The 140,642-nt window shown below is 36.9% G+C and overlaps 12 protein-coding genes, 3 long non-coding RNA genes and 1 other non-coding gene across 27 annotated transcripts; 10 read left to right on the top strand and 6 right to left on the bottom strand.

Moving 5' to 3' along the window:
- Positions 1-975: 975 nt before the first annotated feature.
- Positions 976-4,132, top strand: LOC140036121 (uncharacterized). The gene is made up of 6 exons (XM_072077403.1): positions 976-1,002; positions 1,137-1,349; positions 1,447-1,542; positions 2,271-2,416; positions 3,109-3,328; positions 3,681-4,132. The coding sequence occupies exons 1-6, from the start codon at positions 976-978 to the stop codon at positions 3,876-3,878; spliced, it is 900 nt and encodes a 299-aa protein (XP_071933504.1). The 3' UTR covers positions 3,879-4,132.
- A 3,992-nt stretch (positions 4,133-8,124) lies between these two features.
- On the top strand, positions 8,125-9,048 carry LOC140037200 (uncharacterized). Its single transcript, XR_011841128.1, has 2 exons — positions 8,125-8,328; positions 8,520-9,048. It is a non-coding gene; the product is annotated as an uncharacterized lncRNA (long non-coding RNA).
- A 5,926-nt stretch (positions 9,049-14,974) lies between these two features.
- LOC113731650 (uncharacterized) lies at positions 14,975-18,291 on the bottom strand. Of its 2 annotated transcripts, XR_011840249.1 has the most exons (4): positions 17,984-18,290; positions 17,523-17,569; positions 15,832-16,173; positions 14,975-15,342 (listed from the first exon to the last, which is right to left on the bottom strand). It is a non-coding gene; the product is annotated as an uncharacterized lncRNA (long non-coding RNA). The 2 variants fall into 2 exon arrangements; XR_011840248.1 differs by having other exon boundaries at positions 15,832-17,569; positions 17,984-18,291.
- A 1,572-nt stretch (positions 18,292-19,863) lies between these two features.
- LOC140036700 (BURP domain-containing protein BNM2A-like) lies at positions 19,864-21,263 on the top strand. The gene is made up of 2 exons (XM_072079145.1): positions 19,864-20,080; positions 20,273-21,263. The coding sequence occupies exons 1-2, from the start codon at positions 20,024-20,026 to the stop codon at positions 21,179-21,181; spliced, it is 966 nt and encodes a 321-aa protein (XP_071935246.1). The 5' UTR covers positions 19,864-20,023; the 3' UTR covers positions 21,182-21,263.
- A 2,951-nt stretch (positions 21,264-24,214) lies between these two features.
- On the top strand, positions 24,215-28,152 carry LOC140036120 (ATP-dependent Clp protease proteolytic subunit 6, chloroplastic-like). The gene is made up of 9 exons (XM_072077402.1): positions 24,215-24,474; positions 24,568-24,644; positions 24,848-24,920; positions 25,917-26,118; positions 26,211-26,276; positions 26,492-26,626; positions 26,984-27,037; positions 27,353-27,445; positions 27,726-28,152. Exons 1-9 carry the CDS (start codon positions 24,215-24,217, stop codon positions 27,843-27,845), a joined length of 1,080 nt encoding a protein of 359 aa, XP_071933503.1. The 3' UTR covers positions 27,846-28,152.
- A 147-nt stretch (positions 28,153-28,299) lies between these two features.
- Positions 28,300-33,345, bottom strand: LOC140036699 (uncharacterized). 2 transcript variants are annotated; one of them, XM_072079143.1, is made up of 9 exons: positions 32,603-33,182; positions 32,333-32,416; positions 31,155-31,425; positions 30,993-31,054; positions 30,193-30,379; positions 29,984-30,080; positions 29,392-29,474; positions 29,091-29,246; positions 28,459-28,689 (listed from the first exon to the last, which is right to left on the bottom strand). In XM_072079143.1, the coding sequence occupies exons 1-9, from the start codon at positions 32,645-32,647 to the stop codon at positions 28,682-28,684; spliced, it is 993 nt and encodes a 330-aa protein (XP_071935244.1). In that variant the 5' UTR covers positions 32,648-33,182; the 3' UTR covers positions 28,459-28,681. The 2 variants fall into 2 exon arrangements, with proteins under 2 accessions (XP_071935245.1, XP_071935244.1); XM_072079144.1 differs by lacking the exon at positions 29,091-29,246 and having other exon boundaries at positions 28,300-28,689; positions 32,603-33,345.
- A 137-nt stretch (positions 33,346-33,482) lies between these two features.
- LOC140004589 (uncharacterized) lies at positions 33,483-34,351 on the top strand. The gene is made up of 3 exons (XR_011840247.1): positions 33,483-33,720; positions 33,884-33,965; positions 34,253-34,351. It is a non-coding gene; the product is annotated as an uncharacterized lncRNA (long non-coding RNA).
- A 232-nt stretch (positions 34,352-34,583) lies between these two features.
- Positions 34,584-36,101, bottom strand: LOC140036698 (uncharacterized). The gene is made up of 3 exons (XM_072079142.1): positions 35,941-36,101; positions 35,681-35,778; positions 34,584-35,101 (listed from the first exon to the last, which is right to left on the bottom strand). The coding sequence occupies exons 1-3, from the start codon at positions 35,993-35,995 to the stop codon at positions 34,808-34,810; spliced, it is 447 nt and encodes a 148-aa protein (XP_071935243.1). The 5' UTR covers positions 35,996-36,101; the 3' UTR covers positions 34,584-34,807.
- Positions 36,102-46,824: 10,723 nt separating this feature from the next.
- On the top strand, positions 46,825-54,983 carry LOC113729156 (long chain acyl-CoA synthetase 1-like). Of its 3 annotated transcripts, XM_027253480.2 has the most exons (19): positions 46,825-47,063; positions 47,241-47,304; positions 48,128-48,217; positions 48,392-48,448; positions 48,600-48,648; positions 49,312-49,388; positions 49,495-49,534; positions 49,644-49,738; positions 50,693-50,860; positions 51,122-51,232; positions 51,560-51,647; positions 51,733-51,799; positions 51,916-51,991; positions 52,413-52,530; positions 53,299-53,544; positions 53,624-53,763; positions 53,860-54,042; positions 54,484-54,603; positions 54,745-54,983. In XM_027253480.2, exons 1-19 carry the CDS (start codon positions 46,918-46,920, stop codon positions 54,790-54,792), a joined length of 1,983 nt encoding a protein of 660 aa, XP_027109281.1. In that variant the 5' UTR covers positions 46,825-46,917; the 3' UTR covers positions 54,793-54,983. The 3 variants fall into 3 exon arrangements, with proteins under 3 accessions (XP_027109281.1, XP_071935241.1, XP_071935242.1); XM_072079140.1 differs by lacking the exons at positions 49,312-49,388; positions 49,495-49,534; XM_072079141.1 differs by lacking the exons at positions 49,312-49,388; positions 49,495-49,534 and having other exon boundaries at positions 47,001-47,138.
- A 13,089-nt stretch (positions 54,984-68,072) lies between these two features.
- Positions 68,073-72,291, top strand: LOC113728623 (aquaporin NIP1-1-like). Of its 4 annotated transcripts, none has more exons than XM_072079137.1 (6): positions 68,073-68,418; positions 68,864-69,088; positions 69,432-69,620; positions 69,985-70,046; positions 70,619-70,841; positions 71,671-72,291. In XM_072079137.1, exons 1-5 carry the CDS (start codon positions 68,269-68,271, stop codon positions 70,836-70,838), a joined length of 846 nt encoding a protein of 281 aa, XP_071935238.1. In that variant the 5' UTR covers positions 68,073-68,268; the 3' UTR covers positions 70,839-70,841; positions 71,671-72,291. The 4 variants fall into 4 exon arrangements, with proteins under 4 accessions (XP_071935238.1, XP_071935239.1, XP_071935240.1 ...); XM_072079138.1 differs by having other exon boundaries at positions 71,588-72,291; XM_072079139.1 differs by having other exon boundaries at positions 68,074-68,418; positions 71,850-72,291.
- A 1,847-nt stretch (positions 72,292-74,138) lies between these two features.
- LOC113731107 (aquaporin NIP1-1-like) lies at positions 74,139-77,493 on the bottom strand. Its single transcript, XM_027256183.2, has 5 exons — positions 77,095-77,493; positions 76,427-76,651; positions 75,666-75,863; positions 75,241-75,302; positions 74,139-74,495 (listed from the first exon to the last, which is right to left on the bottom strand). The coding sequence occupies exons 1-5, from the start codon at positions 77,242-77,244 to the stop codon at positions 74,276-74,278; spliced, it is 855 nt and encodes a 284-aa protein (XP_027111984.2). The 5' UTR covers positions 77,245-77,493; the 3' UTR covers positions 74,139-74,275.
- Positions 77,494-89,539: 12,046 nt separating this feature from the next.
- LOC113731106 (uncharacterized) lies at positions 89,540-90,805 on the top strand. The gene has a single exon (XM_027256181.2). The coding sequence runs from the start codon at positions 89,706-89,708 to the stop codon at positions 90,585-90,587; it is 882 nt and encodes a 293-aa protein (XP_027111982.1). The 5' UTR covers positions 89,540-89,705; the 3' UTR covers positions 90,588-90,805.
- Positions 90,806-91,742: 937 nt separating this feature from the next.
- TRNAI-AAU (transfer RNA isoleucine (anticodon AAU)) lies at positions 91,743-91,816 on the bottom strand. The gene has a single exon. It is a non-coding gene; the product is annotated as a tRNA-Ile (tRNA).
- A 1,759-nt stretch (positions 91,817-93,575) lies between these two features.
- On the top strand, positions 93,576-98,631 carry LOC113731105 (uncharacterized). The gene is made up of 6 exons (XM_027256180.2): positions 93,576-93,722; positions 93,805-93,898; positions 95,087-96,499; positions 96,809-97,009; positions 97,473-97,668; positions 98,154-98,631. The coding sequence occupies exons 2-6, from the start codon at positions 93,821-93,823 to the stop codon at positions 98,330-98,332; spliced, it is 2,067 nt and encodes a 688-aa protein (XP_027111981.1). The 5' UTR covers positions 93,576-93,722; positions 93,805-93,820; the 3' UTR covers positions 98,333-98,631.
- A 433-nt stretch (positions 98,632-99,064) lies between these two features.
- LOC113731103 (BES1/BZR1 homolog protein 4) lies at positions 99,065-104,180 on the bottom strand. Of its 3 annotated transcripts, none has more exons than XM_027256178.2 (3): positions 103,661-104,172; positions 99,554-100,311; positions 99,065-99,469 (listed from the first exon to the last, which is right to left on the bottom strand). In XM_027256178.2, exons 1-3 carry the CDS (start codon positions 103,874-103,876, stop codon positions 99,466-99,468), a joined length of 978 nt encoding a protein of 325 aa, XP_027111979.1. In that variant the 5' UTR covers positions 103,877-104,172; the 3' UTR covers positions 99,065-99,465. The 3 variants fall into 3 exon arrangements, with proteins under 3 accessions (XP_027111979.1, XP_071935236.1, XP_027111980.1); XM_072079135.1 differs by lacking the exon at positions 103,661-104,172 and adding an exon at positions 102,903-103,611; XM_027256179.2 differs by lacking the exon at positions 99,065-99,469 and having other exon boundaries at positions 99,550-100,311; positions 103,661-104,180.
- A 25,079-nt stretch (positions 104,181-129,259) lies between these two features.
- LOC140036696 (heat stress transcription factor A-4c-like) lies at positions 129,260-132,106 on the top strand. 3 transcript variants are annotated; one of them, XM_072079132.1, is made up of 3 exons: positions 129,260-129,648; positions 130,534-130,729; positions 130,849-132,106. In XM_072079132.1, exons 2-3 carry the CDS (start codon positions 130,574-130,576, stop codon positions 131,770-131,772), a joined length of 1,080 nt encoding a protein of 359 aa, XP_071935233.1. In that variant the 5' UTR covers positions 129,260-129,648; positions 130,534-130,573; the 3' UTR covers positions 131,773-132,106. The 3 variants fall into 3 exon arrangements, with proteins under 3 accessions (XP_071935233.1, XP_071935232.1, XP_071935231.1); XM_072079131.1 differs by having other exon boundaries at positions 130,415-130,729; XM_072079130.1 differs by having other exon boundaries at positions 129,261-129,648; positions 130,382-130,729.
- The last annotated feature ends 8,536 nt before the right edge of the window (positions 132,107-140,642 follow it).

The raw sequence follows: 140,642 nt of genomic DNA, 5'->3' as shown, positions 1-140,642 counted from the left end.
GGCATATATATCGACTCGTTACAGGGTTTCTGGTCAGCGGACTGGTCAAGTCGTACACAAAGATAGGATCTTTCTTGCGTTTTCAGGGGAAATTTTGAAGTTGGCGGATCGGTAAGTGGAACTTTTTGATGTTACTTATATGATAATTTTATGTTATTTTTTTGGTGGATTTTTGAAGAAAGATTGGTTCTTGATTGAGATTTTACCGTTAGCGGTGGTGTTTATTTGATGATCATCAAAGTTCTTTCTTTGCTCTCCGACAGGTTGTGAAAATAAAGGCTTCGGAATTGGAGGTTAGATGTTAATTTGTCGAGGAGAAGGGTGAGGTGGGGCTGAATTATATGGATAACTTTTGCTGCTTCAGTTCCCAGGTGAGCTTGTCCCAGCTGCTTCTCCATTTGGATTTCTTTCTTTGTTGTACAGATTGTTTGAATTATTATTATTCTTGTATCGGTTCTTCGCTAACTATCGGAAAGCTAATTTTAAAAAAATATTGGAAAACTGATCCATTTGTTTTCCTTATCTGAAGGAACTGATCTCTTTCGTTTACTTTTTCTTTTATTTGCTTTTGATTTTCCTGTGATTTGCATTGCTTTCCTTACCTCCAAAAAGTTGCATTAGTGACTAGTTTTGTATTAGTCTATGGTTTTGAGCTTTAAAGTGTCTCCTAGAGTCAAATTTGATGCTAGTCTTCTCCCCCTTGAGCTCACAACTAATATGCCAGTAATTGCAATTTTGTTCCTTTTTCCAAAAATAAACTTGCATTGGCTTCAGGTTATGGCTTTCTCATCCTGATAGGATAATAAGGGTTACTGGTGCTACATTGAATGTTAGCACAAAATAAAAACTGGTAATTGTACTAATCATTGAGGCTTATGTTCATGATCCACGTTTACCCTTGTCGAATTAGTTACTACTAAGTTGTTGAAATGCCATGATGTGATTTCGTAGTCTTAATTCAACTCATTGAATAATATGGTGATTGTGAGAGGGTCTCAAGGAGTCAGATAAGAGAATGCTCCAACTTATCACTAACTGTAAGGAAGACGTGCATGCAGACTCCCGTTAAATGTTCTTTTTTCTTTTTATTTTTCGTAGGGTAATATGTAATATTTCTAAACGCGCTTGCATAACAGGAGGCACCGGATTACCTAAAAGAGCTAATAAGGAAGACCAGAACCCTGACTGACAAACCTTTTGGGGTTGGTGTTGTTCTGGCTTTTCCGCACAAGGAAAACATAAGGGCTATACTGGATGAAAAGGTAGCGGTCTTGCAGCTTTCCTGGGGTGAGTGCACAAGTGATATAGTGCTTGAGGCTCACAAAGTCGGGGTCAAGGTTGTACCACAGGTTAGTCTTGTGAGCTGATTTTGCTGTTTGAGATAAATGTCCTTTTTTGTGCTTGCAATTCCTTAATAACAGTTGAGATTGCACTAATATCATAAAGGTGGGGAGCTTTGAAGAAGCAAAGAAAGCTGCTGATGTGGGTGTGGATGCAATAATTGTCCAAGGACGGGAAGCTGGTGGACATGTTATTGGACAGGTATAGTTGTTAGTGTACTCATCAGATATATATTACTTCAGTTCAATGTAAAAATGGAGTGGTATCTTATTGAATTTGCTTCATTTTCACAAAACATTGCTTTGCTATTGCATACAAGTGCCCATAAATTTTTACATATTGTTATACTATACACCGTTGTTATGTTAAGATTGTGTTATGAATGGTTTTGTAAGTTGTTTTATGTTTCATATTGTGTTTGTATTATAACAGTATGCTTCCCTTGAAATGAAATTAACTTGACTAGAATGATATAACTTAATTTGTTCCTTCTCTGAATCTGCATTTGGGTATAAGTAATGGGTGTACCTAGATATAGGAAAAGGTTATACTCTTGTACAGGGTACTACAATTGTAGACCAACATTTAAAATTCGATAGGGAATCTGTAAACTATGTGTTCTGCAGTTTGCTAGTTGCCTAAACATTTCAGGCTTCCAAAACCTTCCATTTTTTAAGAGCATCTTTACATTGCAAGTGACTGACTTGTATAACTTGTAATTTAATTTTTGAGGGCATTTCTTGAGACACTTCATTTATACTTTGAAATTGAAGTTCCAAGGTATAGTTGAATCCTAGCTCCACATCTGTGAAATATTTATGCCATGGTTTTTAAGGCATCTGTTAGTTAAACATCCTCTGACCATGAGCAGTTTCTCTCTCCGTATTCTCTCAGAGTTCTGAAATTGACCCGCATTGGAAAATTTGCAGGGTGCCTTAATTTCTTTGTTGCCAAGGGTAGTTGAGCTTGTTCAGGGTCGTGATATACCAGTTATTGCTGCCGGTGGAATAGTGGATGAACGTGGTTATGTAGCTTCCCTGGCCCTTGGAGCTAGGGGGATTGCAATGGGCACTAGGTATGTGACTTCTTTGGTTGTTAGTTTTCTTTATACCCGCTTTTATTTGATGAAAGCACAGTATCTGGTTAATCTTCGGACGGAGTAACAGGGATTCAGTCTGCTTTTATAAAAGTTTCCACTGTATAATCTCTGTTCTTGGTGCAATCGCTAGAAACCATTGCATTCTGCAATGAACATTCTAATCATTGGCAAAGTTCTTACCATTCAATGCTTATCCACTTTTTCTGAACAACTTTTGGATTTTGTGTCCTACAAACTCTCGATTAGCTTGATATTCTCTGGTTAGAGGTTTTGGAATCAAAAAAACGAGAAGTAAACTGTACTGTTATATATACATTTTATGTTATCAAACTAAAATGTCTGTTGTGGAATTGGAGCTATTTGGTCAATTATTTTGTACCATGATTGTACCTGGATTTAGTGGCATCTAACATCAATATGTTTCACAAGTGGGTACCAACCAAATGCTACACAAGTAAAGATATGAGCCAGAGTATATGTCAGCCAGCTAGAAATATATGGTTCAAACATATTTATGCCTAAGTAATTCACCAATATGTGTCCAATTTCTTTGATATTTGATAAGATTGGTCTTGCATTGCCATTTTCCTAATTCCATTAGACCATCTTTGATAGTGCATCATAACGATGCTTGGTGTACTGAACGGTGGCTAACTCATTTTTCCTAGATTTCTTGCTACGGATGAAAGCTATGCTCACCCAGCATATAAGCAGAAGTTGATCAAATTTGATGAAACAGAGTACACAGATATATTTGGCCGTGCAAGGTGGCCTGGAGCGCCTCAACGTGTTCTGAGGACTCCATTCTTAGTGGAATGGAGAACTCTTCCCAGTGATGAGAATGAGACTAATCAACCTACCATTGGTCATTCCACCATACATGGAATGGTAAATACTTTTCACTACTTGCCTTTCTTAATCATTTGGATGTTCCTCCTTGAAGTTTTCCTCTAATGTGTTGTAACTGTGATTGAAATTAGGAGATAATCTTGCTGAGGAGCTCATTTATTCAGTCACAGATGCAGTCATATAACTAACGAATTATCTTATTTGTATCAATAACTCTTCTTTTTTTTTTTTTTTCTGTGAACAGTTAATTGAGTGATGTAGGTTTGTCTTATCAGACAACCAAATGATGCTGACTATGCACGTGTATTATTGCTTCATTAGGTAGAGTGCTTGAGGTTGTGGTTGGGCTAAATTAAATTTGCCTGACACAGTTAAATTTGTGGTTGTGCAGGAAAAAGAGATTCGTCGATTCGCTGGCACAGTTCCAAACCTGACAACAAGTGGTGATGTTGAAAGCATGGCCATGTATGCGGGTGAGGGAATTGGCCTAATTAAAGATATCTTACCAGCTGGGGAAGTCATTAGGAGGATTGTTGAAGGGGCTAAGCATCTGATCAATCAACAATTTGCCTGTGACATGCAGGCTTAGGCATCAGTTGAATCGATACAAATAGTTAATGGTTGTAGTAGTATACAAGATTGCAAGTTTTTGGGAAGCCATCCGCAACCCAACCTCCGTCACCCCGTCTTACCCCGGAATGCCGGAGAAATAAATCACTGTGAGAAGGAAAGAGAAATTATGTGCGTTTAACCAGTCAAGTTACTATGTGCTGTATTGTAGGAAAGAACAAAATATTGTATCATCTTCTTTAATAGGCAAGAAATATTTTTATCTTGTGTTTACCTCCTTGGTAAGCATGTGCTTCAGGGTTTACGATTTCAGATGTGCAACGCAGTTGATCTCAGTACAAGCCCATCCTGGTCGAGTAAGCACTCTACAACTTAATAATATTTGTTCCAATGCTCATTCTACAAGAGTATATGGTAGAAATGTGGTGGTAGCAGCGTGACAGTCAATTGATAAAATAAGATTCAATCAAATTTTGAAGGAGAACATTTGCCAATCTCGTGTACGTCGGTCTTTCCTGTCAACCTTGTGCTGTGATGGAAGCTATTCCGTCAGTAGCTAGTAAGGGGATTTAATAATGTGGTTAACGTCGCCATGTTTCTTTTTAACACCATCGTCACCATTGTCATCAATTTTAGCCAGTACTTACCAAATTGAATGAGTCGATCTCGAACTGTTTCTGAAACGTGAACTACTAATCGTGCAACTTTAAGTTAACTCGATAAATGTTCGAGTATAGTTTGATTATCAGGCGCTCGAGCTCCTCGACTCGGCTCGATTAACAGCACCACTCCTAGCAGGGAAATATCCCATTGACGCGTCAATTCAGTCGCTATAACTAGTCAAGTGTTACTGTCATGCAACTTGTTGACCACGCTGAACGGTACCCTAAATCCCAGCCAACTCCTCCCACTGAACACACTGCAATTTCTTATTGCATTACAATATTGAAAATCACACAATATATGCCTTACCAATTCAAAGTTCAAGCTTCTTCTAACCCGGTACAGAAATGAATGAAATGCAATAAACAAGACAGATTTGCCAGGGAATGACTGGGAAAATAGTAAGTTCCAACACTTGCTACAAATTTCTGAATTGAGACTCGCACTCCAGGAAAGAAAGTGCAAAACTCCCAATGTCACCAGTAAGTCTCCACCAAGAGAAAAGCTGGCCAGATGAAGCATCGATTAGCACCTGTCCAGCCACGGAAATCAACGCTGCATGGAAACCGAAAGGAGAATTGCTGAGCCGGTGTTGTTGCATTGCAGGCGGCACATGTTCCAGTTCGACCTCCACGTCAAACCAGATGGCGAAAACTCTGTCATGTTCCAGTTGGACGTCCATCATTTTAAACGTGGAAAGATGATTAATTTAAGAACGGAGACCAACTGAACACTAAATTGCAAGTGGCCCCTAAAAAGGGCTGGCAAGTAAAAGGGGTAATTTCAGAAACATCCCCCGAGATTTTTAACAATTTCACCGAACTCCCTCTCCCTTAAAAATTAAACAATTACATATACCTCCCTTGGGATTTAAAAAGACAATTTAACTCTTAAATATTTTAACGAAATTATCTTATTTGGTATACATATATTTACAATGAGTTTCCAAATTATTTGTTAATTCTTTTTCCTTCTTATTTCTTTTTGTTAATTTTTCGTCAATGAAACTGTAGAACTGCCACTATTGTCTCTAGTTTCTATTGTAACTAAATGTCGAATTAGTACTTTTTTTTATGAGTTAATTTTATATGTAATTCAATATTTTTGTTTATCTTGTTTTCTATTTTTTTCTTTTTAATTAACAAAAAGTGAAAAAGAAATGGGCCAAAACCAGTATTAAATTATGATAATTCCATTACTTGAAAATTTAATAAACTCTAAATGAATTTTTCAACATATTTTTTCTAGCTAATAAATCTAAATCTATAATAAAATACCATGAAAAAGTTTCCAATCTAAGCTAGTGCAATCTTTTTTTTTGCTTAATGATTAATTATGAATTGATCCAAGGTGTAAATAATTGTATAATAATCTTTTGTTAAAGTATTCATAGTTGTATGAAGAAATAATTGCATTTGAAGTATTGTGTACCATAGTAGTCTTTAAAAAGTCATGTATACAAAAATAGTGTGATGCAATCATATCAGCTAAATACTAAAATTCATACAATAGATGAAATGTATTCTCTGGAGTGGTAATTAAATTTATGATGTGTGTGATTATATTGACATCGGTATTCATTTTGAGTAGAAATAAAAGGAAAGGTAGCATAGTGCATTCGTGCGTTAGTGATGTATTACTATGTAACGAAATTAATAAGTTAACCAATACAAAAAGTGAATTAATAAATGTACACGCCAATTACTATGTACGATAGTGCAAGTGTATTGAAAAAGGATAAATAAAATTAGAAGGCAAGGATAAAAAGAATAACTCAAATGCATTAGGTGTGAGAGAGGTTATTAGAAGAGACAAATTATAAATGAAATTAGTTGGAAGAGAGTTAGATGAAACAATAAGTAAAACTCAAGTAGAACAAATTAGTTGTTATACAATCAAAATAGATAATTATCGAAATTGGCAGAGTATAAATGATTAACTCAAGTGGGATTTATGGCCCGTAAGAAGGATGTGATTAAAAGTTACAGGATGGAAGCAAAGAAGAGTTAAGTATTGTCAAATTTTTTAGTGTAAGTGGCAGGTTTCGAAGTTGGAACCTTTTACTTACACTCCATCTCGCGTACCATCCAAATCATCCATTCATCTGTAAGTTTCGTCCATAGTACAAGTTAAGGTGTCACGAACATGTTCGAGTTCGGTTCATTTGAGTGAAAAAAAAGATTGATTGTATAATAAATAAATCAAACTTGAACACGATATTAGGTTCATTTAATAGTCGAGACGAGCACGATCCTATTCACAAACTATTCGAATAGTTCGTGAGCACATATATAATGACAAAGAATAAATGAATAGCAATATGAGTATATTTTTAAATATAGGATATATATGCCTTGTTTCGTAAGAAAAAGTAATTATACATGAAATGATTATTAATTAATTTGTTAAAAAAAGAAGCATAATTAAATTTATTCTAAATCATGAATGATTTTTAAAATGCATAATTAAATAGTTTTCAAATTGAAATTGGAGTTAGAGCTGAAACTTGAATTCGATTCATTTAATTTAACAAATTGACATCAAATTTGAAGTCAAACATATATACAAATTATTGAAGCGAATTCAAGCAACATTTTTAGGTCATTTAATATTCAATCAAGATCGAATAATGTTCATATAATATGTGAACAGATCTTGAACATCATGTAATTAAATGGATTTGGCTCATGGAAAACATATTATACAAGTATAATAAAAGTAAGAAAATCTGTGAATCTAGTAAAATTAAATGGTAAAGAAACTGAATGGAAAGTAGATGAATGATCGCTTGCTAAGTAGAAAAAAGGCAAAAAAAATTTTTTGGGTAATTTGGCAGAGAGCAAAATGCACAAGATATTAGTAATGCTTTAAAACATTGTTAAGACTATCTGCTCGATGCAGTTACACCATTGCATAAAAATGACCTTATTGATTAAAAAAATGGGAAAATTGCCAAGTTGTACCGTTAACCTCATAAATGGGAACCTTTTTTGAGGAACTTAGTGATGCAATATGTTGCTTTAATCAAGTCCCAAAAAGTTTAAAATCGGTCAACGAATGTAACATTAATAACATATATCATAGGTGTCAATGCATCTCATTTGTATGTATAATTTTTGAATGCCTATCGTACAAAATAGTATTCACATAATTATGGATGACATAAAACGTGAATCTTAAAAATGAAATAACTAATTATATGGAAGTGTGTTGTAGTTTGTACTTATATAATTTACCTTAGTCTAAAATAGCCAATACTGAGGACATTTAAAAGAGAATTCTTCCCAAAGCAATCTAAAAATTTCTTGGAAATCTTACAAGATTGGTTCAGTGTTATGTCTCTAATAGATGGTTATAATTTGATCTGGATTTGAATTCTACTGAGAGGTACAGTAAAAATAAAAAAAATTATTGAAAAAACAACAGGATGTTTCTTTTGTCCCTTCCAGGCAATTGAAAAAATATATTCAAGATACTCATGCCTTTACAAAATACCATTTCAATTCATCTTATTTTATTCAAGATATTTGTACTCTAAGTTTGCAAAACAGTCCCCGGTGATATAGAATTATTTTCATTACCCGCTGCCGCCTCGACCGATCACTAAGTATTCACGGGTCCCATGGATAGCACTTCACTCACTGTCAAACCGGTAGGAAACCGACACCGATGGGCTGCAACCAAACAACACATGCTGGCCGTCCCCATTAGTGCTACTGCGGTGGCTCATGGCACACCACATCCTTCCAAACCATTGCTTTACTCTTCCTGGAGGCATCCACACCGTCTCCACCATATAACCATCCGTACCGTTCTCTAGCCTAATCATTATTTTTTGAATCTGATATCTTTTTATTTTTGTCTGCAAAGTTACCATGTAAAAGTGACTCTCTTTCTGGATATGAAAACGTAATACACCACGCACGGCCAAAAGAAAAGGTTTTTGGGCTTTTACCTGTTTTTTTTTTTTTTTTTTTTTTTTTTTTTGTCAACACAGGGGTATCTGGGGGTAGCGGTCTGGGACTGGATACCTGACACCGCCGTTAACCCCAACTAATCCCACTGCGCCTGAGAGAGCGGGCCCCACCGAATCATCAGGAATTTACCCCGGCTGCCCGAGCTCGGAATCGAACCCAGGCCCTTCTCACTCAATGGAGCTACAAGGACCGCCCGAGCAAACCGTGGGGGGCTGGGCTTTTACCTGTTTGATTTCTCCGATTTGCACGTCCTATTATTCCACATAGCGTCAGTGTGTGGCAAGTCAAAAAGCGAGGGAATATTCTGAATCACAGCATAGGTTGCAGCACCCCGGCATAAAACTATAAATGGATCCCGTGGCCGTGGGAAAGGGGCACAGACAACCACGTGTTTAATTGTACAGCGCAGTTAATTGCGGGAATGAGTTCAATTCGAAATAGGATGGATGAAATTGATTATATTAGTGTGTGTATCTATTGTGTTATTGTTTAGATTGCACTGTACAATTGAGATTTGATAGATTGTAGAAGCCCTTGATCCAATCCCACGAGACCATGAGCCTAATAAAGCAAGCTTTCTGAAATTTGTCCAACTTCTAGACGACAATAAAAGATCGGGAGAACAGAAAGCCAGAAACAGCTAACAGGCTACACGTTCGCTCCCCCAATCTTGAATGAAAATCTGAAGGGAAATCAGAATAGCTCTGAATTAGTTAGTTGCTCTTTTGTCACCTCTTCAAAAAAAAAAAAAACAGTTCCACTTTGATTCCTGGAGGACAAAGCCGATAACAGGATGAAATGCTACATAAGCTGGAAAGACCTTCCACTGTTCAAGAAAGAAAGACAGAGAAGCTCTTCGTTAAAATGCATCTGTAGTGATATTCATACTTCTTCATTTCCAAATTCAGTTTTTTTTTTTTTTTTGGGCCAGGCGGGGATGGGGAAATTCTTCATTTCTGAATTCAAAATGGTACCTTAATCTTTTCCTGTATACATAATTGGTAGTTATTTCTTGATTATCAGGTGCCCCATAATTTATTTTTTCAAATCCAAAATCCAAAACAAACTTGACAGCTTCCTTCAACTTCTTCATTTTCATTGCTTGTTTGATTTGTTTAAAAAACTGTCTTTGTCGGCAAGACCAAAAGAGGAAAGAGATTAGCTGTCATTGAGCTTTCGTTTGGGTTTTGTTCGTTGTTTGTTGTTTGATAGCCCAAGTGGGAAGGTCGGCAGGAGGAGCAGCAGGTAACTCAATAGCGTAAATGGGAAATGGAATTTCCTCAATAATGGGCATTGTACAGTACCCAGTGATGTGTCTTTGTATGACTTGAAGATTAGCTAGCAATGATAGCTGTGAGGCTTAACATTAATTAATGATCTAGTTAGTGGCCAGAGATCAAGGAAAACAAGATGGACTTGATTTGTGGTATTATTGACTCTGCGTCTAACACGTTCTAAATGTCAATGATATATAATAATAAGGCTGTGGCTGTATTGCTGTTTATTTCTGTAATCAGAATAGCCCATTTTTTATCCCTGAAAAGATGGATGGAGATGCCATACCCATACCCATATGGTGGTGTTCAGGTGCCGTAACACGGTTGCTCAGTCAAATGCAGGTGGCCTGGTTACTTGTGATGACAAAAAATGCATCGGCCATCCTTGACTAGCCAAGGCAAGACGACAACATTTCTAGCCTTCTTGAATTCTTCCCAATTCTATATTAGTACCATAAAATTTCACTTACCGGAATGGCTTTGCCCATGCCACGTCCATGCAGCTCAACTAATTGTACTTCACCACGCAATGCATTTATATATAGGAAAAGTCTGAAGTAACGACAGTTACGATAACGAAACTATTTTTACCTGATATAATAGGTAAAAATACTTTTAGCGACCATTTGATTACCTGTTGTACTGGTCATCTAAATGAAATAGTACCTAAAATTTTGGTTAGTAAGTTTTGCATAAAAAATAGTAAGTTAACTCGATATATTAGTAACTTTTATGTCTCAAAAAGTAAACTTGAATAAATATGGAACTATTTTTTTTTTTTGAAGTAAAATACTACTCTATATCTGAAACTTAGTTTTTGGAGAGTAAGTTTAGTTCAAGTAATAGTAAGTTTTTATAGATTAGTAGTAAATATTGCTGATAGAATAGTAAATTTGGTTAATCATCAAAACTTAATAGTTTGTGGCATAAATTTACTATTTTACTTAAAGAAACTTACAATTGTACATATCATTTATAAATGTTATATGTTTGAAGCATTTTAAATATACTATGAAAATTTTTTTTTTTTGCATATGACCTTATAAAATATGTAAGAATAATTTGTCATATTTTAAATTTTTAATTATGGGAAAATAAACAACTAAGTTCCCAAAATATTTCACTTTTATTGTTTAAAAAATCTCAACTTGTTGGTTAAATTCAAAATAATTCTATTGTCAAAAATAGTTTTTCTCAAATTAACTTTCATGATTAGATGTCAGATACTAAAAATGGTAAAGTATCCCTCATACGTATGTCAAGTATATTTCAGACTTTTAGTAAAAAAAATTTTTGTTGTTAAAATAACATTGTATCATAGTGTACTAATTATTTTAGGACCATTTTATACGTGAACTAAATGTAATTTAAATTCTACAATAGATTATATATGCATGTGATTTTCATTTATAATTATTGGATCCTATTCTTATGAACAATCTCCCAAGGAAAAAAAATCCAGAGCATACTGATTTTCTTATATTAATTGTTATACATTTTGTCATTTTTATTATTATATTATTTCTCATTTGTTTAGGCTTTTACTCTTATTATTTATTGTGTCTCAGATGTAAACTTATTAAAACTTTATCATCTTATTATATTCATAGGCGTAAAATTATAAAAATTTTGATATATAAACAAGTAATATTCTATATATAACTAGGAAGATTTGTTGTAACAGTTATCCAAACTTTCAAACTTTTCAAAAATTGAAAATGATTTAAAACTTATAATACAACAAAATTTTATTACATATTTACAAGAATATGTGAAAATTCAAACTATTTTTCATAGTATTTTAAAATATACAAATAATTTTTTTTAAATTATACCTATAATCATATATTATACAGGTATCTTATGAGTACTTACTAACTAAGGTACTAAGAATTAATGATTAATAAAACATTTTATCGTTATTTCAAATAAATTTCCTGATACTAGTTTGAAATATGTTTTAAAATAAAATAGCACATGTGTCCCATAAATCAGTAAGTTTTGATTATTAATCAATTTACCATGTTATTAGTAAGAGTTACTATTTATGTATAAAAACTTACTATTACTTGAATTACACTTACTCTCTAAAAAGTAAGTTTGGGATATAAAGTAGTAATTTATTTATTTAAAAAGTAAGTTTAATATTTATTCCAACTTACCTTTTGAAGTATAAAAGTTACTAATTTATTACTGTTAACTTATTATTTTAGATAGAAAACTTACTTTCTTATTTTTAAGTGTTATCCTAATTAGGTGGATAGACCTATCAAATAATTAAATGGTCGCTAAAAGCAAATAAAAAATAAATCGAAAAAGGTCATCTAAGTGTTATCCTATTTATGTCTTAAAAAGTAAATTGAAATAAAAATGAAAGTTACGTTTTTTAAAAAATATATTACTACTCTATATTCGAAACTTACTTTTTGGAGAGTAAGTTTAGTTCAAGTAATAGTAAGTTTTCACGGATTAAAAGTAAATCCTATTGATAGAATAGTAAATTTGGTTAACCATCAAGACTTACTAGTTTGTGGCATAAATTTACAATTTTACTTAAAGAAACTTATATGAAACAAGTATTAGGAAGTTTATTTAAAATAATGCTAAGATTTTTTAAGTAAAATGATTGAAACTTAATATTATAGTTAGTAATTGCTGGTAACGTAAATGTATAATATATGATTGTATGTATCATTCATCAAGGTTATGTGTTCTAATAAATTTATTTTCTAGGTCACAAGTATAACAGTTAAATTTGTACTAATGTGGCATAATCTTTGAAAACTATAATAAATTTACCCACATATTAAGTTTCGTGAGATTCAAATATATTTTGTATCATTTAAAGTATGGATTTATATGCATTTTTTATGAAACTTACTTTTAATTGGCAAATAGTATGTAAATTATTATAAAATAGCATTTTATAATAATCATAATTTTTATAGGTGAATGGTATATAAATTGTTAAAAAAATTGCTAAAATTGCCAATTTATAAATGATCAAATCTTACTACTTTATGGCATATATTAGTTTGGTCAACTACAAAATTATCGTAATTAAGTGTACGTTGGTTGTTGATTTGAAATTTGCACCCCTGTTACTATTTCGTTATTTCTACCACAGGTTTTTCTAATCAAAGTAAAACAAAGTCAAATATATTTTCCTTTTGTATGTAGTATTTATATTTAGTAAAAAATTAATAAACCATGATTACATTTCAATGCTTCTAATGGAATTAGTAACATTTTCTAAATAAATTGGAATAATTTGTAAAATATGTTATTTTTTTACCAATATAATTAGGGGTGGCAACCGGGTCCAAATCGGAGTGGCGGGTCGAGTTGAGACCCAGGTATAATAGAAAACTGTCTGACGCGAACTTGACCGGCCAACCCGAAACGGGTCAGGATATCTGACCCGAATCTGAAAATTTCAGGTTGTCGGGTTGGCGGGACGACCCGAATGACCCAAAACGTAATTTTAATTTATTAATTTACCACTGTAATTTCTAATTCGCACAAGACTAATTACATAATCAAGTAATAAAAATTAAATAAATAATCCCAAACCTAATCTAAAATAAATTAAAAACACCGTAAAAGTGTTTTATTCCGAACCAAATACAAAATAAATAAAAGCAATATAAAAGTAAAAAATAATATAATACATTATTTGTCCAAATATAATAATTTCAACTTCAAATAAGTTAAATAAATTCATTTAGGGTTAAGTGATGAATGCCTTTGAAAAAAAAGAATAACTTAGTTTAGTTAGGTAAAATAATTTTTAATTCATAAACAGGTGATCGGGTCGTATCGGGTCACCCACGGTTTGACCCGAATTCGACCCATTTTCTTTTCGAGTTTGTCGGATTCGACTCGATTCTGACCCGAACCCACGAAACCTCAATCCGAATCAATTAATTTCGTGTTAGGTTCATATTGTATTTTCAGGTCGTATCGAAAATTACCACCCCTAAATATAATCAAAAGAAATTTGCACTACTAAAAAGCAAGTGGAAGAAAGGATGATGGCATAAGTATAAATGTGAGCAACTATATACATATCACACCATAAGTTTAGGTTTGATTTGTTCAAAACATAGGTAATTTATTCGTTAGTAGATATAAAATGCATATTAATTTTCTACAAATGGAAAGTACAATTTCATATATACTAACCATTAACAGAATATGTAGTTCGAACACGATCAATTGAACGCATATTTCGTTTGTTAAGCTATCATTTATTTTGTTACTTAGGTTGAATATTTACATTTGAATAGAGTATTGATATCGGAACTTCAATTATTCTTAACGAACTTCAATTAAGACAATTTTAAGGACAACAATTGCTAAAATATAGATTTCTTAATTTTTTTTGAAAAATGACAAAAAATTTACACTTTATTGTGAAAATATCAAATTATTAATTCAATTCAAATTAATTTTATAATAAAAAATATTATTCCTCAAACTGGTTGCTTAATCCGTATCTATGCCCGTACTAGTGTCGAATGAATAACTAAAATTTGAAATTGCAACAAAAAATATTTTTTACAAGAAAGGTGAAAATAAGTAGAACTTTTGCTAACTTTAACCCAAAATTTAAAAAAAAAAAGATAGGCCTTTTTGTAGTTTTGAATTCAAAAGTGTTGTGGTTGTGATAGAATTCTTTATTAAATTTTGAAACAGTTAAGAATTCAAGAGATAAGTACAAAGGTGACTTTTATTAGCCATTAATTTTAGTTAGAGTAGGAAAGGTCGATGCACTAGTAACGCTTGAATTTCTTTATGCCAAAGAATTCATAGTACCTAAAGCTGGTAGCCTTTTTACGGATTCATTGAAGGTATTTATGAGACCCCCACAATTATTGTTTCCTCGGTTACGATAAATGGACAAAGAAAGTCGAAACTAGTTTGTCCCATTATTCCTAATGGCAGATTGTCATTAAATAGAAAGGTGGATTACTTGTTTATTCGTAGAGGACGTGGGAAGATACTATTTGTTTGGACTTCTGCTAATCGGTTACTGAGGAAATCACAGCACTTAACTTCACAAAGGCCGATGCTCTCTCATAAAAGTGCCGTCAGTCTATATAGGAAAGCAACACACTTTATTTTTGGTCGCACCGAAACGAATGGATAAAAAGGAACTTCTAATGCTCGCAGAAATAAATAAGAGTATGTGCTCCTACGACAGAATGGATGTTACACCGCTATTAATGTGGTAAGGGCAAATCCCTTTAGTACTTTACAGCAAAATGTAGCATGTAGTAAGTAGCTGCTTATATAAAACCACTGAGGTTTTTCATGGTTAAGCATTAGAACAACTACTGCATAATAGTCCCTGACTAAGCTGAACAAAATGTGAGAGGGTCACAACTACAAGAGTAGTAGCGCAATCAGAAAACACCTATAAGGCTATAACAACTAAGACCAAAAGCGAGACTGTGTCCGATGCACCCCATGTTTAACTAGAACCATCCATATGGAATTCCATGATTAATGCTAATCTTTCCTGCTTCCTTTCACTTATTCCATCCCGTTGAGATATCCAGTCCTGAAAAAGAACATGACTTTTAGTTTTAGCATATTTGGAAGCGGAAATAACCAAATGATGACAATAATAACAGTAAAACGTATGCGTGCTTCAAGTCCCTAAGCTTTAGCAGCAGAACAAGCCATGCGAGGAACATTTCTATAGTAAACCACCTGTACCAATTTTGAGAATATAAGTATAAAAAACCAGAATAAGGCTGAAAGCCACAACAACAACTCAGAGAAACCAAACCACCCTTCTCCAATCATCAAGACAATATTAAATTTATCTAATAATATTCTCAAATATCTAAGAATGATATGAGATTTAATAAGTAATAAAATAAAAAACAAAGCATATGGCCGCCATACAAAAGCAGAACCCCAAGAATCCTAGAGAGTCCAAACCTTCTGTGCCCAGTAAACCAACAATACTAGCTTTAGGAGTAAGAACAAACAGTTTGAAGTAGATGATCAATATTATCAACAAAAGAGAAATGAATACTTTTACCTAGATATCTTGCAACACTGTTTCCTATTTTGTTTCAGTTTCCCTTGAACCAAGAAGAAGGGGGAGATTCAATCCCATGTAATATAATACGGTTCCGATGTCCAAAATTTTCCCAAAACTCTTCTGACCATTAGCTGTCCTGCCGCCAAACCTGTTGATCAAGGGACCATTTCAAAAAGAAAAAGGGCGGACAGGGGACCCCTGAGTTAGCTTCAGCTGAGGAATTACACTTTGTCCCAATTTCATAATCTTCCTTTCTTGAATTTAAAGGGGCTTGGGTTCCCTTGGGGAGGATCGTATAGCCTGCACTGTCAAGTCCTTTTTTCCTTCTCTGCTCTTTTCCTTTATTAAAGTAACAACTCTAGCAATCACATTCTTGTCTATTAAGGCATTTAGTTAAATCTGATTATATTGGAATATTCCTTGCCCAAAAAAAAAAAAACTTTTTCTTCATAGAAGCGCTCTTTTAGTCTCTGAATCATTCCATCAAGCACAGAGCAACAAGCAGCAGGTAATTGGAAACTGAAGACAGAGATTCACAGGTCTGTATTTAATTTTCTTGATCTTTCTTTATTATTTCACTTTCATGTCAGCTAAAATCGTTCAACTAAACTGTTGTATGCGGGCCCTTTTGCAGGAGTTTAGAGTATTGTAGTATATTTTGTGTAGCAAAATTATGCGGTTAATTGTTGAATAGAATTTTCAAAACAACAATAAATCATCACTAATACAAAAGGGATCTTTTCAACATGCATGAAATACATAAATTTTGGTCAGAAATAATTGTATGTAAAATCTGACCGCCAAAGCTGTAACTCCAATTGCAGGAAGTTACGATTAAAATGAAATTTACTGCCTTTTAGCCCTGTAGCCGAGAATGCTGTTATATTGGAGGATAATTTGGCTCAAAAAAAAAAATCAAAGATCCTACTTATGAGCATCAGTAAAGATTTGAAAAAGGATATTTAATTGGAACTTTTCTGTTTTGACTATCTGAAAGCTTTTATTGGAGGGAGAGTGGTCTGGATTAGTTTATTGGATTACTAATGCTGGAAAAGATAGCCATTAATCATGTAACCTTTCTTTAATCTTAAATTAATGCATTATTAAAACATAGGCAATAGTGGTCATTTGAAACAAGAATTAGTTTAGTTTTTGTTGTGGTACTTATTCGTATCTCCTGCACCACTTTCCCTAGAGCCTTGAAGTCACTTGCTTTAGCTATGCTAACAATTATATCCGGAATCCATGAGCTAGTGGAAAAGTATTCATTGCATTGCTTTGTCATCAGTAGTTTTATCTTTGACATTATAATCTTCCTCTGTTTAAGAAGTTGATTAGGGACATGAACCATGACTTTTATAAGGAACTGGGGAATATCTATACCAGATCGATGGATAACCAAAAGGTGCATGTGCAGATAAATAAAGGGGGGAAATAAAAACTTGGCATTTGATTTTTGTTCATGTACACACACTCATGAGCTAATAGGCATGTACTTTATGTTAATGTGCACATAAATGTTAGCATGTTACAAAGTATTTGGTGGACAAATAACTTTCATCAATTGGTCAGGCACTTGATCTGATGGTGATAATATTATTGTTTCATTCCTGAGCAGATTTCAAATTCATGCTATAGTATTACAATTACTTTCTTTCTTTCTTTCTAAAATGAGTAATCATTTATACCATCAAACAGGGGTCTTGCAGCGGCAATGGACCAGAATAGTGTGGAACTGCAGGCAGAAAAAATTCTTACACTTCTCAGTCCTTTCGCACCGAGTAGCAATCATAACACAGAAAAAATGCCTTCGCACCGAGTAGCAATCATAACACAGAAATTTCTCTTTGACATTTCACCAAACATCTTATATGCATTCACAAATTAATCACATTTAACTTAAACGCCTAGTCTCAAGTCCTTTCCTAGATGTTTCATATGGCTATTAACCATATTTTACCCGTAGACAATCAAAACTACAACCATTTCCTAGATGTTTCAGTGGACATTTTCAGCCCCAAAATTGCAATAAAATCTTCAAATACTCAGCCTTGATTTCGTAAGAAAATCTTGACAAACAAAACAAATGAAATATAAATAAATTACAGCAATATAATCAAACGATTTCAAGTGGACATGATGGACTAACCTCGGCACTGCTCTCTTTGATTGGCTACCACCGTCGCTAACCCTTTTATTGTATCCGCATATGGCAGCACCCAAAAACAACCGATCGATGAGAAAGGATAGAGGGAAAGTGGGAACTGAAGATGAAAATTTGGAAGTGAGAAAATTTATGCAATTGAAACCAAGAGAAAGTGTGGACTAAAGTGGAATCCTTTGCCTGGGAATTCAATTGTATCGTTGGAACTGAGAACTAAGTAATAAGAAGGCAGATGACTTTAAAGAGATGATACCCGGAAGTGTTTCAGAACCCAAAATCGTTTTCAGAAACCGGTAACTTTTTTACTTAAATATGAACATTTTTTACTTTTAGTATTAGTAAGTTTGATTCAACCATAAGTAAATTTTGTCAAATAATAAGTAAATTAAATTACTCAAAGTGTAAATTTCTATTTTGACTAAAACTTATCTTTCAGGCATAAACTTACTAGTTTTAATTAAAAACTTACTAAAGTTAATATTAATTATTTTAATATAATATTTAAAAAGTCGCTAAAAATTTGGATCTGTCACTAAAGGTAATAGAAACCTGTAATAGCAGGTTTCCTTAATATCGTTACCATAACTATAGGCACTGTAGCATTGTCCTTATATATATATATATAATAGTAAGAAGTCAAGACAAAACTCGCATAAGTTGTCGAATCAAATAACTCACGCATTTAGACAAGACTCCAAGTCAAAAACTTTTAACATTCTCTGCACCTTCTTTTAACACCCCTGTGTTGCCATAACGGTCAACTCCATTACCCGTTCATTTGCTACTTCCGCGCGTACGTGCGTGTGCGTGTGTTTTTTTTCAAATAAAATAAAATAATGTATGCTGTAGGACAGGTTCATGCATGCTCTGCTAAATGCTAAATTCGCTACAGGTGCATTCCAACCCAGACAGAGTGTCCTCCTTTTTTTTTTTTTTTTATACTTTGTGTGATCTCTTCAACTTTTATATGCTTTCCAAAAGTCCACTTTCTTGGATTTGTTGTTACCTAACCCAAAAAATTTTTTTTTTTATCAATCAGGTATTCAACAATTGCATTGGCTGAATCATGAATGAGCTGAGCTACGGGTTGCTATTACGAGAGTTCCCCTGGTCTTTTGCCCCGAAAGAGACCTTAATTCAAGAAAACCAACAAGGAAAACATTTAATTCTGATCCGCTAGCGGTAAGACAGGTTTCCTGCTCATAGAAAGGGACACAATTGCGGAGATAGATTTATTTACAATATCCAACATACAACTCAACTCATTCGATGCACTTAAACTAAAAGAAAAGATAAGATAGATCATCCCGTGCTTGTATCTTTTTTTTTTTTTTTCGACACATGGGTGTCCGGATCAATTCTTACGGGGTCCGACTAATCCCCTGCGGCCCGAGCCCGGCGTCCCAACCCAACCCTAGCACGTTAAGTGCGCGGAGGAATCCAGCGGAGTTGAGACTCGAACTCGGGACCTCTCGGTCCCTGTGGGAGGAGGCTACCGCTGGACCATTTACGCGGGGGCCGTGCTTGTATCTATTATTTAGATATAGAATGTCTTTTAAGTCACTCTTTATTTTATAGGTGAACTTTTATTCGATTGGCCGATAAGTTTCTCCCGACTTACCTGGGAAAAAAAAATTTCTCATTTCACTCTCAAGTGTCAAAATTAGTTAACGTCTTTCTACTACATTTCCTCCCGGATTTGGGGCTTATAAGTGGTAGGTCAGTGGAGTGAAAGAATTGCAAAATAAGCTTCCGATGAGTCAGTCAGCGACTTGTTTGCCTTGAGCTAGTAGTAGCCATGTGGCTCATGCCATTTCCCCACTAATTTAAAGCTTACAATTTGGCTTAATTGGTCAGCATGCAGAAGATGTACTAGTATTAAACGAACTTCAAGATTTTTCTTATTTATAAGTAATGGTCAAAAGTGAGAAAAAACTTAGCAGTGCAGTACCGCTTCCTTTTCATTAATTTCATTTCCACGAGTACAACAGAGAAAGCAAAGGAAGTTTTAACAGAAAAGCAGACATGGCTGCTGGACTCCATTCTTGCATTTTCTTCTTTCACACGTTAGTTGTCTTGGAGGTAATCTTTCAGTTTCTGCCATGCAAAACACTACTACTACTACTACTTTATTGCTTTGCAAGTATTTGATGGTTGAGAAGTGCTTCTTGCCACCAATACAGCTCGTTCTAATTCCTGCTATGCTATGAATCTCATACTGCTACAGAATCTGAAGCGTGTGCATGACTTTGATCAATTTGAATTCGATTGCAGTGTGTTTGTGGCAGTAGAGCCAGGAAAATTGCTGAAGAACCCTTAAATGTTCATGATCATAAAGAGACGCGCGAGATGCTACAAACAACCAGGCACAACCTTAATGCTCCGATCTACGCACCAGACAGCGACAATCTCGGCCGCAAGCATGTAGCAAATGGAGTGCCGGAAAAGCTTGATCAAATGAGTCCATCTGTGTCGTCGGATAAAGATCATATGTACGAGCTTGCAGTAAAGGTTTTCTTCACCGACAAACAGATCAAACTTGGGAACAGGATTCCAATCTATTTCCCCGTCGTAGAGCCTTCTGCCAGACCCCCTCTACTGTCTAGAGAAGAAGCTGATTCCATTCCGTTTTCATCGTCCCAACTGCCGTATCTTCTCCATCTCTTTTCCTTTTCCCAAGACTCCCGCCAAGCCAAAGCGATGATAGATACACTGAGCCACTGCGAATTCAAACCAGCGACAAAGGACGCCAAGTTTTGCGCAACGTCCCTGGAATCCATGCTTGACTCTGCACGTGAGATCCTGGGATCAAAAGCCCCACTGAAAGTTGTAACTACGAATCACCTAACAGAACAAACCTCTAGCATATTGCAGAACTATACAATCCAGGATGAACCCCGAGTGATCTCGCCTGCCAGAATGGTAGCATGTCATGTTCTGTCTTACCCTTACGCAGTCTTCTACTGCCATACTAAAAAGGATAACAAGCTTCTCAAGGTTTCGCTTGTGGGCGAGAATGGAGGAAGAGTGGATGCTGCAGCTGTTTGTCATATGGATACCTCGGATTGGGACCCTAATCATTTAGCATTTCGTGTCCTGAAAACTGTGCCCGGAGGCTCTCCTATTTGCCATTTTCTCCCAGAGAATAATCTTGTGTGGGTTGCATCGACTCCTGTTTATTAATTTTAGCCAGTTTTGTAAATTCTACATGTTTGGAGTGCTAATCCCAGTACTCTCCCGAAATGAAATCTACCTGTTGTGCAAATCCACAATGCTTGTTTTTGTTCCATTTTGTATTTGCTTTTATTTGAAGCGACGGCCAACTAGCAAATTTCATCGTCTGCAGGAATCTAACTCAGAACTGGGGAAATTAGCAAAAATCTATGTGGTGCTGTTGTTTAGATAACTACTCTACTAACTACATCTGTGAGTTGCATCCTTCTGTGCTGAGTAATTGTTAGAGATTCTCAGTTGCTACTAATTTGAGAAGTTAATGATAAACTTAAATCGAGCTTACGTTGATAGCACAGCGGTAAGTGCTTTTTTCCTTATTCCTTTTTTTTTAAAAATTTTTTTTTTTTAAATTTGGTTTCGAGCGGACAAGCAATCAGTCCAAAGAATGGGGTTCATGTTGTATAACTCTTAGTAATTTGAAAGAGGCGATTTATGAATGGTACTCTAGTAATTTGAAAGTCACTTGTGCTCTTTTGCGCTTGCTTTTTTATTTTTGCCTTTACTTTTTATGTTGTTGTTAGTCTGAAATCTGAATCATGGTTTGGAATTGGAGTTTCCTTTAGTAGTATCATTTTTTTTTATAGAGAATTGGAAAACCTTACATCTTTATAAATAGCAATTGCACATATCTTCAAAGGTTAAATTATCGTAGCTTCAATTGCTCTATATCTCTTTTAGGGTCAGATTTTTATCAAATTCCAGTTGAAAACATCACATTTGCACACTTGAAAGGTACATCAAAGATGGTGAACATCGATTCGATAAGGACTGTTATTGGGATAATTGGAAATGTTTATATCTTTCGACCTCTCTCTCGACCGTCCCAACATTCGTAAAAATATGTAAAGCAAAATCAGTTGCGGAATTCAGATCAAACCCTTATATTGTGACGCTATTGAATTGTGCAAATGTGGATATTTTATGGTATTTCATTTGTAAAATCTCAAACCGTCTTAGTTTCGACCATCAATGGTATTGGACTTGTTAAAGAGGCCATCTACCTCTCACATTATTCTTTGTTCACTCCGATTGATTTGTGGGAAAGGCAAACGATCATTTATTTGCTCATGACTGAAACAATTGCAACTGCCATCGTAATTGGCATTACTCTTGCCGTCTAGCACGCCGAGAAGCAAAGGTCTATCTTCGTTGGTGTAATTTGCATGCTTCGTTGACAATTATGAAAAATGTGATCAAGAAAAAAGAGTGTGAAGTACATATCGCTTGCTAATTTGCTCAATGGTATTGTTTGGGTTATGTTATGCTTCACTCAAATTTGATTACAACGTTACGATTCCCAATGGTATTGGAGCACTTTCTGGACTCGTTCAGATTGCACTCTATGCTTGGTATTATCGCAGTACAAATTGGAAGGATGATGCCGGTCAAGAAGCCGTCTGAGATTCAATTCTCCAACAACAATGGGCCGGTGGCCTTGGTGGGGTGGGAGGCAAGATTTCAAATCTTGCCTTCCACTGATTGCCACACATAATAAGTGGCTCTTCTAAAAAATTCAGACGGATATGTAGTGCATTCGTTTAGTCCGATGATAATTTAGTCTCCACCTGTCTCCCCATAAGTCCAGTTGAGCCTCCCAATAGATTAGGATAGAATAAGATATAGATAAAATAGCGACGAATGACAAAAAAAAAAGAAGAAGAAGAAGGCAATAGGCACGATACTTTGATAGGATTTTATATGTGGTTTCTTTTTTTCAATAAATGTGGCTTTTAGAGAAAATATTGGCTTCTGTAGTTTTCTTAATTGATTAATTTTCTATACATTGAAAGTGTATACATTTTTACAATTACATGACACATAATTTAAATTTGAATTTAAAATCCAAATTTTACATATGTGTCATGCATTCAACTATAATAGTGTATACACACTCAGTATATTTATACATAATATTAATGTATATTTATAATATATTAATTTATACATTTATATAATATTCATTTATAATTTATACACATTTATAATAATATACATTTATACATTTATAAATATATTCATATTATGTATTATATATAATATAATACATTTATAATACATTTATATATTTATTTATAAATAGTTATAAATGTATATAAATACATAAATGTATATAAATATAAAAATTATAAATTATAAATTATAATATACAAATATATTTATTTATAAATATTTATAAATGTAATATAAATGCATAAATGTATAAAAATATAAAAATTTATATTTTATTATTTATAATTTAAGCATTTATACATTTATACATTTATATAATATTCATTTATAATTTATACATTTATAATAATATACTTTTATACATTTATAAATATATTTAATTATGTATTATATATAACATAATACATTTATATATTTGTATATAAATATATAAATATATTTATTTATAAATATTTATAAATGTATTATAAATGTATAAATGTATATTATTATAAAAATTATAAATTATAAAAATAATCGAAAACATGTTTTAAAAATACATCTAAAAATAATCCATAAAACATCTACAGTAAAAGTTTTTCATATAGTTTTTGAAAAACAATCCCAAAAACAACTAATCCAAACGGACTTGTATTTGAAAAACGAAATGCTACAGTATTGTTTTTGAAAAACAATCCCAAAAACAGCTAATCCAAACGAATCCTAAGTTTTTTAAAAAGTTATATGACTCTTACCGCTATACATATCTAAGTCTTCTTATCATGTTCAATTACTTGCTAATCTTATTTTACAACCATCTCATCTTTTCTTGACCCTCACATTTAAGTAGTTTCTCTCACCTTTATAACTAAAATAAAATTTTCAAAAACTACCAATAACCTCTTTTCTTTAGGAAAAAAAAACCATATTAAACATACACTCCAATTTATAAGCCTAATAAAATTTCAAATACTCACCAACTAATTACATGGTTTCATTCGATTAACAGATTTTAATATGTTTTATTGGCGATGGTTGACACTAATTATCGTCATGAGTCCTTTACCTTTCGTTTATTTGCGAAGATGCCCAGTTCTTAGTTTGATTACTTCTTATCCCCTTTCAAACCTTGTCGAGGCTGCCGTGGTACGCAGCCCCGTCTCCTCTGCTGCTTCTCGTTCCTGCATAGACAGAGACTGCGAGAGCATAATCAGAAAAATGGTGGCTTCAACAATTGCAGCTCCGTTTTGTTCACCCAGAGTCTCTTATCCACCGAGAACGACGCCGTATTTAGCTGCGTCATCCCTTGATGGGTATCCTCAAATTCACAATACAGAGACACACACACTGATACTCAAAGCTGCACTTATTTGTTGTTACTTTGATAATTTCAATTCTGTTTATAGATTGTTTTCTCTTAGGAATCAGAAGCGATCTTTACCATCTGCTCTGCCCAATCCCCGTGCTGATTTATCTGCAATTGGTAAGTGTTTGATATTTTTGAACTGATAATAAACCTAAATTATTTATTATTTTTAATACCCATTGGGGAAAGAAGTGTACTATCTTTTCATTTTCTTTTCTTGTCTTCTTTCCCCGTACAATCAGGTCCTTATTTGGTTTTAGGAACATTTGTTAATTATTGTTCCAATCAGTTTCTTAACAACGTTATTGGTAAATTAGCAGGATTATCTAGTAAAACAAACGGGTTCTTGTTAAAGCATGAGCAGAATGATCCTTGTGCTGGCTCGAATTCCAGGTTGTCTATCGTCTCCTTGTATTGTATTAAGCTTACAAATATTAGTCCCTACTCTAAATGTATGCTCATTTCCATGTGTGTAATGCGTCTTTATGGATATAGGACTCATTTGCAGTTTTCTTTTTTTTTTCAAATGTTGCACGTGTTTATGAGCAGTTAAGTTTCATTCATTTTCTGCGTGTTTGGGACAAAATGAACTCACTGTTATGAATGTCATGAAGGGATTGGATTGTTCTTTAAGGAACGAATGTTCATGCACAATTTAGTATTGTTGACTATTAAAGGTGTAACATAAGGACGATTTTGCTCCTATCTAATTAATACCATCATTTTTTTAGGGGTTTTTTTTTTAAGTTAAAAAATTTCAGCTATCTTATGCTTATTGTCTGAGGAAGAAAAAGTTATGGCATTCTTTTTTCTGAGGTTGGGGCATAAAGCATCCACATTTCATGGGCTTTCAACTATTGAGAAATCAAAGTAGATACAAGACTGTTGTACTGATCCAATAAGGTGGCTGTCTCCATCTCAAATATCCAGCATTATGCTGTTATTATGCAAATAGTACATTAAGTTTGAACATGCCCACATGAAATATATGTCTAGGCTATTTTTGCCTAGCTACTAGCTAGGGTGAAAAAAGGAACTCCATCTGCGATGAAGTGGTGTCTAGAAAATAATTGTGGTGGCAATAATGAAATGTTCCTTTGTAGATATTGTTGAATTTTGCTTCAGGGCTTCCTCTCAAAACTCGTTGTAGTGGACCAGAGTACACCTTGTCGTTGAAATATTTGTTCTAAAAGTGCCTAACATTAGTATCTTTACTATCACTTAATCACTAAAGACAATTTAATTCTCTGTGATTGGTTGTTTGTGGTGCAGATTTGACATGGACAGTATCCAAAGTTTCTTTTAGATTTTTCATGCTCATCTTTTACATGGAGAATGGTTTCCTTGATTTTGAGACACTATGTTCTTATGATATTTCATCGCCTACAGTTATGGTCCTATAGAAGCCAAAAAAGGGAACCCTCCCATTATGCCGGCTGTAATGACACCAGGGGGACCGCTGGATCTCTGTACTGTCCTATTTAGGAATCGCATTATCTTTATTGGTCAGCCAGTTACTTCTCAGGTGGCTCAACAAGTTATATCACAGCTCGTGACTCTGGCCACTATTGATGAAGATACTGATATTTTGGTGATGTTATATTACCTATCAACCATAAAGTTAAAATTTTAGTAGAGTGACATGAATAATTGATAACCAGTATTGCATTTTCTGCATGTCAGATGTATCTGAACTGCCCAGGAGGGAGCACCTACTCTGTCTTGGCAATCTACGATTGCATGTCCTGGGTAGGCATAACTACTCTTTCAAAGTTCTGTCAGTGATTTTATACTTGGATTGATATTGCATGCCTTTTCTCCTCTGTAAAGCTCATATTATGCTTGAATTTTCGATGTTTTTTTAAGAGTTTGTAATTAGAAGATTTGCAGTTGGTTTAATGTCTTCACTCATTGCTTTTACAAGCGTAGCTTCTCTTTTGGCAATTGTTTTGTCTCTGATAAAGCCTAAGGTCGGTACAGTATGTTTTGGAGTTGCTGCAAGCCAAGGTGCGCTGCTGCTTGCTGGTGGAGAAAAGGGCATGCGGTATGCGATGCCAAATGCACGTATTATGATACATCAACCGCAAAGTGGATGCGGGGTACAATGCCATTCTTTATTTCAATTTTTTCTGCTTTTGGAGTAAATGTCATCATTGATGGACCTTAAAAAAGAGAGAGAATGAGGAACAAATTTAATAATAGCTTATAAAGTGCAATGGTGTGTGCACCAACTTTCTGTTACTCTTGGGTTTCCCTTATTCAACTTCATTTCCTAGAAGGAAAGGACAGGATGGTACAGAATGATGATAAATAGGTTATTTTATCTTTGGCAGATCTTTATTTCGACACAAAGAAACCACCGTTTTGCTAGCTTCTTTTGACATAAAGAAACCATTTTTTATGCTTGGCAAGATTGATTAACTGTCCGTCACAAATGGTTTTATTTCTTCTTGCAGGGACATGTGGAGGATGTAAGGCGCCAAGTGAATGAAGCAGTTCAATCTCGTCATGTCAGTTTTCTTTCCTAATCAGCTTCTTTACTTTGATGTTCTCCACTAATTATTTCAGTTTATGATTGGCTCTTCCGGCTTCTTTGCTGGAATTTGGTATACCAACATGTTGTTAAAACAGAAACCAACAACCAATTTGTTGTTTCTTTGTATAGAACATCTCTCCTCTGATGTCAATGAAACTTTGATTGCTTAGGCTGGGTTTCTGTTAGTATGATATTTATCTGTGATCCCAGACTTGTTATAATTTCTTTTAGTACTTCTACTACCTGTCAACTTATAGTTCTTCACTCCTTAAATTGTTATGTAATGCAGAATATTGACAGAATGTACGCTAGTTTTACTGGCCAACCTCTTGAGAAAGTGCAACAGTACACTGAAAGGGATCGTTTCTTATCTGTCTCTGAGGTAATGCTGCTAGCTTTGTCCTCTCCTTTTAGTTTATATTACACAAATTATTAAAAGACTTTGTCCATTAAGTGGAATTAGTTTGAGAACATCGGCTTTTTTTACTGTAGCTGCCACATTTGTTAGCAAAAGTAGCATTTCTTCATGGCTATCTTAATTGCAGGCTATGGAGTTTGGTCTAATTGATGGGGTTTTAGAAACAGAATACTAAAACGTAGACGTGATACGTGAAGCTATAGCATGTTTTCCAAACAGTGACTTGCGCTAGTAAAAATGGCAGAGCATAGCGGGGCTTGATGTTGCACAAGCAAAGTGGCAGCACGGCATGGCATTGGACATGTGCCATTTAGCAGGTGCCAGGCAATGCTTGTTTTGCAACCTTCTTGGAACATCTTGTTGACTGAGACATTAAATTGCAAACTCTCCCCAGCAAAATTTATTGAAATTCCTTGCTTTTTTACAACACACTTTGCATATTGTATCGCTTATGTAATTGGAAGTCGTGGAATGAGTCTCTGTTGTTGTGATACCAGTAGAACCTTAGTGAATCATTTAACCTGGACGTGTTATGCGTAAGAATAGAACCTGGCGAAGGTGTAAAATGAAACATCTTTGCTTATTGGTACGGCCGGTGCTTCTCTTCAAGTTGCTCTGCCGTGTTTGTACTAGAATTAAGTCATAAGTCAAAAGTGACGTGGTTTCTTGCATTCAATTCCCTCTTAATTTCTTGCACTAAGCAAATTCAGCACTGTGCGTGGTGGCGGGCAGAAGAAATTTGTGGTTTTACGTTCGTGATGCTGCAGCTGTCAAGTACATCTCTTACATTTAGAGTCAATTGTTCTTTCCCAGGCACATAGAAATTGCGATGGTAGATAAGAAGCATGATAAACAATTGAAGCCTTTTTTTCCTCTTATTATTCCTTTCAACTAATGCCACCAACTATATATGTCCCAACCCCATAGGACCAAGACATCTCCCAACCCCCTACTCCTAAGAGGAAAAAAAGAGCAAATGGAGTACAAACATTTTCCATCACGTGATGAGTTTACAACGGGATGAGTTTACGAAAAGGTCAATCAATTGGGCATACAAGCCAATAGATACCTTTTAACTTTGGTCCTACAATCAAAGAAGAACATTCTCAATAAAATGCAAACCATACTAGCAGCGTCTGTCAGGTCCATCTTCCGAACTCTGCTCGTCCCACAAGATGACGTCACTGCGGATGAAATTGCTTATGAACCTGGGAAGAATTGAAATCAAGCACAATGAAATTCAGGTTATATCGTGTTCCCGAGACGCCACCTAATCATAAGATATCTCGAATTCTACTCCCAAACCCTCCCTTTTCTCTCTTCCCCTCTTACTCGGACCAAACAATAAATTCAGGTTATACCGAGGCTCACTTGCGTTTCCCATGTTTATTATTCAAAATATGCCCACAAACCAATAAAAAAGCATTCTTTCAAGTTTTGACATAAAAAGAAAAAAGAAAGCTAATAAAAAATGAGGTTTAAGACACCAAGAAGTGCAGATCCCAAAGTCGTTTATTGGAATACAGAAATTATTAACTTAGACCGCACATTGCTCGACATGATAAAACCAACCACAGCCTCCACCTATCAATGAAGAGCAACAACTCACCATTTTTCATTAGATTAAACTCGCCAAATAAGGTAAAAAGATGGAAATGGAGATGAATAACATGATAGTTTTCCTTGATCCCAAAAGGAGGGGGATGGAAACTTGTTTCAAACTTTTGACCACATGAAGGCACAGCGACCAGAGCATCAGTTGTTTCTGAGAATAGATTAACGGAATTAATTACTTCCTTCTGTATTTAAAAGTCTTCTATTTTATCCTACTTAGGACTCTTGTTTTTGTTTATTTTTTTGCATGCGTTATGATGGAAGGTCATTTGGGAGATCAAGAGAAAGAACCTTACCATAATTTTGATGCACCATAGTGTACTTGAAAATGGCTTTAACAAGGGAACCATAACTCATAGACTTCAATGGCCCCATATGTCTGCAACATACAGCAAACAAGAAATAATTCAAGCGAACCATTCTGATGCAAGAACTGAAATTGGCATTTGACACACTCAAATAGTCAATATTTATAGCAAAACAAACGCGATTTACAAAAGTCGCATTAAAACGTTTTGTGCCAGTATCAGGAAAAAATAGCGCGCACTCTCTCTCTCTCTCTCTCGGGAGGGGGAAGAAGCAGGATAGATCAATTATTATAGGGATTCTACCTGAAATCCGAATTTCAATGATACCAATGCCTAAGATATTTCAAAAAGCAGGCAAAGCAATGAACTAAAACCACAGTGACCGGGCCAGAATAGCACAATAGTCTATTTACACAATTTCAAGCAGAAACAGATGCAACTGTGGTGGGACTATTACAAAGTAATCCACTGAAGCATATCCGAGAAAAGTTCTTGGCACCTTAAGAATTGACAAAAACAGCAGCAATGAGGAATTTACTCCTATAAAAATAACATCGTAGCACTTTACTAATTTACTTACACTATTTCAGTGTACCGAAGTCTCCATGCTGGAAACCCAAGATGGCATCTTGTGGGTCCATAAATTAGTAGCAGATCAGGATCAGCTCCTCCAGAACCTGTTAAGACAATACTAACAAGAATAATATAAACTTGCACAGACAATGCTAGAAAAATATCTGCTAAATGTTCGGAAAATCTGGGAAGCCAAAAAGAGGCAAGACAGGATACCAATGGCTCCTAAAGCTTCAGCCATTTGAGGCTCTGTAAAATCTGACTTTTCCTTAGTACCATTTGCATAGTGCTTTACAAAGAGATAATTAGCTGCTTTGGCAACTGCTTCTTTTCCATCCTCAAATGAAACAAACTCCAAAGTCAGATTTCTGCGGGTAACAAGCCGACCATTAACAGCAGCCTCCTGCAAGAAATCACAATCCAAGTCTATTATGCACCATCTTTCTTTCAAGTTTATCAAAATTCAACTAGAGCTTTGCATCAAACCTATGACATTGGCTATATCAACACTTTTTCCCCCACTAAAGCCATACTTGGAAAGGGGTTACTTAGCTATTCCATTTAAATAATCATATCCTGTTGCTTCCTTTCATGTTTCCTAACACCTTTATTATCCTTCAGTCCACCATTACAAAGTTAATATTTCACTCTTCAATCCAAATAATTGGACTGGCTACAGAGACCATGTATCTTGAAAAAATATTACCACTCAGGCAATAAGCAGGAGAAAGGGCTTTGACACATCTCTTGGGCTCAACAACTCGGCAAATCAAAACTTCATTTACATTTTCACCATAATAACACACTGAACCAGCAGATTCCAAACATAAGATATTAAGTCATGCATACAAACCGCCCCTAATGTCTTTTACACAAAATAGATATGTAAAATTGATTACTTCATTAAAATATGCATCACAACGGAATATTGAACTGACAAGGTTGACATATGACATATACTGTCATGAATACTTGTAGAAAAGGATCTAGCTAATTGTGGATGAAGATCATGATACCTCAGACAAGTTTGCACTGCTGAATCTTTGCATGATAGGTTCCTTGTTCTTTTTCAACACACCTGCAACAGGAAAATGCTATCACACCTGTCAGGTGAAACTTACCAAAGGAAATGTTGAGTAAATTCTAAAGCATTTTCACTTTCTGGATATCCCTTTTACCTTCTGGATCATAAAGGCAGACACTTTTCACACCAATATCTGCAACCCACTGCAATAACTCCAAAACTTTTGAAAGTTCTTGAGCTTCTTCACTGTCTATTACCATTGCCAAATAACGAACCTTGCTGATATCAAGGGCTTCATATTTCGTCAATATATCACTAGCAATGAGAAAGCTCTCAAAAGACTGCACTACTCCCAGCAGAAAGTACCATATGGTGACGGCAAAATGCAGAATGAGCCAAAGTGCACGAAGACCCAGATTTCCACTCTAAACATAAATAGTAAAGTCAAATGAATATCCACAGAATAATGATCATCCGAGGACACGGAAAAAGTATCGTACACCAATCAGCCCAAACAACAACATGAATCGATATTGTTAGTTATTGAAGTAAGGAAATATCAAGCATTTACCAATCATAAGGCCAAGTAATCTCCAATTTGAGATTGACTAAGATTGAAAAATGCTTGAATTTGATTAACAGCACGGCAAAATAAATTACCCTTTTTCCTGGATAAACTTTAAATTCTACTTTTTAGAATGTTCTGACTGGGAATCATCTAATATTGTTTATAAGGAAAGCTATCCCTTGGTCAAGGTCACAATCATCACCACGTAAAGAAAGCCAAACCCAGCATCACAAATGTGACCTATTGCGTAAAATGACTGAAGCAGATTAAGAAGTAGCTATAGTCCCAGAACAGATTCAGTGATGACACCTATAAAGAGAAAATAGCCCAAACTAATGACATGAGACAAGTGGAAGATCCAGGAGCTTATCTCGTAGTCCATTATATAGGTAAAACAAGCTCTTACACAGAAGTCATTTTGAGGAGAAAAAGTGATTCCAAAAAGTTAATCGAGTGAAGGCGAGTGTTCCACCATATTTTAGCTCTTATAAATATGGTAGTGGCGTCCAATAGTTCAAATGGTTAGCAAGTTCTTACTTTGTGTATTTAAACCATGAACACAAAGAGGCATAAGCCCAGAAAAAAAAAAAAAAAAAACCAAGATCTGGAGACATATTTGAATGAAAATTTTCCAATAGAAGAAAATTTTTATCCATGTTAAAACTCAACCCAACTAAATGCCCTAAGAAGCACTTGAAAATAAAACCAACAATAGGGATTTGGGAAAAAAGAAAGAGTAAAATTCTTGAACCTCAATCACTCACCCGGGAAGCCCATTTAAGAAGCTCCTGTGTTTCATTTCCATAATTCTCTGGTCCGTGTCTTGCTGCCTCGCTAATACACACAAGCTGATGATCATGTACAATTAAGAAGATCTTAGTAGTGCAGTGGTAGATTCTTGAGGGTAACAAATCACAAGAAACCTGATCACACTTACAGAATCGAGGAACAAGTACTATTGAGTAGATGCATGTTTTTCTGTTAAAGAGAAAGTACGGAAGCATATATGGTCAAAGGGAGAGCAAATCACTTACCGAAACAACTGAGAAGAAGAGGAGGATCACTAAGCAAGATCTCATATTTTCCGTCTTCAAATTAGTTAGGAAAGGTACTAGTTGAATTTCTAGTCTTGTTTTGCAACTTATCTGGGGGAAGGAAACTGTGCTCCTCTGACTTTTGTATATGTAGTTCTTCACCACAAGATTTGAGTTCAATACCACCACTATTTTTTATTTAACCTAAAGTAGATTAAGTGCTTAGGAATGTTGCCAAAGGGTGTGCGGTTTGCTGATGTGTCGCTTTGTGATGGGTGGAAAAGTTGTAGTCCTGCAGGTGCTCAATGCCTGCTTTGTGATATTGTTACAGCGTAGATGCGGTGTGTTCTGCGTGCTTGTATGGAACCGACAAACAGAGTCGTGGTGGCGATAAGCTTGTCTGATTAAGCACGAAAACCCGGTTGCCTCGTCAGCGTGGTCGTCCGTCACGTGGCAGCATACGATTGGTTGGATGGTGCTGCTGTTTTTCTTTTTTCCCTTCTTTTTTTGCAGTTAAAGAACGGCGGAATGGTTGTTTGGTAGTAAGCTTCTTTCTTCATCACCTTCCCACCGGCGCTCTATTCTGTACTATACTGTACAACTTCCTCATGCTGTCCAATTTTTTTTTTTTTGGGTCAAAAAACAGCGGAATAGTTGTTTGGTAGTCGGTTGTTGGCTGGCTTTGGCAGAGAGCTTTTCTTTCTTCACCTTCCCATCGGAGCTCTATTTCTGTACTGTACCGTACAATTCCTCTGATGAGAGATCGTGACTTTTCTTTGCTTCCTCTTTCTCCTTCTTCCTTGCCATTTGACTTTCATGTGGTTGTGTATTTGTCGTACAATTTTTGCACAGGCTATTTTCTCCTTGTGGCTGCTCCTGAACCGGTGAAGCAGTCATTGGCTAATGTAGTCGTTGGGCTCCTAGCCCCGTTGATATTACCGTTTTAACACTCCGCTTTGCTCTTTTTTACGGTTGCCCTTTTATTGAATTTTTTTGTTCTGCTATTTTCTGGAGGTTGTATTGGTAATGTGGTGTTGGAGAAGGTGGGCGAAGTAACTTTGTGCTCAGCAGCTGTACATTTCGCCCACTGTTTCTTTCTGTTCTATCCCGAGGATTAGGTGCTTGTTTCGGTTCTTTTCTTCAAAAAAAAAAAAAAAAACTCTTCTTGCTTCTTCTCTTCTTTCTTCCAAAGCCTCTTCAGCCTTCTGGTTCTTTTTCCCCCACATTATTTGCGAGTTTTGTTGTCTAATTTTTTTCTTTTATGATGTTGTAATGTTGCAGGTACAGATTTTGAAAATTTGCTCCACCACCCTCATGGGATTTTGTAAATTCTGTTTTCTCTTTTGAAGGTCGCCTCTATATGGTAAGTTTCTAAAAAATGGGTTATTTCCTAACCCAATAAGTCAACCTTTTCTCCTTCCCAATCTGCTCGCTGCATTTTTTTTCTTTAATTTAAATATAAATTTGGAATGTTACTGTCCCTTTTGCTCATTTCGGGTTCATTTTAGATGAGCAACGCTGAGCTTTTGACATTTTGTCGAAATTCTATATACCAGACGTTTTTCCTTTCTGCTTTCTGCTTTTGGCTTTTCATTCATCTTTAAGTGAGTAGAGTTGATTTTGTTCTTCCAAAAACATAATTGTATGCAGGATTAGAGGCTTTACAGGCAAGGCTAGCTGAGATGTGTATTTGAGGGGGCAACAACAACAGAAACCAAAGGAGTTTACTTTTTTGGGTTAAGGTGAAGCATGTGAATGTCTCAATACGTTAGCATATTTTGGGCGTTGCTTGTGATTTCAAAGGAACCAACAACATAATTCGACTTGGTGTAAGTCGGCGTTTTGACATACTGCAAGGTTTTGAGGAATAAAGGTATGGTACAGGAAACAGATACTCACACAAAACATGTAGTCAGGTTTCAAGAGTTTTCAATTACTCTTAGACTGTTGGGAAGTGAATAGGCGAACGAAGTGTAATATATGAACTCAAACACACACAGCTGGTTTTATTTATGTAATGGTGCATTCTTGGTACAAGCGCACCTTCGAGATTCAGTACAGTACTAGGGAGATGTGCCTCAGCGGTACATCCATCCTTTTGAACATACACACATAATACTCAAACCACATACAGACACCAGATAATTAAAGTACTTAGCAAAGTACGTTGATCATTCTCAATTCATGAGCAGCTGTTGATTAATGTTAATTATGTTTGTACCACAGGAGTACCTTCATGCCATTGTTCAATTTCAAGGTTAGTGCTTGATCTTTATATGTGCCCTTGTCATCCTGAGTTAACATGTGAAGCCCGTAGAAAGTGCCAAAAACTACAACCAGCTTGACATAGGCAAGCACTTTTATCAAAACCAGCTTGGTCCCAGCTATCCTGTTGTACTCTGCCACTGCAAATTCTGCCATCTCTTGAACATCAGGAGGGACTGTCTTGTCCACATTTTGTGCAGTCGTAGTACCACATAAACCTCGGAGGTTGGCATTCTGTAAACCCCAAATAATTGAGTTCCCAGAATTAATCCAAATCCATTAGAAAAGTAGCCAAAAACTAAGTTGATCAGACCAATTAGTAAGAAATAACATTACTCGGGGAGAAGGTTAATCAAGCAATTCAAGAAAGTAGACAAGATGAATAAAAAGTTTTAATTGCTTAAACCAATTCAAAAATGTGCTCAAGACTTTCAATAGCAACTCCTTTTACTTTTCCCAAGAGTTTCTGTGCAAGTTGATAAATTATTTAAATCCTTTCTTTCTTTTCAAATAAAAGATCTACCATCCTATATAAACTGTATACCAAATTTTTAGTTAGCTAAGACAAATCTCAAAATACATAAAGTATACGCTGTATTTCGGGGTATTCTAAGGTATAAAAACTTTTAAGGACTGACTCGTACAAGTTAACCATATATTTACAAATGCTAGTACGCATATAAAACCCGGGAACAAGTTGAAGGGCGCCTTTGATTTGATTCAAATCCGCAAAACTATTGCAGAAACAAGTCAAAAACTACGCGCCCAAGAAAGAATGAAAAATTTCATTAAAGGAATATGATCATTATTCACCGTGTCACTGAGTCCTTCAATTGCGTTCCATGTCTTGTTTTCTCCAACTGCCTTCATTATAGCTTCCACTTCAGCTGATTGGAATCCCTCCACAGCCACTGATTTCCATCAAGAAACAAAAACTCATTTCAATTCCAGGAAAATAAAATACTTACCAGTTGTTATTGAACCAAAGAAAAAAGGAATTTGTGAAAGAAATATATGCACATGCATTCAAAATACAAAACTGATGTGCGAATTTTGAGAGAATAGAAGATTACTGTTGGCTGCGAATTCGTTCACGCTGATGTTGTAGTTGGCTATGACTTCAGTCATTTTTCCCTTGGAGAGCTAGCTAGCTACTAACGGAGATAATGGAATTTTATAACTGGTTGTAGTTGTCGAAACTAGGTTTTGCACAAGAAAGAACTTACCTCATCCCTTGTATTTATAGGCAATACTTTAACACTTAAATGCCCTATATGCCCTTGCTTGGAAAATGGGAATCTAGTGACAAATATGTATTTGATGGAAAAGGCATTATTCATAAAGAATATTAGCAAGAGCTTTCTTCCTTTCTTTTATTCTTTTCTAAAGTAAATAACGTCAGTATCATGAGAAAGGAGGAAATAAATGCTGCAATGGAATAAAAAGAGTGATAATTTGATACAGCCATCACCTTTCTCAACGACTATGGTGTAGGAAAGCTATAGCAAAATGGTTATCCTCCCTTGATGGTTTTTCAATTTCTTTCATGGGAATCTTAATTTGGCAATTTTTCTCTTTTCAATTTATGTCAAGGAAGGTTATCTTTTTTTCTAATGGTGTTCCCCATCTTTTTTATGGATGTAATCTTGCTCGTCTTTCTTGAGGGTGTACATTTAATCACTTTGTTGGAGGATGTTCATTTTTAATTTAGCAAGGTAGTTATTCCTGTTTACAATATTTTCAATAGGTTATATGCCATTTCAATTAATGGATCATATTATGGGTTCTATTCCCATCAAAGTATTTTCGTTTGAGGGTGTGTGACTTTTTCACTGTAATCAATTCTCCTTATTTTGAAATAATATCAAGAATTGATGACCTGAAGAGATTCAAAATGATCAGTCATCATGCATTTCAAAATTTGGTATTCAATTTGGAAGCTACAAGCGTAAGCTCTCCAACTTGAGTGGGAATATTGGAAATTAGTTAGTTTTTAAATTTTAATTTTAACATCTTATATGATAAGTTATATCAATTTATTTGATTAGTAATTTAAATTTAAATTTGATAGGATTTTAACTTGTAATTTAATTTTTAGATTGTTAGGATTTTATGAATTCTAACCATTATCTTTGCAGGGCAACTTCTATATATACTTTCAACAATGTCACAACATTGGATCACATAAATAATAACACCCTTTTCTAAAATTTGTCGAATCCGAAGATAATATGTAAGGAAGACAGGGATGATTAGAACGATTTGTTCAAAGGTTTCTTGTATTGTCAAACTCAACAGTAAAGCATATTAGATAGACCATATTTACAAGCCAACTTACACATAGACATCATACATTTGTATTCAAGAATCACAAAATCAATGTTATGTATGGCGATGAAAAAGAAATAAAAATGATAGCAGGTGACATAATGTGCTGCAACAAAATTAATATCGTCACTATATATGCCTCATGTCTATAAGTATATCTAATCCCATATTTTTCCCCCCTGAATTCTCAATCTTTAATTTTCCAAACTTATTCACTTTCCCTTTTCCTTGATTTTAGGTGTATTCACCAACTCATGCAGTTTTTTAGAATTTTCAGACAATAAAGAATAATATTTTAGATATTTATTTTTGTCTATAACTCTACAAATTACAGTGTATATAACACTAGGATAATCCTTATAAGTGTCTAATCCTTAAGGGTCCTTACTAACTTGAATATAATAGTACGTACTTGTCAAAATGCGGGATGTTATCCTATTTTTTTTTTATAAAATATCATAATTTTATTAAAATCTGCACTAATGGCAGAAATTACATTATAAAGTTCCAAATTTGAAAAATGAGATAAAATAATTGTAACTTCATGGACATTTGTTCGTGCTTCTAATCGCTAGATCTACTAATTAACTGCTTCAAGTCCAAAGATTATAATGAGATCTGTCGAATAGATCCAAGAAATTCTATATTTGATAATCAAAATTTGAAAAAACTCAAATCTAATAAAAGAAAATTGAAAAAATTATCAAAAACTCTTAATAGGAATCCCTATGAGAGAATAAAACTCTCACTAAAAAATTTAGGAGAGAAGAAAACTCTCGCTAGACAACCCTAAGGAGAAAAGAAACTTTCACTAGAAATCCTAAGAGAGATTTTATTCACACAAATGAAAAAATATATATATAGAGAGAGTTCCTCCCATGGGAAAGATAAAAAAAATTTGATTTCTCTGCCATGGAAGAGTTGAAAGAAGTTTTAATTAGAGAGTTTTTTCTAAAGAGAAGGAAGAGGGAAGGAGGGGAGAAGGGGCTTCTTTTCTCATCAGTCAATTGATGAAATTCGAAAAGAAAATAATATCCTATCTAGAGAATCTAAACTTTTCCGGGTCTCCTTGGCAAATTCTCGATTATCACTTACACTCTTGATAAGATGCTGCCCCTTTTCTGATAATACAACAAGAACAAAAAGATTCCTTTTAATTCATGATGTCATAAATGAAAATGAACTTGCAATAATTGTTGGTTTCCTAGTAACCATTTGTTAAATGGGTCATCTCCATCGTACATCCCTCATTTTGTGGTTACGAAATTTATTACCCCATTTGGCCATTTAGTTCCTTGATAAAAAAAAAATAAAAAAGAGTACAAGTACAAGTACAAATACTATACATGTCACACATAGTGGTTTATGAAACACTTACAAATATTCAATGTTTTCAGAACCGGACCGGACCGGCCGGTTCGACCGGTTGGACCGCGAACCGGCCATGTCAACGGTCCGGTCTAATGTTAAAGCCGGAAGTTCATGGAGAACCGTTGAAACCCGGACGAACCGGACGAACCGTGCGAACCGTTAAGAACCGTGAACCGGCGGTTTTTTAAATTCTTCAACAAAATGTCAAGAATGGTGTAGCTAAGATTCGAACCTGGGTCTCCAAGTTTAAATATGACAATCTTACCGCTAGACTGTACTTAAGTTTGTTAAGAATTCTACTTGACTAAAAAATATATTAAAACATCAAGTTCTTCTCTTATTTTTTTTTTCAATTTTTTCTTATTAACCATTTTTAACCCAAATATCCACAACAAGATTTTCTCAAGTCTTCACCATTATTATCAGGTTATTATCTTTAGCAGATTGTAAACAAGTTGAAAATTTCAACTTTTCTTGTTTTCCAACATTTTTGTAAGTTTAATTTTTTTCTTTTCAAGGTTTTTTTCTATATTATTATCTTTAGTTGATTTTTTGCATTTTCTTCTTTTTCCCCTCAATTTTCATATGTTTCCCTCATTTTTGTTTTATTTTTATTCGATTAATTAAGGATGAAATTTTTGCAAAAGTAGTGCACATCCGTGTAGGAATTGGGTAGGAATTACAAATAATAACATTGGGTTGGTCAAAAATATGGTAGTTGGCACATAATCGAAGCTATTGATAATTGAATTTAAAATAATTAATGGTATAGGATCATTGAATTTAATATAACATGTTAATTAGTAATGTTTAGTAGCAATTAATTTTTTATGTGTTTAACTGTATATTTGTTTTTCAAAAATTTTTAGTTTTTTTTAGTTTGAGCAATTAGATTTATATTTTTATAATAAAATTTTAACATTTTCAGCTTAAGTTGATGAAATTGTGAAGGTGGTGTGGTTGCTTATCATGCCACTGATAAAAGTTTGCTATTCAAATAGTTTGTCTTAACTTGAACTCTTTTATGGATTTTTTTAAGGGTTGTAAAAGAATTTCAATATTTAATTTATTTATTTTTGTGTTTTTATTTGTGATAATTGGTGCACATTTGGATTGTATCTATTTATGTTTATAATGAATTTATGAAAATTTGTGGTGAATTATGATATTTTAATTATATTTATCATTCCATGTTTTGTGTATAACTTTTAGAAAATTTATTATTATCATAACTTAAATTAAGTTATGTTGGTAAAGTTCAAGTGTAGAATGAAACCTGCTTAGTACTTAACACTTAAAAAAAAAAAAAAAAAAAAAACAGTGAACCTTTGAACCGGCCGGTTGGACCGGTCGGACCGGTCGAACCGCGAACCGGCCACCTCCCCGGTTCACTGACCGGTCCGAGTTTAAAAACATTGCAAATATTTGGAAAAAAAAAAAGGATGATCGCCAACAAAATTTAAAGATAGATGGGTAATCTTTTGTAATTGAAAATTGTGCATGGCTATTAAGTCATGTTAATTAATGAGAAAAAATGGGAGCGAAGTGCATGCTTAAAGATTTTTGTTGAGTGCCAAAATCATTCCTTTGTTGATTTGATAAGATATAATGGTATGATATGCGTCGTTAATGTAATATGACTAAAGTTTACGTATTATTCTCATTAGGTTACTTGTTAATACGTCTCATGAGGAAAGAGCTTTAGGATGCCTGCAAAAAGTATTCTTATTATTATTGTAGGATGCCTTAGGAAAAAAAGAAATCAACCTTGGAAATTCAAGAGACGATAACATTTGGCTACAAAAGAGATAGATATCTAAGTATCCTCATCCCTGCTGTTTGATTAATTTTCAAGTGCAAAATTCTGGTGCACCACGTTATTGTTGTTGAGGAACTTGAAAATTTTAGGACGTTATCCAGGAAATAAGAGCTTGGAAGATAGGCTTATAATGCTAATTAGATAAGACAAAATGCAAGCTAGCCAATCACTTAGGAAACAGACAATCATTTTGGAATCAAATTCTAGTTCTCCTATGTCCCGTCCTGCTGTGTAAACTCCAGATATAAAGCTAAATCCAGATAGAAAGCAAACATAAAAATTGACAACCACTTGCATTTTTTTTTTTTGGGTAAGAAGCCACTTGTGTTTTGTTTCGATAAAGAGAATAATGGCCTTGTTGGATAGTAAAGCGCGAGAAGATGAATTTGATAAACATTTATTTGACCGGAAAATTTTGGACGGAAAACTTATTTTCTAAGCAAATATTTTTTGCTATATTGCAAGTTTTACTAGACACAGAGGAATATATAAAAATCTATAATTCTCTTGAAATTTAAACAGTAGAAGAAATGGTAATAGACTTTTATGAACTTTCTTAAAAATTACTTTTTTCATTTAACCTAATATTCCAGTCCTAGGTTGTGATTTAAAAAATAATAATAAATGAGAAATAAAAAGGGAAATAAACATTTGGAGAGCTAGTTTAGGGAAGAAAAGAAAGGAAATGCAAACAATCGACTCTTATTACAGCTTAAAAGCGTAAACACAGATTAAAAGCAGTTTCTGGGGATAAATGGTGACAAATTCCATCTCCTCATGGAAGGGTAATTTAGTGATTCAAGGTTTGGTTTCCTAAATCGATTCAGCAGAATGTCTAACGGTTCAATGCTTGGTAATTAGTGCTAAATGACTTTATCTGCCTTCTAGTAACTTTTATAATTACAGGTTTAATCCTTAAAGAGAGTCTATGCCATTGTGCATTTGTGTGTAGAAGCTGATTTTATTACAAACTTAATCAATGATTTGCTAAAAGAATGACAGAACGGGAATTAGTGAAGCAGTTTGGTTTCTATGCCGTTACCATAACTCCGGCTGCTTGAATTCTTCTCATTTGCTTATAGTTTCTGGACTGTAAAGTACACAGCATATTAGAATGAGATTTTGCAGGTTTAGCTACTCCTCTTTTCCATTTTTCAGCAATTTTCTTGAATAGGTATTTTTTAATGTGTTATGGTGTTTCACTGTTTGAATTGGGTTGTCCATGTAGAATTGTAAAATTGAAGAAGAGCTTCCCATTTTAGTTGCAGGTTTGACAGGTGGGAAATATTAGTATCAGCTACAATTTGTTGATCAAGGTTTGGCATTGACTGGATTTCTATCCATAGCTCTTTAATTATGTGGTTTAAATTGAATTATTTTGTCAGCCAATATGCTGCCGCAATGGTAGAACATGACAGACTTAGAATGCTTCTGTTCTAATATAGGATGGGCCATGGCCAAAGTAGCATTGATTTTGCCAGGTTTTCGGTTTTTCCTCATTGAATTGAATACCTGATTTTTATTTTGCTGGTGCATTTTTTTTCGGTTTAAATGTTTAAATGTTTGTAGGACCTCAAAATATTTATAATTATAAGAACAAAGCTCTCAAATCAATTTACAAGCAAAATAATCACGAAATAAAAGCTTTCTTATATTTTTGTAAAAGAACGACTGCAGAAATAAGACGAAATACAAGTCGAGGCCACAAATGATAAATGGTAAATGACGCAAATTAAAGCTAGGTGATAATTCTCTAATACGAGAAATATCGATATAAGGTCTTTATATAGTAATTGGACTGTACAGTAACTAACAAATCATATATGGACTTATTTACTAGTTTCCTAAACAAAACAAACTAAATAATTAAAGGACTTAGTTTAAATATCCTACATTGCCCCTTTAAACCAATGGCCTTGTTTGGCAGACAAGTTTTTTGCTAAGTTTGTCTGCTATAAGTTTTTGAAAAATTTTAACTACAATAACCTCAAAAAACTTTTCAAAATTTTTAAACTATATACTTTAAAATATTAAAAAAAAAACACTTCAAAAAATTTTTAAAAAATTTCTACAGTAAGTTATAGTAAAATTTTAGACAAATACCTAAAAAACTTACTTGTCAAACGGGGCCAATATTTTTAATTGCACCATGCCTAGCATCTTCTTCAACTTGAGAAACAGCTCCATGTTCCATGTTCAACTTAATCTTTGCTCTTGCAATATTCAATGGTAATCTCTTAATCTCGAACTAGTTCACGAATAAAATAAAACTTGATGTCAATGTGCTTGTTTCTTCCATAAAATACTAGATTATTTGACAATTCAATAAAAGATTTGCTATCGCAATAGATTTTGGTAGGATTAATTTGCTTGTGTCGTAGAAAATCGAGCATTCTTCTTAACCATAATGCTTGAGCAGCACTATATGTACATGCCATATACTCTGCCTCGACTATGGATAATGCTACTACTTGTTATTCTTAGAGGATCAAGAAAATAGTTAATTAGTTACTAACGTGCCATTTCAAAGAGACTAATTAGTTAATTAGCACTGTATGCACATGCTATTTCAAAGAGACTAATTCACAGCAAGCAACAAAAAATAAAATAAAATCATGCAAGCGAATGAAACTTTGAGGTTACTAGTAGAAGACTTGGAGAAAAAGAATGAAAATCTGAAGAAATTGTCTGAAGAAACAAAATTGTAGCATGTAAATTAAAAAAAGCTGAATGGAAGTAGGAAAAAAATGAATAAGATGATGTTGTTCAATGTTATGATGATAACAGTGATTGTATATATGCCCCTTAACAACAGTGGAAGTTGTTATTTATTACCTTTATGCTGTTGTAAAAACAGTAAAAAAACACAACAAATTTTAAGGCACAAGACATATAAAAAACACAACAAATTTTAAGGCACAAATTTCTGTAAGAAAAAAAAATTTGTTTTGTGTTTACTTGTTGTTATGTTAGTATTTAGATGTGTTATTTTAGTGTCTATATTTATTGTAATAGCGACTACACTGTACCTTGAAGTTGCCATTGGAAATTGTAGAGACCATGATCCCAATATAACGATCCCGAGTTCTTCCGTCCATCAACCATTGGATCCATCACAAGAGAATGCCTTTCGGATCAAGATTCTCTATAGTTGTCAGCGGCAATTATATAATACAGTGTAAATACTACCAGAACAAAGGCGGACACTAAAACAATAAATGTAAACACCAACATAAGAACATGTAAATAACACAGCAAATTTTTCATACTAAAATTTGTGCTAAAAATTTATTGTGTTAGTGTCTAAATTTATTACTCCCTCCCTTCCTATTTAAATGACTCCAACCCATTGTTCCCTTTTATCTGTCCTTTTATTATATCAAGAAAGCATTTATGAACTTTTTTCCAAATTTACACTTATTTATATTCTCAACTCTCTTGAGTCGGGATTATAAGAAATCAAATGCAGTGTTTGTAGTATTAAACATAAAAGTAGTTAAAAATATGAAAGATAAAAGGTAGTTTTGGAAAGTCAGGTAAAATTTTTATTAAATTATATAAATTAACTAATTTTCTTAATTTAAGGGGTTCGGTTATTCAAGTCAATTAAATAGGAACGGATTGCAGAGGTTAAATAACTAACTATAGCACACTAACTAACTAACTAACTCAAATGCACACCAAATTATAGCGATAGTACTTTATTATCAACATAGGGTATGCTAGTGTTTACATTGCATGGTACAATTTACCAATGACAATTGAGCTGGCGCTGTTGTACAAGAAACTAGAGCTAAATGTGGGAAAAAAAAAAAAGTAAGGGAGCCGAATCAGGATATCCTTCATTTTCATAGAGAAAATTGCAGTTTTGTTCCTAATGTTTAACACGTGAGATTTTAGTTTTTAGAGTTTTAACTAAAGAAAATTTAGTCCCTAATATTTAGCACTTGTGCAGTTTTAGTGCTTGAAGTTTTGGCAAGAACAGATCTAGCCACCACTATATCTAATTTAAAGCAGATTTAGGATATTTGAAGAATTTTGTCTAATTGTTGATAAAATTTAGTCACCTGCAGGCACGTGTCTGTTAAATTGAACTTGAAAATAAAGTGGCAAAGTAGCGACTAACTTTAAATAACAAGATTGAGGACTAATATGGTCTCGTTTGACAAATGAGTTTTTTGGGTGTTTGTCTAAAACTTTACTGTAACTTATAGTAGAAGTTTTTTAAAAAATTTTTGAAATGTGTAAATTTTTGAATATTTTAAAATGTATAGTTTAAAAATTTTGAGAAGTTTTTTGAGATTACTATAGTTAAAGTTTTTAAAAAACTTGTAGCAGACAAACTTGGCAAAAAACTCAAGTGCCAAACAGGGCCATAGAGTTCACGTACTAACTAATTAATCAGTAAAATAAATTATTAAACTAGAAAATTGAAATCAATCCGAGCACCTAGTTCAATGATTTAGAACTTATTTTAACTCTCTATCCTCGTTACTCCCAAGCAAAAAACTCTAAAACTCAATTAATTTTTGCATATAATTTAACAAATATGCTTGCATGTGATTGGTTCCATAAGTAATTGAGAGAATCCGTTAATTGTACTAAATTTGCTCGAATTAGAAACATTAAGGAGCAAATTTATTTTTGTCGAAACTTTAAGGAGTTAAGTTGCACCATATACCAAATATTGGGGACCAAATTTATTTTTCTCAAAACTTTAGGAAGTAAAATTACACACATGCTAAACATTAGAGATCAAAATTTCATTTCTCCCATTTTCATGCATAAGATTATTTTTCCTTATTTAGCCTCCATTCTCAGTTACCAACTCCCTCGACAAATTACGCGTGTTGTGTCTGTTTCAATTCTAGTACAAGTTCAGCAGAAACTACGCCTGCATCATCACTATCGTATCAGCCACTCTTTATCTTCTTGCTCACTTTTTTTAGTTGAATTTTGGTTTGGTGGAAATTCCCCATATGGAAATTTTCATTTTTCCGAAATTTACTTGCGCAAAAGATTTAAAATACTCCCAAATTACCTTGATCTTTCTGTTGATTACGGCATATAATTTGTTCATTCTAGTTCTTTTGATTATGACATCTTATTAGTTATTACTGTGACAATGTGTCACCAGTCACCAGATGAAAAGGGGGAAAAAATAAGGTAAGTTGGCGATATTGCAGTTAACAAAATTCAGAGGTTATACTTATATTAGTGCACACTTTTGAGTTTAAATGGTTTTTTTTTTTTTTGTTTAATTCCTTATTTTACCGAGTTGGGTTCTCTTTTCCACTACAATAACATGGTCGGAATTGCCGTTTGTAAAACCAAAAAATAAATAACAAAAATAAAAGGGAAGTTGGCAAGATTTGGCAGGTAGGACTTGAATGTACAAATCTGAAACAAAAATCCCACCAGCTGAATTTAAAACTGACAAACTGAGCTTTCGGTCCTCCTGTCACAATTTTCAACCAAATTAGAGCATTTATTTGACTTAGGTATGGTTGAGTGTAGTTGTGTTAGATACGATTCGATTTGATTTGTTGTATTTTATCTATAATTTGATGTACAATTATAGACGCGATTATATTCATACAGTGAATTAGCGTACATACACAAATAAAATTTGTGACTACAACAACCAAATAATTACACCAAAAATTTCAGCCGCGCTTCCTTTGTCCAATTTTAATAGCACGCAAATCAACTGCTTGGCATTTGCCACGAGTTGAAACAGAATAGTCCGTTTACATAACCAAACTTTTGACAAAGACAAGAAGGGCGAAAACACTACATGGCCACAAAACTGTGGAATATAAAAAAGTTTTGGCCACTTACGTAGCATTTTTCATCTTAGCGCGGCCATCGAAATCACAAGCTCTGAATGCTAGTTGCATCTTCTTTAATTTTTTTTTAAAAAAAATCTTTTATTAATAACAAATTTGAATGATTTTAACTCCGATCATCACAGTAGGTTAGGTTAGGACAAGCGCTTGATTATAGGTTACAAGAGACATACGGATTGACATATAAACACAATCTTGATGTATCAACAACAATCAAACACGTAACTTTTATCTTTCGTAAAAAGAAGTAATCCAACCTTACTGGCTGAGTGTTCAAACCTTGTGGCTCTGGTAAGGCTTTGGTCCCTTGCCTCCCACCAAAATGCCACTCTTGTGGCTCTGCTTCAAATCCAGATGGGTGTGTTGTGCACCCGTCTGATCCGGTGGTGGTTCTGTCCCCATCGGTCCCCATAGGCTCAGTTGAGCCTCTCCCTAGATAGAGTAGGAGTAGGAGTAAGGTTGACAATTGACAAAAAAAAAAAAAAAAAAAAAAAAAAAAACCTTACTGGCTGAGCTAATTCGTACTAGCCTAGTGGCGTAGGCATCTAAATACTACATGCACACGCCACTTTTTTGCTGGACATCAGTACCATCGTGGAACTAGTCAAATAAGCTTGTGGATCCGGGCCAAAGAAATTCGTGCATTGACTTGTTTCTGGCATTCTGCAGATTACACTACAGCCATGAAGATGTTTGCAGTTAAGGTGGAAGAAGGGAGGGAAGGCCGGGACGGCCAGCCCTCGGTTGGCCCCGTATATCGAAATCTAATAGCCCGGCATGACTTTCCGCCTACTGATCCTAATTTATCCACAGCTTGGGAAATATTCAGGTGAAAAAAAAAATTACTACTCATGAATCAATGTCTAGCACCAGCATTAGTGTCATCAGTCATGCTTCTCTTATGGTATGGCTGGTCATTCTTTATCAGTTAAACTCATTCCGCAAGTACTATCTATACTCACAATACTTTTTTTTAATGTCTGGGATGGATATTGGTGTTTGACAGGGCCTCAGTTGAAAAATATCGAAGAAATAGGATGCTAGGATGGCGTGAATTTCTCAATCACCAGGTCTTCATTGATCATCTACTACCTGCCTTCTATTTTCAGTTTTCTTCTTCTTCTTGAGTGCATGCTAGTCGCACGGTGGCAGAGGGAGGACTGACCAGCAGGGGCGGTCAGCTCCCTTCTCCTAACTTTTGAGAAATTATACTTTTGCCTATAACGTTTTATAGAGTTTTATTTTAACTTTTTATTTTAGCCCCTGCAAGATTTTGTTTAACTCTCTTGCCCCACTCAACTTGATTTTGTGCTTTTTCTCTTTAAATTTATCTTTGATTGATTGACTTTCATAGTTCTTTTTGTTATTAATTTGTCGATAGAAGATTAATTTCCTGTTTTAATAACATGCAGTACTCTAAGGGTGCGCTTGATAAAATTAAATTCTAAAATCAAAATTCGTTAAGTTACTGAATTGTTAAGTATTAAATTGATATATTTGAGTGTATATTATATTAGTTGATAAGTGAATATCTTATCACTTATTTTTTTAGAGCAAATTTTGTTTAGAAAATTTAGTGTCTCTTAATTAATTCAGATATTCAATTTTTTGTTTTTAAACACAAATGAAGATGCTAAAATCTAAATCTATTAGATGTAACTGCTGAATTGGATTATCAAACAGGCTCTTAGATATTATTTTTGCACTTTTGCCCTTCATGCATTATATAAACTCTATTTAATTCAATGTGGTTTATATCTGAAACCATTTTAATAAAAATTAAAACTTTTACTTTCCAATTAACATTCTTTTAGCATAAAAGTTGCAGATTTTATATCTTAAAACAACTTCTTTCATCTGGACTTTTTTTTTTTCCTTTTTTTTTGTTTGTAGTGGGGCCCTTATGTCTGGAAAACATATGAAGAAGTTTACCAAGAAACTATCTGCGCTGGTTCAGCGCTACGAGCATGCGGAATTCAACCTGTAAGAAAGCACCAATGCTTTACTGGAGCATTTGAATTAATTTTTTCTTCTTCTGTTTGCATACTACTACAGAATCTACAAGATATATATCAATGTTCAGTTGCTCAAATAGAAATATTAGGTGTAGACATTTGCCTGAAAACATAAACTTTGGTTGGATTATGCTATTTATAGGGCGCCCGGATAGGAATCTACGGATCAAATTGTCCGCAGTGGATTGTTGCAATGGAGGTTTGTTTGAATAATCTATCTCCGTGATGAATGTGACTTTCCATTTGTTTTATTAGTATACTTTGTCTTGAGTTTATGCAGCTCTTCCATTCTATGAATACAATCTGTCGCATCCCCGAACAGTTTGAATAACTTTGAATATGCTATGCAGGCCTGCGGTTCCCAGAGTTTAATTTGTGTACCTCTCTACGATACGCTTGGTGAAGTTAATCTTCATGCTTCCATTTAAAGCTTCAGCTCATCTGCTTGGCTTAATTAATGCTTCTGTGTTCTTCCTTTCTCTCTCGCAACTTGCGATATAGAAATGTTACAGGCTATGTGACTTTGAAAGTTGCGCACTATTCTTATTCTTAACCACTAGTTCTCTCAGATCTATCAAAATTTTATCTCCTTATCCCTGTAGGTATTTGTACCCTGATTTGTAGATATTGTTGTGAATTTTCAAAATCCCAAATGATACAAAGTAACCATTTGAAAGATTATTTATATGTTTGTAAAGTTACAGTGTATGTGTTGCCACTAAAATCCATCTCTTTAACCTATATACTAAAGAAGGCTTCAGAAAATGGACTTTGAGGAGTTCTCTCCGTACTTTCAAAGTTCAATAACAATTGCTCCTGGTTTGTCAGACAAGCTGAGAGACACGAAAGAGAATGAGCATGCATGAATATGATTTCTTGGTGTTAGTAGAATTTTCAGTTAAATTCGCGTGGCATTCTACTAGCTATTTCTTTTCCTTTTTCATCCTATATCATGCAAGGCAATATAACTGAGTTGAGAAGCATGTATAGTTTGTCAATTTTTTAGATATTTGAGCTCGTAACTGCTAACGTGTTCTTTTGACTTCTCTGTTTGGGCGGCAGGACCAGGAGCTGTTGATTTTATAATAGATCATGCAGAGATTGATTTTGTTTTCATACAGGATAAGAAAGTGAAAGAAGTAAAAAGCTTATAAAACTTGACCTTTTTTTAATTTCTGTCATAAATTTAACTTATTTTAATTAACTAATAAAAACAGATCAAATGTTTCTGTTTTACCCTTGCAGCTTTTGAGTTCTGATTGCAAACATGCTCGACAACTGAAGTGCGAGTCTGCCTTTAAATTCTTGCTGTGCAATTGGAATGCATTTTCTCAAGTCATGCTTCAATCCTTCTTGTCGCACGATACTTATATTTGCTTCATTCCTTGTTGCAGTGATAATTTGCTTCACTTCATTGACAGAGGAAGAGAAGAACAGAGCAGCCTCCATTGGAGTGAAATCATATTCTTGGAACGATTTTCTTCATATGGTATGTCTCTTACTCTTTTACGCATTTTTCTTTCTATCATCAATGTAAGCTTCCTAGGCCATTACTTCAGAAAGCAAATGTCATATTTTCTTCTCACTCTTTCTTCTGGCCTGCATCTGCAAAATGTTCTGTGCACCAACCACATACACTAGCTGCATCCTTTATTCTAAGCTGTTAGCATTATTCGTTTAATTATACATCAGCATAATTTGTCAAGTTTGTTTCAGATTGTATTGAATTTTCAAGGAAAATCTCCAAAGTGTTCTGTTTGTTGACATCTGGTTATCAACATTATTAGGCTTTTAAGGAGGGACTTAACCATACTTTTGAGCTCCCCTCGTACTTTGTCTGAGCTCCCCTCGTACTTTGTCATACTTTCTCCAATTGGTCAAGTAGGTGACCTTAAGATATTCAGGTAGGACTTTTTGTTTACCACATCGTTTCCTCACATGATTTAGAATCTTAAGCTTGTATAACAAACACACTTTGATAATACATACTTTGCCTAAATTATTTCACTTAAGCAGTTAAAGCAACACATGGCCTTTTGGCCCTTCTGTGCTTAAAGTTCTTGTTATGTCGCTATATAGTAGGGGATTAGTTATGAATATAGTGCATTATTGGAATGATATTCTTCTGAGCATTTTGAATGTGTTCAAATGGTTCAAGTGTAAATTTGTAGAAGTGAAGCTGTTTTTGTTGCTGTCTTTGAGTAACTCATGTTTCAGTTTCCCAGTGTTTCAAGCCGTTATTATGGCAGGGTGGTCTTGAGTCACTCATGTTTCAGTTCCCATTGCAATAATTTTTCCCGGTCTTTAAAACTTAGATATGTCCTCTTAGGTTTTCAAGGTACTTTATGCACTCTGGATCTGTTCTTCAGTTGCCATGCATGTATGAGTAGTGTTGATATACGTAGTTCCACCTCCTAATTGAATTGTTACCCTGTTTTATTAGGGAAAAGAGAACCCCTCAGAGCTCTTGCCACCACAGCCATTTAATATCTGTACAATAATGTACACTAGTGGAACCAGTGGAAGTCCAAAAGGTGTTATATTGACTCACGAAAACATTTCAACATGCATCAGAGGAATTGATATTTTCATGGAACAATTTGAAGATAAGGTATGTAGCATCTGTTTAGCAGATCATACACGTATTCATGCTTATTATATGAAATCTTCTACTTCTTGAACACTGTATGATTTCACTTTCAAATTGCCTGGATGTTTTGCTTTGCAAAATCTACCTGTTTGCTCTTCCAGGTTGTGCATGATCCAGATATATGAATATTTGTGTCTAAATCTTTTTTCCATTTATTATTGATTCGTATCTTCCTCTTTTCTGAGCCTGTATTAATTACTTCAAGTGAAAATATGTGACCAGATGACAGTGAATGATGTGTACATATCTTTCCTCCCTCTTGCTCACATCCTTGACCGTATGATTGAGGAATACTTTTTCCACAAGGGTGCTGCTGTTGGTTACTTTCATGGGGTAAGACTTCAATCTATAGCACAGCATACTGCCATCATCTGCTTTTACTTTTAATTTTCTTGCTCAAGTAAATGATATGGTTTGACTAGAAAATGTAAAGAAAAGGTATACGAAGGTGCTGAAACACAAGCATTTAATTAACAAAAAATGGCAATCCTTTGGTTTTGTGTCGATTCCATATTTTGAAGATTATGATGTTATTAAGTTCATTTCACGTCTAATCAATACAAGCTTTTTCATAAGCAAATACTATGGTGTAGCTCTCAAACTTATGTAGTCTAAGGATGATTGACGAATAGCTAATGCTACTGCTTGTGCATCATCAAGGATATCAGTGAGCTACAGGATGATTTAATGGAGTTGAAGCCAACTTTTCTCGCAGGAGTACCTCGAGTTTTTGAAAGGGTGCGTGAAGGTAAGGAAATTTTGCTAGTCATTGATCATCTATGCATATTTTCTCGAACATTTTTAACTAGCAAATGCTGTGGCCTCTCCTGCAGGGGTTCTAAAAGCACTTGAAGAACTCAATCCAGTGAGGAGGAAAATTTTTGGCATGCTTTACAACTAGTAAATATTTTCATTAGTTGTCGTTCCTTGTTCTTCATTAAGTGGTTGTTTTGTTCATACTTCTCCCTGTAACATTTTTTACGCTGCATGCAAATTGATTTTCTGCCTCGTCTCAGCAAGCTTAAGTGGATGAAACTAGGCTACAAACAGAAAGATGCATCTCCAATAGCAGATCTTCTGGCTTTTAGGAAGGTAGTACATGTACTTTTATTCATGACTTCCAATTTTTTATGTTTTTTTTTTCAGTGAAAGAATCCTGAATGTCATGTATTTTGAATAGTATAGTTAGCATTAATCTAGCTGATTGTATAAATAATAGAAAAAAGGGAAATTAGAATGTTACAAAAAGATCTATCGCTTCCACGTTTTACTAGATTCTGCATAAGGCAGACACTAAAAAGTTGTATCTTAAGTATCTTAAGCCTTTTATCCCATGGTACTGATTTAGGACATATCTGCTTGATCCTTAATATGATTGTTGGGCAAAATTTGTTGATTTACTGTGCTATTAAGTATCTTCAAAATGGCTTCCAATCATAAAGGCAACTTCTTTTCATGGTCAAGCAAAAACAATGTGATCAATTGACTTATCTTTCTTCTTTTTGGTAATTAGGTCAAGGCCAGGTTAGGTGGCAGGGTTCGCCTAATAATTTCTGGTGGTGCACCTCTAAGCAGTGAGGTGGAAGAATTCTTGCGGGTTACCTCGTGTGCTTTTGTTTTGCAAGGCTATGGTATTCAACTTATGATTAATAGGGAGCATCTCTTCCATAGTACTAATACAGTGTTAACTTAAAGTAACAACTATCAACACTATATATTTTATGAAGGTAAAATTCTTTCCAGCTGATGAGTAGGGCTTGATTCAACTGCTTTTTTAACTTTTCAAACTGATTCAATCATCTTTGGTTTCTTTGGCTTACTGGTTTATCCTCGAACGAGTAAATAAATAGTTCTAGATTCATCCTCAAAATAGCAGCCCATGATTCCCCAATCTCAGTCTAGATAGTGCCGGCATTACTCTTGAAGTACAAATGTTTAATTGCAGAGTTTCAGTCCGAGAATGAAGATTGAACGACCAATTGGGTCAAACAAGAAAATATTTTTTAGATATTGAGTTGCCACAGATAGAAGTTTAGGGTGTGCTACTTGACAACCCTGACACATTTATTGTTGGAGATTGGCAATCCATTATGAAATTCACTGGGAAGGCGTGGTTCAAGTTGTTGCAAATATAATTAATTTGCAGGGTAGATATTTTACATGATATTGGAGAACCAAACTTTGTCTAGCTGCCAGAATTTGATGTAACTAAAATGTGCATGTACTCTTCCCGATGACTTTTGTTCATTTCTGATATATATCCTTGAAACTTGCCAATGGATATATTTAGCTCATGGCATGAAATTGTTTTAAATTTTCCAGGATCATGCAGTGAATTCACTTTTGTATCTAAATGTTTATATATCCCAGTCAGAGTGAGCGCAATTTTGTTTATCCAGGGTTAACAGAGACCAGTGGATTGGCCGCTGTTGGCTTTCCTGACGAAATGTGCTTGATCGGAACAGTTGGTTCTGCATTCGTATATAATGAAGTGCGTCTGGAGGAAGTTCCAGAAATGGGCTACTATCCATTTGGAGATCGTCCTCGTGGTGAGATTTGTGTCAGAGGGAAGATGGTTTTTGCGGGATACCACAAGAACCCAGAATTAACAAGAGAAACTATAAAAGATGGGTGGTTCCACACAGGTGATTTTTTTTTTTTTTCCTACTAGAAAGTTGTTGAACTGTATGTTTTCTTATTCATTTCATCCTCTGATGCAATCAGGTGACATAGGGGAGATGTCAGAAAATGGTGTTATAAGAATTATCGATAGAAAGAAAAATCTAATTAAGCTATCAAAGGGAGAATATGTAGCAGTTGAATATCTGGAAAAAGTTTATTGTGTTTCGCCAACAATTGAAGATGTAAGGATCAAATTTCTGGTTCATATAATCAGATTATATTCGTATTATATCTGCCCAGCCACCATGTTGAGCCTGTGTTTGATAATTCCCTGTTAGATCTGGGTCTATGGGGATAGCTTCAAGTCAATGCTGATTGCTGTTGTTGTACCAAATGAGGAGAACACGGTAAAATGGGCACGGGAAATTGGCTATCGAGATTCCTTTTCTGGATTATGTTCCCTTAACCAGCTGCAAGACTATATCCTTCAGGAGCTTAAGTCCACAGCACAGAGAAACAAGGTCATTTTTCATTTTCTGCAAACCTTGAAAAGTTAAACAATTCCCGCACCCCCATATTTTGGTTTTATATTCCTGGAATTTTAGCCTAGAACTATCTACTGGTGTTAGTCTAGTGTCTTAGAGAATGAATTTAATGTCAAACAACTTCAACACTTGTTAAGCATCTGAAAGCGGATAAATAATCTGTTTTGGTTTGAAAGAGGATGCCTTTCTGATCAATAACCAACGTGTTTAATTTTATTACTCAATTTCTTCTCTACTTCAATTTGACTGTAAACATCATCCTTCTCAGTTTACTTTGGAAAACTCAAAACGTTGTAGGATATCTCTCATTGCCTCATCCTAGATGACTATCTAGTATCTGATGGTTATATGATATTGTTTGTTGAACATAAATGAAGTATAGCATCTTTTTCAACTTCTGATCTTATACAATTTCAGCTGAGAGGCTTTGAGCATATCAAAGGAATCATTCTGGAACCCCAACCTTTTGAGCTGCAAAAAGATTTGGTGACTCCAACTTTGAAGAAGAAAAGAGATCAGTTACTTAAGCACTACAAGGTAACCTAACTCCGCTCCTCCTTGTTTTGCTTGCTTCCATGTGTTTCTTCCTAAACCAACCACTCAACATTCTTGGAAGTGGGAAAAAAACCTGCAATGATGCTATTGTTTTTTTTTTTCCTCATTTATTTTTGTTTGTAGGGGGGAATTGAGGACCTGTATAAGAAACTCGCTGCTGTTAAAAGATAGTCCATTGCGCTTTGTTGCATTACATTCCTTGGAGTTTGCAATAGGTAGCTTGCATGCTGTTAGAGCAGGAGCAATGTTCTTGACTTGTATGTAGTTTGAGCATTTTCTGTGGAATGCTTGATGCATATTACAGATGAGTGAATGACTGCTATAGATATAACAATGTTTTGAAGCAATGTTCAAGATTTGAATCGCATGTCTGGTAGTTGAGGGATGGAAACGTATGAAAAAAAGGGTGGGAGGGTAATAAATAAATAAGACTGCTATTGATATAACAACCTTGCAAAACGCAAATGTTACCTTCTTTTGGTAGAGATAGAGAAAATGGATCGATATTTTTCTTTTTTTTTAATTAAGGAAAATATGGAATTTAAGAAGTAGGAATGGGAAAGAGGGATTAGAACCCGGAATCTCTATGACCTATTTGTGAAATGGATTGATATTTTTCCTTGCCAGTTGCCGCTACATGTGAAATAGGAAGTTAAAACTTTTATCTACCTCTATATCATAGTGTATGCGCATAATTGAAACATTTCATGTCTCTTTCTTCCTTTTTATGTCATGTAAAAGTTTCATGCCTTCATGGTTAAGGGAAAATCGTCAATTTAGTCCCTAAACTTTTTTTTTCCGTCAATTTAGTCCCTATACATTATTTATAGCCAATTTAATCCCTAAACTTATATTTTGATTCCAATCAAGGAACTTAGCGGCGGCGCCACCTCATAATTTCCATCGGCTTCCAGATCTAGGAACCCAGAAGGGGTATTTTAGGGACTTCCATATTTTTCATATTTCCCTTTGACTTTCATCTTATTTCTATATGGTCTTCACCTTCAACGACACCTCCCTCTCCTCTATCACATCAGAGCGTCTACTCCGGGCTATGCAGAGCGTCTACTCCGTCCTCTGCTCCCTCAACCTCCAGGACAAGGTCTCCATCACCACTGCCCACTCCCTCGCCGTCCTCCAGACCTCCTACCTCCCCTTCGCCTGCAGGTTCCACCCGGACCTCACCCCCTGCTTGACTGCCATCCTCAACTTCCATCTCAAGACCGGCTCCCCTTTCCTCATCAATGCCTACCCCTACTTCGCCTACAAGGCCAACCCCAAGCAGGTCCCTCTGGAGTTCGTCCTTTTCCAGCCCAACTCCGGGATCGTCGATCCCGCCACCCCTACTGTATTTATTCCAGTGTAAACAATTATAATAAACCCCAGTTTCCTCGAAACTTTGTAACAAAATTAAAGAATTTCCACCTTTGCCTCCTCATCATCGGGATGAATTATGCAGAGTTATCTCCTTCAAAAGCTTGTTAAAGTGCTGGGAAGAAGATTGAGGGTGCTCACCTCGGCAACCCCGTGTGTCCGAGGTGAACTCACCTCGGCCCTCATCAGAGCTCATCCGTGTCTCGGGCATATCCCCTAAAGCGCGGCCGGATCCCTAGTCTACCGTATAGGTGACCTCGGCACCTCCACCTCAGCTGCACGCGGATGAGGTCAGGACACCTGACATCACCCAGGATCAGTGCTTTATCTGAAAAGCACTGTCGCACTTAATGGCTACTGCGAAGGACTCCTCGTCACCCTGTCCAGGCGGCTACAGTGTCAGAGTCAGGCCACCAGACAGTGAGCAGAGCCGTAATGGCAGGGCATGGGTCCCACCGACATAAGACCTCCGTCCTGCCCTCCGCTCTCACTCTATAAATACCCCACACACTCCCAACAAGTAAACACACTGTTCATTCTCATATACCATTATCTTTCTCGTTCTCATACTAACTTAATCGTCGGAGTGATACCAGGGGAGAAGCCCCGCCATCCACTTCGGACAAGCAAAGGTATACCACCTCATCTCAGAGAGGCCTGATTTAGGTCGGTCCATTTACCCACCAAAAATCACCTCTTCAATTGGCGCCGTCTGTGGGAACGAGAGCTGTTAAAATGAGATCCACGCGCTCCAGAAGCGGAAGAGTTCCCTCAACTGGGGCTGGGCAGACCTCGGGAGCCCAGCAAGATCACATCTCTGAAGAGCCAGGGTCCCAAAGGACCCAGCCCAACAATGAGGACGCCATCGCCAAGATGGCCGAATTTGTGTCGGACAACCCTAACATTTTTGAGGAGCTAAGAAGGTACCTCAAAAGGCAGGGGAAAGAAAAGGCCGAGTCTTCCAAGAGAAGGCCGACGAAGTCTCCTGAAGTGCCCTTAGGAGAGGACTCCGACGAGGGGCGTCCCTCTCGGAGTGGCTCTAGGCGCCCCTCCTCCAAGGCGACCTCGAAAATAGCCTCCATCTCCAGGGCGTTCTCCCGGGGACTGCTAGGGAAACGAGCTGAAGACCCACCTCGGCGCTCTGGAGGCCTAGCTTCTGACTACATGAGGGCTCCGCCCTTCACTGATGACATCAACGGGGAGATGGTGCCCCCAAACTTTAAGCTTCAAAACTTGCACACTTATGACGGCCGAGGTGACCCCGAGAATCACCTCCGCGCCTTCATCTCCGCATTCCGACTCTACTGCGTCCCTGACGCCGTGATTTGTCGGGCTTTCCCCATCTTCTTACATGGGACTGCCCGAAAGTGGTTCTGGAGTTTAGAGCCGGGGAGCATTTCCTCCCTGGATGAGCTGATAGACCGGTTCATCCACCGCTTTGTGTCGTCTCGACCCATAACAAAGACTTCAGCTTACCTCTTGAACCTGCAACAGGGTCAGGGCGAGTCACTTCGCTCGTACGCCCAAAGGTTCAACAAAGAGAATGTACAGATACCTGACCAGAACGAGCAGGTAACTATTGCTGCCTTCACTAACGGGTTAGTGGCAGGGATCTTCAACACCGAAATCCATCGGCACCTCCGCCGAAGAAGAAGTCACAAGGACAAGCTGCCAAGACCTCGGCGGCTAAAAGCACTCCCACCACGGCTGGCCAAAGCAGCTCGGCCACCGCGGCTACGGGGTCCACCTCGTCCGTGCCAGAGGGAGTGCCCCTTGGAGTCGTCACCGAAATCCATCGGCAGTACCCCATACACTTCGGGAGCTCTGGGAAAGAGTGGACCAGGGAATCCGAAGTGAAGATGTAAATCGCATGAAGCGAGAAACCCAAGCGTCTCGTACGGGGCTAGATCCCCGGAGGAGGAAAGACACAGGCCGAGGTGAACAAGGCCCAAGTGGCACTTCAAACCAACTCCGAGACCGCCGGAGTGTCTTCGATCGAATAGTAAAAGGCAGGTCGTCCACCTCGGACGCCGAGCTGACACCCCTCAATTCGAGCCGGACCCATGTCCTGGCTGTGATGAGGCAGAATCACCTCGGCCGCAACCCTCCCGAAATTCCGGGGAGGAGAGATAAGAGGAATTCAAACCTCTATTGCGCCTATCATCAGGATGTTGGGCACGAGACTGAAGACTGTAACGATCTGAAGCGAGAGATCGAGAATTTGATCCGGCAAGGATACCTGAAGCAATTCGTCCGCAAGGATGGAGGCTTCAACCGAAGCGTCTCCCACCGGGAGAACCGGGGCCCCCGCCGAGATGACCGGCGGGACACGAACATGCATTGCCAAGGTCCTGAAGACCGTAGGGAGGACAAGCAGCCTCCGCGCGATGGATCACCGGGCTACGGCCCCAACATCGCTGGGGTGATCAACACCATCGCGGGAGGACCAACGGGAGGAGACAGCCAGAACTCCCGGAAGCGGACCTACCGCCAGGCCAAGATGGAGGTGGCCGAGCCGAGCTCCCGGCTGTCCGAGGTCATCACCTATGGTCCCGCTGACCCCGTTCCTGCGGCCTCCAGCAATCACGAAGCTCTTGTGATTGAAGTCCTCACCAACAACTACGTAGTCAAAAAGGTCTATGTTGACCCCGGAAGCTCGGTAGACGTCTTGTACTACCGAACTTTCGAAAGTTTGAAACTGACCAGGGAGCAACTCACTCCTGTCAGAACTCCCCTCGTGGGATTCGGGGGACACGTCGTCCACCCGGAGGGCATGTTGATCCTGATGGTAACAATCGGGCGTCATCCACGCTGCCGAACTGTGCCTGTCAGTTTTGCGGTGGTCAAAGCGGACTCCCCCTACAATATGCTGATAGGCCGGCCCACGCTCAATGCCTTGAGAGCCGTATACTCCACCTACCACCTGAGCTTTAAATTCCCAACATCTGCGGGGGTGGCCGAGGTGAGCAGCGATGTGGGCGCCGCCCGGGAGTGCTATCTCGCCACCATTCAAGCAGCAGTCACACCCCGGCCCCTACCGAGGTCAGAAGAAAAGAGGCCAGCGGTCCTCTCCATTGACTGCATCGACCCTCAGAAGGCAGGAGTTCCCAACAGGCTGGAGCCCGGAGGTGAGGTGGAACAGGTGGTCTTTGATGAAGCGAAACCTGACCAAGTGGTCCAAGTAGGGGCTGGACTCCCCTCACCCCTGAAAGAAGAAATGATCTCCCTGATCAAAGACCACCGAGACGTCTTCGCGTGGTCCGCGGATGAAGTGGTCGGAGTGCCACCCGAGCTCATGACTCACCAACTCAACGTTGACCCACAGGCCCGACCTGTGCGGCAGAAGCGAAGGCACTTCGGCCCCGAACGTGGCAAGGCCATATCGGATGAGGTCGACAAGCTCCTGCCGGCCAAGATGATCCACGAGATCCAATATCCCACCTGGCTGTCCAATCCAGTCATGGTCAAAAAGGACACCGGTGGATGGAGAATCTGTGTAGATTTCACCGACCTCAATAAGGCCTGCCCCAAAGATTGCTATCCTCTGCCGAGGATAGACGCCCTCGTCGACGCGGCGATGGGGTATGAAGTCATCTGCTTCCTAGATGCCTTCAAAGGGTATCATCAAATAGGAATGGGTGAGGAGGACCAAAAGAAAACGGCGTTCTACACCGACCGAGGTACCTATTGTTATACTACCATGCCCTTTGGGCTAAAGAACGCCGGGGCGACCTACCAAAGGCTGATCAACCGACTCTTCCAGAATCAGATCGGCCGCAATGTGGATGCCTATGTGGACGACATCCTCGTCAAAAGTCTCGCCACTTCATCCTTTCTGTCAGACGTGAGGGAAGTCTTTGGTGTCCTGCGAGACTCGAGGATGAAACTGAATCCCAAGAAATGCGTCTTCGGCGTCACCTCGGGAAAATTCTTGGGGTATCTGGTTTCCCACCGGGGAATTGAGGCCAACCCCGACAAGGTGAAGGCCATTCAGGACATGTCCCCACCTCGGAACATCCGAGAAGTCCAACGGCTAAATGGACGCCTGGCCGCGCTGAATCGCTTCCTGTCCCAATCAGCTGAGAAAGCTCTGCCCTTCTTTAAGGTGCTCAAGAAGGCTGATCAGTTTGCCTGGACGGAAGAGTGTCAGGCTGCTTTCGACAAACTGAAGCAATACCTCCATCACCTACCCACTCTCGCTTCACCTCGGCCCGAGGAGAAGCTCTACCTCTACCTCTCCGCAGCCGACGAGGCTGTCAGCGCTGTTCTTATCCGGAATGAGGGCACCCAAGTGCCAGTCTACTATGTCAGCCGAGCTCTCCGCGGACCGGAGACTCGATAGACTCAGGTGGAAAAACTGGTGCTGGGGCTAGTCCACGCCGCTCGGCGGCTGAAACCCTATTTCTTGGATCATCCCATATCCGTCAGGACCGACCAGTCTCTCCGACAGATACTGGTTCGACCCGAGGCCTCCGGGCGCCTCACCAAATGGGCCGTCGAGTTAGGGGAGTACGACCTGTCGTATGAGCCGCGCACCGCCATAAAAGCTCAAGCTTTAGCCGACTTCTTGGCCGAGCTCACCTTCACGGAAGGTCCAGAGTCCACCTCTGCCTTTGCCGAGGTGTCCACCCCATCCCGGTGGACATTGTATGTAGATGGATCCTCTAATGGGGATGGCAGCGGAGCTGGGCTACTCCTGGAAGGACCTCAGGGAGAAGTGTGCTCTTACGCCCTCCGCTTTGGCTTCCCAGCCACCAATAATGAAGCCGAGTACGATGCCTTAATTGCTGGACTCCAGCTGGCCCGCAGGCTCGGCGCACAGCAAATCCACGTCCGCAGTGACTCCCAACTCGTTGTACGCCAAGTTCTTGGTGAATACGAGGCCAAGGATGAGACCATGCAACGGTACCTCTCCAAAGTTCACAAACTCACCGCGTACTTCGAGTATTTCGAAATCCAAAGAATACCCCGGTCCCAGAATAAGCAAGCCGACGCCTTATCCCGGCTGGCTTCTACGTCATTCTCCGACCTCAACAAAACTGTCTTGGTGGAAGTCCTGAGTGAACCAGGATACGTGGAAGAGGTGGCATGCCCCGTGCACTCTGAAGAAACCTGGATGACCCCGTTCATCCTTTTCTTGGATCAAGGAGCCCTCCCCGAAGACCGAGCCGAGGCGAGAAAAATACAACGCAAGGTGGCTCGGTACGCTCTCCGCGATGGAGAGCTGTACAAACGTTCCTACCTCGGCCCCTGGCTGAGGTGTGTCACTCCCGAGACAGGACGCCACGTCCTCCACGAGATCCACGAGGGCTTGTGTGGAGCTCACGTCGGCCACAGAATGCTAGCCAAGAAGGCTCTGCTTCTTGGATATTTCTGGCCCTCAGTTCGGCAAGACGCCCAGGACCTCGTTCTCGGCTGCCCTTCCTGCCAAGTCCACGCACCCGAGTATCACCAGCCCGCAAACTTCATGGTTCCCATCACTTCACCTTGGCCGTTTGAGCAATGGGGGACAGACATCATAGGTCCCTTCCCCAGGACCGTCGGCGGTTATACCTTCCTGGTAACCGCGGTGGATTATTTCACCAAGTGGGTTGAGGCCGAGCCTCTAAGGACCATCACTGGGCTGGCAATTCAAAAATTCTTTTGGAAATGCGTCGTCTGCCGCTTCGGCATTCTTCAGGTCATCATCTCGGACAATGGAAGACAATTTGCCGAGAACCCCTTTAAAGCTTGGTGCACAAACCTTGGCATCAAACGACATTTCACTTCGGTAGGCCACCCCCAGGCCAACGGTCAAGCAGAAAACTTCAACCGAACTCTCTTGCATGGCCTCAAGACCCGACTACACCGAGCTGGGACATCTTGGGTCGAAGAACTCCCCAGTGTCCTGTGGTCTTATCGGACCACGCCGAGGTCAGCCACGCAAGAGACCCCATTCTCTTTGACCTACGGAGCCGAGGCTGTCATCCCTGCCGAGATCCTTACCCCCAGCCCTCGGCTAGCAGCCTTTGCAGCCGAGGTGAACGACGAAGAAAGGCAGCTGGATCTCGACCTCGTCGATGAACGAAGGGACCTCGCCTCAGCCCGGATAGCTTCCTACAAGAACACACTGGCACACTATTACAATGCCCGCGTCAGACACCGTAGATTCCAGCCTGGAGACTTGGTTCTGAGGAAAAACTCAGTCAGCCGAGCTGAACCGCAATAGAAACTATGCCCGAAATGGGAAGGCCCCTACCGAGTTGTGGAATCTGACCTTAAGGGATATTGTAAACTGAGCTACCGAGATGGCTCACTAGTGCCGAGGTCTTGGCACGCCGAGAACCTCAAAATGTATTATGCTTGAATTTTTAATCAAGTTATGACTTCGGATTTTATGTTATTTTTCAACATCGGTATTGTGCTATTAAAAAATAAAGGGGGACAAGCAAGGGACGAAGTCAAAGCAAGAAATTAAAGCGCTGAGATGAAAAGAAGTAAACTTTCATTCAACAGAGGAGCGTTACAAAAAATACAAGGCCGAGGTCGGAATGCTACTAAGCACTCTCCACCTCGGCCACCCCTTTAAAGCCCACGAGCCTAGACCCCAGTCTCGGCTCCATTTCCCGTCTCGGCTCCCTCCTGGGCAGCCTTCTCTCCGGACTCTCCTCCGCCGGGGTGAAGTTCTTCTCCATGCTCTTCGCCGATGTCCCCTCCTGCTTCGTCTTCCCCAACTTCTTCACCCTCCTCGAACACTTCGTCGAGTTCAGACAGCCACTTGTTGAACTCGTTCTTGACCTCGGCCAAGTTCCTTCCGGCCTGGATGCCCTCGGCCATCCGGTCGCACAGATCCTGAGAGTCCTCATTGTAGCTGGCATGGCCTCTTAACGACTCCAAGGCTTCGGAGGGGAGGTGGGCTGCGGCCGCGTCCACACCCGACGTGAAGCCGAACATGAAGTTTGGTGTGAGCAGTTGGCCGAGATCCTTGGTGAAGGCCTCAGACCTCCGAAATGCATCCACTGCCGAGGCCCCAACACTGTTGAGGGCTTGCTCATGAGACTTCTTCGCCTCGTCCCCCCTCTTCTGCTCTTCTTCGAGGGCCGATCTGAGACTATTCATTGTGACCTCGGCTTCCTCACCCTTAGCTTCGGCCTCCTTAAGCTGTCTTTGAAGCTCGGCCTTCTCAGACTCGGACACCGTCAATTTCTTCTCCAACTTGGAGATCTGATTTTGCAGCTTGCCGGTGTCCTGCTCCTCGACCAGAGCACAGTACCGGTGTGTCATCTCGGCCACAAAGGCTGAGGTGGAAGCTGTGCTCACCATGAGGCTTTGAACCATCTCAGCCGGGGTCAGCTTCTTCATAAACTCCAAATCCCTTGGCAGGGGGGAGTGCATTACTAGCTCTTGGGCAACCCGAGGATGGCTGCACCTGTCGTTGGCTGAAAGTTTCCAGTTCGGACACCAGTGCCCGGCGGGGTGTGTCTTCTCATCCCCGGAAAACACCGGGGGGCTATGGAAACGATTCCATAGCGAGGTCCCCGAGACCGCATTGACCGGGGGCTTCAACTGCTTGCCTCAGCCATGAGGAGGTGAAAGTGCCGTGACGACTCCAAGGGGCACTCCCTCTGGCAAGGACGAGGTGGACCCCGTAGCCGCGGTGGCCGAGCTGCTTTGGCCAGCCGTGGTGGGAGTGCTTTTAGCCGCCGAGGTCTTGGCAGCTTGTCCTTGTGACTTCTTCTTCGGCGGAGGTGCCGATGTCTCACCGGAGCTCTTCCTCTTCTGCCTTTTGGCCACTTCGGACGAGCCAGACACGACGATGTCGGACAGTTTAGTCACTGCACAAGAAACAAATATTATCATATGCCTTAGCCGAAATGAAAGCGAAGTTATGAAAGAAAATTACAAGGAATCTTAAGTTTGGTGGAAGTGAAGGGAGTTCTGTCAGGACTGAGCAAAGCTCGACTGATCCCCCCGTCAACCAGCACGGCTTCGGGGTAGTCCAGACTGTATATCCGAAGTCCCGACCCCATCAGCTTCTGGAAGTCCTCCTCCTTGGCATCCCCAGCGGAGGGATCGGCCTTCGCTTTGATTGGCCTCCACCAGAAGCCCCTGGGGAAGTCCACTTCGGACACAAAAAAGAAGTCGTGTTTCCAATTTTTGATCGACCTGGGAGAACCGATCACCAACTTCGGAATGGCATTGTTCCGGTTGCCAACATAAAACCATCCCTTATCCGTCCCGTGCGCCTTGAGGGTATAGCATCGGCGGAAGAGGTCGACAGAGGGAGTCACCTCCTGATGTCGACACAGCATCTCGAACCCTACGATGATGCGGACCGCGTTCGGGGTGAGTTGGGTAATCCTCACGTAGAAGTGACGGAGCAAGTCCCTGAAGAACCTCGAGGTGGGCATCCTCAGCCCGGCCTCTAACTGCTGGACATAGATGGCCACCATGCCCAAGGGGGGCTTTTCGGCTGAGTCATTCGCCCCGGGCGGTAAAATCTCGTACCCCGACCGAAAAGGGTACTTGTTCATCACCTTCACGGCCCGATCTCTTCCGATGCGACTTCTAAACTTCGGCATCTTGCCGAAGTCGATGATGGCTGTGTCCTCCGGAGTGGCAAGCTCCAGTGCGTCCTCGTCGTGTGGTATCCCGACGCCGAGCTCCTCGTCGTAGCCCACCTCGGAACCACCCTCGCTCATCTCGGACGACTCCAACTCCGAGGCTGCCCCGCTGGCTCCCGCCTCGGTCGATCCCTTCTCAGAACTCGGGCTCGACCCTTCCGAGCTGGACGTCGTCGCTTCTCCCACAGGTTCCGGCCTCACCTCGGTCAGGTAGCTCGGAGTCACGGTCTCTCTATGGGTCTTAGCCGTTTTGGCCATGGGTGAAAGACGAAATAAGAAAGAAGAAGGGTACTTACTATTGCCTACGGAACTGGACGAAGTGGATAACCTCGGCTCTGATCTCGGCTACTAGACTGATCTCGGCTGATAGAACTGACCTCGGCTACGCTCACGAACTTTGCAAGTCTCAGATGAAAGTGAAAGGTGTGAGTATTGCGGTGAGGGGGACCCCCCTATTTATAAAGGTTTGGGGGGAATCCGAAGAGGCGGTAAGAATGCGAAAGGACGGCCACGTTCGAATTCAAAACACCGCGCCTCCCTCTCTCCTCATTAATGCCCCGTCCTTTTACCTGACACCCTCTACACGAAACGTCCCACTACTTCACGACGCGACGGTTACCAATGACCACGTCCTATCAGCTGACATGCCCACGTGTCACATCCCCGTATCTTCCGGAGCAGTTTCGGGACTCCGACTCTTTACGACTTCGGCCAAGGAAGCCTCGGTACCTCCCTGGCCCGGAGCTCCCGAGGCTTGGGGGGCTTATTGAGGGTGCTCACCTCGGCAACCCCGTGTGTCCGAGGTGAACTCACCTCGTCCCTCATCAGAGCTCATCCGTGTCTCGGGCATATCCCCTAAAGCGCGGCCGGATCCCTAGTCTACCGTATAGGTGACCTCGGCACCTCCACCTCAGCTGCACGCGGATGAGGTCAGGACACCTGACATCACCCAAGATCAGTGCTTTATCTGAAAAGCACTGTCGCATTTAATGGCTACTGCGAAGGACTCCTCGTCACCCTGTCCAGGCGGCTACAGTGTCAGAGTCAGGCCACCAGACAGTGAGCAGAGCCGTAATGGCAGGGCATGGGTCCCACCCACATAAGACCTCCGTCCTGCCCTCCGCTCTCACTCTATAAATACCCCACACACTCCCAACAAGTAAACACACTGTTCATTCTCATATACCATTATCTTTCTCGTTCTCTTACTAACTTAATCGTCGGAGTGATACCAGGGGAGAAGCCCCGCCATCCACTTCGGACAAGCAAAGGTATACCACCTCATCTCAGAGAGGCCTGATTTAGGTCGGTCCATTTACCTACCAAAAATCACCTCTTCAAAGATCAATGGGGTGCGTGCCATAGCTGCTTTGGCATTGTATAATGTAGAGTTCTAATATATAGTATATCCAAAGCCTTACTCATCATTACGCACCACATACAATTTGTCTGGTGCTCAGCGAAGAAGGGCCGGCTTAGATTATGGGCGCACCAACTACGAATGCTTTGCAAAGTTGAATTCCTTCAGGATTCCGCTATTTGCTTTGTATCTCGACGATCCCGCCACCAATCTCCACTACGACAACATGCTTTTCGCCCAGATCGACGCCGTCCATTTCGCCGTCGAGTCCTTGGGGTTCAAGGACGACGCGGTGTGCGTCCAGATCTCCGAGACCGGCTGGCCCTCCAAGGGGGACACCGACGAGGCCGGAGCCACTCCGGAGAATGCCAAGAAGTACAACGGCAACCTCATCAACAAGCTGGTGTGCGGGAAGAAGGGGACGCCCATGAGGCCCAACGCCGACTTGAACATCTATGTCTTCGCCCTTTTCAACGAGAACATGAAGTCCAGCCCAACCTCCGAGAGGAACTACGGCCTCTTCAAGCCGGATGACTCCTCGGCCTACTACATTGGCTTCAACAGCACCGGTCTCCTTTCCACTTCCTCCAATACCTCCACTACTCCTAGTAGTACTGGTAGTAGCAGCAGCAGCAGTAGTAGTGTTCCTCTTGGCTCCTCCTCCTCCTCCGGTAGCACCACTTCTTCCACAGCAGTAGTAGTATCATAAGATGAAAGTCAAAGAGAAATATGAAAAATATGGAAGTCCCTAAAATACCCCTTCTGGGTTCCTAGATTTGGAAGCCGATGGAAATTATGCGGTGGCGCCGCCGCTAAGCTCCTTGATTGGAATCGAAATATAGGTTTAGGGATTAAATTGGCTATAAATAATGTATAGAGACTAAATTGACGGAAAAAAAAGTTTAGGGACTAAATTGGCGATTTTTCCCATGGCTAAATATGATAATGTATACGCATAATTGAAAATTCAACGCTTTATTTCATAGTGGCCATCTCATATTCTGCTCAAGGCAGGTGCCGTAGTACCTGCAGCTGCAATTTCAATTGGAAAAGCCATTAAGAATATATATATATATATATATATATATATATAGCTAACTGACTAACAGATTAAGAAAGAGCACAATTGATTAATTTACACTCTGTTAAAAAGCCAGCATAATTGGGATTACAACAACACTAAGTGGAATTAATATACTTTTGGGACTTCTAAATATTTGATTGATTACAAGAATTTATATGTTCCAGTACCTATTTGCCTCGTTAGATTGGGGAGGGAGACAACTAAAATTGATGTTATCAATATGTTCATTAGCAGATTTGGCGATTAGAAACATTCATGGATGTTTTCGGGATTCCATTGTTTTATTTGATATTTATAGTATATGTTTAGAGTTTTACCGTGAAAATTTTTATTAATTTTCGAGATCTATATTTTGTGTTATTTTGTTAGATCCATCATATATAAATATGCATATGTCTAATCAATCAGATTATTAACCTAGGCTTTTAAGTGATTGCAGCCCTCGAATACAAGCTTACGAATACGGCTTTATTGTTGTTCTTATTATGGACATTTCGGCAGCAGAATAACAATCGTGAACCCCTTACTCTGTATGTATCATCAAAACAACCTTAAACCCATCAAGCAATTTTGTGAAAGCATATTCCCAACTAAATAAACCAAAGAAGAGTTATTTCATTATAAGAGATAGTCATTGCTGTTTTAATGCAAGGACAAAACAACATTTTTGTTCCATTTGTTCTTTATCCCCACTAGCCGATAGAGAAGAAGAAGGGAAGAAGAAGAAGACTTGTTTTTCCCTTTTTTGTATTTTTGTGGGAGAAACAAACAATGCTATTATGGAGATGAAGATTAGCTGAAAATTCTCGAGTGAGGCTTCCAAGTTAATTTAATATTATTAGGTCAAAATCAATATCATTGATCCAAATTACCTCAAGAAATCTGCCAGGATGGAAGGAGCCGCCTATGCAACACTAGTTACTTTACAATGCATTTATACCGGATCTCTCAGGCATGATTCTGGAGTCTTTGTCTATAAGTTTTTTCACAGTCTGTTTTCTTCTGGGAGAAGTTAAAATCCATTATTTCATGCACCATTGAATCGTACAACTAATTTATATAGATTGTCAGGTTGAAAGCAAACTTCTGAATTGATGTCTGAAACCGAACAGCACATAAAAGACAATTGGATCCTTTCAATTTAAATGGAGGATCAAAATGCCTGCATTGCACGATAATATATACTAATATTCTCCTTTACCACTGAAATCAAAAGTAACTAGTTTATGGCTGAAGCATCAGGAGCTAATGGCAATCATGGGGTGGCTTTGGACGTTAAAGATGAGGATTTGAGTCACAAGGATGTGAAGAACGCCGAATCCAAAACCATTTCTGATACTTCCGGCTTCCTTTTCACCGTCCCTTTTATGCAAAAGGTGAATTATATATTAATCTCTCGCAAATTCCAGCTTCAATTCTTCCCTCATTCATTCACATGCCAAAACGGCTAGTCATTTTCTATCAAATTCAAGGAAGTTTTTCCTTTTCTTTTTTTTTTTTTTTGAGACATATTTCAAATTTTTAAAGGCATCCCATTTCTCAAGTTTGCTTTTCATTTCTTATAATCATTTTTCTCAGTTGTTTTTCCAAAATAATTGGATTAGTTAGGCCTCAACATTTTCTTCTTTTGAATTTCAGTTTACATCATATCCATCAATACCGCAGTTAAGATTAATATATTACGTTCAATGCTCCAAGTAAATTTCATGGTAACGTTTTGTACCTAGACCAAATTGTTCCAAGATCTCTACTATGAAATACTTAATTCAAAATTTATTTTTGTTGTTCTTTTCTTCTTCTTTTTTTCATTTGGTATAACAGCTGGTAGCAGAGATGGCAGGCACATATTACTTGATATTTGCCGGTGTCGGTTCGGTGGTGATTAATGCTGCAAGGGACAATATAATTACGTTTCCGGGGACATCAGTTGTGTGGGGGCTGGCGGCGATGGTGGTTGTGTACTCAGTTGGCCACATCTCCGGTGCACATTTAAATCCAGCTATAACCATTGCTTTTGCCACCTGCAAAAGGTTCCCATGGAAACAGGTAGTGTAATTATGTACTCTATCAAACAAATTATCCTTAATATCCTCAGGCATGACTGAATTTTTTTTAAATAAGAAAAAAAAAAGAAAAAGAAAAAATTTTGACTGTTGAGCAAATGAATTGATGAACTTGTCCATCCATCCCATCTACTTGCTGTTGAAGGTGAAACCCTTTCTGACTTTGTCCACGCAAGAAATTGTGGGTTAATGTATGTATAGTTGAGCTCTATTTGCCATAAGATGTTGTTTCCCTACAAAAATCGGTGAACCCCTTCCTCTTTGGTGGAGTAATTTGTCTTGTTAATCACATTTTGTTAATGTTAGGTATGATTTTCTTTGCTTAGGTACCGGCCTACATCTCAGCTCAAGTCCTTGGATCAACTCTGGCAAGTGGAACTCTAAGATTACTATTCCAAGATCACTTTGCAGGGCCACTCCCCCATGGAAGTGACGTGCAATCTCTAGCTTTGGAATTCATAATCACATTTTACCTAATGTTCGTCATTTGTGGAGTTGCCACAGATAATCGAGCTGTTAGTACTTCTTTTCCTTGACTCGATTATTTTCTCAGTGCATAAAAAGTCAACTAATCTAATGAATCATATACTTATGATTTTGATTAAGTTGGAAGAAGGAACACATAGATTTGACTGGGGATTTCAGGTAGCTACAAGACAACTCATCCAATTTGATTCTTCTCTATCATTTTAAATTAAATTTTATTCTAATGACTTGTACATGCTAAAGATAATTACGTGTTTTCATTAATAAAGGCCTTGTGACACAGACATATTGTACTCATTGATGACTACTAATACATCATATATTTAGATAGCAGAACCTAACCAACGGGTTTAATTCTTTGCTAACTTATTTTAGTTTTGGTTGCTTAAACAGATTGGAGAACTTGCGGGTCTCGCCGTTGGAGCTACCGTTATAGTGAATGTGATGATTGCCGGGTACGTGCTGATTAATTAATTCATTCTTTGGTTTGATTATTTGTTGCCATTGACTTTAATATTCCAATGCATTAGTGCTTAAAAGGGTTGATTTTGAATTTTGTAATTGCAAACTTGTTGACCCTCTTAACATTCAAGATTCATTTCATCAGCATACTCACTCCAACTAAAGATCTGATGCGTATGTCCAAAGCCTTTTCAGCTTCTCTCTTGATTACTCTACTCTATGCTAATATAGCATACATTTTTTGGTCTAAATACATGACTATTAATCTCAATTTAAATTATAATTTAAAATTTTACACGTGTAACCTGTATCATCTGAAACTAATTTGTATACTGTCAATGGATAAAGGGCTAATCATTTTTTCATTCGTAGTACATTTTGTATATTTGTCGAAACACTTTTTGCAATCCAAACGATTAGAAAAAAAAAATCCTCTACCAACAGATTGGAGAGCCTAGAACATTTGAAGTCGTACACTCGTATTTCCCATATATTCCGAAGAAGTTAGTGTCTTATGCCGAAGCTTCTGATCAAGCACACTTGTATTGATGTCTTGATGAATCAGGCCGATTTCTGGTGGATCAATGAGTCCAGCGGGGAGGTTGGGCCCAGCAATTGTGTCAAGCAATTACAAATCTTTGTGGGTATACATTCTGGGCCCCACTGCAGGGGCCATATCTGGAGCTTGGGTTTATGATATCATCCGGTTCACAGACAAGCCTTTGCGTGAAGTTTTAAAGAGTGGATCATTCCTAAAAGACTCAGCCCCCGTCAACTCTAACTGAAATGTAAAGCCTTACTCAATCATCCTTCTTTTCTTTTCTTTTCTTTTCTTTTTTTTTTTTTTGGTTTTTTTTTTGTTTGGGGGGGGGGGGTGTTTGAGGGGTTCTCATGTACAAGAAAAAAATTTGCAACATTCTATAGTAATATAAGATTATATGCTTTCAATTTTGTGCAAAGATGAATGAAGATGAAGAGATGTCGAAAAATCTAAATAGATAGAAACATGAACCATCTTGTCAGACAAATAGATAGAACACCTGATGAACGATTGAATTTTACACAAGTAGATAGAAAAATGATATGATACATAGCTTAACATAATTTGATAGTTAGTGTTTTAGAAAAGTCGTATTAGGTTTAAAACATAACTCTCATCTCATTAGGTCACAACTGCTCACAACTTACCTGCAAAAATAACTACCATCATTACCTAAATATAATGATGTATGCCTAAATATAATAACATGTTGAATTTTCAATCATGCACATGCATTATTATATTTAGGCATATATTTGGTCATGAAGATATGAAACGTCATTTTTTTTATGAAACGTTATTTGACATAAAAAGAAAAAAACATGAAAATTTTCAATTATGCACATACATTATGATATTCAGACAGATAACTTCTTATTTCCCAAGTAGTGGGAAGGAAAATATCAATCCATTTCACAAGTAGGAATTTGATGTTCTAGCATCTAATCTCCTTTTTCTCTTCTCGCTTCTTAAATCTCACTCATGTTCTGTTAGGTGAAAAAAAAAAAGAGAAAAGGAAAACATCAATCAATTTTCTCTATCTCTACCAAGGGAAGGTAACATTTGCATTTTGTAAGGTTGCAGAATGATTTCTTTGATATGCTCAAAGCCTCTCAGCTGAAAAGGTGTATAACATCAGAACAGAAGTTGAAAAGGATGCCACACTTTATTTATGTTTAACAAACAATATTCTACAGCCATTAGATGGTCATCTAGGATAAGGCAATGATGATGAGATATTCTACAACATTTCAAGGTTTGCAGAAAATGAAAAATGAGCTTGTTTCTCTCCGCCGTGGACTTCAGCTCCTGGAAGATATGGTCTTGCAGGTGGTTAAGGGAACATAATCCAGAAAAGGGATCTCAATAGTCAATTTTCTGTGCCCATTTTACCGTGCTCTCCTCATTTGGTACCACAACAACAATCAGCATTGACTTAAAAGCTATCCCCATAGACCCAGTTGTAACAGAGTATTACCAAACACAGGCTTAACATGGTAGCTGAGCTGATATAATCAATATGAGAATAATCTGATTATATGAACCAGAAATTTTTTTAAAAGCATATATATAATGTGCTTTTGAATCTAAAACTTTCCCTCGTGTAAATGATTCACTATGTTTGCATATGTTGGGTGTTGCTAGTGATTTGAAAGAAACTAAGATATAACTCGACTTGACAAATATGGGTTTCGAAAGCCTTTTCTTGCTTTTAGGGACTGGATTCAAAGTAACATTTTATAGTAAGATTTTGTTTATGATGACTTTATAATTAATCATGCATGAGTAGAGCAATTTACTTGCAAACAACAGAGAATCGATCCTGCATACAATTAGTTAACATACATAAAACCAGATAATTACTTATCAGAATACATTAATCATCCTTAGATGAAGAGTAGCACTTGATTAATGCTTGTTGCAGATGAGTTTCTTGAGACCAGTTATGGCCTCAACAACCAGGAATTTATCACGATATGTGCCCTCGCTATCCTGAGTTTCAATCATAAGTCCGTAAAAAGTGCCAGAATAAGCAAAGCATTTCCCGCCGCCAACTACTTCATTGAACACCAGCTTCGTCTCAGCATCCTCGTTGTGCATTCTGTGAACACCAAGCAACTGAGTTCCCAAATTTAATTAGAACCCTCCGACAAAAATGAGCTGGAAACTTAGTGGATCAAACCACTTACTAAAACCTACATTACTTGGGGAGAAATTTAATCAAACAATCCAAGAATGTTGACGACAAGAAATGAAAAGATTTTATTACTTAAAAACAGTTCAAGAATGTGCACATTACTTTCTTTTGCAATTCCTTATGCTTTTTCAAATGCTTCTATGCAAGTTGTTAAGTTATATAAATCTCCTATTATGACCTCAGTATTTCAGATTCATACTACTTGCCCTCTCTCTATTCTTTCTTCTTTTCAAATAAAAAAAAAATTAACATTCTATAGCTTACGTGACGTATGTATTAATTTGCCGTTTATCAAGTTCCTTTCAACCTGAAATTTGGTATAACTAGTGGGCAAAGCATGTGATAAGTCGTTATTTTGATTAAGTTGTGAATTTTAAATATGCTTTTGCATGTGTTGATCTAAGTTACAACGCAGGCAATTGCTGGGTATCCCTAAAGACCTAAAAAAGTCTTCCAAGCTACATAGCAACAAGTTATTATTAACCTTGTATAGTTTTGTCAGGTAGCACACACAGACATATATATATTATCAGTAAGCATTCTAGAGATTTTGATGTGCCGCTCGAATAGAGTCACTCTTGTTTGCTCCCTCCCTCCCATCCACACTTCTCCCCCAAACCCAAGCAAAAGCCCCTAAATACTTAATGATAATATCATGATAATATAATTGAAAATTTTCATGTCTTTATTTTTTTGTCAAATAATTTTTCATATCTTTATTCCTAAATGTAATAATGAATGCCCATGACTAAAAAGAATTCACCTAAAAAAATAATTAAAAAACATGACATGTCTAAATGATAAATACAAACATGGGCAATGCCAGGTGGACTGTCATTTAGTTCATGTCTGTCGTATAACTCTCATTATATCGCTTAAAATAGGATTTTGTAATTGAAAATTGAACACGTTATTAAATTTAGCCATACATCATTATATTTAGGGAATGATGGTACTCATCTTTTGCAGGTATGTTGTGACCTAACAAGATGAGACTTAACCTTTAAATCTAGTAGTACGATTTTTCTGAAACAATAACAATCGAATTATTTTAAGCGATGTATCATATTCTTTTCCTATCTACCATCTGAAATTCAATCGAAGTTCATAGTTCATCAGGTGTCCTATCTACTTGTCTGACCAGATGGCTCATGGTTCTATCCAATCAGTTTGTTCGTCATGTCATCATCTTCATCGATCTTGGAGCAAGATACTTCAGAAAAAAAAAATGTGGATCCATTCTACGTAGCAATGACACTTTTTTATCCTGAAATGTATATGCACAATTTTCCCATCACTATCAGTTGTGTAGAGACAATTATCTTGTGAATTCCTATTTGCACAAAATTGTAAGCAAATAATCTTATTTCACTACACAATGTTACAACTTTTGTTCTTCTAAATGAGTTCCCCTCAAACCCACAAGTGCCTGGGGGAAGCCCAAAAAAAAAACAAAAGAAGGATGATTGAGAAAGGCTTCCTATTCAGTTAGAGTTGTCGCGGGCTGCGTTTTTCAGGAATGATCCACTCTTTGTAATTTCACGCAAAGGCTTGTCTGTGAACCGGATGATATTATAGACCCAAGCTCCACCTATGGCCCCTGCAGTTGGACCCAGAATGTATACCCACAAAGATTTGTATTTGCTTGAAACAATTGCTGGACCCAAACTCCTTGCTGGATTCATTGATGCACCAGAAATCGGCCTGATTCACAAAGATATTAATATATAGGTATATTTGACCACAAGTAACTTCCCAGAATATATGGGAAATTCCCGATTGTTTAGTTTCAATCCGAAATATCAAGATGTCGACCATTTGCCTTATGGGTAGAGAATAATCTCATGCTAGCCCCTAAATTTTAAGAATTCATCTTTTCAGTTTACTTTTTTAATTTGACATACTTTTGGTAGAGTTTTTTTTTTTTTTTAATAATCCTTTAGACTGCAACAATTGTTTAGACAAAAGCACAAAATGCAAAATAAAAGAAAAAATAATTAATCTTTTATGTATTGATAGTGTACACAGTAGTTTCAGCGGATGCATGTTACGCATATAAAATTTTAAATTCAAATCGAAATTCAGATTAATTATCATGCATTCAAATCAGCTAATATATGCAATAATATATGCAATGTTAGCGTTGAATAGATCAATCCAAAGGAAAGTTAAATCCAAAAGGCTTTGGACATATGCATCAAATCTTTAGTTGGAATGAGCACTGCCAATGAAATGAATCTTGAATGTTTGAGGGTCAAGTTCCGACAAGTTTGCTTCTCAAAGACTCAGTCGATGCAATTACTAAATTCTTCCGGGGCACAAAATCGAAATCTACCCTTTAAGCAATAATGCACCGGTTGATAGTGATGGGATTTGTTAGGTATATTAAAATCAATGGGAACAAATAATCAAACCAAAGAATCAATCAATCACATAATCAGGCACGTACCCCGCAAACATCACATTTAGTAAAACGGTAGCTCCAACGGCGAGACCAGCAAGTTCTCCTATCTGTTTAAGCAACCAAAATTAAACTAAGTTAGCAAAAAATTAAACCACGTATTAGGCTCTACTGTCTAAATATATGATGCATTAGTGGTCATCGATGAGCTCAATAGGTCTCTGTCATAAGACCCTTTTCTGTCGAAAACACGTAACTATCTCTAGTATGTACAAGTCATTAGAATAAAATTTAATTTAGACTGATAAAGAGGAATCAAATTGGATGAGTTGTCACGTTGCTAACTGAAATCATCCCTCGTCAAATCTACTCGTTCTTTCTTTTAATTTAATCAAAATTATTAGTATATTATTTATTAGATTAACTTTTTATACACCGAGAAAATAATTTGATCAAGAAAAAGAAGCACTAACAGCTCGATTATCCGTGGCAACTCCAGAAATGACGAACATTAGGTAAAATGTGATTATGAATTCCAAAACAAGAGATTGCACATCACTTCCATTTGGAAGTGTTCCCGAAAAGTGATCTTGGTGCCCATTGAATAGCAATCTTAGGGTTCCACTCGCCAGAATTGATCCGAGGACTTGTGCTGAGATGTAGGCTGGCACCTAAGGAAAGAAAATCATACCTAACATTACCAAAATATCATCGAAAAGGCAAACAAGACCTGACAGCGAATGAATACTCGAATAGGGCAAAACCATGCATCAAAGTTTTGGTCTTACTTGAAAATTTCCATGTAAGTAGTTTATCATTTTGCATAGAACCGAATCCCTATCATAATTTTCCTCTCTGACCCCTATCCCTCCAAAATTCCCTCAAAAGCTTGTCAGTTGCCATTCTCTTTTTGTTGAAAAGTGGAATAAATGTGATTATAAAATTTCTTAAATTGTACTCTAAAGAAAAAGAAAAAAGAAAAAGGAGAAGGGAGGTGGACCTATCATAATGCAAACTTTTCTTTCAATCATTAATAACCCATAAATTTCTTTTGTGTACAAAGTCAAAAATGGATTCACCTTCGACAGCAAGTGGATGGGATGGATAGAGAAATTCATCAATTCGTATCCTCAACAGTCAAAATATTTATCTTTCGTTATTTAATAAAATTCAGTCATGCCCGAGGATATGAAGAACAATTTGATACAGTACATAAATCGGTTAATTAAACTACCTGTTTCCACGGGAACCTTTTGCAGGTCGCAAAAGCAATGGTTACAGCCGGATTTAAATGTGCACCGGAGATGTGGCCAACTGCGTAAACAACCACCATCACCGCCAGCCCCCACACAATTGATATCCCTGGAGCCGTAATTGTATTGTTCCTGACTGCATTAATCACCACCGCACCGCAACCGGCAAATATCAAGAAATATGTACCTGCTATCTCTGCTATCAACTGTTTAAAAGAAAAAAAGAACCAAATAAATGTTATATTATTTCGTAGTAAATTCCAAAATTAATGCCTTGAAAGATCTTGGAGGAACAATAGAACACTTGGTCTAGGTAAAAAAAGGCTTATAAGAAATTTACTAGGAACATTGAACATAATATATTAGTCTTAACTGCAGAATTGATGGATATGATATAAACTGAAGTTCAAGGGGGAAAAAACGATAAATGTCAAATGCTACCTTAGTCCAATTATTTTGGAGAAACAATTGAGAATTAAGATTCTAAGAATTGTTAAAGCAGATCAAAGAAACGGGATGCTTTTAAAATTTTGAATTTTGCAGCAAAGAGAAAAAAATCTTGAATTTGCTTGAAATTCAAAACCTACTGTGGCATGTGCCATGTGAGCAAATGAAAGAAGAAGTTGGAATTGAGAAGGGATTAATTCACCTTTTGCATAAAAGGGACGGTGAGAAGGAAGCCAGAAGTATCAGAAACGGTTTTGGATGCTGAATTCTTCCCATCTTTGTAACTCAAATCCTCATCTTTAACGTCCAAAGCCACCCCATGATTGCCATTAGCTTCTGATGCCTCCGCCATAAACTCTTTCTTGACTGTGTGTTGTGTGTGTTTTCGGACAGAAAGAGGAGGAAGGATCAACTATGACTTGTAAACTGATTGTAAGCAGAGTACAGGCTCCTATTTATGCATATCCAGAGGAAGACAAAACTTCTGCGTTTTTATTGCAGTTTGTGCGTGTTGTATGTGAGGGAGGGAGAGAGAGAGAGACTGAGAGAGTTCTTCCATGACTTGTCGGATAGATCAATGCATTTGACTAGAAATTTTCTCAAGTTTGGACTCTGTTTGGATCCAGGAGTTTTATTATCTTCTGGGTTGAATTATTTATTTTATTTATTACTGCTAAGTGTCTTTATTTATTTATTTATTTTTTGGTTTTTGTCATGGGTTATATACTTATATTTATCTGTCTTTGTAGATCTCGTGGAAAAGTGTGATGGCTTATTTAATCCATGAACAGAAAATGGCATTGATGGCTGCCTCAACAACCCACCGGAAATACAGAAAAATATGAATGTGAAGTTATCTTCTATTACAGCCATTTATTTCTGAGAACAAAATATATTTTCCAAGTTTCAAAATAAATTGGCTCATCAATGCTCTTATTGCATGCAGTTGGATGTTTGTAGACAACTCCCAGCAAGAAGAGGAGATATACTAGTATAATACTAGTCTTCTTTGAATACAGTACCTTCTCCGTTCCACTTTAATAATCTTAATTCTTTTCTCTGTAATTTAAGAAAAAGTAGTTAATTTTGTAAAAAAAAAGTCTACACTTTTCTAAAATACCCTCATATTAATAATATGACCAATCACTATATCTTTACCCAACAACAATTTCAATAGAATGTTGTACTGTTCAAGGTATGAATTAAAGCAATTATTATGTAAGATTGGTTATATTCACTGATAAAAAAACATATTAAACAATCACATTTTACAAAAGTTAAAAGTCAAATTCTTAAATTAGAAAGTATGCTATAATTTGAAAAAGATAAAAATAAAAAACAAGGCTATCAAAATAAAACGGAGGGAGTACTAGTCTTCTCTTTGGATTCACTTGGTTTATAGATTTGCCACTTATCTATTACTCTTCCCTTAACTCTAAAAAGGAAAAGTGGAAAGAGTAAAGGAAAAGTCCATTTTGCTTTCATATTCTGGTGAAGTTTATTTGTCCCATAATAGTGCATTAATACTTAATTTGGAATTTTCAACAGCTTTTTACCAAAGGTTTCTTGATTCAACGAAACTTCGGGACTAATGGGTTAATTTCATTGGTGCACTTTAATCTTGACATTTATTTACACGTCTTTCTAACTAACGTTTTGAACATATTGAACTTTCCTTTTGTTTCATATTTTGTACTTTAACTACCATACAGATATTGTATTAGCTAATGTGCTTACCGTGTCCTTGATGTATTAGGATTTTGGTCTTCTTCATGATTTGTACGTATATCTGTTCCTAATGTCTACTATTTGAAAATTATAACTATATATATATATAGAACTTTTCAAGCATACCATCTTGAAGAGTCAACTTCATTTGGGAATTTTTTTATTAGTCAATCTTCATACGACATTTGAATTGGAGCACAAGGAGGAAAAGAATATGACCAAAAAGTTAAAATTTAACACAAATAACTCTTGCCCACATGGCTCAATCAACCAGATACTGGTTACTTCTGATTTCATTGACCAGGGCAAATATAAACTACCCTATTATTTATTATGGTGCAAAACGGGCATCTTGATCCTCCATTTAAATTGAAAGAATCTAATTGTCTTTATGTGCTGATCACTTTTAGACATAACTTCAGAAGTTGGCTTTTAATCTGACACGCTCTCTTATTTTAGCTTTATATCCATGTTAGTTGTACGAATCATTTGTGCTTGAAATAATCGATTTTACTTCTCCCAAAAGAAAACAATGAAAAAACATATAGACAAGCATCTAGAATGATACGTTAAATCCGGTACAAAGGATCTGTGGGATACTGCATTTGGATCGAAGGATTTGACGACAGATTTAAAATTCTCTCGAATTTCACTAATTGTTTACATTATTTAGAAAATATTTAAATTTATAAATTATTAATTATTTTAGTATTTAAAATATATTTTAGTAGTTGACATATTACAAGCCCAAATCCTTATTAAGCAATCAAAACAACTAGGGCGATTTTAACAGATTTCAAATCTTTTATCAAATTCCTCCGTCCAAATCAAGTCCTGTAATTCGTTTTGCTGTCCTATCAAATGGAGTAGGAATTTTTGCATAGGCGGCTCCTTCCGTTCTGGCAGATTTGTGGTAATTAGGCTCAATGACACTGATTTTGACCTAATAATATTAAATTAACTTGGAAGCCTCACTGGAGAATTTTCAGCTACTCTTCATCTCCATAATAGCATTAATATTGTTTGTTTCTCCCACAAAAATACAAAAAAGGGAAAAACAAGTCTTCTTCTTTTTCTCTATCGGCTAGTGGAGATGAAGAATAAATGGAACACTATTGTTTTGTCCTTGCCAGCAATTACTATCTCTTATTATGAAATAACTCTTCATTGGTTTATTTAGTTGGGAATGCGCTTTCACAAAATTGCTTGATGGGTTTAAGGTTGTTTCGATGAAACATACAGAATAAGGTATTCACGAGTAATTCTTCTGTCCCCAAAAATATATATATATATTCTACTGCCGAAATAGACCATAGGCACATCAACACAAAAGCCGTCTTCACCAGCTAAATTCGAGCGTTGTAATCCCTAACGTTAATGATTTTATTGATTTCAAAAGAAAAATATGCTTCAACTGCTGTTCCCTGAGATGGTTGGTGATCAACTGCTGTTCCTTAAAAGCTTAGACAACGAACGCCTTTCTTAATCTGGTGGTTAGGTTGTTTGTAGTTGCCGTGCACAAAGAAGAGAAAACCCAAAAAAAGCAACAAAAGTCTACCAATTAATCTGCATGCGAGCTCAATATATTAAGGTTAATATTCTCCCGGAAAACTTGCATATATTAAGCTGACTTTGTGTGGTTAGGTTGTTTGTTGTGGCTATTTATGTAGAAGAAAAAACCTTAGCAAAGCAAGAAAGCCTGCCAATTAGACTGCAAGCTTAGAATCTTTAAGGTTAACATTAATTCTCCCAAAAATCTTGCAAAAATTAAGTTGACTTTGTGACTTGTAGCTTGCTTGCTTAATCCAGGGTTTTTTTGCTAGTCAGTATATAATAAATATATTGCAAATGAAATACAAATGCGTCGGTGTAGTTGAGCAAAACGCATACTAACCTGTCCTTAACTTCACAACAATAGTATTACGCATTACTTCACCCTCTAGATTGAGCCCTTTTTAAAGTAACTTTTTTTTTTATTGAATTTGGAAATTAAGTAGTTCTCAAAACATGGATAGACTAAAACATTTGCTTTTCTACACTAGTCTATATGTTACAGTATTTAAACTTTACATGTTTACTCTTTTAGTATATAGATCAATTATGCCGATTTATGCGCTGGTAAATAGGAATTGTTGAGCGCCTGAACCAGATCTGCTGAATGTCCATATCTATGGATGGCAATGGGGGCGGGTACCCGCCCTGCGGGAGGTTAATGGGGCAGGGGGTGAGGCGGGGGTGTTGTGTTTGGGTTGCATTTTTCGTCATTTTTCATGAAAAAATTACTGTAACGATTTGATATATGTGAGGAAAAAAGGTGATAGGGAAATGTGATCACGGAAAACGACAATATTTTCCGACGGAAACAAGCAATCCAAACAAGGATATTTTTTCCCCCCGCTTAGAAACGGGGCCTGCTTTAAAAAAATAAATATATATATAATTATATATAATATATAATTTAATTAATTACAAACTTATGATAATGATATTATTAGTTATATGTATTATATAATGTCTATTAGTATATATAATATAATTGATATTATTAATTATACTAATAATTATATATGTGTACTAATACAAATTATTAATTGGTTATACTAAATTTACTAATACATTTATACTAAATCCTTAATTACACTTAATACAATAATATTTTTTTCTTAAAAAAAACACAAGCACAATAATTAATTAGTGATTGTATTTGTACCAAAAGTGAAAACTTGACTACTTTAGTTATATTTATTTCATCATGTTGGATTGTATTCAAATATTTTTTGTTTGATTGTTTTTATAAGTTTCAATTGTAAAATTATAATGAATAATAATTTGATGATGTGTTAATATTTTAATACTTGATTATTTGTTAAAATTTAACCATAATAAAATTATATAACAAATTTTTATTAGTCTCGCGGGGCACCCGCGGGGGAAGCGGGGCGGAGCGGGGCAGGGACGGGGGATGGGGCGGGGCCGGGGAGAATTTGTAGGCAGCGGTGAGGGATGGGGGAGGGGTCCCCTCCCCGTTGCCATCCCTATCCATATCCAGTCTGCGGTCGGGTCAAATGTCTTGCATTAGGACTTTGCAGGAGAAATAATGGCTGCCAATGGGCCTCAAACTTTGAAAAGATTGTCACAGCCACGTGTATGCTTAAATGGAATTAGTATCGGAGCAGTTGCTCTCGCAACTAAAACATTGAATGAACAATGCTGAAAAGCAAAATATTAATTGCATTTCCATCATTTATTCTATCATAAAATTTAATGTATAAAGATTATACGGTAAAAATGATAATAGAGTGCGATAGATTAATAAAAAGGAGAATGCAATTAGCATTTCCCTTTTGAAAACCGTGTTATGCAATCACATCAGCTTAATTTGGGTTTATTCATTTTAAACGTGTTATATGCTTCAAAGTTCAGATGGACTGATTTTATTGGACCATCAATTCTACCCTAAGACAAAAAGACATGTCCGAAATCATACAATTCTGAAAGTACATCAAACTTTCAAGATGTCTAAAAATAACACGTCTTGGTGTGGTGTGATTAAAACTCTCAATCACTGCATAACTGAAAATTAATTAATTACTAAGCAATGTTTTGTTAGCCCTTTTGTTAAATGCAGGCTTGTTCATTTTCAATCTACAATTTTATATTGTTCTTAATGATAATTAACAATCTAACCATTAGTGCATGCAAAGTTACCCCTTTAATTCCCCAAGTGTGAATTTAGCTCTTTCCTTACAATTGCATCCAAAGATTGTAAGCATTAGTGCATGAACTGTACTTTAGTTGACCTGTTCGTTGTGAAGGTGTGAAACCAATGAAAGATCAATTCACATCGATTTCTGCTTTAGAGGTGGCCGGGCTATCTCAAGGATTCCGTGATCCCGAAGTAGCCGTCGACGGCGAAGTTGCACCTTTTTGAATGGCCTTTAGAAGCTGTGTCTGCCTGCAGAAATTTTGACCATTTTAAGACAATTCACGCAGCCTCTAATTATAATCATTATCCATTTCTTGTAGTAGTAAATTGGACGTTTTACTATTTTGGAGGGTAAATAAAATGCAACCACAGTATTCCATAGAAACTGGTAATTTATTTATCAAAGGTAATAATAAAAGGAGTACAAACATATCAATGTATTAATCGAGGCTATTGATCATGTAGACCCTGATTTTTTTTTTCTTTTCTTTTTTTGGTAAATGTGCACTTTTTTTTCTGTGGTATGAAATTCAGTTTCCTTTTTTTGGTCTCAATGAATTATATTACATCCAATACGTTTGGAATTAAATATTACAAGTAGTTTTCTGTTCAATTTCCTAAGGTGTGACGCCGCACTACTAGGAAATGTAAGTTAATAATTCGATATTTGTAATCCCTATTTTGTTGTTTAGCATGTACTGTTTTCCTCTTCAAATCTTTTTATCTATTTGTAAATCTTTAATTTGTAAAATTTATTAGTAAAATATGTTTCGAAGGACTTTTAAATTCTACAAATATACATACGATAAGTATACTTCAATAAAAAAAAATTTTTGTTTTTTTATATTTATGATATGAGATGAAAGGTCTATATTGCAGTTGAATAGCACTTTTATCAGCATACTTCACCAATTCTTTTAGTATACTTACTTTTTCAAGATTTTTCACATTATAGAAAATGTCAATTTAGGGAAAAAAAAATGTTTTTTTCTCTTGCATGAGTCTATCTTATGGAATAATGACGTTTAATAGTTTATTCCTCAGAAAGAACTTTCACAAAAAGTTGAAAAAAAAAAAAAGAAAGAAAGAGCTTGAACTTGACAAGCACTGCAAGTTAACCGTCTAGAAAAGATAAAGACACTAACAACAACAAATTAAAGAGCAACAAATGTCATAAAGCTCAAGACTGTCACCATTATAACCAAATAATCCTCCCAATATATATGCATAGCAATGATGATTTCAACTGAATTGCGCATGACACCCTAATTCAACTGGCATGCAAAACCCAACTCAATTCCTCAACCCCAACCGCCCACTATTTACTATTTAGCATATCTTTTGGACCCTCTAATCAGTCAAAATTAGCAATCTTTACTAACCTTTTCTACTTCATGTCTTCAACTATCTATGAACTTTATTTACTGATCCCACTTGCATGTCTTTCTGAGTCATTAGCAACATTGAAACTTTAACTGTTCCAAATATTCTTCTAATCTGGCGTTTTCACACCGGTTTTCCTCCAGTGAGTATGATTGGAAAATGGAAATTGTATGGCTCTTTGGAGGAAGACTTGAAAAGCCTTTGAACTTCAGAGACAGAAGATTGTTCATAATGTTTCAGATTAATCAATTTCTTGTTCAATTAGAGGCCTTCGGTTCAAAGCCAAACGGAGTGCTAATGCTCATTTTAATTATTACTAGAAAATTTGAGGCTTGTATGAAAATTCGTTTGTAGACTGTAGTATACAGGCTTATGATAAGACCAAAATAATCTCCTCCCCGATTACATGGAGCTCAGATTTAATGGTTGCTTCAATATTCTAAGTGGCAGGCAATGGCCCCCGTGGGTTTTACTTTTCCACAACTAACAAGAAAATTGCTTCACCTTTTGTCGTACTTATTTTTTGAACCCTACCTTCTCTCCCCACATCCCTCTTATCTTTTCAATTCCCAATTGCTAGTTTTAGGATTTGAACTCTGAATCCAACAGTAGAGAGAACTCGAAGAACCCCCCATCTAACCACTAAGTCAACCCGAATAATTACCTTTTGTTGTACTTTACTGTTTAATTAAGAATAATCATGGTCTTTGTGTGCCTTTGCCTGTAATAATGACTACATTAACTGTAACCAATTGCTCGTGCAATTAGTAACTGCTAATTATAGTTTGTAGACTTCTATTCAAGTTTATGCTCATTAATATTCATTACTAATGGTTTCGAATAGTCTTGGCATGAAAGAAATTTTACAGTTTATGGTACATTTTCGAATAAGTCTCTCGAAATTCGACATAACAAATATGCAGCACAGATGTTAAAATGTCTGTGTATGAATTCTCTTGTGCCAATACTGTATAGAAACCAACTCTGTTGAGATTATTTTAGTTGAATGAGCTCGGTATTATTACAAAATATTATCAACTCCATTATGTTAGCCATTTTGATGGAGATGTGAAGTAATAAACTAAACACTCCAATTTCCGTCGTCTTTTTGTTAGTGAAAAGTGTTTCACTACTACTCAAAACTGAAAGAATATTAGAAAAATCTTATCAAAAAAAAAGAAAGAAAGAATATTAGAAAATGGAAGTATCCTGGGATCTGCAACAGCAAAGCCCAAATGAATTTTTCTACACTATAAGCTTGGGCCTGGCCACAAAGTTCATGAAAAGTATTTCTATTCGTATTTCTATTCAATAAAGCGCACTTTATTGCGAACGTAATTAGTAATTTAGCGATAATTTACTAGGTATTTTAATTTATGAATAGTAACTGATACCCTATTCGCAAATTTCTCAAAACTTATACCCTTCGTATGAACTTTCAGTCTTCCTATTCCAATTCTCCAAATTTTCCCCAAAAAAAAAAAAAACAGTTTTTGTCCTAAGTATAAAATTGCTTTCTTTTAAAGTCTCGAACTACAATGATTATCTCTATCGATTGCAGTATTGTTTCTCCAGTGTAATACTTTTTTTTTTGTACAATTAACTACATTTCTTGAGTGCAATGATCACGTCTTTCTATCTAGTTCAATATTTCTGCCCTTTTGCGGCTGATAAATTAAAACCACACCCGAAATGTCATAGTGCATAGGCTTGTTATCAAATACTTAGAAGTCCCAAAAATATATTCCACTGTGTTGTTAATCCCAATTATGCTGGATTTTAACATATTGTTAATTAATCAATTGTGTTTTTTTTAAAAAAAATTGTTAGCCAGTTAGCTATAATTGTATTAGAAGACTCAAATTAAAAAGAGATATATATGTATATATATATATATATATATCTGTGTGTGTGTGTGTGTGTGTGTTCTTGATGCCTTTTCCAAGTGAATACTGATTAATCACATACAACATGTACGACACCTGACTTGAGGAAGAATCTGATGGCTACTATGAAGTAACCAAAGAGCAGAATATGAAATATTTCTTACCAGAATTTGTTCTTTTTTTTTTTTTCCAGTACCAGAATTTGTTCGAGATTGTGAATTTTGTGCATCAGTTTCGAAGCCTAGGAGAAAATTTTGAAGAAAAGTTTGTTCCTATATTTTTTATTCACACACACAAGAATGCAAATACGAGTCAAATTCAGGTTTATCCTCTATTGTGCATGAGAACATCGAAGGAAATTATATCTAAGTTTATATTTCAACGATCGGGTCAGGGGTCCTGTATAGGGCTTAGTAGGAGACAAAATGGCTGGGAATGGGCCACAAACTTTGAAAAGTTTGTCCCAGCATGTGCATGGTTGAACGGGTCTAGTAAACAAATTGAATCGAATCAAACATGTGAACCATCAGCTGATTCGAAATTTTAAATTTCAACTCGAATTCTATTCAATTTAACAGTTAATATTCTAAAGTTTAACTTGAATTTTTATTTAAATTTTTAGTAATTATATAAATAATACATATATAATATTAATATAATAAAATAATGTGTACTTTTATATGAAATATCAATAAATATATTATATAAAAAGTTAATCGAGCCTAATCAAACCTTAATGAGCGAATATATATAAGTTCAAATTCGATTCGATACTCAATTTAATCGAATCCTATTCTTGTTTAAATTTGAGTTCATGTTCGTTAAAAATTGAAATTAAGTCGAACCCTTAATGAGTCGAGTTAAAATTGCTCGCTAAAAATTCAATTTATTTACAACCTTATGCTTATGGTCTAAATCATGGCTGTACTATGCAATTGACGGTCTAAATCAAAGCCAAATGCTAATTGTTCGATTTGGACTACTCATTTCAAACCTTTTACGCTGCAGATCGAGTTGACCTCATTTGACCATGAATTATACCTGCGCTCACCCAAACCCCAAATTCCATGCATGAATTAAAAAAAAAAAAAAATCATCCTTGAAGCTACAATGCTGCGCTATGAAGCAGTACGTAGAGAGAAGAAAAGTCCAAAATCATACAATTTTGATTGATTCTCAATCAATAGGTAACTTAGACTTATTTAATAATGTTTTATTAGCGGTTGTTAAATATGCATGCTTGTTTAGTTCTAATCTACACCTCATATCATTCCCAATGGTAAATACATATCCTAGCCATCTTGCCCATGTGTGAATATAGCTTTTTTCTTTTCAATTGTATCCAAAAATTTGTAACCATGTTGAACTTGTATGCTCGCTTTTAATGAACCAAAGGTCTAATGAAAATGGGAATTGTTAGCGAGAAAGAGTGGTGTGAAACCAAGAAGAATCCACATTTAAAATCTGTCAGGGTGACCGATAAGTTGGCGTACGTTGACGGCAAAGTGGCCGTACATTTTGGAATCACTTAGGTGCTTGCGTCTGCGGACATTTTGACTATTTTAGGACAAATCACAGCCTCTAATTTCATAACGTATGGCATTATTAAGAAATGTAATAAGTTATTAATTTGATATTTGTTTCGCCTATTAAGTTGTTTAATGTAATCGTACTTTCCCTTTTTAAATCACTTTATCTATTTAGTAAAACTATGTTTCGATATTTTTTTTTTTATTTTTTTATAGAATATCTATACAATAAATGATAACTTCAAGCTCCATTTTATTTTTAACTTCCTACGAGATCAAAGGTCTATTCTAGAGTTGTGTAATTGGTATACTTCACCATTTCATTTAGCATATAAATGTTGTCAAGATTTTTCACATCATAGATGATATCATTTTTACCTAAAAAACTCGTGCATGAGTTTTTTTAGAAAAAAAAAATTGAATCATGGGATTTAACAGTAGTTTATTCTTCAAGGAGGGGGGAAAAGAGAGGTTGAAATTGACAAGTACTACGCGTTTGTTAACCATCTAGAAAAGGTCTTACCAAAAAAAAAAAGGAAAAAAAAAAACCCATCTAGAAAAGGTAAACTCTACCAACAAAAAAGAGCAAGAAATGTCATAAAGCCCTCCAACATATAGCAATGATGATTTCAACCAAATCGAGCATGCAACCCTAATTCAACTGGCATGCAAAATGCAACTCAACTCAGCCCCAAGTCCCCAACTCCCAAACTATTTGGTGGATGTTTTAGATCAGTCAAAATTATTTTAGATCAATATTAACTAGTACTAACTTTTTGTACTTCAGGTCTTCCATTATCTATCAACTTTATTTACTGATCCCACTTGCATGTCTTTCTGAGTCATTAGCATACTTCAAGTCTTTATCTGCTCCCAATATTCTGCCATTTTCACACGGAGGCTATTCCTCCAGACTCCAGTGAGTGTTTTCCAACAGTATGGTTATTTAGAGGAATACTTGAAAAGCGTCTTAACTTTAGAGACAGAAGATATGCTTATTATTACGTTTCAGATTGGTTAATTTCTCGTTGGATCAAAGGTCTTAGGTTCAAAGCCAAATGGAATGATGTTTTTGCTCGTTCCACCTTGTGGAATATTAGTTTGCGATGTTTTCCTTCCCTAATTCATGGAGCTCAGAAAGATTTGGCGGTTGCTTTAATGTTCGAAGTGGCAGGCAATGAGATGAGCCCCCCCCCCCCCCCCCCCTTCGACTTTTACTTTTTTCCACAACTCAGAAGAAAATTGCTTCACAATTAAGAACTTTACTTATTCTTAACTTTGTGTGCCTTTGCCTATAATAATGACTACGTTAGTTCATGGCGCATACTTCTCGACATTCTGCTTAACCAATATTGTATGGCACAGATGTTAAGGTGTTTGTGTAAGAATTGTAAAATTGTGCCAATACCACTACTGTATAGAAACAAATTAACTTTACTTTGTTGAGATTATTTTGTATTGAATGAGCTCGGTTCATAAAATATGGCTGAGTATTCAGGGTTTCATGGCTTGTGAGTGTTCACTGGGTTGGTTAATCAGAATGATTTTTTTTCTTTCTTTTTTTTTTTCTGTAGATTTTGATCTTTTTTCAGTGAGAAGTGTTGCATCAAACTGAACCTGAAACAAAATTAGAAAACTGAAACGTCCTGGGATCAGCAGCAGCAAGTCCAAAAGACCTTTTCCTACACTAATGCTTGGGCCTGGCCACAAAGTTCATGTTGTATGACTTGGGTAGTTTGGTTTGGCTCACTTGCGTCTCAAAGCCCAAAACATACTAATGTGCAGCACGTGTTGACACACTAACGTTTGTTCTTTTTAAGATTTTAACTTAATTAGCGTATAATTTAAGAGTAAATCTTATATACACTGATAATGTATACATTATCATTGTTGGATTCATGACATGTGTGCAAAAGTTGAATTTCAAATTCAAATTTTGCATAGTTATCATTTATTTGATACTGACAGTGTATACAATGTCGGTGTAAAAAAGATTAATCCATAATTTAAAGATGATAAGTGTCAACATATCCAGTGATGTTACACCTATTGTATAACATGAATGTTACACCCATTGTGTAACAGAAGATCTGTTGCTGCGAAAAAATAGTCATAAAACGTGTTAAGGGAATATTCTATTTCCTTCTTCTACTTCATCTATTTTTTTTTTTAAACAACACTAGTCTATATCCAAAAGTTATCCATTCCCGGCAAATGATTTTGAACTAAGTACTTGACTCCTGGAGTACTAACATCTTATAATGTTCGAATGTAAATGTATTTAGTTCGTGCTCTTCTTTTCTCATCTCTTTTTTCCTTCATATAATATTGTTTTGAAATTTGGATGGCTTCAGCCTGCTGTTTTGAGCAACGTGCACGTACTTTTTTACTTTTATGCTTTTAGATATCCAATCAAACCTGGACTGGACGGACTAATTCGACCGTTGCAACGGCAAAATTTTAAAAACTCCCCACTCTATTCTCTCCTCGTTTCCCCATATACACCTTTCCCCCACTAAAAACCGCATCAATTAACCACTCTTCCTTTCCCCTTTCGTCTTGATTTCTGGATCCAACAAAAATGGTGTCCAAGATTGTGAAGAAAACCCCAACAAAGTCCATCAAAAGTCCTGGCCACCGTCACCACAGCCACCAACGCCGGAAAAAATCACCCGTAAAGAATGCCTCCGCCACTGCTTCAGTGGTGGTTGCTTCGATTAACAAATCCATTTACACTTGCCACCGCCGCCTCATCAAGATTTTCTCCAAATTAGCGTGCATTGCGACCCCAATTAAGAAGAAGAGCCCAAGAAAATGGGGGTATCAGTTACTTCAAAAGGGTTCTGAAGATCCCAAAAATAGCATCAGAAGGGCTCTGTTTGATGACGAAAAAAGTTCTGCGCTTCCACCACTGGTTTCGCCAGAGAAAAAGACTGTCTTTCTTGATTTGGACGAGACTTTGGTGCATTCCCAGCCGGGCCCTGCTCCAGAAAAGTATGATTTCATAGTTAGGCCGATGATAGATGGAGAAAGAGTGGATTTCTTCGTGTTAAAGAGGCCATTTGTGGAAGAATTTTTGGAGTTCCTGAGAAATAAATTTGAGATTGTGGTGTTCACAGCTGGAATTGAGGAGTATGCTTCCCAAGTGCTCGACAGAATTGATGGAAAGGGTTTGATTTCACACAGATTGTACCGAGATTCCTGCAAAGAACTGGATGGGAAGTTTGTGAAAGATTTGTCTGAGCTGGGAAGGGATTTGAAAAGGGTTGTGATTGTTGATGATAATCCGAATTCGTATGTTTTTCAGCCTGATAATGCCGTGCCGATTCTCCCGTTTATTGATGATCTTGGAGATGGGGAGCTGAAGAAGTTAATTCAGTTTTTTGAGAAGTTGGATGAAGTTGAGGACACTAGAGATGCTGTCAAAAATTATGTAGTATCTCAATTCTCAGGAGGGACATGACAAAGAAGTAGAAATGTTAGTATTTATTTTTTCCATCTTAGTCTTTGTTTCCAGAGCATACGTTGTCGAACATATACTTCGTTCAACTGCATTAATTAAGAAACAGAACAGCAGAATAGCACAGTTTACAAACTCAGAATTTTAGTTTCACCTTAGACTTCTGTTTTCCTGTTCTTCAGAGTTTAGAGTTGAATTGCAAAAGCAGCTTCATTGTGTAAGCGAATCTCCAAATTTTTAGTTTTACCTTAGACTTCTGTTTTCTACATCTTTTCCAAACCCTCTTTAGCTTAAAAAAAAAAAACACTTTTCAGACTTCCGGCTGAAAGCCCATTTGCAACTTTTTGCTTTCTTTCCCTTCTTTTTTTTTTTTGCTCTCTCTCTCTCTCTCTCTAATTGGCAGTACAAAAAGCCTTCAACTTTACTGCCCAGAGTAAAAAAAAAAAATCGAATTAGCGAGTCCTTTTCTAGAAGAACAATACAACTGCATTAACGAGGAATTGAAGAAAAAGGTTCAACAGGAAGCAGAAAAATTCCATCTCAAAGCGAAAAAACACTGGACAAAGGGAATTTTTTTTTCCCCAGAAAAAGGAAGAAATTCCAAATTTTGGTAGAAAAATACTACAACAACAACAACAAGGACAAGAATCGAAACAACCGGTTAATCACCAAAATCAAACAATTGGCAACCGAAATTCAATCGCAAGTGAAGACTTGGGAGGGCAACCGCAAGGCATTAGATTTGGAGAAGCAGAAGTCATCGATGGTGTCGCTGCGGCACCACCTGCATTTGGCGTTCAACGAGCACTCCGATCTTGACCCCACATCAGTGCAATCTCGGATGCTTCCGCGAGTCGAAGCTTTAGTGGACGACGTCGTTTCGGGGATTGGGGTGACAGATTTGGGGAAGATGAATAGGAGGAAAATAATGAAGGAAAGATGTAAGCTGGGGCGGAGCTGGAGGGCGGATTTAGACTTGTTGCTATTAGTATTAATTGACATTTTTGGGGATTTTATTATTCGGGTGCGGTGGGGGGGCTTACAGATTTGAAGGCGATATCTGGGGAAATAGATATAACGGGGTGGCTGGAAAAAAACAAAAGAAAGGGGTAAATAAGTAATTTCATATGAGGCAACGGAGGCCAAAAACAACCGTAGTGGCCCATGCAGGTCTCGAACCTGCGACCTTCGCGTTATTAGCACGACGCTCTAACCAACTGAGCTAATAGGCCGGTTGATGCTTTCTTGTGATTTAAAGCCTTACAATACTTCTTGGCATATTAAGCCAAACCAAATACGGAACTTGTCTGAAACTGATAAAGCCGAATCTCGTAATCTATTATGAGGATTGAGAACTGTCCTTATTTAAGCAACAATAACGGTAAGGTCTTAGTACATTTTAGTTGCAAGTAGATCAAACATTTTTGTGATTGAAATCCTTTTGTTTCAAAATGGTTTATGACATAGAGAAAGAAAGTAGATACAATGAGCTATCTTGTTCTTAAGATTTACGCACAATGAATTGATTTTTTTTTTTTTGGAAAGAAGGGAGGAAAATCATATTTGTTTGAACTAAGTTCCTCTTCCATGTGATGGAAATAGATTTCTTTGTTCTTTATGCTTTAGACTTCTTTTTTTTATTATTAGGAAGTTTGTTCTCTCTTTTTATTTTCCAGTTGCACAAGATCATATACAAACAGTAAAATAAAGGGTTAAGTACAGAAAACCCTTGCGAAACTATTACACTATTTGCATTTTGCATCTTAAATTATTTTAATAGGCACTTTACACCCATAGTCAACTAGAAAATAATAAGCAAATTTACTCTATCCAAATAATTGATGAAATGACTAATTTATTCTCCATTAAAAGCTTGTAAGTGGCAAAGTATCTTTTTGATAAATAAAAAAAAAAAGTTGTCACTTTAAATGAATTAATTTTCACTTATAATAAAATTCTAATTGAAAACATATAACAATAAAATATATGATCACTTTGAATGACAATTAAAACAAAAGAAATAGGATTAAAAAAAAAGAAGAAAGGGAATAAATTGAATTCAAGAATCTCAACAACCTTACATATTTCCAATTAGCCTAGGTTCAAAAAGATTGTTATCAAAGAAAAGTAAATAATTTATGTATTTTATTCAATTTTTTTGTGTCTAATATATTGTTTACTAATATGTGGGTTTTAATTTGGGTTCAATATTGAAACTTTATTGCAATTATTGTGCTAAATTCATGTGAAATTTTTTGGATTCTGCTCCAATTTTATTCTTGTGAAGATATCAAGTGAAAATTTAGTAATTATATGAAGTTATGCCATTATGATGCGTTGAAGAAAATTATGAAATACAAAATTAGTCTATATATATATATATATGTATAAACAATTAGACTTTTTGATATAAAGTGAAAATTAGTCTATTTAAAGTAGCAAAATTCCCATCAAAATGGTATTTTTCTCATTTAAGATTATAGTTAATTTTCTTATTATTTTTTAGTTGTTGACTAAAGGTGTAAAGTGTCTATTAAAATACTTTAAAGTGTAAAATACAACTAGTGTAATACTAGTTCGTGAAGATTTTATGCATTTAACCCTAAAATAAATGACTATGGACCATATTAGGTACCTATGGGACTACCACAATTTTAAAAGTACGATGCTTTTCAGTCTCTATAATTTATTTTTCAAATAGTAGAATTATAATCCCAAATCATGAATTGTTTCGATAATTGTCTCTAACAAATGTTATAATCCTCAACATCTCACTTTACTCTTTTATTTATTCATTGGAAAACATTCATACAGTCTATTTTAAAAGTCTTTTCAAAGTCAAAAACTAGAGCTGGTTTCACGAATTACCTGAAAATAGGGTTTCAAATGCAAAACTTGTCCGACTAAATTGAGACCAACTCTAAATCCAAGGGACTAAAAGGTAATTTTCGCCCATAATAACTTCTTGTTACAAGAGGATTAGAAGAGTACAAGGACAAAAAACGTGTGCATCCTGAACGCCCACGCAAACGATCATAACATCCCAATCAAAATCCACGACAACACTTCATTCACTTATTTTACTCAAAATTACACGTTTTTCTCTCCTCCTTGTACCATCTTCTAATCGATCATTGAGTAATTTCCCAAATTTTTTGGCCAAAAATTTGATATTAAATTAGCAAAATTAAGAAAGGGCTAATCATAATATGTCAAACAGGTCTCAGTTTTGATCCATGGGGGACGGATATATTTCAGCTGAAAGAGGAACTGAGCACTTGGATTCTAGGGTTTTGGACCCTGATCCTGAATTGGTAACAACCCCTGAGGCCCTCAAGTTTTTAAAATTTTCCTGTTGAATTATGAAGATGTATTATTTCTTGTTCAATTTATTCCAGTTTGTTGAGGTTTAGCTATTTTCTAGTGTTAAAATTTAGTTTTTTGTTAAATTGATTGATATTTTAGGGAGCCTTTTTGGAGTTATTAGTTCATCTGTAAGTATCACAGTTGAAGGTCGGAGCCAAAATTCTGGGGGAGGAGGAAAAGATTATGATTTTTTTTTTGAATTAGTTCTCTTACACTTATTTTTGTTTCTAATGTGGAGACGTATTGGATATTTAAGGCGACTAATTGTTCATGTTTTTTCCAAACTTTGGGTTGTTTGTGACTAGGATCTTGGAAAAGTTGGATTGTCACAGAAAAGTATAGTTTGGATTGGATGGGTTTTAATAGCATTGGAGAATTTACTGAAAAGGAAGATTAAAACGAGAATGAAAACGGTCCAAATCAAAGTTTTTTTATTTTGTATTTTTTATAACTTAAAATAGCAGTGTCTGAAGAGCTTTTTAGGTTAGATACTGTTTGGATTATACATGTGTTGGTGGTTGAGTTAGTGCTTTCTTGACCGGTTTGAGAAATGGCACTTCTCAGAGTTGATATCTGACTAGAGATGTTTTTAAAACAAAATTTATGTTGTTCCGTTCTTTTTGCATGTTCTAGAATTTGCATTGTTTGCATTATACATAAGAATGTGAAACTGCCAATAAGAGAGTGAGTGGGGCATACTTTGCTTATGGAGGCCCCAAGTGTTTCAGAAATCACATTTCAAATGAAAGGAATTAAGCCTGTTTGAGGTTGCTTTTTTACCTTCATTGCAATAGAGGACCACACCGATGGAATATCGATTCATATTGGTTTCTTTGCCTTGTTATTGCAGCACTTGATCACAGCTATAATCTGCTTTCAACTTTGTTCAATGTTGAAGAAGTAATATTCACTTTGTAATGCATTAAATTCCCATTCTTGTGATATGCTCTGTTCAAGTAATCTCTTAGTCTCTTTATTGTTTCTTGGCACCTATTAAATTGGGTCTTTCAGAACAAGCATAGGTGTTCACATTATGTTTTAGATGGTCAAATTCATACCTTTGCAAGCAGTCCATAATTTGTTGATCAGCAACCTCATTTTTTTTTTTCTTTTTGGTGTTTCTATTCTGATTATAGGGTCCTGAGAGACCTTGGAAGCACGTAGAGCTTTTCAATCAAAAGTATATGGCTAGAAGCCTTAGCCAGAAAATGGCTGAACCTGCATCGGAATCACTTACATACACAAGAGATGAAGTTGTGGAAAAGAGAAGTTTGAAGAGTGGAGAAATTTCCCAATCTGAAGAGTTTGTTGCTAAATTATCACTTCAAACCACAGGAGACGAGAGGGATGACAATAATGATCTCACAAGAATACAAAGTAAACCAGAAAGATATGGAATGGAGCCACATGAGTCTGTGATAGAAAATACTACAAAGAGAGCTTTTCTCAACCACCAAGGGGCTAAAAGTGAAGAATATGGTTATAAAGCACAGTTAGCAAACACAGAGGTTAGTAATGGTACTAATGGATATCTGCGCCAACAATTAACAGAGCATGTGGAGAATGATGTCAACCTACCTGACTGTACACAGGATGGAAATGGTGAGAAGGAAGATTTTAAATTCCAGCAGATAACTAGACGTGATAAATCTGATGCTTATTCTTCTGAATACATAGAAGAGATTGGCAAGAATACCAAATCTGTATACCCACAACCAGACAACATAGAAGCTGGTGATGAAAATTCGCCCTCAAATGCTGGAGTGCAAAGTAATCAGAGTCTAGATTCAGATGTAGGCCCTCAGAAAGGAAGGTACTTCTACTACGATACACCTCTTTTTGGAGAAACCGGATCTTGGATTCCTGTTTCTATTCCACCAATGTCAGAAAGTGAGCATGATGAGTGGAGCAGAGGTTTTAGCTTAAATGGAGGGTACCTTCCGGAAGGGGATATGGGCTGGAGTGGGTTGGTAGGTGAAGACAAGGAATTGACCATGTGGGATGTGGTATTGGAAATGTTACTTGTGGCACGAGGGAAGGTCAGTTCCATGGCTTCTGGTGATATTGATACAATTTCATGGATATCTGGTCACCTAATTGAGCAAGCATGGAAAGAGATGGCTGAGACTCTCACAGAAGCTAACTTCGGTAACGCCCAAGAAATTCTTGAATCAGACCCACCAAAATGGTTGCCTGACAGTGCAGCTTCATCTTGCATGTTATGCAATGTGAAATTTCATCCAATTATGTGCACCAGGCATCATTGTCGGTTCTGTGGAGGTATATTCTGTGGAGAGTGCACAAAAGGAAGGAGCTTGTTGCCAGAAAAGTTTCGCACTGGGGATCCGCAACGGGTTTGTGATGTTTGTTTCGTTCGTCTTGAGTCGGTCCAGCCATTCTTGATGGATCAAGTAAGCCGTGCTGCACAGTTGCCAACACATGATCTGACTGACCTGAGTACATTAAGATCCTGGGTAAATTTTCCATGGGGCCAGTCAATGGAGTACGAGATCTACAAGGCCACAAATACCATTCGGGGTTATACTAAGGTATGGAGCTGATTCAATTTTACTCTTAACTTTCTATAAACCAGCAGGTTAGGCCACAACATTGCTGTTAAAGACTCCTTGTGCGGACTCTATTTTCTAGACACTTATTGCTTGGCTTCCCAGCTTTTATAGTTCCTATTGTGCATTCACTATCTTATTGGGTGACATTTTGTCTCATGGACTCAGTAATTTTATAGGGGAAACCTCTGTAATTTCTTCTCTGTAAAAGCATGCGAATTATGTTGTTTTGGTTTCCTGAATGCTTTTTATGGACCTTGTCAAGAATCTCATACATGTATGACTGCTCAGGTTGGTTCTCTGGCACCTGAAAAGAAAATTCCAGAAGCTATTCTACGAGATGCGAAAGGGCTAGCCATACTCACTGTTGTCAAAGTAGGAATGATGGTTACATACAATGTTGGAACTGGATTGGTGGTTGCTCGAAGGGAAGATGGTTCATGGTCTCCACCCTCTGCCATATCTACCTTTGGTGTGGGCTGGGGTGCTCAGGTATCTAAATTTTCTTTCTTAAAGCATTCATTATAATAATGCCATGGTCTGTTTCACTGTAATCCTTGTGTAACTAAATTCCTCAGTAATGATCTTCACACAACGATGCCAAGGTGTGTCCTCCCCCTCCCCCCCACAAAAAAAAAAAAAAGAAATTAAAAAGTCAGTTCTGTTTATGGTTGTTGCACCAAACTATGGAAAAGCAAATGTAAAAAAGTTATCTGAAACTTTTGCATTTTCCCTTGCCACTTCTATATCTCAGGGGAGTCCATGCGCAATTTAGAGGACAAGAATAACAATGTTTTTGTGATCTTGGAGTAACTTATTTTTTAGCCTCATTTTTTCTAAGTGAACAACCCAATTAACACATTTTCAGTTCGAACATGATTTTCTTTCTTCAAGGTCTGATGAATGAAATCATACCAGATACCATGCTGACCTCTTGTTATGTATGTGGTCATAGGCTGGAGGAGAATTGACTGACTTCATTATAGTGCTGAGAACTAACTCTGCTGTGAAGACCTTCAGTAGTAATACACATCTATCAGTTGGAGCTGGTCTAAGTGCTGCCTTTGGAATCATTGGACGCACTGCAGAAGCAGATGTGCGAGCTGGTGCTGGTTGCTATGCAGCTTGTTATACATATAGCTGCAGTAAAGGTTATTTTTCCTTTCAAGACCCCTTATTTGTTATAGAGAAATTTTGCAATTTGAGTATTGAGGTTTCTTTTTTTTCAAATCATTTGCTTATGCTTAACTAAAGGGGAAAGGGGGGATAAAACTAAAGGAGAAAGGAAAGAATTGCTGTTGCCTGCTTTTATGTGTATTTGCATTAATTGCCGCAGGGTCAAAACATTGCAAGTATTGCCTAGCCATTGTTCTTCAACATTTAAATTGGAAATCTTCTATATTTAAATGGATGATTTGGTTTGTTGAAGAACTGCCAGGGTCTGAATGTGAAGATAGATTTAACAGTATTCAGCTAGGCAATTCTCTAACCTAGAAAAAAAAAAGCATATTATGCTTGTTATTATAGTGTATAAATGTATGTAGCCCTTAAAGTGTAGGTGGTTTACTTTTTAAAGTCTTAAGAGTCAATTTCTGACATCCTGCCTCGTGCAAAATCTATGTTGTCAACCAAGCAGGTGCTTTTGTTGGATGTTCCCTTGAAGGGAGCGTTGTCACAACCCGTGCCCGAGAAAATTCGAGATTTTATGGTAGCCAGTTACTAAAGGCATCTGACATACTTATTGGATCGTTGCCAAGGCCACCTGCAGCAGCCATGCTCTACCGTGCACTGGGAGATCTATACCAGAAGCTTTAAGGGCTACCATTACAGTTTCGAAAATGTATAGTGTCCTTTGCATTCAAGGTTCAGGAGCTGAAGTTCGTGTCTCTTGAATTACTATCAACCACTTTTATTCCTTCGTATACGAACAGTTAATTCCCACAATTCTTTTGCCAATGTAAATAGCTGCCTAATGGTGTACAGTATTGATTAAACTAAAGGAATATGTGCTATATCTGACAAAAGCGAGGGAAGCTCCCTTGTCAGATTTACATTGATGGTCATATTGAGAAAAAGGAAAAAAGGAAACTGGTGCACTTTGTTCTTCTTTGAAATGCATTAGTATTTGCTTCGTTGCAATTCGCAGCTTTAACACAAGGAATGGAATGGACGCCTTGGGCAGACCTGAGGTCTTTAAGTAACGAGCTGAAGTGTTGAATTCACATGGCACACTTCTAGACTAGTTGGTTTAGAAATTATCTTAAAGCAAGAGTCCTGCTCTTTGAAGAGTATAAACAAGTCCCAAAAAAAAAAAAATTCCACCCAAGTTGCATTTATGAAAAGGTGCAAAAATGATAAAGGACCTCTGCCTAGCTTGATAATATATTAAATTTCATGAAGAGGTTACCATCTGCTTCTACTTGGTTGTTCTGTATCTAATTGAAAAAAGGCGACAGAAAAAGCAACAGTGATCTATCAACTTTCAAGCTACACACGTCAGGAAGTAACAACAGGTAGACACGAAACTTGTCAATAGTCAGAACTCAGTTACCACAATAGTCGTCTTTCACATTCAAGCCGATTCCAGTTACAAACTATAATCACATGTAACGAGTGTTTGTATAGGCTGCAGATGGCGAAAAACTGCCGTAAAATGAAAAAAGAATGTGCAAAAAGGGAAGAAAAATGGGTGGAAAAAGTTCAAGAGCCACTCATGGAATATCTATTTATACTGAGCTTTACTATCTAAGATAGTGAAAAAGATCTAAAAAAATAAATGGAAAAAAAAAAATATTTCCGCTATTCTACATTATAACATCACTGATTCCACCAATTAATAATCCTTCAGAAGTATTGACACAGATAATCACTTCATCTTTCCTAAAAGGACATCAGCTCATGCACACATACTGACAGATTGATATTCTGTTCCGCATAAAACTCACTCCCTATCTGCAACATCAAAACAATTTGTTAACATGTCACATGAAATTTATGTGATACGCTGCCACAGTTGAACAATCTTGTACCACTTACCTGGTTTTAGAGTTCCCTAAGGTAAGCTCAAGATCATCGGATACGAATTCCTCATGTATCCTCTCCCCTTCCCACGGCTTGACCAGTCCCTTGGTACTGTTGCCAAATGCAAACTCAGCAGAAACAGCATCAGCCATGGGGACATCAGCAGTTTGATCAAAACCAGCTGCAATAGCTGGGGAGCATGCTCCGCTCTGCCCTGGAGTCCACATGCGGGATCCTCCATTTGAAAGTGGCTCTTTGATGCCAAATGGATTTGATGCAACAAGGCTGAAGGTTGGAGATGAAGGCCCATCTTGGGGAGTTTGAACACCAGACAGCCACCCTGAATCAGGGGGAGTCTGACGACCGGGACTGGGGGGGGTAGATGAGGGTAAGAAGGCGTATTGCTGTCCCCACACTGAACCACCTATTTGTTCATTCCAATTATCTTTCATCCGTGGGGTCCGGGCAGTAGGAGAACTCAAAGGAGGGGTGACTGGAGCGCTTATAGAGCCACTGGGGATGTAAAGATGGTGTGGGAGCTTGGATGAAGCAGGTGATGAGCCGGATGATAAATTTTTAAGCCAAGGTATGAGGGAATTAGCATCAGCACTACCATTTGCATTGGCAGCATAATGGGATGAAACAGGGCTTGGGAAGGATGATGACGAAGGACTTGGGTTGTATGATACGCCAGGACTTGGTTGGTATGATGAGCAAGGGCTCATTGTTGCAGAACCACCAATAATATCCATGCGTTCAGCAGGCTTGCATCCCTGCAAAGGAATAGAGATCATAAGCTCAAAAAGGTAGGAAAAAAATCTCTGGTATCAGCAAGGTTCCAAAATGCAGTCACTAATGCATGCCTAGAATCTAAGGATCTATTGCAAGCAGACATGAATACTTCTTTAGCGTGGAGGTAACTTGATGTAACACATCCTGATTTCTATGTCATGATCAAGACTTTCATAACTCGCAACAAGTTTAACATGTTTGTTGTAGGAAGGATGCCCCCTAATAAGATGTAGATTATGGATGCAAGGCATTTTAAGACCACCATTGAAGGATACACAGTGAAACATTTAATATTTAGTTACTGAAAGAATAGAACTATAGAACACAGATGAGGAAAAATAGGAGACTAAGCTGTCTCTAGAGCATTCCAACATGCATTACGTTGGTCCATAATATGGCTATCTACACTGAATTCTCCATGAGATATCTAACACCAACCACACAAGGAGTTTTGGACTAAATATACTTGGATATTACCTGTTAGCTTATCCCTTAATTAATCTGAACTAGAAACCCAAAATGTTAGCGCAACAATCCAACTTCAATTTCTGGAAATTGCGCCCCTTGACGAGTTAGCTATTGTTTGCATCATATAATCGAATGTAATTCACACTATTTTAATAAACCCATAACCAATCAGCCATATTATGTAAGCATGATCAATTTGATTGGACCAGTAAAAATATACGAACAAATCCTTGGAAAAAAAAGAATAACTACCCGAACACCCAAAAAAAAAAAATCCAAGATTGGTTCTATGTATTTGCTGAGAATTTTCTGCATTTGTTTTCCTTTTCTGCCAAAACAATCTTTCAGCAAGTAGAATGGAACTTATTAAGATAAAACTCCAAAAATAGTTCGGTCATCATAAAACCAACAAAGTCATGGGAACCAAAGCAAACAACGTTGGTTATTTTTGGATTTATATTGACTTTCGTAGATGTTTCTGCACCTAATAAGATCAATCAAAATTTTGGACCCAACAAATTTTGAATTAGAAGGTCAAAGTAAGGACCTCATCCATGGGAAGATCAGTTGGTTTTCAAGATATTTTACGTACCAAATCCTCAGATGTCATTTTCAGCATATATTTAAAATCCAATTTCGCTTCCAAAAACAATATTATCATCTATACATCCGCATGTCCAATCTAAGCCCTTCTCTTTTACCTTACAAAATCAAAATCACTTATCTTTTTTTTTTTTTTTCAATTTCTATTGCCTTTAAAAAATCAAAAATTAAATCATGCCACAAATTTCAATGCTGGTGACCAACAAAATCAGTAGTATTATCTAAAATGGTGGACCAAGAATTTGTACGCACCCCAGATCCACAAAGGCGATTCTAAAGCATATCATGATGGAACCCCAAATATAAGAAAGATACCTGTCCCCCCCTCACCCCTTTCCCCTCTCCTCCAACCCAAAAAGTCTCTTTACCAAAAGACAGAGAAACATACAAATCACCATCATAGCAATGTCAACTGCATCGTTAGACAATTCCCTCCCCTTCCCCCAACCTACAAGGGGAAAAAAACAGAAAAAGGAAAGAACACCCAGCACAGTAAACCCCAATAACTCAAACAGCCATGACTGAACTGGACCACAGCTCCTCTTCATCCAATCCCACTTTATTCAGCAACTGTACAAAAATCCTCCACGTTTTTTTCTGTGTATGACCCGGGGTGGAGAACTTGAAAATGATATCCCAATTTCCTTGCCAGCTCAAATGAGAAGGTTGGATAACTAGCTCTGCTGACTTTTTACAAGGTTAAAACCACACGCTCTACAGCCTTGTTCAAAATCATCGCTGGCTCACTGCATGTAATTATCATAAAGGTTCTCATATCTACTTTCCCCATCTATCTCATGTTACTCCTACAGGCTACAACTACTATACCAATTTTGAAACCAACCCAAAAAGATAAACAAACAAAACTAGAAAAAGTGAGCAAACACTTTAGGCCCACAATTGACAATCAACACACCCCACCTCCACCGCAAAACCCAACAAGCCCACGCTTCCTTTGAGTAAGAAGAAAAAGGTGTTAAACCCGGGAATCTAGGAAGAGGATAGAACCCAGACAAACCTGAAAAAGAAATTTTTTTATAAAAAAGAGAGAGATTTACCAAGTAAATTAAAAAGGGAAAAAAAAAACCCAGTTTGGCGTAAACCCCATTTCATGATTTAGAGTCCAGTAAGGAGCCTTTGCTCCAAAATTGTACAGTTTTTAATGATATAAAATTTCTATCGTTTCGAAAAAAAAAAAAGATTTAGAGTCCAGTAAGTGCTACACCATTGGTTGTACTCTTCCTCTGAAAAGGTATACTCGTCCTAATCAAGTACCACCAGTAGTGAAAATATTGTATGAATTTTACATGCCTAAAATGCCCTTTTGAAATATGAAAATTTCATAAAAGAATAAAAATGTAAGCCACCGTCAAAGGTGAAATCTAACCACAGTAGATCTAAGCTGCAACTCGCAGACAAGTACAGGTGGAAATTTGACGGATGCCCTGACGTTTGGGTAGCTGAATTGACTAAACTACCCATATTAGTAAATTTAATTTACCTCTACAAACATGAACTTATCCCCATTTTCAAGAGGCTATTTTTGTCTAAGAGTGAATTCTCCAGGTGGGATGTCCAGAAACCTTCCCCTGACGATCAGACTGCATAGATTGAATCTAAGACGTTGTCTTTTCACCATCTTCTCTTTCATATTTTTTATTGTTTTTCGGGCTCAGCTAAAAAAATTCCAATAAGAAAAAAAGAGAGAATCTTTTGAGCTTCGAGCTTTTAATCTGCGGTGGTTAAAATTTGCAGTCTGAACGTGATCTACTTTCTTCCCAACTGCAAATTTTACAGACGGTTAATTTAAGTCATCTTTACCACTTGAATAGCATTTTTATTAAAAAAAATAATATAGAAAAAGACTAATCTCCAACGCTACCATGCTAACGTGCGCTGAAAGCAAGTGGAGCGCAATTTAGCAGTCGGCATCCGGACAACTATATAGCAAAAGCAGTTCACTGGCTCAATCAACAGCTCAATAATGAACCGGTAAACCATGCTAACATGAGCTGAACGCACCCGGCGCTCTTTAGCACCCATTCAGTCTTCACTTCCAATAGTGGCTACCTGGCTACTAACGTTCATTTTTAAAAAAAAAAAATCATAAAATACTTGAAAGTATTGTTTGAAGATTAAAAAGTGTTTTCAAGGGAAAAAAAACAATAGAATCAAATTCCAGATCGACGGACGATTGGAAACTTACGACATCACCGGCGAAGAATTTTTTCTTTTTTTGAATAGGATAAGTCGTCTAACCTTTCTGTAAGTGGTGCCGTCTTCTTCAACGACCCAACCGGCTTCATTACAGAGAGCTTTCAAGACTTCGTTATTATCGCAATGCTTGGGGAGCTTATAATTCCCGTACATCCTCAGTCCGGCGAAGATCTTGGCGGCGATCGCCCTCCGCCGCCGCTCTCTCCGCTTGTTGTTCTCTCTTTCCTTCCATGTCGGAAGCCTCGTCCCCGACGTCATCTAATGAAAAGGAAAAAAAAACAGATACGACGCCGTCTATCAACCAACTCCCACCCAGCTCCACCGGAAAATTGACAAAAAAGCACCGGTTGAACCGGGTTGGATTTATTTCGGCCGGTCTAATTGGACCGGGTTGGGTTTTCAATGAGTGAACTGATGAGATGAGAGTCGAAATAAATGAACGAGGACGGAGGATTTGAGGGGTTTAGAAGACGAGCGAGCTAAATATTGGGGTATGGGTGGGAATTTGCCACTGGGATTGTAAAGAATTTACGAGATGTGCCATTCATGGATTATTTTAATTCCGATGAAGACCTGGAAATGCGGGTCGTGCACGTGTTTAGTCTTTTGTAATACAGAGAGAGGAGATTGTCAATTGCAGCAGTTGCTGGGAAAGTCTGTGAAAACGTGGGATGATGCGGTTTTATACACGGCAGCGTTCTAGCTAAGGTTTCTTATTTATTTATTTACTTTTTAATATAAATAGGAGATTTCAAATCCAAAATCTCTTATTCAAGTCCTTTCGAATCATTCAATCTACCCCATTTTTTTTCAATTAAGATTCTGTTGCTTCATTTTGATCTAATATTATATTTTATTACTCTCTTGTTCTACTTTTTAATTTTGTTTAAACACTCTCCTTTAATATTATAGTTTCCCTAGAAAAATTGAAAAAAGTTTAGGTGAAATAGACTTTGATTAGATATTTAATGTTATTTATGAATGGACTAAGAGCTTGAAAATAATTTGAATGAACACAAATTTGACTGCAATGCTATATAGCATTGTCGAAAACCAATTAGCATTCACTATTGTGACACCTTATAACGAACAGGTATGACATTGGTCTTTTCAAACCTTCGTCCCTTGATTTTTGACGCTAATCAATATTATTGATATCAAACAGTTCGATATTTAAGGATTTACTAAATGAATACATGCTATGCTATTAAAATAAAGGGAAATTATCTTTATTTCTCAAGCATTATGCATCAAGGAATTTAGAGATATTCTATATAGATTGAAGATTGTTTTCAAAAAATTGCAGAATGATATTGTATTGCTTTTTATAATGTGATATATGTGAGTTTAAAAATATAACAAGGTGATTAGAAAACATATTTACGATGCACAATAAAAAAATTTTGCCAAAATATTTAGAAAAGGTTTTGAAAATGTTATAAATACATAATAAATGGATAGGAAGAATTCAATCGTATTCTTGAATTTGAAAGTCTTAGGGTAACAAATTTTTTCAAATAATATTTCACTTGTATTATAAACACAATTTTCAACTCAACTTTTTATATTCTCAACTTCTCTTTATTTTACATACATCACATCATAAAAAATACTATAGTAATTATCTCAAATAATACAGCGTCCAAACTCGCGAGATTTGACTGACTAGATTTCTAAGTTAGAGCTTTGAACAGTAAAGAAATTTATAGTTTTTCTTTATAAGAATGGTAAGACCTCTAAAAACACACACACACACACACATATATATATATATATATATATATATATATATATATATATATAAGGACCTCTAGGATTAGTTTTAGTAGTATAATTGAGTCTTCAATTTAAATAGTGTGTCCACTCCAAATGTGAAAACAAAAACATGCCGGTGGTAAACAAAAACACTAGCCAACTTTTATGCTAGCACGGGAAGGGATGAGGATGGAAGAAAGGTCAAAATCGTTTTGAAAAAAAATCAAGCTTTGTTGAGAAAAAGATGAAAATGACTCGCCATTTAATGCATCGAATGGTCAATCTATCAAAGAGTTTAGGGAGTGTAAACTTTTGACTTTTGGCGTTCTTCTCCTTTCCACAGCAAGAAACAGCTACAAGAAATTGAGTAAAAATTGTTGAAAACTTTTAACCGGACAATGAGATGAGCAATTTGCGTTGCCAAACGAATATATTAAACTAATACCGTTAATATCTCATTTTCAACCAATGAAATAAACTTATCTCAATTTTTAATAAAGTAAAAAAGAAACACCCTTTTTCAAGGTAATTTTGTAGTGCTATCTTTCATTAATTTAAAAATATCCTTTTGCATTTTTTTTTGTTTGCAAACTTGACACTCCCTTTTGCTCAACCTAACCATAAAAGATATAGGTTGAGAAAATGTTATTTTAGTTGTTATACTTAACAAAAATACAATCATCGGGTTGATCTAATCGTCAATAAAGACTTTTAGAGTTTTTTCTGTTATCAGATTCACTAATGGGATATATATTGTAATATTTTATTTTTTTTTTGAGGAACATAGAACCGAATTGACTAGTGTTTTTTTAAATACCCTTTGACGGTCCAAACTTGCTAGTATTATCAAGCTATAATACTTCTGACGATGCTAAATTTTAGCATAATTTACTTTCACTCTTTAGTCCAAAGCTCCAGAATACTAAAACGAGAAGGAATTCGTCAAGAAAAAAAAAAAGAGAGCAGCATGGGAATTCGTCAAAAAACTGAAAAAAGAAGGAATTCGTCAGGAAAAGGAAAGAGAGCAGCGTTTGACTAGGTTCGGTGCGTGGGGCCCAGATCCCAAGTGTCATTATCCATAACTCGACCGCAATTGCACGTGCGTCGCGGGAGACAAATTAGACTGGATTTTATTTGAGTAAATTACACCAACCCCCTTGTAGTTATACTTTTGTCTCACTTTGCCCTCTAGTTGTCTTTCTCATCACTTTACCCTTTGTTAGACCTTGAGTAACAAAATTCCGCTTTTTTTTTTTCTTGTTTTCTTTCTTTCAAAATATAGCATAAATTAAATTTTTTCTATTCACTATATGGGATAATAAAATAAATAAAAAACATTTGGTTCTAAAAACAAGGAATCAAGATTACCATTGAAGGCATAGTCAATAGAATATTGAATAATTATAATTAGTGCAAAAATGATGTACACAGCTTATGATCATTTAGTTATTCATAGTACAAGATTTAAAAAAAAAAAAAATTGCATCAAAGAACTGATTCCAAGTATGCAAAGGCAAACAAGTATAAATATGGCAACCTCCCTTCATCACCCGCGCCGTTGCCTACAAATTCCTCCCGTCCCCCGTCCCCCGTCCCGTTTTCCCCGCGGGTGTTCTCATTAGGCTAATAAAAATTTGTTATATAATTTTATTATAGTTAAATTTTAGCAAATAATCAAGTACACATAATCAAATTATTATTTATTGTAATTTTACAATTGAAACTTATAAAAACAATCAAACAAAAGTTATTTGAATACAATTCAACATGATGAAATAAATACAACTAAAGTAGTCAAGTTTTCACTTTTGGCACAAATACAATCACTAATTCATTATTGTACTTGTGCTTTTTTTCCGAGAAAAAAATATTATTGTATTAAGTGTAATTAGGGATTTAGTATAATTGTATTAGTAAATTTAGTAATAACTAATTAATAATTTGTATTAGTACACATATATAATTATTAATATAATTGATAATATCAATTATATTACATATACTAATATACATTATATAATACATATAACTAATAATATCATTATCATAAGTTTGTAACTAATTAAATTATATATTAAATATATAATTATATACACATATATTTTATATATTTATTTTTTTAAAGCGGGTGGTAGGGCGGGGTTACATTCCCCCGCCCCATTAGCCCCCCGCGGGGCGGGTGCTCGCGGCCACCCGTCCCCATTGCCATCCTAAAGTATATAGTACACTGGTGAAATGAAAGAAATGAGAAGAAGCAAAAAGAAAATGAACAAGGAAAAAAATGAGAAAATTACTATGGGAATAACTTGTCTAATAACACTTACAAATCAATCAAATAGGGATTAATTACTGACATACAAATTTGAATGAGTTAAGTGAGACAACCATATAGGTAAATGTGGGCTTAGTATCGTTTACCCATTTTATTTTTCGGTTAAAAATTGAAAAACATAATATTATTACTTATTTGGAATAAAGGGGAGTGGGTTGACCTAGTTTGAGAAATCACTGAATCATCATTAAAATGATTCGAAATTCCAAATCCAAATCCAATGTCTTGTAAAATTACGGCCCAAAGAAGCACCAACAGTATTTCAGCATTAGACTTGAAGCCCAATATGTAGCCAATCAGTACTTCAAAATTAGCTACGCTGAATTTTTTGGTCAAATGATGAATTTACAATAACAATTACTTCATGGATATCAATCCAAAGTTGGACCTGTATTATTTTTTCCAGGTTTGAAACTAGATTGTTTGTTTGTTTGATGAAACTTAAAAGTCTGGATGCAATTTAGATCCATCAGCACACAAAATAATTTTAGTTTGATTATCTCAATGTGACCCAAATTCAATTTGTGTTTCCTTTGAGTACATGTAGTGGATAATAGTGACAAGGGCAGATTTGAAAACACATAAAGTGATAGGAAATAGTAGTAATACCAAACTAATAAGTATATACACAGACTTTATTACTGTAGAGACTTTATTGTGATAGAGATATTGTAAACGGTAGTTTTTATAGGCCTAGTCAAATACTTAGATAGATATTATCTATCTATCAATACTAGTACACAAAGTGGGAGAAAAGCAAGGGTTGTAGTGTTAGCATTTTCTATGACCTTTTAGATTTTAGTTGTTACTCTCATTGAATGGTTTTTATAACAAATCCATCAAAACAAAATCATGAACTCAAGATTAACTTCTAATAACTTTCACAAATTTTTGTTTAGATTTTTCTTACAAATATAATATAAGGTGTAGTTTTACTTCAGTATCTTATGATAACCAGTTCTCATTTATTAATTTTGTGTCTTATTAACTAGTCAACTAAAGAAAAGGGCAGCTTGGCCCTCCTTAGGACTAAAAAAAAAAAAATCAACTAAAATTCTTAAACCTAATTAATTTATTATTTATTTATCATAGATCGTAATAACTAGAATATGGGGTAATATTGAGGCTTAAGGTCAATATGAAACAAGCCTTTTTTTTATATTGAAAATAAATATATAGGACTAATTCAGTAGGCTACCTTTGGAGATCGATAATGTTTAAGAAATTTGGAATTGGATTATATGGCAGCAGTTTTAATCGAAGTAACGAAATATTAAATAAAAGGCCGGGGGGGGGGGTGTGTGTGTGGAAATGTTTGACTTAGCCAATAATTAGAATAACTATACAAGGACCTCATTATCTCAAATTATTCGTTCTAATTGCATTTATTTAGGTGGTAATAATTTTGATTGGCCTATGTTTAAATTTTATGTCTTCCCAGATGTGGTGAATGCTTGCTCCATTTTAGTTTGGGTTCTTGTAAACATTTTTGCACATGAATCTCATCAACACTATATAAAGAATTTTTTGCATGTGAAATTTAGCATATTGCTTCTATGATTATGACTTGTATATGTGTTAATTTGTTTGGATTCATGCTTAGATGAGCTCTTTTAGCAAGTAAACATTATTATATTCATGTTTAGATGTTGGGCCATGACAAGTGTTATACTTAGTACAGGTCCTTTGAAAAAGTGAAACACTGATGAATGATCTATGCAAATCCCTACGACAAAGTTAGGAGGTTAGTTTTACTCGTATCAAGTATTTTGAGAATTCAGATTATTTTTGTTATGATATAGCCTTGAGGTAACTAGAGTGATGAGGTTCTTTCGCGAGAGATGTATCCATCCATACCCATGTCTAAGCAACCGCAAAAATGCCTCAAGGAAGTAAAGATGACTGGATTTTGGGGTTGCCCAACTGATATGCAGCTTGCCAAGTGTTTGATGCACAGTTCGGAGTCGCTTGAAAAGATAATAGTTGAATGAACCTTGCAAGAACTATTTACCAAGTTTTTCAACTTTGTGCGTGGAAGAGAAGGACATATAGGCGGCCAGAAAAGGGAAAAATTATCATATTGGCAAAGGAACTGCCAGTGGGAGCTGAATTGGTGATACTGCAGTGGGAGTAGTGAGACATTCGTGTCAATGGTAGTTTAGCATGGCAGGAAGCCCTTGAGATGGACTTCCATTTTCTTGTTTCTTGACAGTAAATTAATCTCTTTTACCCTCTTTACTTGTGTTATTCAAAGGATTTAATGTTTTTGGGCTTGTTTTCTTCTTCTCCAAAAGGACTAGGAGCTGAATTTTGTTAAAAGGTCACCAACTTACTGTTGGTGTTGGAGGGAAAAAATAAACACTCATTATTGGTATTAGCTGTCAACTTTTGTGGGTTGCATATGATGGGCTCGTTGGGTTCAGGAAAACAATTAGTAGGTGTCAAGATTTGGGAATCACACTTGTAAAGTCCAAGAATCCAACAAAACTTGAAAAAAGCATTACATTTGTCATCATGTAGTGGAAGCTAACCCCCCCTCCCCGGGGCCTTTTTTTTTTTTTTTTTTTTTTAACTTTATTTCAAAAAGGGCTAAGCATTAAGGAAAAAAAAAATTCAGTTGGACAATAAATTACAACCCATTTTTAATTTTTTTTAGCTTTTTTTTACGATCCTAAAAGGTGAGTATAAATTTCATTATTGAATCCATCTTTTAATTCACTAAAAGTCATGATGCAAAGATATGCCAAAATGTATACATTTAGACGGTGTTTGGTAAATAAGTATAGGACACAGGAGTCACTATCAAAATTAACGTAAATAGGTATGAGATGCAGGAATCAATATAAAATATTAGTGATACACATACATATTGTATGATGGACAATCATGGGAATTGTTCAGTGGAAATACAAATGTTGGATCGATACCCCTATTATTTTCATGGGTTTTAAATCTTAAATAAAATGAAATTCACTCCATTCCAAACCAAACACACAAGGATGAATGACAAACTGGTACTCATAGCAGGATTTCCAGAACATAAACCAAACACCTCCTTAATTCCTCAAACAAATCATCTTCTCATAAATGCAAATGAACCATCTTGCATGCATTGTCGTACCTTGAGGAGAAAGGCAAAAAATAATCAACCTCTCTCTTTCATTCCAGATTAAAACTCTAGAATGAAAGACTATTCCAAGACACCGCGTGCTAGGCTTCACACATTTATCCAATAAAAATTCAAGAATCCAGCAAAACTTAATTAAGAAAAAAAAGGCGTCACCTTTCAGTTACCGTGTAATGATTGCTACGGCGCACTCTAACCTTCTTTTGACAATAAGGCAAAAAACAAGAATACATACATACACAGATGCATGCATGAGTGTGTCTAGGGGTGTAATCGAGCCGAGTCGAGCTCGAGTATTGCTATACTCGAGCTCGACTCGACTCATATACACCAAAGCTCGAGCTCGCCCAAAAAATCGATACTCGAGACTCGACTCGAAAAATTTCTTTTAGGCTCGAGGCTTGACTCGATACTTGAGGCTCGAAATTTTTTTTCATTTTAGGTCTTTTTACAATTATGTTATTACTTTTTTGCCATTATAGGATTTTATTATAAAGAAGGATATATTGTAAATTTCATATAACTTATACCCATAATGGTCATTTTATAATTATAATACATATATATTATTTAAATTATAAATATATTATTTAAATAACTCCGGCTCGTCTAGCTACTCGACTCGACTCGAGCTGGGCTATTTCGAGTCTAAACTCGACTCGATTTTCATTCGAGTTACTCGAAACTCGGCTCGAACTCGGTCAACCCGAGTTCGAGCCGAGTCGTTGACCGAGCTACTCGCGAGTAGTTCGGCTCGCGTACATCCCTAAGTGTGTCTATATATATATATACACGTCAATTGGACAGACAATAAATTACGAGCTATTTTTTATATTATATTTTTTTACCATGCTAAAGAGTGAGAATATAAATTTCCATTGAATCCATTTCGTAACTCGGCGAACTTGTGTTGGAAAGATATACCAAAATGTTTTCATTTAGACGGTGTTTGGTAAATAGGTACGAGTCGTGTGAATTCAAACCAAATTAATGATGTACATACAGATTGTGTGGTAGATCATCGTGGAAATTATTCAATTGAAATACGAGCGTCAAGTTTTACCCTCTTAACATTTTCATATGTTCTAAATTTATTACCTCTTAAACAAAATGAAATCAACCCCATTCCCAAACCATACTGTCTGGATGAATGACCAAAACTCATAGTATTAATGGTAGGATATATAATTCAAATTCACGAATGTGAACCAAACACCTCCTTAATTCCTTAAATAAATCATCATCATCTCATACATGCAAATGAACCAGCTTGCATGCATTGTCTTGCCTTGAGGAGAAAGGCCAAAAAATAAAAAATAAAAAAAATCAACCTTCCGCTTTCATTCCAGATAAAAACTCTAGAATGAAAGACTATTCCAAGTCACCGCGTGCTAAAAATTCCAAGTCACCGTTTTTATCCATAAAAATTCCACAAAACTATCCACAAAGTCGTTAGCCATCTCATTACCACAAAAGCACTCACGTCACTCAAATGTAAAATCTATGTATAGAACCAAAAAAAATATATATATTACTTTAACAAGAACCAAATAAAATAAAATATCTCAAGAAAGAACTCTCCAACGCAATCAACGACGTGAAAAATGAATCACGTAGAAAAATAGAATAATAAAAGAAAAAATCAGCATCCAATCCAGACGACACCGTTGCTGTCAACATCTCTACTTAAATCAACAACTACGTAATCAATAATTCAGTTAACCTGGTAGATGTTTTCCCCATTTCGTGTGTATTAGTGGGGTCGTTTATTATTATTATTATTATTAGTTTTTTGTTTGTCATTTTCTGTTTGATTGTGAGAATAATTTCTTCGAGGCCACGCAGCTTGTTTTGGAAGACATGCATTACTTGGCAAACGGCATGCATATAATAAGCTAAACGTGAGACCCTTTGCCCTTTTTATTTTTTTTTTCCCGTCAAGAAATTTGATAAAGGATTTGAAATCTATCCAAATCATTTTAATTGCTTGAATAGCTTAAGAGACATTTGGGTTTATAATTTAGTAATTATCTAAATGCGTTTTAATCATTAGAATAATTAGTGATTTATAAATTCAGATACCTTTTGAGTAATATAAACAACTAGATGGATTTAAGAAAATTTCAAATCCTTCGTCAAATCTCTCAATCCAAACACAGCATGGATATGCATTGACACAATAGGTATAAGCACACAAAAAAAAAAAGGTGCAAGCAAAATTAATTTTTTAATGCCTTATAAATAATGTCCAGAGAACTGTCTCAGTTACTTAAATTCAAATTCAACATATTTGAATGATCAATTACAATTATATAGTGCAATTACTGTGACAATTGCAGAAATTCCTTCCCACGAGTTAATTGAAAATCAAATGACAACATAGTCATAGTTTATTGGGATGATATTGTAGACAAAGAAAATTTATTTAATTTATTTTAGTCAAGATTTATTTAAATTAAATCGATCTTGATTAAATTAAATTAAATTATAGAAGTCCATTATGTTTTGGACTGGCAAATTGGGCCAATATTATATGGGCTATTAAATCAAATTAAATTCATAGTGTCCATTTAAGTTATAGTGAATGGATTGCTTTATTAATTCACCATGGACCATCTGGCCCACTAGTTAAGCCCAAATTAAATGGGTTTCTTGAGTTATAAGTTACCCAAAATGCAGGAAGATATCTGGAAGGTTTTCTTGAAGACCTAGCCTACATAATTTGGCTATAAATAAAGGTCTTCCCTCAAGGCAAAGATATAGAAAAAATCCCTAACATTCGGAAAAACTCTGTCAAATTCCCTCAAGAGCTTTCTTCCTCAAATCCAAGTCCAAATCAAGTCAAACAAATCCTCCTGCTATCGGTGTTGAAGACTCGAAGTTCCAAGTGTTTGACGCCATCATCAAATCAATCGTTTTCTACGCCGAAATTGTAGGAAACACCCTTTCGATTGGAGAACAAGTCTTTTCGGCCCTTCAATTGAAACTATTCGAAGAAAAGAATCAGGGGATTAATTTCTTTGATTCAAGAATTTTCAGAGATTGTAGCCTACTTATTATTTAATTTAATAAATTTGATATTTGTGCAAGTTTTCTTGTCTTTTATTTCAGGCAACAAAATTTGTGCTTACAAATTTCTGGCACGCCCAGTGGGACAATCTCTGCCTCTCATCTCTTTTCTTCCAACAACTTACCAGTTTCAAAATTCGATGGAGTTCAAGAAGGTGAACTTTTCGCTTGAAGGCTTAGTTGCTGATATCTCAACCACTCAAGGGACGCAGTATACTGCACCTCTGACAAGGAGTAAGGCCAAGAAGTTAGCAGAGAAGGCTAAGGCGAATGTTGTGACTGAAGAAGCAAATCTCGAGATGCTTCCTAACAAGAAAGGAACCCATGATGAATCTATTGGTAGCCCAAGTGATTCGGTTGCCTCTGTGGTGATGCCCGTCATGATGACCAATACCACAACTGTGGAAGACCAGATCTCGAATTTAGCCAAAATTGTCGAAGGGCTAGTAGTGCATGCGCAAAGTCAGGATGCCAAGATAGTCAAATTAATGGATATGGTGGAAAATATAGGCGAAAATAGCCTTAGCATGTCCAAACAGAAATTCAAAGTGCAAGATGAAGGAGACTCGTCATCAAGGGAGAAGGAGAAAGAGGATGAGAAGTCACAAGCCGCGAAGGAATTTTCAATCTCCCCTGATGGCACCATTCATGTTGACAATCTGAAGGAATTTATCGAAGGTGCAATTAAGGATAAGATGGGTGGAAGCGCCAAGCCATACAGCGGTTACACTAAACCTTACACTGCTAGAGTGGAAGGTTTGAAGATGCCTGTGGGATATCAACCTCCAAAATTTCAACAATTTGATGGCAAGGGTAACCCTAAGCAACATATTGCACACTTTGTGGAAACCTGCAACAATGCGGGCACTGATGGTGACTTGCTCGTTAAGCAATTTGTTCGCTCTTTGAAGGGTAATGCCTTTGATTGGTATACAGATCTGGAGTCTGGAACCATTGACAGTTGGAAGCAGTTAGAGCATGAGTTTCTTAGTCGCTTCTATAGCACAAAGAGAACTGTCAGCATGACTGAACTCTCTAATACACGTCAATGGAAGAGTGAACCTGTCATTGATTTTATCGACCGTTGGAGGAATCTAAGCTTAAATTGCAAAGATCGAATTTCTGAATCTTCCGCGATCGAGATGTGCATTCAAGGTATGCACTGGGGACTCAGATACATCTTACAAGGTGTACAACCAGAAACATTTGATGAATTGTCCACAAAAGCCCATAAGTTGGAGATTAATCTTGATGGACAAGAACCGCCAGTTCCTGACCCTTACAAGGCCAAAGAGAGACAAGAAGCGAGGAAAGGGGGCAAGCCACCATTTAAAAATGAAAAAAAGGAGGCTATGGCTACAAGTGTAACGCCCTTTAAGGTTGTTCCCAAAACTGCCAGGAGAGAAGATAGCAAGATCAATGCACATCAAGAACAAGGAAAGAGGAAACCAACTCTCAAGGAGATGCAGGATAAGGAGTACCCTTTCCTTGATTCTGATGTCCCTGGTATGTTCGACGATCTGTTAGGTATAAACTTGATCACGCTTCCTGAGATGAAGCGACCTGATGAGGCCAGGAACACTGACGATCCAAATTACTGTAAGTATCACCGATTGGTCGGGCATCCCATTCAAAAATGCTTTGTCTTCAAAGACAAAGTAATGGAGTTGGCAAGACAGGGAAAAATTCTCCTTGAAGAAGACAAGGCGAGTGTGAATCAAACGTCCATTGGTTCCCTGCAGTCCGTGGAGGATAAAAGGGTCATGGTGCCTGTATTGCCAATAATTCAGTTTGGATCACTTGATCCTATAGAAATCAAACAAGAAGGTGCTCCTTCAACTCTTCAGGAACATGTATATGAAGATGAAAAGGCGCTACAGTCTGATGCGGATGATGAAGGATGGACTCTAGTCACGCAAAAAAGGAGGCGGAAGTCTTGTCCATCTAGTAGGGCGAGCAAGGTCTTAACAAGAAGTATGGTGATTTGGAAGGGGAAAGAGAATGACGTAAAGAAAACTAATGATTATCATAATCTTCAAGGAGGCCGAATCTTCAAGCAAAAGTCGCGAACTCCTATTACTTTAAAAGAGTTTTTGCCAAAGGAATTCTTTGATGTTGATGTGGTCGCAAGTCACACAACGCAAGTAGATCATATCGAGGAACAAAAAGATAATACTTGTGAATCTCTCTGTGAGATGGCCCGTGCGTCCACCGGCAATGAAGAAGGTCGTGTGTCTACCAGCAATGAAGAGGTGAATGTCACAAGTATCACTTTTACTAGTGAAGACTTGTTGCTTGGGTCAATGCCACATAACCGTCCTTTGTTTGTGACTGGTTATGCAAAAGAGCAAAAAGTGAATAGAATGTTGATAGATGGAGGTTCCGCAGTCAATATTCTCCCTTTAAAAACTCTGAAGGAGCTTGGTATCCCGGTTGATGAACTCTCCAATAGCCGACTGATGATTCAAGGCTTCAATCAAGGAGGGCAAAGAGCTCTTGGGTCACTAAATTTGGAGATAATCATTGATGACATGACGTCCAGAGCACTATTGTATGTGATAGATGCTAAAACAACATACAATGTATTGTTGGGAAGGCCCTGGATTCATGAAAATGGAGTTGTACCTTCAACTCTTCATCAATGCTTCAAGTACTGTCAAAACGGGGTGGCAAGAAGTGTGAAAGCTGATGATAATCCTTTCACTGAGGCGGAAGCATATATCGCCGATGCCAAATTTTACATCAAAAGGCACATTGCGAAGGATAAAACTGAACAACCTCTATCTGGGGATAAAATTCAGAACCCCGAATCTCCAAATGCAAAAGGGGAGAAAGTGATGACTTCGAAATCAAAAGAGGAAGTTCATGAAGAAACTGATGTTTCATTGCCAAACAATGAATCAGTTGTCTTTCGCTGCCCTCCCAAATCAAGAATGGAACAGGGACAGTCACCTGCAATTCAGTATGAAACTCTAAAAGATTTGACTCTTCCGGTAGCTCATCTTGATACAAAAAAGGCGTCATCTTCTCAACTTAAAAGGTCTAACTTTTTAACCAAAGAATCTGAAGTTGAACAAGAGACCATACCAAAGTCAAGAACTAAAGAAGGTTTTGATCCTATCGCTTATAAGCTTCTCGCTAAGGCTGGATACGATCTCAAAGAATCTGCGGTGTTAAATGTTCCATCCCGTCAATCTACCAGTGACATGATTCATGGGTTGAATCCTACCCAAAAGATGTTGAAGGAAAAAGGATACGCCGTTGAAAATCCCAAATTTGGCCTTGGCTACTCCTCTCCTACACCAATCCGCATCAAGATCAATAGAGTTAGTAGCCAATATATTGCTGTGAAGGATGAGTCTTCTCAAATAGTTGGTAAATCTCAAGCTTTTCACGAAAAGGAAAATAAAATTCCACGGGTATCTGTTTTTAAGAGATTAGGACCACAAAAAAGACAAAAATCTCAAAACTCTCATAAGAGTAAAGGAAAAATGGCAAAGTCATTGCAAAGTCTTGAAGAACCTTCTGATTGTCCTCATAAATTTGGCAGTATCATTCCTTCGAGAATGAGAAGATGCACAGACCTTGTAATAAAGTGTGGGACTGAATTGAGGGTCAGGGAGTATACCGTGGTGTACACAAGACCAAAAGAGGATGATGAAGGGAGTGTTGCTTCATGCAACCATATAACCATAATTGACGGTGACTCGCCTGAAGAAGAAGAAGATGCTGAAGACGCTCCACCTGAATTGGAGGAAGGTGTTAAGGCTACTGTGGATGATCTAAAGGAGATCAATCTTGGTACTTCAGAGGACCCGCGTCCAATATACATAAGTGCTTCACTGAGTCCTGACGAAGAGAAGGCATATGTTGAACTCTTGCGGGAGTATCAAGATGTTTTTGCATGGACTTATAAAGAAATGCCGGGTTTAAATCCAAAAGTGGCCGTCCACCATTTGGCTGTTAAAAAGGGAGTTCGACCTGTGAAACAAGCACAACGGCGATTTAGACCTGATTTGATTCCGTTGATCGAAATGGAAGTCAATAAACTCATTGAAGCCGGGTTTATTCGTGAAGTTAAATATCCCACATGGATTTCGAGTATCGTGCCTGTGCGAAAGAAAAATGGACAAATCCGCATCTGCGTCGATTTCAGGGATGTTAACAATGCTTGTCCCAAAGATGACTTTCCTTTACCGATCACTGAACTCATGATTGATGCAACTACTGGGCATGAAGTTCTGTCATTTATGGATGGCTCTTCTGGATATAATCAAATTCGATTGGCACCGGAGGATGAGGAGCTCACTGCATTTCGTACTCCTAAGGGTATTTATTGTTATAAAGTGATGCCCTTTGGTCTCAAAAATGCGGGTGCCACATATCAAAGAGCAATGCAAAGTATCTTTGACGACATGCTTCATAAGAATATCGAGTGTTATGTGGATGATTTAGTTGTAAAATCAAAGAAAAGAAGTAATCACTTGGAGGACTTGAGACAAGTATTTGATCGATTGAGAAGGTATCAACTCAAAATGAACCCTCTCAAGTGTGCATTTGGAGTCACGTCGGGGAAATTTCTTGGTTTTGTGGTTCGCCATCGAGGTATTGAAATTGATCAGGCCAAAATTGATGCTATATTGAGGATGCCTGAACCTCGTGACATTCATGAATTGAAAAGTCTTCAAGGGCGATTAGCTTATCTGCGGAGATTTATCTCAAATTTAGCAGGAAGGTGTCAGCCATTTAGTCGCTTGATGAAGAAAGATGTGCCATTTCAATGGGATGAGACATGTAGTAATGCATTCAATAGCATTAAGTCTTATCTTATGAAAGCACCTGTGTTGGCTGCACCTATTCATGGAAAGCCCTTACTCCTTTATATTGCTGCCCAAGAACGATCGATGGGGGCATTGCTCGCTCAAGAAAATAATGAAGGAAAGGAGGTTGCCCTTTATTATTTAAGCAGAATGATGACTCCCAACGAACTAAATTACTCGCCAATTGAAAAGTTGTGCTTAGCCCTTATTTTTGCAATACAGAAGTTAAAGCACTACTTTCAAGCGCATAGTGTGAGGCTCATTTCCAGGGCGAATCCCATAAAATATGTGATGAGTAGACCAGTGTTGTCCGACCGTCTAGCTAGATGGTATCTTCAACTACAACAGTTTGAAATTATTTATGTGCCTCAAAAAGCTGTGAAGGGACAAGTTCTGGCAGATTTTCTTGCTGATCACCCGATACCTGCTGAATGGGAACTAAGTGATGACTTACCGGATGAGGATGTACTCCTTATCGAGATTCGTCCACCATGGAAGATGTATTTTGATGGTGCGGCCCATCGTCATGGAGCTGGAGCAGGGATTGTATTCGTGACTCCTGATGGAGGGATATTGCTATATTCCTTTACTCTAAATCATCATTGTTCAAACAATGTCGCTGAGTACCAAGCTCTCATACTCGGACTTGAAATAGTTGTTGATATGGAACAGTTGGACATTCAAATCTATGGTGACTCTCAATTAGTGGTTAACCAACTCTTGGGAAGTTATGAAGTCAAAAAGTCCGAGTTAATTCCGTATCACAAATATGCAACGCAACTAATGAGGCGGCTTGGAGGTGCAAGTATTAAGCATGTTCCTAGAAGGGAAAATAAGCAAGCTGATGCATTAGCTGCGCTAGCCTCTTCACTTACCATGCCGGATCATGAGATACAAGTCCGTGTGTGCCGAAAGTGGGTAGTTCCATCACTGATTGATGATGAAAATATTGAAGGAGGCGACGCTCATGTGGTCTCAACCTATGAAATTGACAAAGAAGATTGGAGACAACCCCTCGTTGATTATCTCAAGTATCAAAAATTACCTGAAGAGCAACGTAGAAGAACTGACATTCGTCGTCGAGTCCCTCGTTTTATCTTGTACAAGGACACGCTGTACCGAAAATCATTTGAAGGTGTACTGTTGCGCTGTCTGAACGAAGACGAGGCATATCGGGCGATGCACGAGGCACATTCTGGAATATGTAGAGCACATCAATCCGGTCCCAAGTTACATTTTCGGATTAAAAGGATGGGCTACTATTGGCCTACCATGGTCAAAGATTGCATGGAATATGCTCAAAAATGTCAAGCTTGCCAGTTTCATGCAAATTACATTCATCAACCACCCGAGCCGTTACACCCGACCGTTGCTTCTTGGCCTTTTGATGCTTGGGGCCTTGATGTTGTGGGGCCATTACCAAAGTCGTCCGGTCAACACTTATATATATTGGCTGGGACCGACTACTTTTCTAAGTGGGCTGAAGCCATACCGCTCAAGCAAGTTAGAAAGGAAGATGTGGTGAATTTTATTCGTGTGAATATTATTTACCGTTATGGGGTTCCCCGGTACATTATCACTGATAATGGAAAATCCTTCTCCAATGGCTTGATGGATAAGCTATGTGAGAAATTTAATCTCAAGCAACGCAAGTCCTCCATGTATAATGCCCCCGCCAATGGTCTCGCAGAGGCATTCAACAAAACTTTATGTAACTTGTTGAAGAAAGTGGTGGCAAAGTCAAAGAAGGATTGGCACGAAAGGATAGGCGAAACTCTTTGGGCCTATCGCACCACATACCGAACTCCGACGCAAGCCACACCATATGCCTTGGTCTATGGTGTAGAAGCTGTTCTGCCCCTTGAGCAACAAATTCCTTCTTTGAGAATCGCTATCCAAGAAGGGCTCACGGAGGAAGAAAATGTTCGCCTGCGCCTTGAAGAATTGGAAGCTTTGGATGAGAAGAGATTGGAGGCCCAACAAAATCTGGAGTGCTATCAAGCCCGTCTCTCTAGAGTTTTTAATAAGAAAGTTCGACGTCGCTCCTTTCAAGTCGGGGACATGGTACTTGCCGTTCGAAGGCCAATAGTTATGACTCATCGCACTAAAGACAAATTCGTCTCTAAATGGGATGGGCCGTACATTGTTCGAGAAGTCTACACAAATGGTGCGTACAAATTGGTGGACAAAGATGGCGTGAAAGTTGGTCCTATAAATGGGAAATTCGTGAAGCTATACATGCCATAAAAAAAAAAGTGAAGTACTCCACGACGCATGAGTCTAAACTGCCTGTTGCTCCAGACCCGCATGAGCTAAAACTGTGGATAACAACCACCAATAGTGTAGCACGTGGTTAAACTGCTGAAACACTCCACCAAATCTAAGGTGGTAAACAAAAGGATACTCCTGACCCGCAAGAGTTTAAACTGTGAATGGTAGGAACTACGTGTGACTTGATTCCCTGTTGGGATACGTAGGCAGCTTAGAGGGCAACTTCTAAGTTCAGTTACAATCATATAAAACTAAATTCTTTGTCCTGATGATTCTCTTGTTGCAAAAAAAAAAAAAAAAAAAAAGAGCGGTTCTCTTTAAGACAGTTCGAATTATTTTGTGACATATACTTGAAAGTGTATTATTCAGATTACTAAATTATTTGGATAATTACCTTTTCAAGTGTGATCAAAATTATGCAAAGATGGAATTGTTTGTATTGCAGATAATAGCTTAAAAGGGTGGCTATTGAAAGAATAAGAAAAACGGGGACGTCTGCAAGAATGTGAAAAAGAGAGAACGAGCTTCATTATGAAATGTTCGTGCTCATAGCTACACGCTTTGAGCAGGTAACAAAAGATGAAATTTGAAACAAAGTAAAAAAAATTGCAACTATTCCTAGAATTCAAATGACGACAGCTCCTTTCGGTTGCTTTCAAGTAACGCTTGCATCTTGTCCAAAGTTTGACTCTCCTCAGCAAGTAGGGGCGGGGAATTCTCAATCTTTCGAACTTCGTTTTGTAAGTCGACCATCACGCCTTGCACTCGGGTAAGATCATCTTGCTCTTCTCGTAACAGTGAAAGCGTCTCCTTCCTGTGAGCACCCAAGAACTCAAGTCGATTCCTCAACTCTACTTCCTCGCGATCGAGTTCCTTAAGCTTCAACATGTGTGTTGAGATCTTCTCCGCCTGTTGTCTCTCCTTACTCTAAGCATCTCTAAGATGTTGGGTGGCAGTAGAAAGCAACTCATCATATGATTCGGCTGGAATTTTATTTGAGAGAGAAGATTTCACTGCAACGTAACGAGCTGCATTTGCAAAGAAAGCCTTTAAAAGGCCTTGCAAATTTGAGATATCCGTGGCATTGAAGCTTTGCATTTCCTCCATGATCTCGTTGGCTTTTATTTCAAGAGTTGGCATGGGCTCCAAGGCTGTTTGAGATATCATCACCCTCAAGTTATTCCACAACATTTGGATGTAGTCTCGACGGCATGTTGAGATCACATTTTGGGGGCAAAATTCAGATACTCGAGGTGCCCTTGGCCACGATGGTGGATCAAAGACTTTGAGTTTCCTTTTGGCCGATGGAGTCATGTGCTCCGCCTTCTGTGCCATGATTTGCTGAGTCACATTTTCATCATCTACTGCCTTTTTGGAATTCTCGCTAGCACCCATTTGTTGGGTAGAACTGATCACTTGTTTGGCCAAAAGTTCAAATGCAGTAGGTCCTTCAACTGATACTTGACTTGGTTCTCCATCATCAATGAAGATAAAGTCTTGATCATCCAACTGTAAGGAAAACGTTATGAGACAAATCATGAATATGAAATTGACAAGTAGATTTCAAATGCTAAATTAAAGAAGGCAAGGGGGTCCTTACAATATTGACACGGCTTATACCAGGCACAGATATATCCGGAATGTCTTTAAAGAGTTCCTTAGGATCTAAACCAATATCATCCAAAGGGAAAGTCATTACCTTGGACTTCTTGCGCTTCCAATGCTGGTCCGTGCTAGTGGATTGCTCATCCTCCTCATCAAAAGGCTCGCTCCTCTTCTTCTCATGTGAATTGCAAGAATCATGATCAATGGCTTTCACAATTTTTGAGGGAAGACGAACTGAAGTACCCTTCGAAAATTGTTCATTAGGGGTAAGGTCCTCAAGGGTAGCAACCTTGTTGTTTGAACTCTTCAAAACTTCCTTCTCTTTTCTCACAGTCTTTTGCTTCATCTCAAGACTGTTATCAACTTTGGAGAGATTGTTCGGGTTTGCAAGTTCCTTCCCTTTTGACCTCTTCTGCTCCCCACTTGATTGGACACTCTTAATCAAAGTATCACGCCCTTTGAGGAGGTAATCATCATGTACCGCAGACCACCATGTTTGAAAGCCTGAAGATGTGTGCTTGCTAGCATTCAAGGGATAGCTAGGAAAAAGTATCTTTGACTCTGTTTTACTACGAATGGCAGTGCGCCAGAGTATTCGACTCAAGTCGTAATTTGTGGAACGCACATCTGCCCCGAGTTCCTGTGGAGGAACTTGATAAAACCCGAATTGCCGCGCGAATCTATATGGACTATATGGCTCAACAAGGAAATCCCCTTCAGCATGCAAAACTAAGTAATTTGAGCAGGCGCTTACAAAATAACTTAGTTCGAGATTTGCTAGTTTGCCATCGTCAATAAAGAGTTCATTACGATTCTTCACAAGAGAAGTGATTCCCCAAGTTACTTTATCTCCCTGATGAATGAGGTCGCGAGCACTATTTTCATCAAAGTATCGTGCGCCACCCTCTCCAGAATAGTTGGTCATGGTGGGTCCAGGCATGGTATTTGGAGTCAAATAATGGGTGGAGAAATAACTCGCTAACCAAGCATATACGTAGTGCACCGGAAAAGCCGCACGTGCACACCCTGGGGTAGCTGAATTTGAAATTTTATCAAGCCCACGGTATATGTTTAGCAGGACAGGAACAGCAAGGCAAGTCTTACGACCGGCAGCCATCATACTAGCCATTTTGAAAGTAGATGGTCTAATATAATGGGGGTCCTCATCTGGTAAAACAAAGACACAGAGCCAGCAAGATATAAATGCTGCAAGATAACTCTCTTCCCGCAAATGAAGTTTAACTCCGATGGTATTAAATACACCATTGTCTTGACTTGAAAATTTGCGCGGGTGTCCAATTTTGCCATCCGGATTTTGGGTTGCTTGAGCACGAGATGCCCTCTTTATCCTTCTCTGCTTTGGCTTTGAGTACCTGGTTTTGCCTTTAAACCAGAAATTAATCCATTGGTCAGCAGAAACTCCAGCTTTGTTGGATTCCCCACGTTGGAGATGATGTAAGGCTGCAAACAGATACTCACAACTTTGTGGAATATGCCTTAATTTCTTTTCATTAACCCCAGTTAGCTCCTCCGCGCATGGGATTACCTCTTCATAGATACCCCCGATGATTGGAAGTCCCCCTAACTTGTGCAAGTCCCAAAGTGAGAGAGACAGTTCTCCAACAGATGTATGCAAGGTATTAGTGTCCGGACACCACGCCTCGCAGAATGCTCTAAGTACATGGAGGTTCCTATCATATGTGAAAAGCGAAGCATATAAGGCATCAAACAAGCAATTTTCACGGAGCACTTGTTTGCTCCTGCCGAGGATATCCTCCAACCACTCCCAGTAATTCTCGATGTAACTGAATGCACCACTAAGTCTTAAGGAAGGACCCCAGTGCGTATCTCCATCTATGATCCGCTTGCCAAGGGTTTGAAAAGGAGTTGTCCTTGGCTCCTTATCATGAATAAGGGATTTCAAGGAGTGAACTTTCGTGCCATCATCTTGAGGAAGTTCGAGTGACCAATCCTTTAACTCTGGGTACTGGTGAGAAGGCCACTTACCTGAGTAACTTCCTTGTATAGGGGGATGCACCAATAATTTCGTTCCTTTGTCACCGGAGTCACCATCACTGTCAGTGATAAGGAGATACTTTTCGTTTGAAGAAACGACTTCCTTGAACACCACCATTGCATCAAGACTAACCTGCAGCAAAAGGAAGGAAAAAGAAAGTTTGGTTAAAATAGCAGGATTGAAAGTAGTAAAAGACTTCTTGAATTTTGGGTGAGTTTTATTGAAGTGGGTAATTGCATCTCCTTGGTACTCCTCAAGCCATAATATGGCTCTCGTGGGAGTTTGCGGTTGCGCCATCTTCAAATTTCTTGGTTGCACCTTCTTCATGTACTCCTCAAGCCATAATATGGCTCTCGTGGGAGTTTGCGATTGCGCCATCTTCAAATTTCTTGGTTGCACCTTCTTCATGTACTCCTCAAGCCATAATATGGCTCTCGTGGGAGTTTGCGGTTGCGCCTTCTTCAAATTGAGTGGTCACACTCTCATTCATGTACTCCTCAAGCCATAATATGGCTCTCGTGGGAGTTTGCGGTTGCGCCTTCTTCAAATTGAGTGGTCACACTCTCCTTCATGTACTCCTCAAGCCATAATATGGCTCTCGTGGGAGTTTGCGGTTGCGCCTTCTTCAAATTTTGGTTGCGCCATTTCTTTTGTACTCCTCAAGCCATAATACGGCTCTCGTGGGAGTTTGCGGTTGCACCTTTTTCAAATTGAGTGGTCACACCTCCTTCATGTACTCCTCAAGCCATAATATAGCTCTCGTGGGAGTTTGCGGTTGCACCTTCTTCAAATTTCTTGGTTGCATCGTCTTCATGTACTCCTCAAGCCATAATATGGCTCTCGTGGGAGTTTGTGGTTGCACCTTCTTCAAATTGAGTGTCCACCGTGTATGTTGTAACGAGGGATCCTCCCTTCGTGGCAAAAAAAAAAAAAAAAAAAAGAAAAAAAAAAGACATTGACAGGAAATAAATGCCATAAGGTATGTGAATTACCTTAGCTTTTTGAACTCCAAGAGCTATGCTCCTAAAATTGTGGACACAATTGGAACGTCAATTTGCTTCAAACAAGCTATGCCAACGTCAGCTGAAAAAAAAAAAAATTTCAGCCATAGTTTTGTTTAAAAAAAAAAAAAAAATCATCATCAACGACAAATCTTGCCTTGCTTCGCAAGAATAGACATTCAAGAAAAAGACGTGGCGCGGGCATGTGTTGCTCTAGTCAATTACCATCAGCAAAATTGCATGCAAACTACTTGAATTGCAATTTGAATAAAGAAGCAGCATGGACCTGGCCGTGAATCAAGAAGGCCATGGTATGCAGCAATGGAAAGAAAACACGTGCACTTTGCATGCAAGAGAGTAATCAGATGCTTAAAGTTTCTTGGCCCCGAATTCAATTGTCAATCTATACCCATTAAATTTCAAAAGAGCATTCAGATGTCAACAATTTGGGGACACTAATAAAACCCGAGTTTGAAAATTTCAATCCTACAAGCATAGCAATCACTGATTATTTCATGAAAGTTTGCCCGTTCAATTTGAGATAACAAACCATCACCTAGTTTCACTGGGAGGCAAATTTTCAGTTTGGTTCATGACTTAATCCAGTGAGTTTTGATTCGACAGAGTGGGTTATTAATCCAGTCAGCAGCGACAAGTACAAGGAAAAAATTAAAATTCCAGCAATGACAAACGTGAGAAAATTGAATCTCTTAGCAAGAAAGTTTCCAGATTACCTGGTGTGAAGCTGACGGCTTGTAGTTCTTCAAGAAAGCTGGAAAACGGCACGAGCTAGAAGACTTCGCAAATTGTAATTCTCCAAGCAAGCTGAAAAACCTCGCAAGTTGTGTTGTGCAGGTTGCGTCTCTTCATATAGAAGAAAGGAAATTAATATCTTATACAAGGTTGCTTGGAAAACTTTGGCAGTATTCAAATTAGGAAGCAATTAAGATTTGGAGGGTGCGCGTTGGCCGAGAAGCTCGTGCATGCCACAAGTTCGTTTTAAGCACTTTCTGGTTTCAATGCTTTGCTAGGTACGTGAGAAGCTTGGAAAGTGAGGCAATACATGCTTACTTGAGTAAAGTGTCCAATAGCTTTGTTGCCTAAAGATTCGTGACTAGCCTTTTGGAACATTTGGTATTCTAAGAGTCAGCAAGGCTACCATCCGGGCAACAAATTTGTTTTTGGAAACTAACAAGGCGCTGCAATGATACGACTCCAATAGCTTGGGTTCAACTTCCAAAAGCAACTATGCTTGAAACATAAGGAAGTTCGTGTATGGGACTGCTTATAGTAATTGGAATGTTAAGCTTCCTACTGATATTTCATTCAAGATTTGGCAATATCGGATGGGTTGACATCGAGCAAAGTGGTAACAAAGGGAGACAAGATCTGGTCGTTTCCAAAAGTCCCCTACCAAAGGAATTCCAAATTGCTCAGCTTCAAGACGGAAAAAAAAAAGGAGAGAAAAGAATGTCTTGTGGAGCTCTACAAGGCGCCTAAATGAATCAATTTAGGAAGTTTTAAGTTCTGGGCAGCTACCAAATTCAGTGTTTATCATTTAACTTTTGGAATCACATGAATTTGGTTCCCAAGAATAATTTCAAAAGCTGGAAGTCAGTTTGGGAAGCTCTCGAAATTTGGTGTTCAGAAGTCACCAACATTGGTTTTGGGAATACATTTGCGATTTAGGAAGTGTTGAAACTTAGCAAATTCCATATTGCCAAGTGCCGCGAACAAGATTTGGTAGTCAGCAGCTTGAGATACAAATTGGAAATTATCAATTTGATTTAGCAAGTTTGCCGCATGTAATTTCCGAATCTTTGCACCACGTTGCAGCTCTCTAAAGTGGAAGTTTCCTGGTGAATATTAAATGGGGAGTTCCACCGAACAAAGTGATAGCCATGCTTTGATTATTAGATGTTGGGCGGTGCAATGGTCATAGAAGTTTCCCAAATGCACGAGACTAATTGCAAGCAACAGATTCATTGTAATTACTTGGGTAATGATCCTACGCATTGCACCTTGGTATAGACCACACGTGATTCAAGGGAAATCAAGTACTTCAAGTCTCTATTTCAATCCTTGACAAGCAAGTCTCAATTGAGTCTTGAAGTGGGGGCATTTGTAGACAAAGAAAATTTATTTAATTTATTTTAGTCAAGATTTATTTAAATTAAATCGATCTTGATTAAATTAAATTAAATTATAGAAGTCCATTATGTTTTGGACTGGCAAATTGGGCCAATATTATATGGGCTATTAAATCAAATTAAATTCATAGTGTCCATTTAAGTTATAGTGAATGGATTGCTTTATTAATTCACCATGGACCATCTGGCCCACTAGTTAAGCCCAAATTAAATGGGTTTCTTGAGTTATAAGTTACCCAAAATGCAGGAAGATATCTGGAAGGTTTTCTTGAAGACCTAGCCTACATAATTTGGCTATAAATAAAGGTCTTCCCTCAAGGCAAAGATATAGAAAAAATCCCTAACATTCGGAAAAACTCTGTCAAATTCCCTCAAGAGCTTTCTTCCTCAAATCCAAGTCCAAATCAAGTCAAACAAATCCTCCTGCTATCGGTGTTGAAGACTCGAAGTTCCAAGTGTTTGACGCCATCATCAAATCAATCGTTTTCTACGCCGAAATTGTAGGAAACACCCTTTCGATTGGAGAACAAGTCTTTTCGGCCCTTCAATTGAAACTATTCGAAGAAAAGAATCAGGGGATTAATTTCTTTGATTCAAGAATTTTCAGAGATTGTAGCCTACTTATTATTTAATTTAATAAATTTGATATTTGTGCAAGTTTTCTTGTCTTTTATTTCAGGCAACAAAATTTGTGCTTACAGATATAAATAAGGCCTGCGGACAACCACCTGATAAGTTCAATCTTTTATTATTCAAAAGTACGTTACGTCCAGTTACATGTTTAGCATGAAATTGCATGCCGCGAACTTTGAAAAAAGAAAAAAATCCTAAGAGCAATTTAAAATTTTCCCCAAATTGCTTGCTTTCATTGCATTTGTCAACCATTTAGCAATTTCATGATCAGATTTTCTTGATTTCAATGGGAAAATTCATAATATGTGAAGAAAAATTAGAATTTCGCATATATTAAACGTGCACGTGAATTGAGTATGGTTATCCTCTTTATCAAAAAAAAAAAAAAGCATTGGTTATCCTCAAGAAGAGATGAAGTGCTAGCATATGTGGCTGGGGACTATCAAACTGCAGCATTTCAAAGACTTTTTTTTTTTTTTTTTGGTGTCAAAAGCACTTCAACAAAGTTAGAAACAAATTACTTCATGATTGCATAAAAACAAACCAAATGCCAATTTTGGCCAACCTTTCTCCAACTAAAAAGTTTCCGACAACACATGCAAATTAGTTGAAGTGCCAAATTTGAGACACAAAATGCTTTTAAATAGTGCATCAACTTTTTCAACCCTTTCATTTGCCAAAAATAGCAGAATTCGATTTATTATTGATTAATTTATCCCGCACTGTCTGCGTCAGTGTGTATACATTAAATGTATATCAGATCATTTTAATTTAAATTTGGACACAAAATTTTGCATATAGATACTTACTGTGCACGAAACATTTACCCTTTATATTATTATTTCTACGTGCTAGGACTGAAATTTCTTTCCATGTATCAAGTCAATTCTTACGACATGCGACGTTGAACATTAATTGTGTCATAATTGTTCGTTTTGCACGAAATGTTCATCCTTATCTGATGTTTCCAACCTTACAAGAAAAATCCTCATAAATTGATCCTTATAAATTTACACTCCCAGTCCTATTCATCCGTCTTCTCATTTCAATTTTCATGAACACTTGGAAAACTGAAAACCCCACCCATTATCTTGTACCTGACGGTTCAGACCTTGATTGGCTAATTCTTGCAGATCCCAAAAAAACCGTAAACATACTACCTACCTTAACCGACCGTTGAAGACCCTTTTGAGAAATTTCTGGGTTTCTCTGTCTGAGCGACCGTCTATCATTTTCTTTTCCTCTTTCAGGTAAAATCTCAAACACCTTGCTTACAGTTCGACAGAACGAATTCTCTGCTTATGCATATGTGTATTTGATTATACATATATGCATATGCAGATTCTTGTTAAAAAATTTGATGCTTTTGCTTGAAGAAGGGGACATTGGTTGATGTTTTAACGGCTTTGAGGTTTAAGTGTTGCAAGTGATTTTCAAAGAAAATGACCCATTTGTTGACTTTTTTCATTTATGGTGAGGAATTTTTGTTTTCTGGGATGAATGTTGGAAGGGTTTAGCTTTGTGGGGTTGATTTACAGGGCTGTTGGTGATAAAGGGTTTACGAGTTTTGCTTGGAATTGTTGGTTATTTGTGAAAAGACTTGAATTTTGACTGAGTTGGTTAAGGAATTTGAACGGGAAAGTCGTGGGTTTTGGAATTGATAGGAAGTTTGTTGGTTTGTTTGAGAGGGATTTGGGGCTGCCAAAAGACTTGAGCTTGGTTGAATCCAAGGAAATTTGAGGAATTTGGGAATTTATCTTGGGGTATGGTTGTTTTGGCTATATAATTGTTGTAACATATGAGAAAAGAAGGGGTTTGTCTGGGTGGATTTTGGTTTTTGATTGGATCAAATGAACCTGAGACATTTTCATATTTTGGGGCTCTGGTTTTGACTTTTGTTGGGAAATCTTGATTCCTAATGTCATTTCGCTTGCCAATTTTTAAGTGAAAAACCGAGACTTCTTCGTGTATGGTGCATTTCAGGATCTCTGAACCTGGTTTCAAGTGGTCTTTCAGGGACTTGAGGGAAGGGAATGTGATCTTTTGTGGAAGGGTTTCGACTTCATTGAATACTAATCCAATTGAGCGTAAAAATTCAAGGCTGAATTTTGCTACTTGATGGATGAACCTTGCAGTTCAAATGCGCTGCCACCTTTCCTCACGAAGACATACGAGATGGTGGATGATCCTTTGACAAACGCCATAGTTTCATGGAGTTGCAATAACCGAAGCTTCATTGTCTGGAACCCTCCAGAATTTTCAAGGGATCTACTGCCCAATTACTTCAAGCACAATAACTTTTCCAGCTTTGTCAGACAACTCAACACATATGTGAGCTAGTTTTTTATTTTCTTTGTGTTACTTTTTCGTGTTAACTTTGTTCACGTGTAATCTCCTTTGTTAAGAGTATATGTTCTAACAATTTTGGGCATATGTAACTCCTTTGGCAGGGATTCAGGAAGATTGATCCTGAACAATGGGAATTTGCTAATGATGATTTTGTCAGAGGGCAGCCACATCTTCTAAAGAACATTTATAGACGTAAGCCTGTTCATAGTCATTCTGGACAAGGTGCTGTTGAGTCTCAGTTAAGTGAATCAGAAAGACGAAGGTACAAGGATGATATTGAGAGGCTGAAGAGCGATAAAGAGGCACTTCTTTTTGAACTACAGAGGTATAAACAGGAGGAGCAAAGATTTGAATTACAAGTGCTGGGTACGACAGAAAGTGTTCAGCTCATGGAACAGAAGCAAAAGAACATGATGTCCTTCTTGTCTAAAATTTTGCAGAGACCTATACTTGCTTTGGAGCTCATGCCGGAACCACATATTCATGAGAGAAAGAGAAGGATTCCGGGAAACAGTTATCTAAATGAAGACATCAGCAGGGCAAATACCCAAATAAATTCTCAAATTTTGCAAAAAGAGCATTTAGATGCAAGTTCTCTTTTAGCTTTCAACAAAGATTTGCTGGAGGAGTTGGACTCTACACTGTCATTCTGGGAAAATATATTGATCAACGTTGGTCAAGCATGTGACAGACTTACTTCATCTCCAGCCTTGGTTGAATCTACAAGTTGTGCTGGGAGCCCTGTTGTGTCTTACACAGAGCCTAATGCTAATGATGTCTCCGTTGGGCCCAAGATCTCTGAGATTGACATGGACTGTGACCAGAATACTAACACTGCTGTCATCAACGATACTGCTAACTCAGACGAACTAGTAGCTATGAATTCCACTAATGTACCCACTAATGGACCAACTGGGGTCAATGATGTATTTTGGGAACAATTCTTGACTGAAAATCCTGGTTCTACTAATTCATCAGAAGTGAAAGTAAACATCATGATCATGGCAGGTTTTGGTGGAACATGAGAAGTTTAAATAATCTTCCAGAACAGTTGGGACATTATACTCTTCCACCAGAAAGAACTTGATGTCAGTAGGTCATGTACCGCACACGCCTTTTCTTTTTGTGGGGGGGGGGGGGGGGGGGGGGTTTCAAAATACTTTGAATGCTTAATCGCTGCCTCTTTGGCTGGTTGTGAATACAGAGCTGAGTGTTTTATTGGCATTAGATGACATTTTACATATTATTTTCTTTTGCTCTTTATTCCACTTTCAAATGAGTTTTCTTTTTGTTGTTCTTCATGAACATGAACAGCTATAACAAACATAATAATTCTATAGTGAATTTTGTTACTCTTAACAGGTGTGGAATACTTGTTCCTTTCAGTATCATCTTGGTTGGTTGATAATGTTAATGACTATATCCATAAATGTTTTCAACATGGATGGGGAGATCAATGTTGTTGATTGTTTTCTCGTGTTCTGTCTATGCTACTTGGAGTGATCTAATTAGCAAAATTTATGAGCATGGTATATAGAATTACTGATTTTATAGACCCTGCTCGGAAAAAACTTATTAGGTGCAGATGTGAATTGGTGACTTAATTGGTTATTGTGTACAATTACAGAAATTAGGTTGGAACCACATCCACAAGTCAATAGATTATGAAAACCAAATGATGGGCGTGTATTAGTGCATAATAATTGAACAATTACTGATTTCTTTTATTCATCTTAGATTTTAGGCTTCTCTCTCTCTCTCTCTCTCTCTCTCTCTCTCTCTCTCTCCCAAGAAGGGATACTCTTTAGCGGGATTTTACATCCCTTATTTGCTTTAGTTACGCAAATGCTGCTTCATGTTAGTAACTCAATTTAAAGCCCATGCATGGATGTTAGTAGCAAATCTGAAGTTTAAATTTATTAAGTTATTAAATTGTTAACTGTTAAAATCCTTACATTTGAGCATATTTTGCATTAAATGATAAGTGAATATATTATTATTACTTCTTATTTTTTGGAGTAAGTTTGGTTTAGAAAATTAAGTGCCATTAATTAATTAAAATATTTTATTTTTTGTTATCAAACACGTCTGAATATGATAAGATTTGAACGCATTGAATTTAAGTATTGAATTAAGTTATCAAATAGGTCCCAAGATTTAGTCTCTAAGTGATTGTATTAATTTCTAATCAACATGGATGTTTCCTTCTTGTAGAATTCGCCAAGGTATTTTGTCTAAAAAATTGATGTAACGTTATCCCCTTACTTATATTGATCCACGTCGAAAACCAACTTGAAATTTAAAGGGAAAAATAAAAGAAAAGAAAAATCAACTTTCAAGTTAAACGTAATGTTGAAATTTGAAAATCCTTTGCCAAGAATCGGTTTCGCGCCTTCAGTGCTGCTAAAGAGAAGATTATATATACAAGACAGGTATAGTACGAAATATATTACTCCCTCCCTTTTTTTATAACTGACGTTTAAGGTTTTGCACACCAATTAAGAAAAGTTTTTCATTGTTTAAATCTATACACTACTTTCCTTTTGTACCCTCATTAATTGTCCAATTCACCCATGTTTTCTCTCACTAGAGTACTAAATGGTGCTGTTTTACTAGGCCAAAAGCAAAGAGAGAAGCAATAATTACTAGGAGTAGTAATTAAGAATCCTGTATTGGAAAAGAGAGATAAAAGGGTAAAATTGTGAAAAAATAATTAATGCTGCATGGGGATAATACAACGACAGATAAAAGTACTTAAGAGCAAATTTCTTAAACGTCAGTTATAAAAAAAGGGAGGGAGTACATACCTATATTATATATATATATATATTTTTTCAACATCACAATTAAAACTTTGGCGCAAAAATACGAATTTGACAAAATTGCTCATATAAATTTGTAAGTCAATAGGATGAAAAAGTTTGAAAGTAAGAACTAAAATTACCGGCAAAATTACTACTTTTTTTTCAAGCTTATAATATAGAAATGCCACTTTTAATTCTTATTCTTTTATATCATACACTAAATTTATGAAAACTTTATCACTTTATTATGTTTATACGTATAAATTTATAGAAATTATGATGTCCATTGGTGCTATTTTATATATAATTAAATGAAAAGATGTCATTATTGTAATATAAATTTCAAAAAATTCCCAAAAATTGAAGTATAAATGGGGATGTGTAACATGTCAAAATTTTGTTACACATTTTTTTTTCATAAGGTTATATGAAAGGTTGAATATATTTCAGAATATTTTTTGAAATGTATGATTATAAAAGTTTTTTTTTGAATTATGCATACAAACTTGTACTATCATAATACGAGTATTTTTTTTTTTGCCAACAACGATAATATTTGTATAACCTACTATCTTATTCTATGTGGAGGAGGAGTTTAAAGAGATTGTATAAGGGGTTAATAGGTGTACAAATCTGATTAAATCAATAATATTCTGGCACCACTTTTGGATCATAATACAAGTACTTACGCAACATATTCATTTTCTCCCTATTTACATCAAACAATGGTATATTGATTACAAGCAAAAGTTCAGGGGAGCCAGGTCTTTTTTTTTTGCCGGATAATACTAATTTGTACGGAATGGAGGGCGAAGAACCTTCTGTTTAAGTGCTAAATGAACTCGAACCAAACCACCACACTTTCTTTTTAACTTCTACCGCCAAAAAAGGAAAAAAAAAACGGAAAGAAAATATATTTCAGCGAGAAAAAAGAACGATTCATAGGGCATTCAAGGGTGATTCCTGTTTCGGATCCGGAAGCTTGCGGAGCAGAAGCTGTAGGGGCAAGTGGCATGAGTTACGCTATGATTCTTTCTTACTTTTTCACTGTATATGTTCTTTTTCCATTTGCTGATCAGACTCCAATTTACCCCTTCCCGGACGTTTCTGTTTTTCTTCTTTTCTCCCCCTAGAATATTCTTGCTTGTTTAATATCTCTTGCTGATTCATGTTTTGCTTATTAAATTTGTGTAGTTTCAGTTCCGAAGCAGGAGGGGATGAAGATGAGTTGATGTTTCGTTGTTTATGATTTTGTAATTTATCTTAATCCTACTGGTATGCACATTGATTTGACCTTCCTTTCATATTGACCTTGATATGAATTGTAAATGCTTGTTTCGGATCTTACTTTTGTCTTCGTTTGTCGTTTAGTTTCCTATTAGGGGAGATAATTGGCACAGGCAAGTTTGATGAGGTATGTTGTCTGCTTTTAGCGTTTTTGAAGTGATTAAGGAAACCAGTGGTTTTTCAGATTTCAAGTAGTTGTTCTGGGTGGTAGCGAAGCCAAGGCATTGATTTAATTGTAACTAACTACATGTGATGCATTTAGTGCAGAATTGCCGTAAAAAGGGTTATATATTTTGAGTCTACTCAGTTGGATGGAACCATTATGGTCGTAAAGGTAATTACGTTTAGCTTAAGTTTGATTCTAGGACTGAATGAAGAAGAATCATGTGGAGACATTTATGAATAAAAATAAGCAAGAAAATGCTAATATGGGAAATGGCTTGTATATAGAAATTTATCCGAAGTTTTGACTCGCAAAATTCACTCTAATATGGGGTTCAAATTCATCTTTGTGAATGTACTTCGAAGTACAAATTTGTGAGAAAAAGGCTCTCTCCTCCCTGTTCAGTAATATATTTTCCTTTTCTTTTTGGGTCTAGAACTTTTTCTTTGTAGAATGAACAATTTTTAAGTCATGGGCTGTTTAGTTTATATAGAAAACTATTTAATTTAAGAGGTTGAAGGAATAAATTGACCTTGTCAATTGATTGTGAAATAATGGAACCAGTGTAATCCTTGATAATAACGAATATACTAATACAAAGTTGTAAAAGTCATATGATTCAAATATCTTTTTCACATTCTCATTTAGCATCCTCGTGCAGGTGTGTGTGTGTGTATAGACATATAAGAAAACAGGTTTAGAGCACTGGATCTGTTTGGAAAAGAACTCCTGCAGCAGAATAAAGTCAAGTTTTCTTGAGATGCATCTAGGCAACATTTGTAATAATCCCTTGCCAAATCTGAAGCATTAGACTGGGCTAATAAATTTTCTATTGAAATTGGAGATTACTTTTAGCTAAACTTGGATTGAAAAGAGAAGGCCGAGCTATCAGATCTTACAACTTGAGATGTGATATTCTTTCAGTTCCTTGACAGAAGGCATCTTTGTCTTGCACCAGACAATGTTGAGTGTACCACTTATATTTCTTGCAACATCCTTGGTAAGGTGAGTCATCTGCTGAATACTCTTGCACTAGGTTGCCAGGCTTACTTCTGTGAGAAGATAAAAAAAGAATGATAAAAGGGAAGACCTAAATACATGCTTTGGTAGTTAGTTTTTTTGGATACAGCTGACAGTAAACATATTTCTTGATCATGTTATTTTCTCAAGAAGCAGCTTTTCTTTTCTTCTTTTTTTTTTGGGAGGGGGGGGGGGGGGTTCTGGGATTGCGCATAGTATTTAGTTTTTAAGTGAAAATCATTTGTTATTTTTTCTATATAGAATTCTGCTTTCCATCATGCATTTAGTTGTTGCTTTTTTTAATAGGTAAAATGAAAACTTTTGAATCAGCACTGGAAGTTTATAAAATAGAAATAATCTCAAACACATGAAGAACCTATGCTATTTACATCTGCTATCAATCTAAGAGAAACACTTAAAAAGGCAGTCATTACTCTTATGCCAACATCCAAGTTTAATAAGTTTTTGGAATCTTTTCTCAAGTTAATACCACGTGTCGAATCATATCCGAGATTGTCTGCATAATATGATACACCATCGCAGCAAAACAAGTCTCTTGAGTTGATCAACAAAAGAGTTGCCAGACCAATTATGGCCCGCTCATTGCAACTCCAAATAATTACTTTCCTCTATAGGTAGTGAACATAAATTACACTTTCTGCTAGATCACAGTAGTCACTTTACAATCAAAGAATAAATGCTTAATGCTCTCATCCACTTGTGGCACGGTACACACCTCACTGAACCCACTTGCATACCCCATCTTTTCAATCTAACAAGAGTGGTCAAATTGCATATACACAATAGTACAAATATGAACCTTGGGATATGGTGCTCGCCTTAGACCATGTTATACCAATATATTTTTGTCCCATGTTGTCTCACAGCTTGCATTGCAGAATTTACTGAAAATTCCCCTATGCTGTTAGCTAGCCAACAGACTCGCATTCAGTTGTTACTTGTATCTAGTAACTTCTTGATTTTTTGATTCATTCAGTTGTATGTCACTGGAGCTTTTAACTCTTTATCCTATCAAGGTCAGGAATTGCAGTGATGCAGAAAGGCAGATGACTGTAAAAAAAAAAAAGGAAAAAAGTGGTATTTATCATAGTTCAATATGGCTGTGATTGACGAGATTTTTGAACTTATGGATTATGCACTCTACTGCATTGAGCCTACTTTACATCATTTTTTCCGTTCACATACATTAACCTGTGGAAGCATTTCAAGATTTTTCATTTTTTAGTATTACTAAATGAGAACCCCGTGGATCAAAGAATTTGACATAAAGGATAGTTGTACATAGAATTGGGAGTAGGGTGGAAGACCTAGAAGGATTCTCGGCTGAGGTTGTCAAACACATGGTTGCGTGGATAAGTACCTTCTAGACTAGAAAAACCAGATAGTGCGTGCAATTTTCGAAGTACATGGTTATTAATAGGTTATGAACTAAGATGGACATATTCCAAACAATGACAAGAGTAATTGAGGAACTAAATGGGATACTGGAACTGATAAAAGAGCTGTGTTGGACAAAGAGAATGTCCATTGCCTGTTTCTTTTCATGCTGCTTCTCAGTGGGAACTTAGGATAGCTAAAGTGTACAATAAATAGTTGGTCATGGCTGAACTGCTGCACTCCCTGAGAGTAAGGACCCACGGACCCTCAGAATATGGCACCATAGATGGTAGAGAAATGCCATTTACATGCTTTAGACCCCTTTTATCTGATTTAAAAAATTTGCAGGGTATGTCTGCATGACCTTCAACTACTGAGAATAGTTTGGCATTCTATTCTCTTTCCCCCTATTATGAATAGCTGCATTTGTTTGTATGCAAATATAGTACACTTTTCTGTTAGCCAGTAATATTTTAATGAGTTGTGTTGTTGCATCATGATTGTTAAAACCAATCTGCTGCATGCATAATATATAAATTGTGCCCTTTGTAGGAATTACCTGTTTTTGTATCTGCTTTCTTCTTTGCTATTCTTCCACCTAAATTTCCCAGAAAAGCAAGCATTCACCAATCCACTGGCAATAGTTCCATGCTCTGTGCTCTTCTCCAATCTACGGTTACTTACTGTCAAATAGCTAACAAAGAAGTGGAGCTGAAGCTCTCTGTTTGTTAGAATGTCTTCCTTTGTTTTTGTGTGCCTCTGTTTTTCTTCCGTTTCCTTTTTTTTTGGGGGGAGGGGTGGTGTGGGGGTGACATGTCTGTGTGTGGATAGTGAAAAATGAAAAAACAAGGTGGTAAAGGAGGAAATGCTGAAAAAGAAAAGCTGCTGCTATAAAGGCTGTTTGGTCAATTTGTTGTGTGGGGTTTTTTCCTGATTTGAGGGGGTGGGGATTGGCTATGGGATCTGTTGCCTGTTTCAGTAGAGGACATTATATGTGAACATTATGCCTATATATGTTCTCTTTGAGTTTCTGCGTAATGAAAATATGAGAAAGGAAGTGATCACTAGGTATTGCTGGTGAGCTGAATGGAAATGGAGCTGCAGTGGTTTTTTAGTTTGGATGATGGATGGGGTGGTTGGCAGGCAGCTATTGCAAGCTATGGCTGTGTTGTGGAGGGATTAGTGTTTCCCAGGGCTTAGTGGATACATTTTAGGATGATATTTTTCCAAGATTTATAATGATTTTACTATTATTTCTGTATATAATCAGTTGATTTACTCATATGGGCAACAAATTTCTACAAGCAAGCAAAACAACACCAGAAAGGGTTTCAGAAATGTAGAGTTACTATATGTGCATGTTGGTGTCTAGAAAAGCAAAGCTAATGAGAATTTGCCTTTGGTATTATTTATATCTAGAATGGTAAAGATAACAGAAGCTCTTTTTACATAAGCTAACAAAACTTTTTTATTCTTAAAAGGATACAAAAAATACAGGAAAATTTAGGTACTGATCATATTCTTCATCTATACAGTATAAGAGAAAAGCCTTCCCCCTACTTGTGTGAACAGCTAAGCAACAACTTTAACTTTCAATCTGACTTTAGACTTTGAATAAGTCAGGACTTCTCCCTAACTTCAGCAATGCATGTGTATCTATTCTTTATTTATCCAGAATTACAGCATAAGGTTGGATAAAATAAAAGAAGTTTAAGCATAGCAAAATAAGATTGAGAACACAAATGGTCTCTTTTAGTTTTTCACCATCTTTATTGTTACTATGAGTACAACTATTTGTTATGTTCATGATTAATAGTTACCTTACATTTAAATTGAGCATGCAATGTGTGTGCGATGAACTATAGTATAACAAAAATATTTCAAAACACTAAATTTCTTATAGCCACTACATCCTTGTATAAGAATGATTTTTCTAAATTGAATCTCTTAAAAATATAAAATTCAGAATTGTATAAAAGATAATATCACTCTGAGGGCAGCAGATGCTTTGTGCATGTCTAGTTTATTTTACTTCTATACTCTAGCATATGCCCTCAGCTTGCTTGTTCTCATTTGCCTTTGTAGTAGTTTTTGCCTAAAAACAAGGATAATATAAAATAAAGCTGATTCCCTCATGTGACAAACATTTTTTCCTGTGGCAAAATTGATCCATTGGAAATATGTAATGTAACAGTCATTCTAGAACTTCATGTTTTTGATAACATGTCTTCGTACGCATAATATTGTTTTGTATAAGAAGCCAATGAATAAATTGTTTAGCTATTTGCCATTAGCACGCAATGCAACTTCTACGTGCATATTTTCTTGCAGAATTTTGGCATTCCTTCCTTGGATAGATGCTCGTCTCTCCAGCCCCTTCTCTAAACTATTGCATTTTCCTCAAGATTTGTCTTTGAACAAAAAGAAGAACTGAATTGTTCTGTCATATCTTTTGTTCCAGACTCTGTACAACATTTATACAAATGGAATTTGACTTTTGTCAATTCCATGAAATCTGTAATTTCCTAAAAATTAGGAGCTAATTTATTCTATCCTAAAATACATTAGGAGTAAATTATTCTATCCTAAAATAGAGCAGAAATCATGGGATATAGCAGAAATCATGGGATATACATAGAAAAAAGATATTCTAGATCTCAACACTCCCCCTCAAGATGGTGAATAGATATTTTCCATTCCCATCTTGCATGTAATGTCTTCAAAGTTGGAAGTTGGCATTCCCTTAGTTAAGACATCTGCCAATTGATTATTTGATGCTACATATGGAGTGCAAATCATGCCACTGTCCAGCTTTTCTTTAATAAAATGTCTATCAACTTCGATGTGCTTTGTGCGATCATGTTGCACTGGATTGTGTGCAATGTTGATGGCAGACTTGTTGTCGCAATAGAGTTTCATAGGTCCTTCCCACTTGATTTTAAGATCATCAAGTATTATTTTGAGCCATAGCAATTCACAAACTCCATGAGCCATAGCTCTAAACTCTGCTTCCGCACTTGATCTTGCAACAACCGATTGCTTCTTACTCCGCCATGTCACTAGGTTCCCACCAAGAAATGTACAATATCCTGAAGTTGATCTACGATCTACAACAGAACCTGCATAATCAGCATCAGTATATGCCTCTATGAGCAATCCTTCATTTTTCTTGAACAAAATTCCTCTACCTGGTGTCCCTTTGAGGTAGGATAGAATTCTATTG

This window comes from Coffea arabica, chromosome 2e (assembly GCF_036785885.1).
Source record: "Coffea arabica cultivar ET-39 chromosome 2e, Coffea Arabica ET-39 HiFi, whole genome shotgun sequence".
In the NCBI taxonomy this organism is placed as follows: Eukaryota; Viridiplantae; Streptophyta; class Magnoliopsida; order Gentianales; family Rubiaceae; genus Coffea; species Coffea arabica.
This window is presented reverse-complemented; position numbering and strand designations above follow the sequence as displayed.

What these genes read in the sequence shown, in the direction of transcription:
- LOC140036121 (XM_072077403.1), top strand. Translation starts at nt 976, where the DNA reads ATGGTGATTGTGAGAGGGTCTCAAGGA. An exon ending in GGGTCAAGGTTGTACCACAG is followed by an intron (nt 1,350 to 1,446) that starts GTTAGTCTTGTG and finishes AATATCATAAAG; the next exon opens with GTGGGGAGCTTTGAAGAAGC. An exon ending in ATTCCACCATACATGGAATG is followed by an intron (nt 3,329 to 3,680) that starts GTAAATACTTTT and finishes GTGGTTGTGCAG; the next exon opens with GAAAAAGAGATTCGTCGATT.
- LOC140036700 (XM_072079145.1), top strand. Translation starts at nt 20,024, where the DNA reads ATGGCTGCTGGACTCCATTCTTGCATTTTCTTCTTTCACACGTTAGTT. An exon ending in ACACGTTAGTTGTCTTGGAG is followed by an intron (nt 20,081 to 20,272) that starts GTAATCTTTCAG and finishes ATTCGATTGCAG; the next exon opens with TGTGTTTGTGGCAGTAGAGC.
- LOC140036120 (XM_072077402.1), top strand. Translation starts at nt 24,215, where the DNA reads ATGAGTCCTTTACCTTTCGTTTATTTGCGAAGATGCCCAGTTCTTAGT. An exon ending in TCTACGATTGCATGTCCTGG is followed by an intron (nt 26,277 to 26,491) that starts GTAGGCATAACT and finishes TCTCTGATAAAG; the next exon opens with CCTAAGGTCGGTACAGTATG. An exon ending in GTTTCTTATCTGTCTCTGAG is followed by an intron (nt 27,446 to 27,725) that starts GTAATGCTGCTA and finishes TAAAAATGGCAG; the next exon opens with AGCATAGCGGGGCTTGATGT.
- LOC140036699 (XM_072079143.1), bottom strand. Translation starts at nt 32,647, where the DNA reads ATGAGATCTTGCTTAGTGATCCTCCTCTTCTTCTCAGTTGTTTCG. An exon ending in TCTTCTTCTCAGTTGTTTCG is followed by an intron (nt 32,417 to 32,602) that starts GTAAGTGATTTG and finishes CATGATCATCAG; the next exon opens with CTTGTGTGTATTAGCGAGGC. An exon ending in GCAGTGCAAACTTGTCTGAG is followed by an intron (nt 30,380 to 30,992) that starts GTATCATGATCT and finishes GATTTCTTGCAG; the next exon opens with GAGGCTGCTGTTAATGGTCG.
- LOC140036698 (XM_072079142.1), bottom strand. Translation starts at nt 35,995, where the DNA reads ATGACTGAAGTCATAGCCAACTACAACATCAGCGTGAACGAATTCGCA. An exon ending in GAACGAATTCGCAGCCAACA is followed by an intron (nt 35,779 to 35,940) that starts GTAATCTTCTAT and finishes GATGGAAATCAG; the next exon opens with TGGCTGTGGAGGGATTCCAA. An exon ending in TTGAAGGACTCAGTGACACG is followed by an intron (nt 35,102 to 35,680) that starts GTGAATAATGAT and finishes TGGGGTTTACAG; the next exon opens with AATGCCAACCTCCGAGGTTT.
- LOC113729156 (XM_027253480.2), top strand. Translation starts at nt 46,918, where the DNA reads ATGAAGATGTTTGCAGTTAAGGTGGAAGAAGGGAGGGAAGGCCGGGAC. An exon ending in ACCTCTCTACGATACGCTTG is followed by an intron (nt 48,649 to 49,311) that starts GTGAAGTTAATC and finishes TTTGGGCGGCAG; the next exon opens with GACCAGGAGCTGTTGATTTT. An exon ending in ACATGCTCGACAACTGAAGT is followed by an intron (nt 49,535 to 49,643) that starts GCGAGTCTGCCT and finishes TCCTTGTTGCAG; the next exon opens with TGATAATTTGCTTCACTTCA.
- LOC113728623 (XM_072079137.1), top strand. Translation starts at nt 68,269, where the DNA reads ATGGCTGAAGCATCAGGAGCTAATGGCAATCATGGGGTGGCTTTGGAC. An exon ending in CCGTCCCTTTTATGCAAAAG is followed by an intron (nt 68,419 to 68,863) that starts GTGAATTATATA and finishes TTGGTATAACAG; the next exon opens with CTGGTAGCAGAGATGGCAGG. An exon ending in AAAGGTTCCCATGGAAACAG is followed by an intron (nt 69,089 to 69,431) that starts GTAGTGTAATTA and finishes TTCTTTGCTTAG; the next exon opens with GTACCGGCCTACATCTCAGC.
- LOC113731107 (XM_027256183.2), bottom strand. Translation starts at nt 77,244, where the DNA reads ATGGCGGAGGCATCAGAAGCTAATGGCAATCATGGGGTGGCTTTGGAC. An exon ending in CCGTCCCTTTTATGCAAAAG is followed by an intron (nt 76,652 to 77,094) that starts GTGAATTAATCC and finishes TCTTTTAAACAG; the next exon opens with TTGATAGCAGAGATAGCAGG. An exon ending in TTGCCACGGATAATCGAGCT is followed by an intron (nt 75,303 to 75,665) that starts GTTAGTGCTTCT and finishes TTGCTTAAACAG; the next exon opens with ATAGGAGAACTTGCTGGTCT.
- LOC113731106 (XM_027256181.2), top strand. Translation starts at nt 89,706, where the DNA reads ATGGTGTCCAAGATTGTGAAGAAAACCCCAACAAAGTCCATCAAAAGT.
- LOC113731105 (XM_027256180.2), top strand. Translation starts at nt 93,821, where the DNA reads ATGGGGGACGGATATATTTCAGCTGAAAGAGGAACTGAGCACTTGGAT. An exon ending in CCATTCGGGGTTATACTAAG is followed by an intron (nt 96,500 to 96,808) that starts GTATGGAGCTGA and finishes ATGACTGCTCAG; the next exon opens with GTTGGTTCTCTGGCACCTGA. An exon ending in TACATATAGCTGCAGTAAAG is followed by an intron (nt 97,669 to 98,153) that starts GTTATTTTTCCT and finishes TCAACCAAGCAG; the next exon opens with GTGCTTTTGTTGGATGTTCC.
- LOC113731103 (XM_027256179.2), bottom strand. Translation starts at nt 103,876, where the DNA reads ATGACGTCGGGGACGAGGCTTCCGACATGGAAGGAAAGAGAGAACAAC. An exon ending in ACGGCACCACTTACAGAAAG is followed by an intron (nt 100,312 to 103,660) that starts GTTAGACGACTT and finishes ATTCCTTTGCAG; the next exon opens with GGATGCAAGCCTGCTGAACG.
- LOC140036696 (XM_072079131.1), top strand. Translation starts at nt 130,517, where the DNA reads ATGGATGAACCTTGCAGTTCAAATGCGCTGCCACCTTTCCTCACGAAG. An exon ending in TCAGACAACTCAACACATAT is followed by an intron (nt 130,730 to 130,848) that starts GTGAGCTAGTTT and finishes CTCCTTTGGCAG; the next exon opens with GGATTCAGGAAGATTGATCC.